Here is a 144,179-nt window from a genome sequence, read left to right on the forward strand (position 1 = left end):
AGAACACTACACACTTTCCCCTCAGAACTCTACACACTTTCCCCTCAGAACACTACATACTTTTCCTCAGAACACTACACAATTTCCCCTCAGAACACTACACACTTTCCTCTCAGAATACTACACACTTTCCCCTCAGAACACTACACACTTTCCTCTCAGAACACTACACACTTTCCCCTCAGAACACTACACACTTTCCCTCAGAACACTACACACTAAACTGTTCCCTTCAGAACACTACACACTACACACTACCTTCTACTTTTTTATCCATCTTAACATTTCTCTGTCCATTCTCCCAATTGGTAACACTTTACCAAGTTACTTTTCCTCAAGTAGCTAACCAGACAGCTAAAAGCTGAAAGCATGGGAAGAAAAATGGGTCCACCAAGAAATGTCAACCTAGTCAAACGAAGAGCTAGGTAGGAATTCCATCCCCTTCTTACCCCTTCAAGAGTCAGTAGAACCTTCGTCCATAAGTGTTTGGATACAGCCCTGTCTTCTGCACCCCAAAGGCTGTAATGAAGATGTTGATAATGACTGTGATGAAAACGAGGACCGTGGTAACATTGTTGAGCAAGTCCAGGAGCTGCTGTTTTGCCACATCATTCAGATTCAGTCGAACTATAAGCATTAAATCCAATCTGGTCAAAATTTCACACAGAGGTACTTTGTTTTCTTGACCCCTCCCTCCTTTCAATTACAGGTGCCTTTTCCCAAGACTCAAAAAACACTAAAAATCACAAAAATGCATTGAATTATTTTATGATTTCTTGAGTATTAAGATGGTCTTATTTGATTTTTCTCCCAAAAAAGTCAGGGCAATGAAGCATGTTGTCTTTCCCAATCCTACCATGTTTCCCCCAAAATAAGACCGGGTCTTATATTAATTTTTGCTCCAAAAGACAGATTATGGCTTATTTTCCTGTTAGGTCTTATTTTGGGAGAGATATAGTACTAAACACCTCCATCTGCTGACGATCTTAACTGGGGCTTATTTTTTGGGTAGGGTTTATATTATGAGCATCCTGAAAACTCACGCTAGGGCTTATTTTCCAGTTGGGTCTTATTTTCGGAGAAACAGGGTATATGTGATTATTTTTTCCCCCCGGTCTACAAAACAGTGAGATGGAAAAGCTGAGAAACAGGGCTTCGATTAGTTATGGTTGCTTGTCTTGACTTGCATATTTATAGCTAAATCGAATATTTCAGAAGCAGACTTCATCCCCAGTTCTCTCTCCTCCTTGAATTTCTCATTGCTTAGCAAAGAGGAGAATGCAAAAACAATACATTTCCTTGATGTAATATAAGTTTACACCACTCTTAAAATAAAACGTGCATATGGAGAACAGGTGACAGGAAACATGTGGCCCTTCCTGATTACTTCTCCCTCCCCCCCCCCAAGGAGCAGGATTTGCTGTCATGCAAATGACATGTGGAACCAATAGCAAAAGGCGTCTTGGCGCTTGGTGAGCTGCCCAACCAGCTAGCGATTTTCAACGAAGTTTGTTTAACTGAAAACCAAATGCAACTCTCCATCCAAAGGGGCCTGATTGCTTTTTAAGAACGGATTGGATGACACTTGACCCATTGGAAAAAAATATATATATGAGTCACTTTTTGGACCCCCCACCCTTGGTCAGAGTTTTTTAAGAAGCTGAAAGCCAAGGGGTGCAGGAAGATCCATGCATGTTGGGAATGCTAACAATCAGCCTCTATATATAGAAGAGAGTTTCTATTGATACAGCAGGACTGCAGCTGTATGGAGCTCAAGTTCATGACCCTGTCATTCCTTTCAATGCCAAACACATAAGGAGAGAAAGACTGGCTGCTTTTATCATGCAAGGGCATGAGGGGGGCAGGGGTGGAGGGGGTGGGGGCAAGGGGAAGGAGCATGGAGGACCAACCCAGACAGTTGCGGAGACTGCTTCCTCTATATGTAACCACAGAGATTCAAAGAACTAGACTAGAGCGATTACAAAGGGAAGGGAAAAAACCACCAGGGTGGTGGATTTACTTAAGAAACGGGGTCGATGCAGGATGGTGTGTAGGCAGCTTCGGCTGCAACCTGCAACAAACACATCCGTGTTTTCATGGCTACTGACAGCAAGTATCAAAGTCTCCCCATCAAGAGCACTGTGATGGAAATTGGATTGCTCCCCGTGACCTGGTTAATTGCAGGCTTCCAAGCTTAGTATTGTTTAAGGCTTCGCTTCTCATCAACTCCAGCTAGTATAGACAAGGACTGATAGTAATTGTAGTCCAACAGGGACTGGGGAGGCAGCAAACTCACTATTGATAAATCCCTTGGATCTTAAATTGCGCGAGTTTTAAAGATGGAATAGGACAATCAGTGTCAAAAATTTTAGTAGTTCTCAGATTACAGTTTATTTAACCAACTATTATTTGTATTGATATGCTAAACAAATAATTCCCTCAACACTGTCAAACTATTTATTAAGTCTGCACTATTATTAATCTTCTCATTGTTCCCACTACCATTTCCTTCCACTTATGACTGTATTGACTGTATCTTTGTTGCTTGTATCCTTATTTATATTGATATTGTTTCCTGATTGCTTATTTGTACCCTATGACTAACATTAAGTATTGTACCTTATAATTCTTGACGAATGTATCTTTTCTTTTATGTACATTGAGAGCATATGCACCAAGACAAATTCCTTGTGTGTCCAATCACACTTGGCCAATAAAAAATTCTAATACTACAGTAAGTTACGACCTTTGCAACCTCCCCATGATCATGTGATCAAAATTCAGACGCTTGGCAACTGGTTCATATTTATGACCGTTGCAGTGACCTAGGGGCATATTGTCACCTTTTGTGATCTCCTCACAAGCAAAGTCAATGAGGAAGCCAGATTCACTTAACAACTGGGTTACTAACTTATCAACTGCAGTGATTCACTTAAGAGCTGTGGCAAAAAAGGTCGTAAAATGGGGCAAAACTCACTTAATCTTACTCAGTCTTATTTACTTACTTACTTAGTCTTACTCAGCAGCAGAAATTTTGGGCTCAATTGTGGTTGTAATTCAAATACTGCCTGTACTTTCAATGCCCTAAAATTATTATATTCTAGGAAAAAGTAATTACATATATTATTTTTTTTCTTTGAGAAAAAAAATTATATTTGGGCTTTTATATTCTTTTGAATGACCTCCCATTATACAAAACTGATGGCTGGGCAACAAAAATTAATTTCCCATGGCCTTTCTTATTAAGTCTTTCAACAGTAGGATGATATCACTGAATGGACTGAAGAGTTGAAGTTACTTGCAGTTTATGAACACGTTGCTTATAGACATAGATTATATATGGATGGTTACAAGGAAATAGAACATCCTTCATTGAAACCGATATTAAAATGTTCATATATACATATAGGAGAATCCCTTACAGATATAATTTTCCCTGTCGTAGCTTTGCTCCTTTCTCCCATCTTTCTTTCTTTCTTTTTTTTTTTTTTTTGCTATGGTTTGTCTGACTAGTTCAATAAAGGCCAATACATAAATAAAACAAATGTTTGAAAGATGACAAAGTGAGCCGTAGGCAGTAGTGGGTTCCACTTACCTTTGCTACAGGTTCAGATTCGGGAAAGTGCAGACATGCACAAGCTTGCTTTGCTGACGTGCGGCACTTCTGCGCATGCACAGAACCTTCTGCACATGCGCAGAGTGTCTGTGATGATGTCTGGGTGGGTGGGCGGAGCCTCCTGCCACCGCCACTACTGGTTCATTCGAACCGTGGCGAACCAGTAGAAACCCACCACTGCCCATAGGTCAGAGAAATCATCTGCCAACCAGTTTTCTCAACCATTAGTTCTTCTAAGTGTGCTTTCCACAATCTTTACTCACCAAAAAAAGTTGCAGTCTGGCTGTTAACCAGGTGGAAACTGAGGTCACAAATCAGTAAGCAATATTAGCATTTCTGAAGGGCGCCACATCGGAAAAGGCTGGTGTTGAGTAATTCTAAGGGCTAGTTTAGGCATTTGCATTTTGGGACTGTTTACATACAGTAGCTACTCCTGTAAATGATTCAAACAATTCAACTACAGTTTGAAATGAAGAACAGGAAAGCTCTCTTTATACCATCCATGAAATTAAAGCAAGGGTGAAATCTACTTACCTTCCTTACCGGTTTGGAAACGCACGCGCCGTGCATGCGTGCTTGCTTTGCTTGCGCTTGCATGCATGTCACATGCACATGCAGACCTTCTGCACATGCGCAAAACCTTCTCTGCATGTGCAGAAGGTAAAAATATACATTACTTCCTGGTTAAAACCAGGAAGTAATGACACTGGGGCGGGTGGGTGGAGCTTTGCTCCACCATCGCTACCGGATCACCAAACCACCAGCCAAGATCGCTACCAGATCGGGAGATCTGGTCTGATGCAGGAGCATTTCACCCCTGAATTAAAGGCCTGCAAAAAAAAAAAAAACCCATCTTACCCATCACAATAAGGAGAATCCCAATGGTCATCTGGAAGAAGAGGGACACACTGATGAGAACTATCAGAGCCACATAATAATGGAATGAAGGTCCCTGTTCCAGGACTGCCTTCAGCTGTGCAGCATTAGCCATAAAGAGGGCCACGTCCAGCATGCTCTCTGCCATACTTTTCTTGGTAGCATAATGATTTATGTTGATTACACTTTCCCCAGTGAAGCCAGGGTTAGAGGCCTGGAAGAAAAAAACAACAACATTAAGAATCAGGAAGGGAAATGACCTTGCCCTCCTTCTATAGGTAGATGCACAAAATGTTCTTTGGATGTAAAGCAATAACACCAAAATGGCAAAGGAGTTCTCCCAAATTTTTTGCTGGGCTCTATTAGCCAAAACAAAACTAGATTGTGGTGAACAATCAGAATTCCAAAAACAGATTTTATAGAGTTGCCAGGTGTCCACTATTTGAGCGGACAGTCCGCTTTTTTCACATTATGTTCACTATTTTTTTTTCACAAAATAGTGGACATTTTTTTTATTCAAAAGCTTTATGATGAAATGGTACGTAATCTAAAGCTGTACAGTCTAAGAGAATAAGGATAGGAGAATCACATTTTGTCTTTTTTTTTCATAAAGACAAAGAGAATGAGACAAAGATCGAATATCCATTGAACTCGATTCTCCGAAAAAATTAATGATGAGATTAAAATAAAAATATATTATAAAATTATGTACAGTTCACATTTTTAAAATGTATTGTAGCTTGTGTCGACTGACCTAAAATGGTGTCGAGTGATGAGAGTGACAGCGGCGAGATTTCGAATTCTTTAAAACGAAAGAGAGGAGTGTGCAAATACACCAAAGACTGGGAAGCTACTTTTGCATGGATTACCAACAACGAAACTGACAGAACAAATACGACGGCCTACTGTAAATTGTTTGTAAGAACATATATAATTTAATTGTAAAATTTTTTTATTTTTTTTTACTACTTACCCCCCCCCCCCTTGTTTGCTATTTTTTGGAAGCAGACCTGGCAACCCTAATTTACAGTGCACATATTAAAATCAGGCTCTCTTACCTTTTTCCAGCCTGACACCCTCTAGATATATTGGATTAAAAATGCAAAATGTATTTACATAGATGCAAAATGCATTTTTGCAAATTAAAAATACAAAAATACATTCATTCTTTTTTTCTCTTGTTATTTGTTTGCACCTGAGCCTATTTATCCAGATAAATGAGAATGAGAGATTCTTGTAACTGCTGGGTGTAATGTTGCTTATAGCAGTCCATAGTCTGTCCTAGTATGCTTCTGTTCATTGTATAATCTTTGCTGCGGGCGCTATCTGCCGAATTTTTGAGAGACCTGGATGAAGAATAGCAATAGCCCTTAGACTTATATACCGCTTCATAATGCTTTTCAGCCCTCTCTAAGTGGTTTACAGATTCAGCATATTGCCCCCAACAATCCAGGTCCTCATTTTACCGACCTCAGAAAGATGGTGTTGGAAGGAAAATCCATCTGGTTCAGTTCCAAGCTGGGAGAAAGACTCTGGAAACAGCACAAGGCTGGAGGCTGATTGGAAAGAAGGTCCATTTATTGATGAACAGAACCATCAGGGCTTGTGGTCCTGGTGCAGCTGACAAAATGGAGTTTAGAGTGGGTGGGTTTTTATACCTTCTGGATTCCTATGGGGTCATGTAGAAGTCATGGCTGGCTCTATAGGCAAAAGGGAAATGCAAATCCTTGGTGTTTGTCTGAGGTAATTTTGTCAACTTTTTGTTTGTTGCTTATCTGAGTTTCTGTCTTGACCCAGGCTTTCTGAATGGATTACCAAATCTGCATTTCTGAAAGCTGGCCTCCTCATTTTCTGCTTGGGGCAGGGAAATGGGGGCTGGTTTCTGCCTCCCTTAAGTTTTTCTTCTTCATTTCTCCTTTAGGGGAAATATTCTGTCCTGCCTTTTTAATATTCCCCAAAATATTTCATTCTTTGTGGGGGAGGGGAGTTTCCCACATTGGAAGGCTGAGTGAACATTGAGTTGGTTAGGATTGAACTGGCAATACTGCATTCTAACCACTGCGCCACCACAGCTCTTGTGGTGTTTCTTGTGTCTTTATTTGACGCACCTACTGTATCTTCCCTTGGTATGCCATATAATTTTCTCCTTTGTTTTTCTCCACTGAAATCAATGACCCAATAAACAAGGGCATGTATAGAAACCCAAAACACTGAAATAACTTGTGATATCATTTTTAATGTCTTTGTTTTACTGCCTCAAGAAACAACAGTCATGCATTAGTAATGGTCAAATCTCCTTGGGACTTTGGGACTTGTTTTTTGGCTTGTCACAGATTTGCCACTGTCACCTTCCAGAATGATTTTTTTTTTTTTTGGCTTCCCAATCTATCCTAAAAGGTAAAGGTAAAGGTTCCCCTCGCATATATGTGCTAGTCGTTCCCAACTCTATGGGGCGGTGCTCATCTCTGTTTCAAAGCCGAAGAGCCAGCGCTGTCTGAAGACATCTCTGTGGTCATGTGGCCGCCATGACTAAACGCCAAAGGTGCACGGAACCCTGTTACCTTCCCACCAAAGGTGGTCTCTATTTTACTACTTGCATTTTTTTTATGTGCTTTCTGCTAGGTTGGCAGAAGAATCTATCCTAAGCATACCTAAATATCCGATTATTCTAGTGAGGAAGATTTCACAGAGAAACAAAACCTTCTGTAAGAATGAAGTTTGGAGGAATAGAACCATTCAGATTAAAAAAGGGTCAAAAATGCACATTGACCTCATATCTGTTTAACTTGCACAGGAAATATACATCACAAGTTGCAGTATCAGAAGAAATAGCAGCTGACATAAAAACTGGACACTTAAAGTTACAAATCTCAATATGGAGAAGATAATTCTTTGACAGATGAAAATGTATCAGGCTCAAAAGAGCTCATTAGAAAAGCAAAAAATGGAAAACGAAATGATATTTTTAAAATATTTTTAAAATATTTTTTAAATATTAAAAAAAGACAAAGGTAATGCCAATCTGTGTACTTAATAAATGCAAAACTGATGACTTTATTGAGCTCAAGAATGGATAAAAATAGACAGCATGCTAGATAAGTCAGGAGATGGATCTATAGGAGGTAAACTTAGATAAGAGTCTAAACCTTAGAGTCTATTTGTGGGTGAAATGGAAATTTTATATATAAAGTAAATAAATAAAGAAGACCATCAAGGATCAGACTACCAACAAAGATAGGAATAATTAAAGCAAGACTTACTTAGTGGAAATGTATGGCTGTGAAAGCAAGACACTGAGAAAGAACAAAAGAAAGAAAATAAATAGTTGTGAATTATGGATTTGGAAACGGTTTCTAAGAATATCATGAACTGCTGGCCAGTCCTTGAACAAATAAAGACTGACTGCTCTTGAGGCAGTGATCAGCAAACATACATACATTTGGGCATGTGGTGCAAACAGGTGATGAACTAAAAAAAAGAAGGACTCTGCTTGTAACAGTGAGGGAAATACAATAAGGTGAAGATAACAGACAAGGGGGATGAATGAGACCAAGAATATCACTAGAACATTCCTGGAAGAACTGTAGAATATAAGTAGAGGCTTGTTGAATTGGAAAGCATTTGCCCACACAGGATAGTCACAGAATCAGAGCCACCTCAGAGAGGTTAAGCTCTCTCTGTGACCAATTGGAGGCAGCCAAGGTGCAATGGACTTCCTTTGCTAGAGGTCGATCCTGTTAGTTTAGGATAGCAAAATATCAGAAGAAATCTAGTGGCACCTTTCCCAACTAACCAATTGCATTCAAAGGCATACATTTTCATGAGCTGCAGTTCACTTCAATAGATGCTTATAGGTAATCTTTGACTTACGACTGTAATGGAGCCTGCCCATCATGGTCATAAGTCATGACAGTCCTAAAACAGAACAGTGAAATGGGCAGTGTATGTGTGTGTATCAGATCAGATGTAGATGTAGATGTAGATGTAGATGTAGATGTAGATGTAGATGTAGATGTAGATGTAGATGTAGATGTAGATGTAGATAAGGGGACACGATGGCTCAGTGGCTAAGATGCTGAGTTTGTCGATCAAAAGGTCGGCAGTTCAGCAGTTCGAATCCCTAGTGCATAATAGGGTAAACTCCCGTTACGTATCCCAGCTTCTGCCAACCTAGCAGTTCGAAAGCACATAAAAAATGCAAATAGAAAAATAGGGACCACCTTTGGTGGGAAGGTAACAGCATTCCATGCGCCTTTAGTCATGCCAGCCACATGACCACGGAACATCTTCAGACAACGCTGGCTCTTCGGCTTTAAAATGGAGATGAGCACCGCCCCCTAAAGCCGGAAACAACTAGCACGCATGTGCGAGGGAACCTTTACCACATGACTGATCTGATTCGTACAACCCTTCTTGTGATGGTTGTTAAGCAAATCACCACATTAAACATAGCAATGGTTTGTTATGGGTGCTGTTTTGCTGAAAATTAGAAATGCCAATTTGGGATGAAAGTGTTGTGAAATACTGTCATGTGACTGTGGGATGCTGCAAACAGTTATAAACACAGCCATATTGCCAAGCACCCAAAGTTCAGTCACATGACCAGACTTAACCCAGACAAGACCGAGTGGCTGTGGGTATTGCCTCCTAAAGACTATGTTGATTGTCCATCCTTGGTTCGGGGGGGGGGGGGAGAAATTGTTCCCCTCAGAACGGGCTTGGAATTTGGGTGTCCTCCTAGACTTACAGCTAAGATTAGAGCAACATCTGTCAGCTATGGCTAAGGGGACCTTTGCACAGGTTCTCCTGGTGCACCAATTGCGACCCTACTTGGATCAGGAGGCTCTCCTCACAGTCACTCATGCCCTTGTCACCTCACGGTTAGATTATTGCAACGCGCTCTACATAGGGCTACCCTTGAAAAGTGTTCGGAGACTACAGTTGGTCCAGAATGCAGCCACGCAAGCTGTCGTGGGTGTACCTAGGTACACCCACATTACACCAATTCTCCGCAAGCTTCACTGGCTCCCTATTGGTCTCCGGGCACAATTCAAGGTGTTGGTTATTACCTTTAAAGCCCTACATGGCTCAGAGCCAGGGTATCTTCGAGACCGCCTTCTACCACATAGCTCCCAGTGACTGGTAAGATCCCACAGAGTTGGTCTCCTCCAGGTCCTGTCAGCTAAACAATGCCGGCTGGCAGGCCCGCGGGGGAGGGCCTTCTCTGTGGCTGCCCCAGCTCTCTGGAACCAGTTACCTTCTGAGATCCGGATCATCCCCACCCTATTGGCCTTCCGAAAAGCGGTGAAGACCTGGCTTTTCCGGCAGGCCTGGGGTCGTTGATCTCGCTGTTGCGATCTGGCGAGATCTGGCCATGAATGATGTGAATGGGTTTTAATTGTTTTTAATGTTTTAATGTTTAATGTTTTTATATATGGTTTTTAAATGCATTGTAAGCCGCCTTGAGTCTTCAGAGAAAGGCGGCATACAAGTTGAACAAATAAATAAATAAATAATCAGGGGATGTCTTATTTTTGGGGAAACAGGGTAATACTTTTGTGGTTTTTTTAAACTTATTTGTAGTTGCTTGTTTCTATCCATCAAAGCCCCTTTTATTCTCTACAGATTAAAAAAAAAAAAACCAATTGAAAATGCTAAAGGCAGGGCAGATTGAAAGTGACGGCATCATGCCATTCTGCTTCTTTGAACATCCCATTGTTCTTCTATTTCATGACTGGTTGAGTACAGACAGTCTCTGTGGTCACCTGGCCACCAACCAGTGGTGGGTTCCTCCGGTTTGGTCCGGTTCGGCCGAGCCAGTAGCGGTGACGATATGACGTCACCGAACCGGTTCTCCCCCCCCCACCCCGCCCTCCCACCCCCCCACGTTATTCTTACCTTTTATTTGGTCCCATCCCCAATCTATTGCTGCCTCCTGAGTCCCAGCTGATGACTAGAGGGAAAAAAACTGTTTAAACTCTTGCCACGGGGCTTCAAAGAGCCGCCCTACAGCTGATCAGTGTTAAAAGCAAACAAATGAGTCGGGTCGTAAGTGCAAGGACTGGTCGTAACTGTGAGAACCTTCCAGAAATGACTGACCAGCTAGCCACGCCCACCTCCAAGCCACACCCACAAAATAAGCCATGCCCACAGAACCAGTAGTGAAAAAATTTAGAACCCACCCCTGCCACCAACATCTCATTGCGGAGAAGGATCTTCCAGGGCCAAGTACAGATGGATCTGATGCACTGCCTGAAGCTGCCTTTAAGAACATAAGAAGATAGGATGCATTGCGGCCTGTGCTGGTTTTCTTGACTGTTCATTAGCCACTCCAGTGATAAAAAATATCCATTGACCAGTTGACTGTGACTCTGTTCAGGATAGCACACCAAGCCACGTCATGCTTGTCCATGATTTGTAAATGGCTTCATAGATTCTATGCCTTTAAAAACCATGAGCAAATTTCATATAGTTTTTCGTCGGGCCCTTAAAACCTATTTCTTTCATTTAGCCGGGCTGGCCTGATTTTATATTGGTTTTAAAATTTGATACTGATTTTAATTGAAATGTTTTAAATTATGGGCCAAATTCTATTTAATTATTTTAAAACTATTTTAACTTTTGTGTACAAATGTTTTATTTTTGGCTGTTCACTGCCCTGAGTCCGAAAGGAGAAGGGCGGTATAGAAATTTAAATAATAAATAAATAAATAAATAAAATAGTAAATAAATATAACATGCTGAACCACATTTTGATTTATTTTCATCATAGATAGCCCCAATCTTCGATTTCTACTCACAGGAGATGTTATACAATATAGTCCTTCATCATTGGGGGCTTTTATGAAGAGACTGGACTAGTGGTGGGATTCAAATTTTATTACTACTGGTTCTGTGGGTGTGGCTTGGTGGGCGTGGCATGGCTTGGTGGGCGTGGCTTGGTGGGCATGGCAGGGGAAGGATACTGTAAAATCTCCATTCCCACCTCACTCCAGGAGAAGGTTACTGCAAAATCCCCATTTCCTCCCCATCAGCTGGGACTCGGGAGGCAGAGAATAGATGGAGGCGGGGCCAGTCAGAGGTGGTATTTACCGGTTCTCCGAACTTCTCAAAATTTCTGCTCCAGAACTGGTCAGAACCTGCTGAATACCACCTCTGGACTGGACAGCCATTTGTCTGAATTGGAATAGGGCAGTGGTTCTCAACCTTTTCTTCACCATAGACGCCCTTTAAATACCTTTTGTGGACACAGACTCTCAGCAACGCTGGGCTGCCAGGGCAATTCCACAAGGAAACACGCTCAAGTGGTGGTTCAAAGATGGTTTATTTGCAGCTAACAGCAACAGCTTGCTACCGATATGCTAACAGCAATCAAGTCAAAGTTCCCGCATCAGCGCTAGGCATTGTTTAAATAGCGTGCTGAGAAGTCAGCTTCCGTCTCCACCTCACATTGGCGTCTCTTGATGACATCAACACGGATCTGTCAACAGCTTCGGTCCCAATCCCTTCAACCCTCGCGATCCCGCTTCACCCAGCATCGTGTAATCATAGCCCTATCCGCACCCCAAAACCCATCACCAACACCCGTGTTGCGCAGCCGCCCCTCTTGATCACACACACGCCACTTTGGCAGTCACAGGTCGTCAGTGTCGAGTTCCGTTAGCAGCGGATTGACAGCTCGACACAGACCATGGCCAGTTTGGCCACGGACCCCCCCCCCAAGACCAGGGATCAGCAACCCGCGGCTCTGGAGCAGCATGTGGCTCTTTCATCCTTCTGCTGTGGCTCCCTGTTGCTCAAAATATGCATCACAACAGCCAATGCATGACACCTACCGACACACAATTTATTAAGCATTTTGACCCCCAGTAAGCCAACCATGGATAAATCCAAGAAAAGAAAAGTTTCAGAAGAAAACAGAATCTTTAATTCAACTATATATGTTAGTTTTGGGGCTGCTCAGGAAATAGTCAGGCATGGGAAGAGTTTTGTGGCTCCCGGTGTTTTCTTTTCTGTGGGAAACGGGTCCAAATGGCTCTCTGAGTGTTTAAGGCTGCCGACCCCTGCCCAAGACTTAACTCAAGATTTAAATCATAACATTTCTTCAAGCCTTCGCGGACCCCTTGTGATGACATTGCTGCCCCCCAGGAGTCAACAGACCACAGGCTGGGAAACACTGGTACAGGGTCTCCTGCTTCTTGAACAGGGGGTTGGACTAGAAGACCTCTAAGGACCTTTCCAACTCTGTTATTCTATTATTCAGAAGCTGAGACTCATACCAAAAAAAGCCTGATCATCTTATTTTTAAAAAAACAAGTCTCAATGGCAGCAGAACTAAACGCAGGAGAAGCTAGTGAATTTGAAGTTCAATAAATCTGCCAAAGGCCTCGTGTGCTTTGCTTTATTTTTCTCTATTCTTTAGGCAACTATGTGATGGGCAAAACTACCCATCACAACAGTTTTGTTTTTTTTTAATTAAATCTGTTTATACTACTTTGCCATTTAAAAAACTCACTAAGAATGGCCAGCATCTTGAAGACCATCAAAACAATTTATACCAGTGGTGAAATCCAATTTTTTTTACTACCGGTTCTGTGGGCGTGGCTTGGTGGGCGTGGTGTGGCTTGGTGGGCGTGACTTGGTGGGTGTGACAGGGGAAGGATACTGCAAAATCTCCATTCCCTCCCCACTCCTGGGGGAAGGATATTGGAAAATCTCCATTCCCTCCCCACTCTGGGGCCAGCCAAAGGTGGTATTTGCCGGTTCTCTGAACTACTCAAAATTTCCGCTACTGGTTCTCCAGAACCTGTCCGAACCTGTTGGATTTCTCCCCTGGTTTATACCAGTACGTATAAGGACAGAAACTTCCTTATATCAATAGTCAAATAATAGGCTACTTCTGCTATTCATCTGGAAGTTGTTACCAGATGCCAGGAGAAACCACTCCTTTCTTTTGAGTGATTCCAAGATCTAAAACTGATATTACTTCATTTTTTGCATGTGACTTAAAGTAGGGGAGCAAGGGGGAGAGGGAAGGACAGCAGGATAGGAGTGATGTGTGAGTGTGTGTGTGTGTGTGAGAGAGAGAGAGAGAGAGAGAGAGAGAGGGACGGAAGGAGGGGGAGGGAGGGGGGGAGGGAGGGAGGCGGAGGGAGGGAAGGGGAGAGAGGGAAGGAGGGAGAGAGAGAGAGGGAGGGAGGGAGGGAGGGAGGGAGGGAGGAATCATATGAATGATAAAATAATCTTCTCCTCTTTAAGAGTATTTGCTGGCAACTCTCAAGGCACTTGGTTGAGAGGCCATTAATTCCAAGTAAGCCGCTGTGGAATGCCAAATCAAACAGAGAGAGACACCCTGGCAATTCACACAAAGGAAACAAAAGAGGCAGCATGTACAACTGGGCGTAGGAGTCCAGGATCCTTAAGGCTGCACAATCAGACAATGATGTCTGAAGAAGATGATACAGAGACTATTCAGGGCTGAGGCCTCTTCTTGAACGTGAGCCAGGAGCCAAAGGGCAGAGGAAGAATGTAAAATGCCCCTAGGTTGCAAAAAGCTTGTTTTGACTTCCCACAGCAACAATTCGACACAAGGGGAAACCCATCTTTTAAAATGCATACATCTTCCACTTCCCACTGTTCATTTTGTGACTGTTGGAAGCTATAATAGCACTGGAAAAAGGTGACTTATAACTGGTTTTTACACTTAGAATCAGTGGTGGGTTGCTCCTGGTTCGGTCCGGTTCTTGAAAACCGGTAGTAATGGCGGTGGGAGGCTCCGCCCACCCACCCCGACGTCATCACTGATGATCGAAGCGAGTGCAAGCGTGCGCTCCCATTGCGAACCAATAATAATGGCGGTGGGAGGCTCCGCCCACCCGCCCCGACGTCATCACTGACGATCAAAGTGAGCGCGAGCGCACGCTCCCATTGCGAACCGGTAGTAAAGGTAAGTGGCACCCACCCCTGCTTAGGATCGTTGCAGCATCCCCATGATCACGTGATCAGAATTTGGACGCTTGGCAACTGCCATGTATTATAACAGTTGCCCTGTCCCAGGCTCATGGGATCACCATTTGTAACCTTTTCGGCTGGCTTCCAACAAACAAAGTAAATGGGGGAAGCCAGATTTGTTTAATGACCACCAGATTCACTTAACAACTGCAGTGATGTGCTTAACAACTGTGGCAAAAAAGGGTTGTAAAATGGGGCAAAACTCACTTAACAACTGCCCGGCTTAGCAAAGGAAATTTTGGGGTTGGTTATGGTCATAAATCAAGGACTACCTATTTACCGCTCTGGTAATCTCTAATTTATTCCAACAGTCCTATCCATCATAAAGTGCCTTTCCCAACTTCCTGTCCTTAAGAGGGTTGTACTACAATTCCTAGAACATCCAGTTCATACGGCTGACTGGAGGTGTAGCCCAGTCAGCAAATCCCATCGCTACCAGTTCGCTCATGGGTGCGTGCACGCTTGCGCATGTGCAGAAGCGTCCAGGTGAGTGGGTGGAGCCTCCTGCCGCTGCCGCTACCGATTTGACCGATCCGGGGTGAACCCATCACTGGTGTATCCCCTACATATCTTCAAGGCACCAAGTTTAAAGCTGACTGAGAAGCTACACCTCTTTAATTCATGTTGTAGGGGAAATGATGAGGTTCCATCTTGGCCATACATGCTATGGAAAGGTAGAATATAAATAAAACAACCAGGACATTGAGACTTCTCTTTAAAACCATCAAGGTATTCCCAAATGTCCTATTCAAAAGTTCAGGGACTGCCAAGCACAATGTTCAAAAGTTCCAAAGCATAATATTATATTAATGGTCATGTGATGTTCTTTAAGGAAAAAAAAAAATCTCACAATGCGTCTTTTGAGAGTCCGTGTTTCATTAAATAAAACACAAATATTAAGCCATAAATAGTTTCATCCGAATGTTTTGTGCCAAAAAAAGTTACCCTAAGCCTGCAGTCGTGGATTATCTTCAACCCTTTGTGGGGTTGTTGGAGCAGAAAAAGCCACTTGGCTGAGATGGGTGGCTATAGAAATTGGCTAAATAAATTAAATAAATGAAAAGAGTGTCAAGATAGATGTGTCCTCAGTGGTAAGGTAGAATTCCCCACCCTATCATGGTGGCAAAGTGGTTAGGATGCAGTATTACATTCTAATTCTGCCGACTGCCAGCAGTTCGATCCTGACCGACTCAAAGTTGACTCAGCCTTCCATCCTTCCAAGATTGGTAAAATGAGGACCCAGATTGTTGAGAGCAAAATGCTGACTCTATAAACCGCTTAGAGAGGGATGTAAAGCACTGTGAAGCGGTATATAAGTCTAAGTGCTATTGCTATTGCTACCCAATGGCCTGAGCAGGTTTGATAGACAACCCCAACATTAGGACAGGGAAGCTGCAGTGTTTGGGATAACACTTTCCATTTGGGATCAGCTCAGAGGTGGGTTTCAGCAGGTTCTGACCAGTTCTGGAGAACCGGTAACGGAAATGTTGAATATTTCGGAGAACCAGTAGTAAAAATTCTGACTGGCCCGGCCACCATCTATTCTCTGCCTCCCAAGTGCCAGCTGTTGTGGCCTATCAGCGGCCTGTGCAGCTAGTAGCTGATTCTTACAGCGAGGAGGCTGGTGTGGTGCTGCGCCAGCAGCCTGTGCAGCTGGCACTCAAGTCAGACAATGAGGAGGCTGGAGAAGATGTGGTGCCAGAGGCGGGGATTCAGCCAGGGCCTTCAGAACCTCCAGAAGCTTCCATGGGTGAAGAGGAAGAAGAGGAGGAGCCTCTTCTCGATGCATGGGCGCGCAGAGCTGCCAAAAGGCAGGAGTGGCTCCTCAGGAGGAGGTCTCCTCGAGAGTAAGGCTTGGGGCTAATTGGCCACTCCCTTAGCCTATTTAAGGAAGGATGACAACTGAGGCAATTTGCAGGGAACAACTTCGTTCACTCTCCTTTGCGTCTGGATCTTAGTTCTTTTATCAGTGTCCTGTAAATTGCTTCTGGGCTTTCTATCAATCCTAGTAAGAGTACGATTATTTATTCTTTGGATTCTTGTAGGCTTTTAAGAAAGTTAATTAACAGCCTTTGTTTGAAAAAGACTGATTTAATTTAGTAAACTATGGTTTGTACAGACTTTGTGTGTGCTGCGTTCTTTGGGTCCGTAGCTGGGGCAGAACACCAGCTGATCAAGAGGAAATGGGGATTTTGCAGTAACCTTCCCCTGGATTGGGGAGGAAATGGAAATTTTACAGTATCCTTCCCCTGTCACGCTCACCAAGCCACACCCACCAAGCCATGCCATGCCCACCAAGCCACGCCCACAGAACCGGTAATAAAAAAATTTGAAACCCACCACCGGATCAGCGGTCTATTAGTTCTTGCTCAAATGTAGAAACCTTCTAAGAAAATAAAGTACTATTGAAGTACTGAGAAACTTTCTAAGATAGAAAGAGGATTGGCACCTCTCCCTGGGCAAAGCTGTAGAAATTACAGCTGTTTACATTTAGACAACAACCAGGAAGGATTGCTTCAGACCTCACATGAGTGCAAGACCCACCTGCTATTCATTAAAACAACCAAACTTCTTATTTTTTTTTCCTATACAAGCCTGGAAAAAGAGACTACTGCTTTAAGGATCACATTAAATTGAATAATTCTTTAAGCAGCAACAACTTTTTTTTCCCCCAACCTTGCTTAGAGCCCTGAAACTAAGCCCAGAGCAGTATTTATTGCAGGATCTAACATACTGCTCCGGGCTTAGTTTCAGGGCTCCTGCAGCCAAAGAAAAAAAGCAAACCTCCGAAATTTAAGTCTTATTTTACTTCGCTCCCCCGAAATGTTGATTTTTGTGAGCGAAGTCGTGAGGAGAGAGAAAAGTTGCCAACAGTGATCAAGAGAGAGAGTTGAAGAGGGTCTCCTAATGTCAGCTTAAGCAAACACTGCTTGATGAATTTTAGTTCTTGCCACTCATCTCATTGACACCTTCAGCAGAGCAACTGGAAATACATGACAAGAACAAGTCTTGGCTGGGATTTTAAAGCGTGCAACTTTTCAAGAACAGGTAAATCAAGACGAAAGGATGTTGGCGGACAGGTTTATGGCCTGTACTTGGCAGACAGCAAGAGCCGGCAGTCCTTCCCTAAGAATTAAGTGGAAACTAATTCTCAATCTTTACTTTCACCTCTCCATCAGTTTTCTAGGATGCTGGGACAGAATTGCAAGCAAGATACAAGAAGAAACGGATTTGGTTTTACAGGAAGAGTCTAGATGTACTAAATCCAGGTTTTTTAGCCTTCAGAAAACCCTGAAAGACAGTTAATTTCTATGAAGGCCCAGTACTCTTCAACATCTTCATCAATGACTTGGAGGAGGAGATAGATCGGGAATTCATCAGATTTGCAGATGACACCAAGCTGGCAGGAATAGCCAACACTCCAGAAGATAAGCTTAAGATAAAGAAGGATCTTGACAGATTTGAACATTGGGCGCTATCTAACAAAATGAAATTCAATCGTAAGGTTGCCTAAACATTTAGGCAAGAAAAACAAAATGCACATACAGTATATGTGGTACCTTGCTCAATAGTAATAACTGTGAGATGGATCTTGGAGTCCTAGTGAACAACCATTTAAATATGAGCCAGCAGTGTGCAGCAGCTGCCAAAAAAGCCAACGCAGTTCTAGGCTGCATAAACAGGGGGGCAGAATCAAGATCATGTGAAGTATTAATATCACTTTATAAATGCCTTGGTAAGGCCACACTTGGAATACTGCATTCAGTTTTGGTCACCACGATGTAAAATAGATGTGGAGACTCTAGAAAGAGTGCAGAGAAGAGCAACAAAGATGATTAGGGGACTGGAGGCTAAAACATATGAAGAATGGGTTGCAGGAACTGGGTATGTCTAGTTTAATGAAAAGAAGGACTAGGGGAGACATGATAGCAGTGTTCCAATATCTCAGGGGCTGCCACAGAGAAGAGGGAGTCAAATTATTCTCCAAAGCACCTGAGGGTAGAACAAGAAGCAATGGATGGAAACTAATCAAGGAGAGAAGCAACTTAGAAGTAAGGAGATTCCTGACAGTTAGAACAATTAATCAATGGAACAACTTGCCTCCAGAAGTTGTGAATGCTCCAACACTGGAAGTATTCACTTTTAGAAGATGTTGGATAACCATTTGTCTGAAGTGGTGTAGAGTTTCCTGCCTAAGCAGGAGATTGGTCTAGAAGACCTCCAAGGTCCCTTCCAATTTTGTTATTATAAGGCAGAAATAGCAATAGCAATTGCACTTAGATTTACCATACATACCGCTTCATAGTGCTTTACAGCCCTCTGTAAGTGGTTTACAGAGTCAGCATTTTGCTCTCAACAATCTGGGTCCTCATTTTACTGACCTCAAAAGGATGGAAGGCTGAATCAACCTTGAGCCTGAGAGGATTGAACTGCTGGCAGCTGGCAGAATTAGCCTGCAATACTGCAGGGCCCCATTCAGAATGATTTGATAAATTAGTGAAAAAAGCTGAAAATGTCAGAATGACATTTCTCAAATAAAAAAAATATCTGTGAAGAAATGGAAAGGTATAGGATGGGAAATATCTGGCTAGGTAAATAGTATCACTAAAAAGTGGAGTAACGGATGAGGTGGCAGTGTGAAATAGTTGCAAAACAGGAGAATTCAATTTCAGACTGCATTCATTTCTAAATCACAGGATGTAAAATTTTATTTTATGCTGTGTTGTCTGGAATCCACCTCCCCTATTATCTCCAATTCAGGACACTTCATTGTAAGAAGTAGTGTTCGAATTTGCAAAATGGCAAAAGTTTGGTCAGAGAAAAAACAACTAAAGCGTTTTTTAACAGACTGGAAACCTTATATGGACTTTTTGCTGAAAGATGAAGGAAAAGACATGATGATTTATGGATGTGAAGATTAAGAAAGATATGGATTAAATGAGGGCCTGAAGGAGTCTGTATAACATCTCACAGGAAAGAAAGTCAGTAAAATTGTAATTATGTGTTTTAAAAAGTCCACTATTATGTGTATATGTATAGTGTGTGTGAGTGTACACAGAGAGAGAGAGAGAGACAGAGAGAGAGAGGGAGGGGGGGAGAGATGGGGAAGGAAGGGAGAAGGCGAGAGAGAGGGAGGGAGAGAGAGAGACAGAGGGAGAGACAGAGAGAGAGACAGAGAGGGAGGGAGAGAGAGACACAGAGAGACACACAGAGAGAGAGGGATTTTGAGTAGTTCAGAGAACCGGTAGTAAAAATTCTGATTGGCCCGGCCACCATCTATTCTCTGCCTCCCAAGTCTCAGCTGATCCAGAGGAAATGGGGATTTTGCAGTATCCTTCCCCTGGAGTGGGGTGGGAATGGAGATTTTACAGTATCCTTCCCCTGCCACGCCCACCAAGCCACGCCCACAGTAAAAATTTTTGAAACCCACCACTGATCCCACTGCATATTTCCCTCCATGCAGTGATGTCTGCAATGCAAACCTGGAGTTGCTCTACTACAAATGCATTACTCAATACAATAATCAAACAGAAGGTTCAGTCATTCTTAGATTTGCCACCGTACATAAAAGTCTATGGAATTAATGCAAATCCTTTCAAACAAATCCTGTAGGATGTGGACTGTTTCTGGAATTCTTCAAGCTCACATAACTATTCCTGGTGGTCTAAGGCCCTGACAAGCTAATTTTGGCAACTGGAAAGTGCGCTAAACTTCTCCAAGTTTGATTATTATTATCCCCTCCCAAATTAGGACTAAGTCAAGGGAACCACTTAAAAACAAAACATCATGTGCGAATATAAACCCAAGGAGGCTGGCTGACCTGAAAACGACCTAGGTCAACCGTAGTCATTCAAAACAGTATTCTGCAAGAACTGTAGCATTTGGTGTGTTAGGTTACAGCATAATCAGGATGGGATGGGCATGTGCAAAAGTATGTGAAGATTAATGTCCTGGATACTGTTGCAAACAACCTTGGCTCAACATTCACACCCAATTCAATTCCTTTTAATTTGATATTTATGTGCCTGTGGATATACTATATCCTGCATTGCAACAGGTGCAATCTGCCCCAAATGAATCATGTGCACATCCAACTGAGTTCAGAGGAGATTTAAGCATGGGCCGAAGCTCTCCAAGCGAAATCGGTATCAACCCCATGGAACAGCGCCCTAAAGTTAGAGATGGCCAGATGCTTTATATGCAGAGGGCTCCAAGTTCAGTTCTGGTATTTCACATTTAAAATGATCCCAGGAAGGAAAACTGAGAAAGAATTCTCAGCTCCTGAGGTTTTGGAGAGCTACACCACCATCTGGGGTGGTGGCAAGGCCTGTTCCACAAACTTTATTTGGCAAAGGCATGTGTTGCACATTCAGAATGTGTCTATTTATCTCTTGTAACACCTTGGCTTGCTTTTCAAACCGCATATATCGAGTACACAATTTCATATAAACAGATACCAAGGAAGGTGTCCAATACCATGTGGATATCCACAGATGCCACTGGGTTCACCCCGAGCAAAATAGTGAAGAAAAAGACAGCCTGCTGAGGTAAACCACGGAGCCTGTATAAATTTAATCATGATTTCAAGAAATTAGAAGGAAGTGTACTAGGTCCTGTTTCAGTCTAAAACTACCCCTTGCGATTTCTGAGATGAGGGAGCGTCTCTCTTGCCATGCATTATAGTTATTTCCCGTTTCCTGTTTCCCAGAGACATTCCTTAAGAAAACTATGTATTATTTTACTCGATTTACAATACAGATAGCCCTTGACTTACAAACACAATGGAGCCCCAAATCCAGTGGTGAAATCTAAAATTTGTTACTACCGGTTCTGTGGGCGTGGCTTGGGGGGGGTAATGTGACTGGTTGGGCGTGGCCTTTTTTTTTTTTTTAACTTTTAAAACCATTTTTTCTACAACCTCTTTGGCAAAGAGGTTGTAAAAAAATGCTTTCAAAAGGCTCTGACGATCCCAGCTGAGTGCCTGATCGGCGGAGGCTTTTTTTCTTTTAAAGGCCTCTGACGATCAGGCAACTTAGCTTGGATCGTCAGAGGCATTTAAAAGAAAAAAAAGGCTTGACCCCCGCCCCCTTGGACACTGCAACAGTCATAAATATGAACCAGTTGCCAAGCATTCAAATTTTGATCACTGACATTGGAGATGCTTGCAAGGGTTGTAAATGTGAAAAATGGTCATTGGTCACTTTTTTCAGTGCCATTGTAATTTTGAACAATCACTGAATAAATGTAAGTCAAGGACTACCTGTATATATTTGACTTAATGTTTCGCAAAAGAGCTTCAGGGTTGATACAGTTCGGCAATAATTTAGTTTTGAGGGTTCCTAAACACTACACCAGGGGACGTGGTGGCTCATTGGCTAAGATGGTGAGCTTGTTGATCAAAAGGTCGGCAGTTCAGCGGTTCGAATCCCTAGTGCCGCGTAACAGGGTGAGCTCCCGTTACTTGTCCCAGCTTCTGCCAACCTAGCAGTTCGAAAGCAAAAAAAAAAAATGTAAGTAGAAAAATAGGGACCACCTTTGGTGGAAAGGTAACAGCATTCCTGTTGTGGCCCCGCCCTCTGAGCCTGTCCCATCGGAGGAAGAAAGCTCCGAGCATGAGGAAGAGGAGTCAGCCAGGCCTCCCTCTCCAGGCCCCTCCCCTCTGGCATTGTCTCAAGTGCCGGCCGAGGGAGAGGAGACAGCTGATTCGAGTCAAAGTGATAATGACACATCATTCCTGGACGCACGCCTCCGAAGGCGTGATAAACGTTTGCAGCAGCTTGGGAGGCGTGCTAGGGATTAGAACTGAGTCACTGGACCACACCCCAGAGACCACACCCCAGAGACTATATAATAGAGAGTGGTGGTCAAGGATCTTTTGTGACGAACAAAGCAAAACCTTGGAGTCACTAAAGCCTCGTCCGGAACTGCTGGGAGGAATATTATTTCTGTTTGGACTTTCTTGAACGTTCGTATCTTATCTGTCTGTTTGTGAAAATAAAGTAACTTGGCAGACGGTGTGTCTATCGCTGCCAAGTTGGAGATAAGAACTGGGTGCGTTCCAAAGTGTTTCCTTAACCCTCGACTGGCTGTGTGTGTGTGTGTGGGGACGGGGACAGATCATCTTGTTCGTCACCCCATACTCCATCGTTAACCCACGATGGACCAACAGCTGCAGCAGCAGTTACAGCAGATACTGCAGGCCAATCAGCTTCTGCAACAGCAAGTAGCACAGCTAACTGCCCAACTTGCTTTGGGAAATGCTCCTGCAGCTCCACCTCCTCCCCCTCCCCGCCTGAGATGCCCAGTGAACGTGCCAGATAGGTTTTCTGGGCAGCAGGAGATGTTTCCGGCCTTCTTGGGACAATGCCAACTGTTTATGGCAATGAGGCCGGAGGATTTTCCGGATGACCGGGCTCGGGTGGCATTTGTTATCAGCTCCCTCTCGGGCACTGCCGCCCGATGGGCCACGCCCCTGTTGTTGCAAGATAGCCCCTTGCTCCTGGACTTTCAGGGCTTTTTACAACACCTGCGCACCATGTTTGAGGACCCCCTCCGGGTGCAGACGGCAGCGAGGCGCATCAAGGACCTCCGCCAAGGCAAGCGCCCCCTGCAGGACTATATTGCAGAGTTCCGACTGCTAGGCCAGGATTCGGCTTGGAATGAGGTGGCGCTGATGGACGCCTTCCAGGACGGCCTTTCCGACGAGATGCAGGACGAGCTGGTTCGTGTGGAGGCGCCAACGACCCTCGACGCGCTGGTGACCCAATGCCTGCGTATCGACGCCTGCTTGCAACGGCGACGGCCCCGTCGGGCTCTTCCGGAACCATTGACAGCGTCGGCACCCCCGCGTTTCGCACCGACAGCGCTCCGAACCGCACAGCGTTTTGTGGCGACGGCTGAGGAGCCTATGGAGCTCGGAGCAGCCAGACCTCAACTGACGGCCCAGGAGCGGATGCGGAGACGTCAAGGGGGGTTGTGCCTCTATTGCGGCGAGGCGGGACATTTTGCCGCCTCGTGTCCCCGGAAGCGGAGTGGACCGCTCAGGCCTGTTCCGGAGTCTCGGCGTGACCTGCCGGGAAATGGGCCAGGCCTGGCCTAGGGGAAACTCTGGGTCAGGCACGTGACCATGCCCCGCCGGAGTCGGCGGCTGTGGACTGTGAGCCCCCTCGGCACCTGATTTTGAACACCCGGGTGTTGTTGGCTAACCGGTCGGAGGGGCTCCAAGCGCACGCGCTGGTGGACTCAGGGGCCACCACGAACTTTATGGACCAGGCCTTTGTGGCCCATTACAAAGTCCCCTTGGTTCCAGTGGACCCTCCGTTGAGGGTTGAAACTATAGATGGGCGGGAACTCGTGGCGGGGCCCATCAAAACCGCTACCCAGCCCTTGCGCCTCGCCATTGGAAACCACGAGGAGGCGATCCAGTTTTACGTAACGGCGGATCTGCACTTTCCCTTGGTCCTGGGGATGGCCTGGCTTCGGGCGCACGACCCTCAGGTGGCGTGGTCGAGAAACGCCATCTCGTTCCCGAGCCTGCAGTGTGTCGACCACCTTCGCCACACCTGCGCCGGCCAGGACGTCTCTGCCCCAAACGTCTCCTTGCCTCCGGAGCTGACGCCCTTCGCCGACGTGTTCAGCGAGAAGGAGGCGGACCGCTTGCCCCCGCACCGACCCTACGACTGTGCGGTGGACCTAATGCCCAACGCGCCCCTGCCTTCGGGACGCCTGTACTCCATGTCGGAGCCCGAGCTGGCCGCCTTGCGGGACTTCCTGGAAAAGAACCTGGCCCGTGGGTTCATCCGGCCTTCGACCTCCCCGCTCTCGGCCCCGGTCCTCTTCGTTAAAAAGAAGACGGGGGACTTGCGCCTGTGTTGCGACTACCGGCGCTTGAATGCCATCACAGTGCGAAATCGCTACCCCCTGCCGCTGATCCCGGAGCTGATGGAGAGGTTGCGGGAGGCCTCGATCTTCACTAAGCTCGATCTCCGAGGGGCTTACAACCTGGTGCGCGTGAGAGAGGGGGACGAGTGGAAGACGGCGTTCGGCACGCGGTACGGACACTTCGAGTATACCGTCATGCCGTTCGGGTTGACCAACGCCCCCGCGGTCTTCCAGCACTTGATGAACGATGTGTTCCGGGACATGCTGGATCGGTTCGTGGTGATCTACTTGGATGACATTTTGATCTATTCCCGGACCCCGGAAAGTCACCTCCAGCATGTCCGCCAGGTCCTGCAGCGCCTGCGGGAGCACCAGCTCTATGCGAAGTTGGAGAAATGCTACTTCTTCCAGACTTCCATAGAGTTCCTTGGGCACATCATCACCCCCGAGGGCATCGCGATGGACCCGCACAAGGTGGAGGCCTTGCGCAGTTGGGAACCCCCGCGTCGGGTGAAGGATGTCCAGCGTCTGTTGGGATTCGCCAACTACTATCGGACCTTCATCCCGGGCTTCGCCACCCTGACCTTGCCGTTGACCCAGCTCCTTCGGAAGAAGGTCCCGTTCCAGTGGGGGCCCCCGCAGCAGCAGGCCTTCGAGGTCCTCAAGCAGGCCTTCCTCACGGAGCCAGTCCTGAGGCACCCCAATCCACACCGTCCGTTCGTGGTGGAGACAGACGCGTCCAACGTGGCGATTGGGGCGGTGCTGCTACAGGCTCCGGTGGATGGCGGCACTCTTTTTCCCTGCGCATACTACTCCCGGAAACTCAACCCTTCCGAGCGCAACTACACCATCTGGGAAAAGGAGTTGCTGGCCATCAAGGCCGCGTTCGAGGCTTGGCGACATCACCTCGAGGGGGCCCGACACCAGGTGGAGGTGCGGACGGACCATCGGAACCTGGAGCACCTCACCACGGCACGGAAGTTGAACCAGCGGCAGATCCGGTGGTCGTTGTTTTTCGCCCGGTTCAACTTCCACGTCACCTACATTCCGAGCAACCTCAACCAGAGGGCGGACGCGCTATCCCGTAAGCCAGAATACTTTTGCCCCAAGGACTCCCTTCCCCCCCGGACGGTGCTGCCAGCGGACTCCTTGGCCGCGGTCCAGGAACCGGTGGACCTGCGGGCTCAGGTGCTGGAAGCGCAGCGACGGGACGACTGGTCGCAGCAGCGGAGAGCGGACGTCGGCCCCGCGTCCCCATGGACTGTGGAGGAGGGCTTGCTCAGACATCGGGGTCGGCTGTACGTGCCCACGAGTCCGCTCCGAGCCCTCGTCATGAACCAGTGTCATGACAACCCCGCGGCGGGGCACTTCGGCTTCTTTAAGACTTTGAACCTGGTGACACGGACTTTTTGGTGGCCTCGGGTACGGCACGACGTGCACGCCTACGTGACGTCCTGTGTGACGTGCCGACAGGCCAAAGCCGCGTCCGGCCCCCCTCCTGGACTCCTCCAGCCACTGCCGACACCGGAGAGACCGTGGGGAGCCATCTCCATGGACTTCCTGACAGACCTGCCCCTGTCCGCTACGTACACGACCGTCCTCGTGGTGGTGGATGCGCTCACGAAGATGGCACATTTCATCCCGTGCCGCGGCCTGCCCTCGGCCCGCACCACGGCTCGCCTGTTCCTGCAACATATCTTCCGCCTCCACGGCCTGCCGGACCGGGTGGTTTCGGACCGCGGGGCCCAGTTCACGGCCCGCTTCTGGAAAAGCCTGATGGCCGCGCTGGAGGTGCAGGTGTGCCTGTCGTCGTCGCACCATCCGGAGACTGACGGGGGCACGGAGAAGGTCATCGGCATACTGGAGCAGTACCTCCGCTGTTTTGTCAACCAGCAGCAGGACAACTGGGCCGAGTACCTTCCCCTGGCGGAGTTCGCCTTTAATAACTCCCAACACACCTCCACCCAGATGACCCCGTTCCATGCCAACGTCGGATACCATCCACGGCTTTTCCCGTTGACCATCATGGACTCCCCTGTTCCCGAGACCCGGGACTTCCTCTCAGAGCTGCAGGCGGTGCAGCAACTGGTGCGGCGGCAGCTGATCCGGGCGAAAGAGGATTATAAACGGTTCGCCGATCGCGCCCGCCGGGCAACGCCACCGCTGGAAGTAGGAGATCGGGTGTGGTTGTCCACGAAACACCTCCCCACGGACCGGCCGGTACGGAAACTGGCCCAACGCTTTATCGGTCCCTTCCCTATCGAGGTGGTCATCAATCCGGTGGCCTACCGGTTGACTCTACCCCGCTCCATGCGGCTCCACCCTGTTTTTCATCGGTCCCTCCTGGTCCCTGAGGCCCCCGCGAGCCATCTCCGCCGCCCGCCGACGCCTGCCCCCCCAGCCGCAGCCGACGAGGACGACGCCTCGACGTACGAGGTGGACAGTATCCGGGACTCCCGTTGGCTGAAGGGGCGCTTCCAATACCTCATCGCCTGGAAGGGGTACGGGCCCGAGGATTTCACCTGGGTGGACGCGTCTGCCGTTCAGGCCCCTGACCTGGTGCAGGCTTTCCACGAACAGTTCCCATCCCGACCCCATCCCGACCGTCAGACCCGGGGGAAGGGCCCTGCGGTGGGGAATAGTGTTGTGGCCCCGCCCTCTGAGCCTGTCCCATCGGAGGAAGAAAGCTCCGAGCATGAGGAAGAGGAGTCAGCCAGGCCTCCCTCTCCAGGCCCCTCCCCTCTGGCATTGTCTCAAGTGCCGGCCGAGGGAGAGGAGACAGCTGATTCGAGTCAAAGTGATAATGACACATCATTCCTGGACGCACGCCTCCGAAGGCGTGATAAACGTTTGCAGCAGCTTGGGAGGCGTGCTAGGGATTAGAACTGAGTCACTGGACCACACCCCAGAGACCACACCCCAGAGACTATATAATAGAGAGTGGTGGTCAAGGATCTTTTGTGACGAACAAAGCAAAACCTTGGAGTCACTAAAGCCTCGTCCGGAACTGCTGGGAGGAATATTATTTCTGTTTGGACTTTCTTGAACGTTCGTATCTTATCTGTCTGTTTGTGAAAATAAAGTAACTTGGCAGACGGTGTGTCTATCGCTGCCAAGTTGGAGATAAGAACTGGGTGCGTTCCAAAGTGTTTCCTTAACCCTCGACTGGCTGTGTGTGTGTGTGTGGGGACGGGGACAGATCAATTCCATGTGTCTTTGGTGTTAAGTAATGCCGGCCATATGAACATGGAGACGTCTTCGGACAGCACTGGTTCTTCGGCTTTGAAACAGAGATGAGCACCGCCCCCTAGAGTCGGGAACAACTAGCACATATGTGCGAGGGAAACCTTTACCTTAAACGCTACACCGTCCTTCTGAGGTTATGGAGATACATCAGCCTATCATTGACACTATTCCCATCCAATAAGACCAAAGACACATCCCAGTCAATTTCTTTGGGGAACAAGCCAACTTAAACTCTCAGCGCATACAAAGACTGAAGATGCATGCATTTTACTGCTGATATTTGAGACTCACCCATCCCCCTGCTGATAGGAAGCAGCACTGAGTAAAACTTTTACTCCCCTGAGTAAAAAAGCAAACTTTCCCTACCGAAGATTCAGGCCCTCTCCTTCCCTTCTTTCCTTGCCCCTTGGCTGACATTGAAGCTGGAGTCAATTTCTCAGCTGTCTGTACTGGATTCATGGAGCCATCAGAAAGTTTGCTTGTCAGATCAAGTGCATTCTCAGCACCAGCTTCTCTTGCTTGGTTCCCCCACCCCCATTTATTTAAGCTTATCTAGACATTGTTCAGAGCCTCGCTTCCCTCCCTATCTCCCACTCAGGTCCTCTTTGTCAGAGGAATTGCTTTACAGCCATTTTTCTTTATCCCAAAGAACTTGTAAGGAGTCGGCGGTTACATGATGGCTTGGCTCCCAGGATTTTTTGATCGACACCATGTCTGATAAGCTAGAATCAGTTCCAAGATATATAATTACTTTATGCGTTGCTTAGGGATTATTCCATGATAAAGCAGTTTGTGAAGGGTTGAAAATAAACCACACATCAGTCAGATGACCTTTAATAGGCAAGTTGTCCTTTATTCGTGTTTTTTTTTTTTAACTGGCCATTTCACCCCTTAAATATCAGGTAGCTTAGCTCATAGACACAGGCAGAAGAAATCTGTGCTCCTTTTCTGGCCAGACTGTCTAAGGCTGTTGTGAGTAGCAATTCAGCAGCTTCCTAAAAGGCACAGCTTTCCACTAAAGATATTATATTTGATGGCCTAGTCTTACTTAGGAAGCTGCTCTGCCCCCTTTGCAATCCAAAGACGAACGATGGAGGAGGAGGAGGAGGAGGAGGAGGAGGAGGAGGAGGATGGAGACTGATGCTGATGATGACAGCCAGTGAATGTTGGCTAGGAAAAAACTGAACAAGGAACCCCTGAAACATGGTGTGTCCTAGAGCAGAGGTCTCCAACAGGGGTGGGTTCTACTTACCTTTACTACTAATTCTCCTGAATTTCATTTTGTTTTTGTGCTGGTGTTTGACTGCAATAAATTGGAATTGAATTGAACTGAGTCAATTAGAAGATAGTTTTTAAGTGAAATAATAAATAGGATAAAAATATCTGCATGAAGTTGCTGAACAAGCCTTCAGTTTTGACCATGTGACTGCAGGGGCACTGCGACAGCCATAACTTTGAGGACAGGTCCTAAATGCCATTCATTCAGACCATTGTATGGTTGCTGAGTAAATGGTCATTAAACAAGGATACCTGTATTGCATTAGGAGAACAGCACAGTACTTCAATCCTCAGTCACCATATGTTTGAACTATTCCAATGCATTCTACATTGAGACCACTCAGAAATGCAACTGATTGAGAACAGAGTGGCATGGGTATACCATAATATGCTCACTTAACACTGATCCTTAGTGAGAAGCACCATAAAAAGTACTTCATATTCTATTTGAATTATTTCATGATATGTACTGTTCTGAATTGTGATGGAGTCAGGTGACTATAAATGTATGACTGTCCAGTTGTATCCAATTCTAGTGGGTAGTGCTCATCTCCCTTTCTTAGCCAATGGAACCAGTGCTATCCAAAGATATTTTTGTGGTCGTGTGGCCAGCACGACTATATGCCGAGGCACATGGAACGCTGTTACCTTCCTACCGAAATGGTACCCATTGATCTACTTGCATTTGCATGCTTTTGAACTTCTAATTGGGGCGGAGCAGGGGTAAGTAACAGGAGCTCACCCCATCCCGCGGCACTCGGGTCTCAAACCTGGGTTGTCAGCTTTCCAGCCAGCAAGCCTAGCATCTCAACCGCTGAGCCATCGTACCCCTCTCAGCTATAAATGTAATAAATTAAAAATAAATGATAAATACTCGAATGATTAGAACTCAAAATTGCTGACTCAGTAAATGTTCAGGACCGGTTTTACTAATGAGCAATGTGAATTTCAGGAACTGTAGTAATAATGATTAATTATTGAACGTCTTTATTAATTTACTTGAATTGCCATTGTGGGGGAAATAATTAGTGGTGGTATTTAGCCGGTTCGAACTGGTTCAGGTGAACCGGTAGCAGGAACTCGCTGGTCAGCGCTATGCCATCTTATTTAGCCACATTTTCTAAGCTGCGCGCATGCGTGCAAGCCACACATGCTAGCAAAGCACACGCATGGAAGACCGCACACATGCATGGAAGGCACGCGAGCAATGCGATTTTCGGTGCGTGGTGAACCGGTTGTAAAATTATGTGAAACCCACCTCTGGAGATCATGCATTGAGAACGTACCATCATATGTAAATAATGCAAAATGTGGCAAAATAACTTGGTTGGTTCTAAATTCTTTGCTGGGAAGGGAGCACAATTTGTCTTGCTTTAACTCTCCAATGGTCATCGCTCAACCCCCATCGCTCAACTCAGAGTTCCTATTTTCAAAGATATTTTGGCAGACGAGGCAGAAAAATCCCGCAAATACCACCACTTCCTCAGACATAAAAATGCAACAGAAATGCAAATATGCAAAAAATTGAACTGCTAGCACTTGGCACCATTTAGGGCAGCCGATCTTTATCCTGCCAAATGAAAGGACTGGACTGTTACATTCTCAAGCCAAGATGATCTTGGCACCGCCTTATGTCCTCGACTTATGACCACAACCAAATCTAAAATTTCTGTTGCTAAGCGAGACAGTTATTAAGTGAGTTTTTGTCCCATTTTATGACCATTCTGGCCACAGGGCAAGTTTGTAACACTGCAGTTAGTAACATAGCTGTGAAGTGAATCTGGCTTCCCCATTGACTTGGGGAAGGTTGCAAAAGGTGATCCAACGACCCCGGGAGACTGCAGTTGTCATAAAGTGGAACAAATGGCAAAGAATGGGGATGCTGCAATGGACATAGGTATGAAAAATGGTCATAAGTCACTTTTTCCAGTGCCGTTGTAAGTTCAAACAGTCGCTAAACAAGTAACTATAAGTTGACAACTACCTGTACTGCTTAGCAGAATTGAAAAATAATTTGAAGATTTTTTTAAACTAGGAGGTTCAGAACAGTGGTGAAATCCAAATTTTTTACTACCGGTTCTGTGGGTGTGGCTTGGTGGGCGTGCTGTGGCTTGGTGGGCATGGCAGGGGAAGGATACTGCAAAATACCTATTCCCTCCCCACTCCTGGGGGAAGGCTATTGCAAAATCTCCATTCCCACCCCACTCTGGGGCCAGCCAGAGGTGGTTTTTGCCAGTTCTCCGAACTGCTCAAAAGTTCCGCTACCGGTTCTCCAGAACCTGTCAGAACCTGCTGGATTTCACCCCTGGTTCAGAAGTCCATTTTGTTGATATAAAATAAATTCAAATTAACATGAGGTTAAAAATGGCTTGGCAGAAGCTCTCACCACTCCCTAATACTATTTCATTTGTTGTAGCTCCTGGGGAAAATCCTTTCTAATGTGAGACTTGTCATAAGTACTGACAAGGAGGATTATCTAGAATAATTATTTTTGTAAAAAAGGATGTGTAAACTGATCTCTAAAGCATATTCGCATCCGGCCTATTTAGCAATCATGGTACTTGCCATCATAATATGTGAGGAAGCAGAAGAGACTAAATTAGAAACATGCATAGAAATAAAAAGTAGGTTAGCAGGAATGTGGGAACACATTGATATAAACATTTTAGACAAATTCGAGTTATTCTTACACAGGGAAGGGCATAATGAAAATTAAGCTTTCCATGAGTGGACAGTTTTTATTACAAAATTCTAAGCAGAAAATATAGAAATGATATTTACCCTGTTTCCCCAAAAATAAGACATCCCCTGATAATAAGCCCAATTGGGCTTTTGAGCGCATGTGCTAAAATAAGCCTCCCTCCAAAAATAAGCCCTCCCTGAAAATATTTAAACGCAGAGCTGGAAATCAGGTAAGATGGTAAGAGGAGCCTAATCTTGCTCCACGTGCCCAAAATAATAAGACCTCCCCGAAAATAAGGCCAAGCTCTTATTTCGGGGTTCAAAAAAATATAAGACAGGGTCTTATTTTCGGGGAAACACGGTAGTTTGAAACTTTTGATCCACAGTTTTGGTCCTTTGTTATATAACATGTCAATATCATTTAGTTCCAAAATTTGTATTTTCTCCAGGTCTGAATACTCCTGGAATAATGGAGTAATAGAATAACAGAGTTGGAAACAGGGGTGAAATCTATTTACCTTCCCTACAGGTTCTGAAGTGCGTGCGTCCGATTTTTGACCCTCTGAGCATGCGCAGAAGGCTTTGCGCATATGCAGAGGGTTAAAAACCAGGAAGTAACGACGTCCTGGTGGGTGGGCGGAGCCTCGTGCTGCTGGCGCTACCGGTTCGCCGAACCACGCGCCACCGCCGCTACCACCACATGCGAGCCGGACAGAACTAATAGGATTTCACCACTGGTTAGAAGGGATCTTGGAGACCTTCTAATCTAGTCCAACCCCCTACTCAGGCAGGAAACCCTATACTATTTCAGACAAATCGTTGCCTGATCCCTTCTTAAAAACCTCCAGTGATGGAGCACCCACAACTTCTGGAGGCAAGCTGTTCCACTGATTGTTTTCACTGTCAGGAAATTTCTCCTTAATTCCAGGTTGCTTCTCTCCTTGATTAGTTTCCATCCATTGTTTCTTATCCTGCCTTCAGGTGCTTTGGAGAATTGGTTGACCCTTTCTTCTTTGTGGCAGCCCCTGAGATATTGGAACACTGCTATCATGTCTCCCCTTGAAATAATTCTATCAGCGTTTTCACATCTCCTGAATTTCCAATCTGTTACAAACAATTTAGAATTGCACCTCATGAGTTTTCACTTTGTTGAACCTTGGGGGGAAAAAAGAAGTCCATGCAAACTACTGCCAACCAGACACAGTAGACTAGCTCAAGAAATAGTGAATTACATCTAACACTAAAACTGTGGACGGATTATGTTTAAAAAAAACCTGTATTGGTGCTCTTATAGTTAGAATATAAAACCAGTACTGCAGCACATTCACACTGTTGCCAAACAACTGACCAGGAGTTACATAAGAATTTGTTCTCTTTATTTGGTGCTTTGAATAAAATTCCTGAAAGAATCCATAAAATGCATGCTTCTGAGTTTATTATACAAAACAAGCAGTTGGCCCAATGAAATCTATCATTTTTGTTTCTCGCATGGGCAGAGATAAAAATAAGAATGAAAAGCTGGGCCTTGCCCTGGAATGTCTCTTTGTCAAACAGAAATTAAATCTTCTTGATACGACTAGAAAATCAAGATATACTCTTTGTATAAACTCTTGAATCACTTGGAAGGAGGAAATGGAACTTATAGCATAAGAATTGCAATATAATTGAACCCAGCTAATATGACTGAATTCAGGTAATATAACTGAACTCAGTCTCAAGTTGCTGCCACCAAAATAAAGTACAAATAAATACAAGAAAGAGACCATTGTCATTTTTATCTATCTATCCTTTTACTAGAATGATATCCCATCTACATTTCAAAGAGCATTTCATATATGTTTTTTTCTTTCTGATTTTGTGCTCAGGCTAAAGATTGTTGTGGCCTTGATTGATCCTTGACTTGCAAAGTTGACTGAGAAAAACAAAATCTATTTTTCCCTGAGAAAATTTGAAAGCTATGGATTTCCAGATATTGTTACCAGCTATACAGAGAGCCAGCAACAGAGAAGCAGTTTGGTCTAGTGGTTAATGCACCAGGAGAGAGAGGGAGGGAGGGAAGGAGGGAGGGAGGGGGAGAGAGAGAAAGAGAGAGAGAGACAGAAAGAAAAAGAAAGAAAAGAAAGAAAGAAAGAAAGAGAAAGAAAGAAAGAAAGAAAGAGAAAGAAAGAAAGAAAGAAAGAAAGAAAGAAAGAAAGAAAGAAAGAAAGAAAGAAAGAAAGAAAGAAAGAAAGAAAGACTATTTCAAGGGCTCCAATGCAGGGGTGAAATCCAGCAGGTTCTGACAGGTTCTGGAGAACCGGTAGCAGAAATTTTGAGTAGTTTGGAGAACCGGCAAATACCACCTTTGGCTGACCCCAGAGTGGGGTGGGAATGGAGATTTTGCAATATCTTTCCCCCAGGAGTGGGGAGGGAATGGGGATTTTGCGGTATCCTTCCCCTGGAGTGGAGTGGGAATGGAGATTTTGCAGTATCCTTCCCCTACCACGCCCACCAAGCCACACCATGCCCACCAAGCCACGCCCACAGAACCAGTAGTAAAAAATTGTGGATTTCACCACTGCTCCAATGTGACAGATATTTATGAAGTAACATGGCAGCAGTCTTATTAGGGCAACTGCTTTAGGCAGACCTGGATTATCACAAAAGGGTAGGAAAGTATTGTATCTGTCATTATGATATTATCCTGGCTAGGTGGCTCAAGCCTGGCTAGGTGGCTCAGTGACTAAGATGCTGAGCTTGTCGATCAGAAAGGTCGGCAGTTTGGCAGTTCGAATCCCTAGTATAGGTCTCCTGCGTGAGCAGGGGGTTGGACTAGATGACCTCCAAGGTCCCTTCCATCTCTGTTACTGTTAAATCCTACGGAGGGATGTGTATGCAGGGAAAGGTGGGCTAGAGAATATTATGGAAATAAAAATACATACAGTATTGCCAAGAAAACAGGAAGGGCATATAAGGCATAGGAGACTTTCTGCTTCAAGTGCACATGTGACTTGTCTGTCCTTGGGGGTTACACCACCATGACAATGGCATCTACTGCCCTGCCTCAGACAAACCAGCTCTTGGGCTACTTGCGAAGCCATGAAAAGTCAATGCTAGCCATAGCGTCATGGATTTTCCCAACCTGCTGCCCTCCAGAGATATCAGATTTCAATGTTTATGTTTGGTTTTCTTTATAAACTGGTCTACGGGTGCCCATTAAATATGAACTTTGCAATATTTACAATAGCTACAATAGATGCAATGTTTATTGGCTTTATCGAGTTGCCCGGCTCCTTGCTCTGCACTTGAGTACTAAGTGAGACTCAGTGACACTTTCTATAAAAGGTGTTGTTTCCATTCAGGACTATTTGCTCAACAGGGTTAGAGTTCACTACAACGGCTCTCTAACAACATCATATTCACAGGAATTATGGAAGCTGGACTCCAAGTCACTCGGAGAACACCAGATCAGGGCAGAAGACAATCATCAGTGGATCTGACTTACAGTAAGCCTCATTTGCTATTAAAGTAACTTAAAAACAGAAATTTTAAGAGCCTTGGTAGTACAGTGGTCTAAGGCACCCTGTTATTAAGCTGGTTATTAAGACCAGTTATCTGCAATTACTGCAGGTTCGAATCTCGCCAAGGCTCAAGGTTGACTCAGCCTTCCATCCTTTCTAAGGTAGGTAAATTGAGGACCCAGTTGTGGGGGCAATAAGCTGACTTTGTATAAATATACAAAAGAATGAAGGCTATTGCTTAGCGCATTGTAAGCCGCCCTGAGTCTCCGGAGAAGGGCGGCATATAAATCAAATTAAAAAAAAAAATAACAACAACAACAACAACAACTTTATTGTCATTGTATGTATATACACAGTATACCCATACAACGAAATTCACTTAACACCCAAAGACCAGCTCCAACACACATAACAATCCCCAAACACACTCCCACCCACCACAATTCCCCACCCCTAAACCACCCAAACATCCACACAACAGACCAAGTAATACTGTCCAACAGCTCACTGATGGTGGCCCTTTAGTTCATTGCTGAGTGCAATTATAGCTCTGGGATAAAAACTATTCAGAAAACATGTGGTCCGAGTTTTAATGATAGAGTGATTGATCCAGAAGTCCTCCAGTAAGCTTAGGTGGCTGATGGTGGACTTGTGCTGGAGAAGACTCCTGCGAGTCCCTTGGACTGCAAGGTGAACAAAGAAGTCAATCCTAGAGGAGATCAACCCTGACTGCTCCTTAGAAGGCCAGATGCTGAAGATGTAACTCAAATACTTTGGCCACCTAATGAGAAGGAAGGAAGGACTCACTGGAGAAGAGCCTAATGCTGGGAACGATTGAGGGCAAAAGAAGAAAGGAACGACAGAGAATGAGGTGGCTGGATGGAGTCATTGAAGCAGTAGGCATGAGCTTAAATGGACTCCAGAGGATGGTAGAGGACAGGAAGGCCTGGAGGAACGGTGTCCATGGGGTTGCAAAAACAAGAATCCCCATGTTGTACATTTAATTCTTATCACCATCAACCACGTGGCACTTTCTAACATTGTTATTACTATATCCATCCATCCATCTTTATTTTCTTTCTCTCACTTCTTTGATCTCTTCTATTTCACTTTCCCTTATCTGATTTTAAATGACACACAGCTCTAGAGGATAGCCAGTAGGTGGTGCTGAGAGGTAAACCTAACATGCTTTATACTCTTTTTCCGCTCTTTTCTTTTTCTTCAGTAATCTTTCCAAGGGCATTCATTAGTCACCTCTCCTCCCCACCTCTCCTTTTGGACAGATTTTCAGTGCATTATGGATTAAATGTGATAAGACCTAAAAGGGGCCACATGTTATCAAGATAATATATTCTCCTTCTTGAAGAAACCGCAGGAGTCCATTTGTGAAATTCAGCAGCTTCTTATATTATTATTATGATAACTTGAAAGTATAGGGGTTAAAAGTTTAAAAGCAGGAAATAAAAAATAAAAAAATCCCAGGGATTAATGAAGTTTATTTAGAACGAAGAAATAATGCTTATTAAGATCTACCCCATAAGGACTGAGGAGTGGTTTTTTTGATGTGATTGTTTGTGTTTGTACTGGCACCACAAGCCAAAACCAGAATACTTAACTCCTGCAAAGGTGCTAACTGAACCTCAAAGATTCAGTTAAAGGTGATGACTCCCAAAATCATCAGTAGATTCACACATCTTGCTAAACCATATTGTTGTTTTGGTTGTTGGTAGTAGTTAGCACAGGGGTCAGCAACCTGTGGCTCTGGAGCTGCATGTGGCTCTTTCACCCCTCTGCTGCGGCTCCCTGTCACTCAAAATACGCGTCACAACCACCAATGTGCGACACCTGCTGGCACGCGATTTATTGAGCTTTTCAACCCCCGGTAGGCCAACCATGGATAAATCCAAGAAAAGAAAAGTTTCAGAAGAAAACAGAATTTTTAATTCAATTACATATGCTAGTTTTGTGGCCGCTCAAGAAATAGTCAGACATGCCCAGAGAACTTAAACAAATCTAATTGGTATCTCGCTCTCCACATCATCATTGCAGCCAGGATCTCGTTCGCGCAAGAATGGAAATCCAAAAATATCCCATCGGAGGCTACGTTAATTGCAAAGATCATGGACTGTGCAGAAGCAGACAAGCTTACTGGACTTTTGCGAGATAGACAAGATTCGTGGTTATATAGGAGCTGGGACAGATGGTATGCTTGGCTGCAAAAAAAGAAATCTTAAGAAGAATGAAAATATTAACCTTAATGTGAATGTGGGTAAATATTTATAGGAGCATTGCATGGCAGTTGAGAATTCTTTCTCCTGGATAAACTTTTCTTTCTTTTGATGAGTTGGCTTAATGGAGGTTTGTACTTTCTCTAGGCGAAAATTGATACTTTAAAACTCTATATGTATTATATTACTCTCTGCAATTCTATCCATATTGTTATACTTTTTTTTCTGTATTTTTTTAATAATTTTCAATAAAAATTTTAAAAATAATAATAATAATAAAAAGAAATAGTCAGACATGGGAAGAGTTTTGTGGCTCCTGGTGTTTTCTTTTCTGTGGGAAACAGGTCCAAATGGCTCTTTGAGTGTTTAAGGGTGCAGACCCCTGAGTTAGTGCATCATGTGAATAGTTGCTTGCAACCCATGTATTATAATTTACTACCATGTGTAAACTTTGAAAGTAGTGATATAAGCCCGTTTTGTTTAGTCGGTGGTTAAGACACCAGGCTAGAAAGTGGGAGACCATGAGTTCGAGTCCTGCCTTAGCCATGAAAGCCAGCTGTTCCTTCTCTCTCAGTCCGACTCACCTCACGGGGTTCCTGTGGTGAGGAACTTAGGAGAAGAAAGTTGTGTTGGATACTGTATGTCTGCTGTCTTGAGATATTTGCAAAAATAATAAAGGCAGGATATAAATAATAATAGTAAAAAACTAACATGCCCTCTACAACCTCATTCAAAACTTTTCTGTAGAAATGAATTGTGGTCTGGGATAGCGATTTGCAGCACTCTATTATGATTAACAAAAAAAATTAATATTTGATTCAGTTATTCAACTAGCTGTGATCTTTTTGTCCGTAGACCCTCTGTAGTTTGGCATACATCTTACAGCTTGTCATATAAGCTATCCCAGGAAACTCAATGTTTTGTTAAATAACCTATTCATGGCAATTCTATCTTCTATCATGTTGGCTAATGATAATAAATGCTTCTTCTTCCAGAGATTCCTTTACTGAGTACTTCATCAGGAATTCTAAAATGTTTGCCGGAAACTGACTTTAGCTTGACATACTCTTTGATTCAGTGGTGGGTTTCAAATTTTTTTACTACCGGTTCTATGGGTGTGGCTTGGTGGGCGTGGCTTGGTGGGCATGGCAGGGGAAGGATACTGTAAAATCTCCATTCCCTCCTCACTTCAGGGGAAGGTTACTGCAAAATCCCCATTTCCTCCCAATCAGCTGGGACTCGGGAGGCAGAGAATAGATTGGGGCGGGGCCAGTCAGAGGTGGTATTTACCAGTTCTCCAAACTACTCAAAATTTCCACTACCGGTTCTCCAGAACTGGTCAGAACCTGCTGAAACCCATCTCTTCTTTGATTACTTTATAGTACATCTCCAAAGCTGCCTTTTCCAATATGGTACCTTCCAGAATTATTGTATTAAAACTCTGAGGTTTCTTGAACAACATAGCTGGCCATATTGGTTGGAGGTTGTTTTTTTTTTCTTCTTTGTCCAACAGATCAAGTTGGGAAAGTTTCAGCTATAGCATAGATGAAAAAAACAGTTTCTGTGAGTGTACCATATTTCCAGGAGTCCAGAAAAAAACTGCTTGCTTCTTTCTTTGTCTCAAAATGGCTTCTTTGAATTTTTTTTCAGATCATCCTCCTTCTTTTAATGTGGATGTACAATATCTGTCACTGCCAAGTTCTTATAACTCACTTTTGGAAATGTTCAAGAGATATCTCTTATTTGCATTGGGACATGTCCACCAGTGATGATAATATGTTCCGGGGACTTTTTTACCCAATGTGAAAAAATATTGGATTAAAATTAGAACTTGGATTGAAGAGATAATTGGCTATAATGTGGATTGGAAACCAGAAATGTTTTTACTGGGGATATTGAACAGAATTTACAGTAAAGAAATTAGATATTTGATTCTGCATATAATTACAGCGGCAAGGATAGTCTATGCACAGTCCTGGAAAAGTGAAAAGATCCCAACAGAGGAAAAAATAATTAAGAAAATCCAGGACTGTACGGAGATGGATAAATTAACGAAAGAAATAAAAGAAAAGGAAGATACAGAATATTATCAAGTATGGAATAAGTGTTATGATTGGCTCGAGATTAGGGAAAGTAAATGTGAATAAATGATGGAGAGAAGAAGGTGACAAACGTGTAAAATATTGTAAATGAAGAAAATTAAAAATAAAGGGACAATAAAGATAATGATAATAAAGGTTAGGAAAAATGGGGAATGTATATAGTAGAAAGTAAGAGGAACGAAACTGATATGTAAAAAGAAACACATATTGTGTGTTTGTGTTTTGTATGTCGTGTTAAAAAAGAAAGAGAAAAAAAGAGATATCTCTTATTATTTCCTAACTTCCTAACTGGACAACATTTCCTAACACATTATTCTGCCTATGAAAAATGAATGGCCAATAACAGGTACAACAATATCAAATATTATAATTCTATTCTGTATAGAAGCAATATAATAATTTTGGATAAAACAAAAACAGAAAAATATTTAATGATCAAATCTAATGTTAAAATTATTAATGCATAAGAACATGTAAATAGCATTTTTCCTAGGAGCAAAAAGCATTAGAATGACTTTTCATTAGATCCTGACAATAAAGTGATTATACAGGAATCAAGGCAGCAAATGACAAAATGAATCATGATATAAATTCTTCCTCTTCAATGTTTCCATCATAATGTCATGTGTGAATGCACAAGAGTCAGAACTTGCATTGTGACATCACAAAGTTATAATGTAATGTAGCAAATGCATAAGAGTCAACTTGCATTGTGACATCAAGCCAACATTTTGTCAAAATGACAAAACTTGCATTGTAACATTACAATGCAAGTTTTGTCATTTTGACAAAATGTTGGCTTGCAGCACATACCCCTGAACACAATCAATCTAAAGTTCGGTTGAGAGAGAATAATTGCCCCAAATTACCAAGTGACTTGTAATTGCCAAGCACATTTGGAACTAAATCTGCCCAATCTAATCTAATATCTTGACTACACCATACTAAATGTGCATTTTTCAATATCACATGATGTGAGGAGGAGGATGCAGAAATTTAATAAATAAATAAATCCATAGTACTGTATCTAAAATGCTGTGCAAATCCATGCCATTTTATAATTTCTATTTTGGTGAATTGTAAATAATTACTCAACGTTCTATTAAATCAGCCAGTAGGATTAAAATCGAAACTTCTTGGAAGTAAAAATGTATTTTGCTTGATTGCAAAAGACAGAAAAGCAACCCAAGTGTTTCTCATAAGGAAGCTTGTTTTAGAATGTGGGTGCGCTTCTCTGGGATACCCCAACTCAGATAGCTCTCATCTGACTCCAGATTTGTTTCTCATTCTCCAAGTCAACTTCTTTATGGAAGAAGATCAACAACTCCATGAAGTTGATGAGTCATAAGGTAATAGCCGGTCTGCAATTCAAGCCTACTCATTACTAGAACAATGTGTGTCCGCTGCCTTCTGTTTCATGACCTTGATCTTCCAACAAGCTATTCCTCCCTTGGACTCATATCCTTAACCTTGGATTCTAATGATCAGGAACAGCTTCATCCCACACAGAGCAAACATCTGTGCTTCATAGTGGCCAGTCTTTCCAAATTTGAGGCTATGAAACATACGTCTTTGTTTCTACTGAGAAAAATGTGTTTACAATCACCATGAATCTGAGTTTAAGTATCAGAAATTGATTAGATCCCTCCCACCCCCAAAAAATCTGGTCTTCTGATTAAAGAAGCTGATGCACCTAAAAAAGACACACAAAGCTTCCATTACACCATTGTGGTTGCCATCTTGATTTTTCTGACCTCACTGTGCAAACACCCCTGGTTGTACCCCTACACCTTCCCTGCCCCCTCTCTGTATCCCACCTTGATACTAAAACTCTGGCTGAAGTCCATTCCCTGCTCCTACTATTCCTTTCAGACGTGATTGAGGTAGCCTTAGTTTTCAGCAAAGTAGACTTGCCACCATCTTGTTTGGGATCATAAAGCCAACATCATCCCGATGAGCCACTTTGAGTTTCACCATCAAATATAGTGACACTCTTGACGAATCTACCTATCAGAAAAAAATAGAATGCAGAATAACAAAGTTGGAAGGGACTTCGGAGGCCTTCTAGTCCAGGGCTGTGAAACTCGCAGGCCGCAGGCCGGATGTGTCATACCCATGTCCGGTTTAGTGAAGGGGGGAAAAAGTCATGATATGTCATGTGACGCTGCCGTGACAACACGAGTTTGACACCCCTGTTCTAGTCCAACCCCCTGCTCCAGCAGGACACCCTATACCATTTCAGGGAAATGGTTGTCCAGTCTCTTTTTGAGAGCCTCTAGTGAAGGAACATCCACAACTTCTGAAAGCAAGCTGTTCCATTGACTGATTGTTCTCACCATTAGAAAATTTTTCCTTAGTTCTAGGTCGCTTCTCTTGAACTAAGTGACTGCCTGTGCAGCTGGTAACGATGAAAGCATGAAGCTTAGAAAACGCGTCTTTCTCCCTCCCATCTTCTTTTGGTTTTCTTTCATCTCCTCTGGTTGAATTTAGCTTCAGAAGTAGGTCAAGAGGAAATCAGTTTTCTCGTTCAAAAGCTGACCGGTTTATGTGAGTGTGGCAGTTTGACTCCTCAGTTTGGCTGGTACAATTAGGGGAAGAGCAGGAGGCAAAGATAACCTTGGGATGGAAAATGCAAGCTTGGCTGGGAAGTTTTGTAAACAGAAATCAAAAGTTGCCTCAGTGGACCATCTGCAAGTCATTGGCACCTTCAATTCCCCTATTGCAAACTTCCCCATTAATAAATTCGACAAGTCAGCTTTAAAAGCAGAGAGAGTGTAATTGACTGCACTGTGAAATTATTCTCATTTACAGTGTAAGCCAAAACTGTGTCATGCTTCTAGGATGGAAAGTAATTCTTTGCCAACAGGACTGGAGAACTGATTAAAAAACTTTAAAGGGCACTACCCAGACGAAGTTGAAGTCGGCATCTGTTATGCTTTTGCATTTCTCCAACTTTTTTTTTCCATCAGACTGAAAAAATCTGGACCAAATTTTAGTTTTTACATGTGATCACCTTGGCAATGGAAAATACTTCAATTTCTTTCCCTTAATATGGGGAGGAAGTGGCTCAGTTGTAATAAAGTTATGTAGGACAAGGATTTTAAAACAATTATGTGAGTTATCTCTTCTACAATGTAATATTTTGGTAAAGTTGGAGCCAAAACATAAATGCACTTACATCACAGGTGGGTTGCCCCCGGTTCACACTGGTTCTATAGAACCGGTAGTAAAACCAGCGGGAGACTCCACCCATCGACCCCGACATCATCAAAATGCTTCTGCACATGCGCAGAAGAGCGCGTGCACAAGCAAAGCGAGAGAGCGCGTGCGCGCAGTCCCATTGTGAACCGGTAGTAAAGGTAAGTAGAACCCACCCCAGCCTTACATGCATAAATATACAACTACACTTTTCTAGTGAGAAAACTAGCTCCATCAGATCATTAACTCTTTTATCATATATTTAAAAGAATTACACTATTCTATCAATCCATATTATGTTTTATCTGCTTAGATGTTAGTATCTTGGTATCATCATCTGTTACATGCATATAACACTGAGTTATTCTATTTGCACTTCCATAACTGTAGAGCATAAAGCATGGTTTGTAAGTATGATGTTGTGAACAACAGTCATATGGCTTTAATAAACCATGGTTTCATATGAGATGTGAAAAAAAGCGAAAAATCCAATTTATCTCAGAATGCTTCAATTGTCCCCCAAGTTTGCTTAAGGCTATGCTACTAATCAAAATGGCATCTTCTGGTGGGACCAGCCAAGCAAATGATGAAACAGAGATCATGACATTGCAATTCAAACTAGAGCCTTTTTGCATTTGTATAACAACACACCCAAGTACATAAAGAGCAGTACTTATGGCAAGACTTCATAACACTATTCATAATTTTGACAAAATTTCTTTGCTACAACACCTCTGTAGAAAATGAATTCCAGATTCTTTGGGCCTGTGGATATACTTGGAATCTTAGGAGCAGGTGATGGGCATTGTGACAAAGTAGCATTCATTATGGATTTGGCCATTTAGCAGAAGGCAAACAGTTGATGTTCCTTCTGAAGACCATCCAAGTCCTTCCTTCCTTCCTTCCTTCCTTCCTTCCTTCCTTCCTTCCTTCCTTCCTTCCGTTCGATGTCAACTGCATATAAGGAAAACTTGTATAAAATGTTTTATAGATGGCACTTTGCACTGGCAAGACTGGCAAAAATGTTTAAAGATAGATCGGATAAATGTTGGAAGTGTAATCAAACATCTGGTTCATATTATCACATGTGGTGGACATGCCCAAGAGCGAGAAAATATTGGACAAAAATGCACACATGGCTGGAAAAAATGATAAAACTACATATAGATATGAAACCAGAAATACAGTTGATGTTCCTTCTGAAGACCATCCAAGTCCTTCCTTCCTTCCTTCCTTCCTTCCTTCCTCCTTCCTTCCTTCCTTGATTCCTTCCTTCCTTCCTTCTTTCCTTCCTTCCTTCTTCCCCCCCTCCCTCCCTCCCTTTTAGCACATTTTCAAATGAATGTTGAACTGCAGTTCCCTATCGTTTTATTTTATAAGAATTCTTCCAGGCCAGTGTTTCTCAACTTTGGCAACTTGAAGAAGTGAGAACCTCAACGCCTAGAACAGGGGTGTCAAGCTTGCGTCGTCACGTGACGTATCAGGACTCCCCCCCCCCCTTTGCTAAACCGGGGGAGGGGACGTGGCCAGCACGTGACATATCCAGCCTGTGGGCCACGGGTTTGACAGTCCTGCCCTAGAACATTCTAGCCGTCTTCAAGCTGCCAAGGTTGAGAAACATAGCTCCAAGCTATAGACAGGTCCCAGGAGTATTCCTGAAAATAGAAATTTGGAAGCCATATTAGCTTTCCTTTTCAAAAATAATCATAAAAAATAAAATTATAAAAATAAAATGAGGGTCAGTGTAGAGCCTGGTGGGCACAATGAAATTGCCCATAGGTGTAATTACCACATTCAGGTACATTGGACACCCATAGTGCGGGTTTTGTAAGCATTGACCACAGATTAAAACTATCTCTAGTCCAATTCTCCAGGTGCTGAGACTTCTAGTGATGGAAATGCTAACCAGGATATTTTATTCCCTTGGAACAAGGTCACTGGGGGCATATATTGTTTCTGTGATATGGTTTATTTATACTTATAGTGACGCTGAATGTAACCAGAAGCTTACAAAATTAACATTCCAACCCTTCTTCAATTTCAAGAGAAATGACAAGGACTATAATGTTCTAACAGAAAACAGCTTTCTCTGTAACTCATAGCTTCACTCCATAAATTGTTGGGCTTGGTTCTGTTGCCAACTCATATGCAAAAATACATTCTCTCCAGTGAAGTTAGAAGAATAACGAAGAGTCACCTTCATATTATCCACTATGCCCATGATGACGAACCTATGGCACACGTGCCACAGGTGGCATACAGAGCCATATCCGTAGGCACGTGAGCGTTGCCCTAGCTCAGCTGCAGCACGCATGCGCGCACCGGCCAGCTGATTTTCGCGCCTTCTGGGCCCACCGGAAGTCGGGAAATAGGCCGCTTCCAGCCTCTAGAGGGCCTCCAGGGTGGGTGGGGGAGGCCGTTTTCATCCTCCCCAGGCTCCCAGAAAGCCTCTGGAGCCTGGGGAGGGTGAAAAATGGGGCTGCCAGGCCCACTGGTGACCTCTTTGCCGTCACGTGCCAAAAGTGGGAGAGAGCGTGGGGGAGTCACTCGCACATGCACGGGGGTGTGGGGTGCATTGAATTATGGGTGTGGGCACGTGCACATGCGACCTGCCCGTGCTCCCACTTTCGGCACACGACGGCAAAAAGATTAGCCATCACTGCACTATGCTGTGCTGTGGGAGCTGGATTTTTCTTTTTTTATGTAAGATACTCCTCTGTTAGAAGGATCAGACTTGGGAGTAAAGGCACAGCTCCCATTTGTGAATTCCAGCAACTGATAACCATAGACTTACTATCTCTAAAATTAAAATGAATTTATCTAGTGCTCATCTTCTAATGCCCATAGCAGTGGTGCTATTCAGCCGGTTTGAGTGAACCGGTAGCGACAGCTGCGGGAGGCTCTGCCCATCTGCCCGGACATCATCACATCCTATTTTTGATGCTCTGCGCATGCACAGAAGGTCCTGCGTGTGCGCAGTGGTGGCGCATGAGAGCGAAGCGCCCGAGCGCTCTCTCCCATTTGTGAACCAGTAGCAAAGGTAAGTGAATATCACCCCTGACCCATAGACATTCTCCATGAATCTCATTTCAAAGATCTTTAGGTAGATGTTAATCACTGCATGCTATATGTTAAGTCCTTGGATTTACGACGTGAGTCCCTGATTGGCTAAGACGCACTGCTGTTCAGGTGGGAGAATCCAGACCCTGCCATTGGTTGAACACTTTGACAACTATTGTATAAATAGCTGTCAAACGCGCGAGTTGTTGTTCTGTTCCTATTTTCTGTCTTGCTGTCAGTTAAGCCAAATAAAAGGCTTGTTAACTTTCAAACCTGTCTCACCTCAGTTTTTAACCCCCCGTTGCCCAACAGAGCACTATCGATATACACCTCAAAGTTCAACTAAGTGCTGTGTGAAAACAACATCTTTTTATTTGGCCTGAATCAGTGGTGGGTTGCCCCCGGTTTGGACCAATTCTATAGATCCAGTAGTAAAACCGGAAGGAGGCTCCGCCCACTGACCCCGATGTCATCAGAACGCTTCTGCGCATGCGCAGAAGAGCATGCGCGCGACCCCATTGCGAACCGGTAGTAAAGGTGAGTAGAACCCACCCCTGGCCTGAATCTCTTGTTTTCTTCAGTTTCATTAGATTATCCTGTGTTCCTCCTAATTCGACATAAATCTGTCTTGTTTCCCCCTCCATGTTTTTCTAGGCATAGAAGACCCTACTTTTGTAATCTTTCCATTCAGAGGCAGCTCTGAATGTTGACTTGGTCTAACTTAAAGCTAAAAAGAAACACAATGAGGAAAACTATGGCCTTGAAGATGTGCAGCAAAAATTAGCATGAGGCAAGAGATGAAACCAATACAGGGCTCATAGCATAACAATATCATGGGATGAAATATTGCATTTCCATTGAAATCATAGTAATTTTAAACGTTCACATTCAAATTCATTTTATACATATTGAAGTTATCTTTTTTCCTACAATATTTTCACTCCTTCTGTACAGCTCTGTACATATCAGAATAGCAAGAGCTGAAAGGAACCATAGAGGTTTTCTAGCTCAGTAAATCCTATTACATTTCAGACAAATGGTTGTCCAATCTCTTCTTAAAAATCTCCAGTGTTGGAGCACCAGAACTTCTGAAGGCAAGTCATACCACTGATTAATTGTTCTAACTGTGAAATTTCTCCTTATTTCTAGGTAGCTTTTCTCCTTGATTAGTTTCCATCTGTTGCTTCTTGTCCTGCCTTTAGGTGCTTGGGAGAATAGGTTGACTCCCTCTTGTTTGCGGCAACCTCTTAAATATTGGAAGACTGCTATCATGTCACCCCTAGTCCTTCTTTAAACTAGACATACCCAATTCCTGCAACCGTTCTTCATATGTTTTAGCCTCCAGTCCCCTAATCATCTTTGTTGCTCTTCTCTTACTATTTCTAGAGTCTAAACATCTTTTTAATGTTGTGGCGATCAAAACTGGATGCAGTATTCCAAGTATAGTCTAACCAAGGCTTTATAAAGTGGTATTAATATCTCACATGATCTTGATTCTCTCTGTTAATGCAACCTAGGACCGTGTTGGCTTTTTTGGCAGCTGCAGCACCCTGTCGGTTCATATTTAAGTCATTCTTTTTTTTTTTTTCATTCCCCCTTTTATCTTTTTTTGAACAACTCATTTTGCTCTATTTTGAGCTTTTCTTTTTATAATTTCCATTTTTCTGTTTCTTTATATTTTTCTGAAATTTAATAAAGCTTAAACAAGCTTTATTAAACAAGCAAACAAGCAAGCAAAGACAGAATGTATCTGCCCTCAGGGTGGAAGGGATTGCCACTCTCGAATTGGCCTTTTTAGTCACACTAGATGCTGTTTTAGGACCTCTTTCCAGAGCACAATACCATAGTCTTTTGAGACTGAAGGATGCCAATGAAGCAAGCAAATAGCAAAATACTAACAAGGAAAACTAATTATTTAATACAATTTAGAAAAGAAACAAGAATTAAAGATTCATTGAGCAATTAAATATAAGCGTATGCTGCTTTGGAAAAAAAACCTCAGGGAGATTTTACAACCAATTCAGTGCAATTTTGGTCAAAAATTATATAAAGATTGTGCATCACCATTTCTTTATCCTTAACTTTTTTTATGTCATGGTCCCAAATGTCATAATCTTTGTCTGAACATCAGCATAGAGTTTATTTCAACAGAATTTTCATCATACCTTAAAATTATGCCTGTCCTGTTAAAGAAGACACATCATTACTGCCTAGCTTTGTATTTTCTTTGCTAGGCCATCCATTTTGTCTGTTCCGTTTCCTTTTTTGTTTTCTAAGTATAAAAGTATTCCAATTCCATGATGTAATCATTCTGTTTTCAGCTGCTTAGATACAGCAACTTATTTGGCTATTTGGAAACTATTTGATCTGGCTAATTATGCTATTTATTTTTACACCATTCTTCAACATGATTTAAAAAGCCAAATTAAGATCATAATTAAAAAAACAACAACACTCCGTACTATATTATATTAAAGCTGTACAATTATCTCAGCACCATTACAGGAAGTAATCAATGAGCTCAATGTCTCTTATTTCTGAGAAGGGATGCATAAGATTAAACTGTTTTTTTAAAAAAAGGAACTATAAATCAGCCAGTAGGATTAAAATGACATCGAAACTTTTTGGAAGTAAAAATATATTTTGCTTGACTGCAAAGGACAGAAAAGCAACCCAAGTGTTTCTCATAAGGAAGTTTGTTTTTAAATGTGGGTGCGCTTCTCTGGGATACCCCAACTCACTCATCTGTCTCCAGATTTGTTTCTCATTCTCCAAGTCAACTTCTCTATGGAAGAAGATCTACAACTCCTTGAAGTTGATGAGTCATAAGGTAATAGCAAGTCTGCAATTCAAGGCTACTCATTACTGCTGCCTTCTGTTTCATGACCTTAATCTTCCAACAAGCTATTCCTCCCTTGGACTCATATCCTTGACTTTGGAGTCTAATGATCAGGAACAGCTTCATCCCAGACAGAGCATTTATTCATACTCAACCATTGCTTCTCTCAATCTACCGTATGTGACTTGTTTTTCAAAGAATGTAAGAGTGGGAAGGAGACTAAGGCAATATGTAATATAGAGACAAGTCTTATTATTATTGTTTCTAATACCCTGGTCACTGGGTCTTACTTGCTTTTGAAGAGTGGCAAATTCACATTTACGGGGAAATGTCCCACAATATTACCAAGAAATTAATGTGTACTCTGTTGGAACCTCTTGACTAATAAATGCATTAATTTCTCGTATCCAGATGTATACCATCTCTCATAATCCCTTTGGCTAACACGTCTGGAAGGCACTAAGATTAGAGGAGGTTGAAATAGTAAATTAATAAATATAATATTTGCATACTAAGTTTTCATGCTCCCCTACATCTATCTAATGTTCCCAACCATCCTTTGTTATATACAGGTAGTCGTCAATTTATGACCACAATTGTGCCCAAAATTTCTGTTGCTAAGCAAGACATTTGTTAAGTTACAACCTTTCTTGTCACATGACAGTTATTAAGTTATGAACGTGGTTAAGTGAACCTGGCTTTCCCATTGACTTTGCTTGCCAGAAGGTCATAAAAGGTGATCACAAAACCCCAGGAAACTGCCACTGTCATAAATATGACCATGGGGATGCTACAACAGTCGTGAGTATGAAAAACAGACATACGTCACTTTTTTCAGTGTCGGCGTAACTTCGAATAGTCACTAAATGAACTGTTGTAAGTTGAGGACTGTAATGGTTTCTCTTTAAATGACATGTTGTTGGTCAAAGAGAATTGTTCTTTTCTAAGATTTTTCTGGCAATCTTCTAAAACAAGTAATGGCAGCCTAAAGGTAAAGGTAAAGGTTCCCTTTGCACATACGTGCTAGTCGTTCTCGACTCTAGGGGGCGGTGCTCATCTCCGTTTCAAAGCTGAAGAACCAGCGCTGTCCGAAGACGTCTCCATGGTCATGTGGCCAGCATAACTAAATGCTAAAGGTGCATGGAACGCTGTTACCTTCCCACCAAAGGTGGTCCCTATTTTTCGACTTGCATTTTTTAAGTGCTTTCGAACTGATAGGTTGGCAGAAGCTGGGACAAGTAACGGGGGCTCATCCCATTACGCGGCACTAGGGGTTCAAACTGCTGAACAGCCGACCTTTCGATCGGCAAGCTCAGCGTCTTAGCCACTGAGCCACCGCGTCCCACCTACCCACTGCTTAACCTTCCCACAAAAAGTTAGGTCTCCGCTGCTCAAAGATTTCCCACATAGTGCTCTGTAGCAAGGCAACATAGGAACACTGTGGAGAATTCACACAGCCTTTTTTCAGAGGGAATCCCCAGAGTAAACTTCAGCTATGGGCCTATTCAGGTGCTAGCTCTTGATACCCATCACGTGTTCCTTCGTGCAAACATTGAGCCTTTCAATTGAAGCCTCTCCGCTGGTGCCAAGGCAGCTTGCTACAAGCCTATTTTCCAGACTAGACTGTTGAATGTTCTCTAAACTAATGAAAAACTTGAGAGAGAAAAAACACACCCCACTGTAAGCAATTCCCAAGGCAAGGGAGGGTGGGAGGGTTGGGAGAGTGGGGTGGGGTATGCCAAAGCATCTCCAGGCAAGCTTCTTTTTCTATGAACTGAAAGATTCCTCCTTTTCCTATTCCGTGGCTGCCAAGGTACACAAAGCTATATCATTTTAAGAGCAGTTTTTCATAGCATCGTGACTTTCTCCAAAGAGCTCTGAGAATTGCAGTTTGTCGAACGAGGGTGGCGCTGGAGAAATATAAGATGGATCGGGTAACCTGCACGCTCAGTTTTGCAAGCGCAGAAAACAAATTCACTAACGTGAATTCTCAACTATTTTTATTTTCCCATCCCCTGATCCCCAAATTTAAAAAAATAATGGCTCAAGCTTAATAAACATAGTCAGGCTTAAGGCTCTTAGATCCCTTTAAAAAATTAACATTTTAGAGAGCTAGCAACCGGCCTTCAGAGTGCTAACAACCAGATGACTGCAGAGGATATAAATCAGGGGTGGGCTGCTGGGGTTCGCAGGGGTTCGGGAGAACCTCTAGCTAAGATTTTGTGCAGTTCAGAGAACCCCCAAATCCCACTCCTGGCTGGCCTTGCCCCACCCCGCCCACCCCTCCCAGGAGTCCCCACGCAGCTCGTTTTGGATGCAGGTAAGTGCAGGGCGCATGCGGAGGCTTGGGGAGGGCAAAAAATGGGCCTACTAGAAGTTCGGGAAGGCTGGAAACAGGCCCATTTCCAGCCTCCAGAGGGCCTTCGGAGCCTGGGGAGGCTGTTTTCACTCTCCCAGAGGCTCGCGGAAAGCCTCCAGAGCCCGGGGAGGGCAAAACTGCCCCCTCCGCTTGTGGTGCAGGAGGCCGACTAGGCCACGCCCACCATGGCTACGCCCACCCAGCAACAAGGCAGAGAACCCCTTGCTAAAAAATTTTAAGCCCACCCCTGATATAAATCCATCCATTCAGTCAGAACTGAAGAAACTTCTTGGATGAGAAGTGAAGTGTTTTCAAGGGGAAAAAATCAAGAAAAGTCTAGTTATCTTTTGAACAAGCACTTTTGGAATAACCATGACCTGGATGATTGAGAATCTCCATAAACTTTCAACATGTTACAGTTTGCCCCCTATCTTGTTTTCTTTAGAGGCCTCCTCTTTGAAGGTTGTTTTTTTTTTGATGGGTTTTATTTAGATGTCAAAAGATTCTCTAGTTCTAATGAAGCATTGACCTCCCATAATTGCAGGGCAACAGGAAGTCCAAAGATACCAGGTTGGCAATAGTTGTACAAGAGATTCCTCACCTCTCTTGAAGCCGAGGCTTAGCTGCCATATAATATTTGCTAGATAGAGACCTTGCTTTGGGGATGGTGAACCTTGGCATGAAATGCAAGCGGATACTGTTTATGGCAAATCACTCATTCTGCCTTAGTGGGAAACTACACCCAACTTCATCATCAAATACAAGAGTTGTAAAAACATCCAACTTTCCATGAAGCTAGTTAGGGCGTGTCTCCAGTCATTACTGCCCAGTACACCAACAAAAAGATACTACCCTCAAAATGAGGGGAAAATTCATTCCCCTTCACATTAAAAACTGTTTTTGGTAAAAACAAACCTTTGACATTCCACATTCCTGCAAAAAGGAGAAGCCAAGTGAGACAAGATAATAGGTTTTGCTTTAGCTGAACTTTTCCGATCCTTTGTCTCTGCCGTTGAATTTGGCAACCTGCAAGCTTGTTTTTATGGAGCCTCTTCAGGAAGGTTAAACCTATTAAAAAATGTATCTTCTGAGACCCTTCCTTTGGATCGCTCCAGCTGCTTCAAAACTATGAACTATCATAACAATATGCACTTCCTACCTCACAGGGCACTGGCTGGCCTCCTCGTGTATTCCAAAATTAACAAATACATCCTGTGATCTGGTCTTTCCCAGCCATGGCTGCTTTCAAGTTGCATGGACTTCAACTCCCAGAATTCCTCAGACAGCAGTCCAGGCATCTTTCTTAAAGTCGCCATGATGGAAATACACTGCTATAATTTATAGTTCCCATATCCATTTCCTGAAGAATGCTATTTTCCAAAGGCTAAGATCATACAACATGGGTTCAAATATAGATGAATAAATAGTTGTACAGCAAGTTGTGGGAACAATTGGCTTTATATGTCACATTAATGAAATCAGTATAGTTTATGTATATAACCGCAAAGCTACTAAATCTGGACCATACATTTCTGACAAGCATAAGTTATTTTCTGTATCTTGCTGTTGCCGTTGGAATGTTTGCAGCCCAGAGTTGATAAACAGCATGTTGTGTGGCTGTAGCAATTATGTTTTGTTAATCTGGAGACTTAGTGTTCTGTATGCAAAGAAGCCTCTCCTCATTCGTGATGCATGATTTAAATTACTCATAAACCTGGCATTTCAGGGCTTAAAGACCAACCTTAGATACCCATCACATTTTGGACTGGGCTTTGGTATAAATTAGTGGTGTTGAACTTTTTGCTTTGAATATCATAGCTCTAGGAGTAGTGGTGTTTTTTAATCAGAAATAAGATATGAGGAGGAAAGGGCTGTGGTGGGACTGCAGTCTGGAGTCTCAATACCATCCCTTCCTCACATCACTACCAATGACTGCTAGGGGAAAAAATGCACATATAACGAATAAGTGTGAATGAGTGGAATGTCCCAATAAGACTAGTGTCAGCTGCTTGAGATAGACCAGACTAGGAAATCAAAAGGTTACTACTTTTATTGTAAGGTTATCACAACATAAACTTGCAAGTCTGAATGCTTTTCCCTCTTCCCCTGCCTTATTTTCTTGAGAACTAGGAGGTCTTGTTTGACATAAGGACAGTGATTAATGTAATAGAATACTATGAGGTGCATCCAGAGAAACAGGTAGCCCTGATTTTCCTGGATGCACAAAAGGCGTTTGATCGGGTCAACTGGAGATTCATGACACAACAAATAAAGAATTTGAAATATTCGGTGAGAAATTCGAAAAGATGATAGTTTCAATATATACAAAACAGAGAGCAAGGATACTAGTCAATGGGGAACTAACAAATTTTTTTTGAAATAAGTAGAGGAGTACGACAAGGGTGCCCACTTTCACCACTACTTTTTATTCTAACACTAGAAAGTCTACTTAGAAGAATCAGACTCAACAAAAATATAAAAGGACTCAAGGTTAAAGGAGAAGAATACAAGGTCCAAGCGTTTGCTGATGACCTTGTATTCTTCATAGAGGATCCACTAGAAACAGAATTAAAATTAACAGAAGAAATAGAGAAATTTGGTAAGGTGGCAGGTTTAAAAGTCAATAAGGATAAGACTAAAATATTAACTAAAAATTTAACAGCAAAACAAATAGAAGAGTTAGAAAAACAATCAGGATCACAAGTAGTTAAGAGGATAAAATATTTAGGTATTAATCTGACAACCAGGAATGTGGCTATAAAAGATAATAATTACGGAGAGTTAGTACAACAAATTAAAAATGATTTAGAAAGATGGGGGAAACTAAAGTTATCATTGCTAGGAAGAATTGGGGCGATAAAGATGAATATATTCCCGAGGCTCCTCTACTTATTTCAAACTATTCCAGTTAAATTAGAGAAAAACTTTTTTACAAATTTGAATAAAATAACATCAAAATTCGTATGGGAGGGAAAAAAACCAAGAATAAATTTAAACATATTACAGGATGATAGATCTAGAGGGGGTTTTGGCCTACCAGCGTGGGAAAAATACTATAAGGCAGCGAGTTTAACATGGATTAAGGAGTGGGTCAATTTGGATAATTACAGACTATTAAAATTGGAAGGCCACGATCTATTAAAGGGGCGGCATGCCTTCTTGTGGAACGCCGGGAACAAAACCTATAAACATTTTAAAAGCCACATAATAAGAAATTCACTGATTGGCACTTGGTTCGAAATTAAAAATAAACATTATATGAAGGTTCCTGGCTGGATATCTGCATTGGAGGGGGCAACGCACCCCAACACACTAGCCCCCCATAAATGAATAAGATATAAAGAATTACTGGATCCCAAGGAAGATTAAAAACACGGCAGGAACTCAGTTGTCTTCTTAGTGGCCCTTCCTCATGTTTATTTATATACACAGTATATCCTGCGTTTACTTATTTTAACTCAAGGCAAGGAGCACACGCCGTACTCCTTCCTCCTCCTGTTTTCCTCACAACAACAACAACAACCCTATGAGGTAAGTCGGGCTGAGAGAGAATGACTGGTTCAAGGTCACCCAGCTGGCTTTCATGGCTAAGGCAGGGCTTGAATTCGTGGTTTCTTGCTTTCTAGCCTGGTGCCTTAACCACTAGACCTTCCTTCTTCCCGTTACCCTTAGCTATCCTTAGGTCTCACTTTGGAAAAAATGGGCCTCTTTACAGGTGCCAAGAGAGAGGTGAATCACGTCCCTTTGTCCAGAGACGGCCTGCTGGCTGCCATGCAAATGGGTGCTAATCTGCAAGACTCCTGGATCAGCAGTGAAAATAAGCACAATTGCTCCTCCTTGTCTCCACAAGCACACACCCATGTTTATTTCCTCTCTCGCCACTCCTCCGTCTCTCATTTTGTGTTTGTTTTAATATCGACAACCATCACAGAGACACCTTTCCCTGCAGTGGGTCAGACAGTTAATCTGCCCACTTCCCCAGGAGCCCAAGCACTCCTGTTTGTGCAGTGTGTGACTGAGCCAGCAGGAAGGGTTGTTAAGTGTCCCATTGAAATGGAAGTTTTCCCCACCCAAATACCTGAGCTCACCACCAAGCTGGCTTGAGTTCCCTGAGTTTCAGACATTCATACCAATGAGTGAAATCATAAGATTGCTTCACAATTGGCATTGGGAAATCGGCGACGGCGAGGCAGCTTTTCCAACCTGGTGCTTCCACAAATGTTAGGGATGTCGCCTCGAGACTTTCACACCCGAATTACCAATAGACGGAGAAATCTGGAAGTGGCAGACCAACATATCGGAGGGCACCAGGTTGGAGAAGGACAACACAAGCTTTGTAGATCTGCTTAGGAAGGATTATTTTCCCAAGGATTTCATTTGGATCACTGCTCTCTTAAATCTGCTAGAGCTCAACTCTGGAATGGGATCAAAGACATGCTTTTCAATATGCCCAGGTAGTTACTTCCAACACAGATTATAGTAATGCGTTTAATCAAAATTGAAAGTTTAGGGCTGAGAAAGTATTTTGATTAAAATCATTTTAGCCAGATTTGTAAAAAAAAAAAAAAAAAAAAAAAGATTAGCAGTTGTTTTTAAATAATACCACTTGAAATTAAACGTAGCCCTTTCCAACTGGGTGGCCTCCCAGATATGTGGGACTACAACTCCCATCTCTTTATCGGCACAGCATGGTGAACATTTTAGTCTCGCGCATCTGGAAGCTGGGTGGTTCAGGAAGGCTGAAACTAGCTTATATATGTTTTCAGGGTGTTTTTACTTGCCTTCAGCCAGATTAGTTTGAGAAAGTCTTAAATAATCCCCATTAGTTCTTCAAGAGAGCTGAATAAGGTTATTCTAGTTAAAATGTTTATTTTAAAGCTTTCAGATAACAATGATATATGTTACAATTAAAGCAGGCTTTAAGCCCAGTGCATTTTATCTTAGAAGAAATATGCTTTGTTCCAGCTGTGTCTGCTTCTCCGGCTTACAGTATTTGGATGGAACCCATATCTGTATAAAGACACAAGTGTGTGAAACACTCCCTGGGGCAAAAGGGAAAGCCTGTTCACATGACTTAATGAGAATACAGCAGATATTCTAGAAAAAGACAACACACTGATACAATCTAGAACAGAGGTGTCAAACTTGATTTCATTGAGGCCGGGTTTCAAAACCAGTCGTTACCGGTTCGCTTGTGGGCGCTCGCTCGCTCACTCATATGCACGACGCTTCTGCGCATGTGCAGAAGCATCCGAGCGGGTGGGCAGAGCCCCCCGCTGCTGCCATTACTGGTTCACCCGATCCGGAATGAACCGGTAGCAACCCACCACTGGTGTGATCAGCTTGACTTCACTCAAGTTGGGGGCGCCTGTGGCGGCCCGAGCGCTCTGCCAGCAAAAACAGGCTCCCAAGCTCTGTTTTCAGCTGGGACGACCTCCTGCAACCCGCTGCCAGGGAAAACAGAGATCGGGAGGGCTGCACCCTCATGAGCTCTGTTTTCGGCTGCAATGGCCTCCTGCAACCCTCTGCCAGCAAAAATGGAGCTCAGGAGAACTGCCTCCCGAGCTCCATTTTTGCTGGCAGGGGCCCCACAGGTCGGTCCTTCGCTGTTTCCAGGACAGCCCTGTAGGCCAGATCTAAGCATCCCACATGCCGCATCCAGCCCTCAGGCCTTGAGTTTGACACCTCTGACTAGAAGGAACTACAGTAATTCTCCTGGGACATATAGGAATTACAGGTAGCTCTCAATTTACAAAAGATGATCACATGACCCCGGGACATTGCCACCGTCATAAATATGAATTGTCAAGCATCTGAATGTAAATCACGTGACCATAGGTATGCTGCCACGGTCATAAGTGTGAAAAAGTCACTTTTTTCAGTGCCGTTGTATTGAAAAAGTGACCATTTTTCACACTTATGACTGTTGCAACATGCTCATAGTCATGTGATTTATATTTGGATGCTCGACAATGGGTTCATATTTATGATGGTTGCAGTGTCCTGGGATCACGTGACCATCTTTTGCGTTCTTCTGAGAAGCAAATTCTGGGCTCAAGTGTGGTTGTAAGTCGAGGACTAACTGTATAAAGCTTAAAGTGGCTGTTATGCATTGAATATATATAGTTGTGTTAAGCCCTGCTAAAGTGAAACTAACCTTTAGATGACCCTTACTGTTAACTCCAACTGTTTTGGAGGGAAACTTAGAACATTCATATTTGGGTGGGCTTTTTCAAGTACTATGATTGGTTAAGGCCCTGTGGGCCTAGAGTATAAATTACAGGCATTTGCCTGCTGTTCCTCAGTTCCAGTTTTGAGTCAATAAATGCTGTTGTAGCTATACTGGTCTGTTTCTTGCCTACTGAAGCCCACTACACAATAGTGGCCTTCAATAAAGTCTCCTTAAGGAACTTCAACATTTTTTACAGTCTGCACCAATACCATAAATAGCTTAACCTCTATCATAAAAATAGCTATCTCATGAATGGGGACAATGCAGGTAGTCCTTGACTTACCACCACAATTGGGATTTCTGTTGGTAAACAGAATTTCTGTTGGTAAACAAGGCGACAGTTAAGGGAGTTGCACCTGATTTTATGACTTTTGTCATGGTTGTTAAATGACTCACTGCAACTGTTAAATGAATCACACCATTAGGTGAATCGGTATTGACTTTGCTTATCAGAAGCTGGACGGGAAGTTTGAAAGTTTGAAAGTTTATTAGATTTCTATACCGCCCTTCTTCCAAAGGACTCAGGGCAGTGTACAGCCATATTAAAAACACATAGATTTATAAAATTTAAAACCAATTAAAATTGAATATATCAAATTGGCCCTCAATTTAAAAACACACATACCCCTATTTAAAATTCATATTAGGCCAGTCCGGCTTGCTGGAACAGAAGGGTCTTAAGGGCGCGGCGAAAAGTACACAGGTCGGGGCTAAGACAAAGCTCTAGAGGCAGCTCATTCCAGAGGGCTGGTGCCCACACAGAGAAGGCTCTCCCCCTGGGTGTCGCCAGTCGGCATTGTTTGGCCGATGGCACCCTGAGGAGCCCCTCTCTGTGGGAGTGTATTGTCCGGTGGGAGGTTGTTGATGGCAGAAGGCGGTCTTGTATATATCCCGGTCCTAAGCCATGGAACGCTTTAAAGGTGGTGACCAACACCTTGAATCGTACCCGGAAGACCACCGGGAGCCAGTGCAGCTCGTGCAGGAGCGGTGTTACATGGGTGCGCCAAGGTCGCACATGATGATCACATTGACTCTAAGAGGGTGAAACAGTAGTAGATACATGCCGGTTGCCAAGCACCCAAATTTTGATGACGTGACCATGGGGACACTGTAACGGTCATAAGTGCAAGGACCAGCAATAAGTCATTTTTTTCAGCCCTGTTGTAACTTCGAATGGTCACTTGACAAATGGTTGTAAGTTGAGGACTACCTGCATATGGAACGTGAAGTGTTCTTGGAGACCCATATTCATATCACTGGAATTGAAGGATGTGGTATCTTCCAGCAATATCTACGACAAGTAGAGGTCCATGCGCTTATAAATAAATAGCATGGATCCCTCTGTTTATTTATTTATTAAATTTATATGCTGTTCATTTTCCTAGTAAGGCTCTTCTTCTTAGTGCTAATAGACCTTTGCGCTCCTCTGAGTGCTAATAACTTACTTGAGTGGTCATAGAACAATAAATTCCATTTATAAGAGTATAAACCGAAATTCACACACAGAAAAAGAACAGGAAGCAATACAGATGAGAGTCTATATAAAGTCCGACTATAGTGAGATCATTACTGATGAGGACCCAGTTTGTGGGGGCAATAAGCTGACTTTGCATAAAATATACAAAAGTATGAAGGCTATTGCTTAACGCATTGTAAGCCGCCCTGAGTCTCTGGAGAAGGGCGGCATATAAAAATAAATAAAAATAAAAAAATAAAATAAAATTACTTCAGGGAACAAATATTGAAAGGTGGATAAAGCGATAAGGCCATAGACTTCTGTTGCCATGCACCTGCATAGCTTAGATCTCAGCTAGTTAAGATGGATCTTCCACACATTAATTGAGGCAATCTGTTGAGATTTGCCTACATATCCAGGTAATATCTCAAGAACGAGCTATTCGCTGTAATCCTTTGGAGAGAGAGAGAGAGAAAAGTGCTTCCTGTGGAGCTAATGACTTAACCTCTATTTTGGCTTTCTAAAAAGACCTTGTGAAGATAATCTTTTTGAAGAGGCTTTTAATTAAAGTTTTAATACCTCGAGTAAGCCTCCGTATGAGACCATTTCTCTAGCAAGCACAGAAGGCAGAAGTAAAGAACTTCCAAAATCTGAAACTGAAGCTGCAATCCAGTGTATGTGTAAATCAAAATACCTTTTCTTTTTTTGAGAGGGAGGGGGGAGTAGAAAAAAAGGCTCTGTGGGATTAGGCTATAAACTGCCCCATCTCTCTTGAAGCTGAGGGACTGCAAATAGAGAAGCTGGAAATAGAGAAGTTGTTTTGCCTGCTCTACAAGAATGTATTCATGACAGAGCCTGTTGTCACAAGATTTTTCAGCCTGATTGTTGCCCTCAAGACTAAATTAATCCCTTTAATTCTATTAGCTTTGGTGGGAGTTACGTAATGGGTCTTTTTAAATCTTCCCCCTTCACCCTTAATAATGCACAGTGTGAAGCCGCTTTGTTAAAATGATTGGATATTTTGAGATTGGCTCATCCTTCTGGGTTTTTTGTGTGTTTTGTTTTCATGTTTGCAGAGAAAATGTCGCTTGGGCAATTAGCAGAAGTTGAGATTTGACTTTGGAGAGCTTGAAAAGTCAACCAAAAGCTCTGGTGACACCCCTTATCCTTCAAAGTGGGCAAATTAGGTGCTAAGTAAAAATAGGAATGGGTGAAATTCATTTAGTTTCCATTTTGTATGCAAAACCGAACATGAACTGAAACTCACCTACTCTTCTAAATTTGTAGTTCTCTGAATTTAGCAGAGTAATTCCCCAGTAGAAACAGCAACAGGGTATGTTAAAGAACAGTTTGTACAAAAATGTGTGGTGTCATGAGCAAGTGTACAACTTACATTAAGTCTTTTGTTGCCCAAAATGAATGTGCAGTAGGCAGAATTGCAGACATGAATATATTTGGAGAAACGTGTCCCAACCCACAAACCTATTTTACTGTAAACCTTTTTTTTTTTAAAAAAAGGAATCAAGCTGAGCGTGAATGAGACCATCAAAATTAATGTGATACTTAGCATTCATTGTATAATTTAGGCAACCTTATGTTAACGCTTTTGAAATTGTATTTAAACTTCCCTTGGGTTTCAAGGTGCAATATATTTAAAATATATTATTAATATATTAACAATTTCTACCCTGTTAACAATTTCTATCCTGTTTCTCCAAAAATAAGACCCAACCGGAAAATAAGCCCTAGCATGGTTTGTCAGGATGCTCGTAATATAAGCCCTACCCCCAAAATAAGACCCAGTTAAGATTGTCAGCCAGATGGGTGCATTTAGTGCCATATTTCCCCAAAATAAGACCTAACCAGAAAATAAGCCCTAATGCTTCTTTTGGAGCAAAAATTAATATAAGACCCGGTCTTATTTTTGGGGAAACACAGTAGTTTCTGTTGCATAAATACCACTGCATTCAGTTATCAGTTGTATTTTATAATGCTTTATCTGCAGTTATGATGTAATGAAACAATCTTAACTTAGAAAAATATAAGACACTAAGGGAAATCAGTAATGACCCAACAGAATGACTATTTCAGTAAGCAATAGTGCTTGAGTGGAGTTGTTTAAGCTCAGAAATTATGTCAGGTTAGGCCAGATAAGTGCCTAGATAGGGAACTAATAAAAAATACCATATTGTAAACTAGCATAGAAAGGTTTTTTAAAAAAAAAAATTCAGAAATTGGCAATGGCAAACCTGTTTTGTAACATTGCCTAGAAATCACACAGATGGATCCATGTAATTGCTAGAAGTCATGTTTGACACATAATTGTCTTTAAATTTTTGTGCAAGAGCTAATTAACTAATAATAAACCATCCAATTTTCATTTATTCATGGTAACCTTCATAATGTGATTTCCACCTTATGCCAATTTTTTTAAAAAAATAAATTCCTGGCTTTACATTTCCAATACCTAATTAGAAATGCTCAGCATGGTATGAAAAGTAAAATTATTTTTTTTATTATTTCTTGATTCTGGAAGCTCCATAGAATTTTGATAGAGAGGATAACAACAGCATTCTCTAGCCTTGCCCCCATCTATTCTCTGCCTCCCAAGTCCCAGCTGATAGGGAGGAAATGGGGATTTTGCAGTACCCTTCCCCCGGAGTAAGGTGGGAATGGAGATTTTACAGGATTCATCCCTTGCCACACCCACCAAGCCATGCCCTGCCCACCAAGCCACACCCACAGAACCAGTAGTAAAAACTTTGAAACCCAACACGAGTCCCCAGTGATTAGTCTTGCACACCAGTGGTGGGTTTCAAAAGTTTTTACTACCAGTTTTGTGGGCGTGGCTTGGTGGGCATGGCGTGGCTTGGTGGGCATGGCAAGGGAAGAATACTGCAAAATCCCCATTTCCTCCCAATCAGTTGGGACTTGGGAGGCAGAGAATAGATGGGGGGTGGACCCAGTCAGAATTTTTACTACCGGTTCTCCAAAACTACTCAAAATTTCCGCTACCCGGTTCTCCAGAACTGGTCAGAATCTGCTGAAACCCACCTCTGTTACACACCCCACTTTGGAGACTCCTCTTTCAAGTAATTCTGGAAGAACCCTTGACAAAGCTCATGATGATTGATGAAATTTGCACCAATCAATTACTGTAGGCAAGTTTGGCAGAGAAGTCCTGGCCAACTCACAAGCATCAGCCACAATCTTAAATTGAATTCCAATAAGATGGCTCTTTCCTTCATTCCCTTAGCAAAATGACTTCCCTAGATGGAAGCATGTAGACAGAGCTTGTGTGACACAGTTGCTACAGTGGTAGAAGATAACTCCACTTCATGATCAAACAACAGCAGCAGCTTCATTAAAATATCTCCCTCTCAGAATGTCTATCCACAGTGTTGGCAGCCTACCAATAGCATCCAGATTCAGGTGTCAAATATTTGTTAGTCCAGTCCATTGTTCTAACTAATCAACTACTTTCATAGCTCATCAGTTGGCAGTTAGCTATAATTAACAAGTGTTCAAGCAGGAGCTTGTTACCATGCTAAGCCCAGAGAGATAGAAAGGCTTTCTCCAGACCACCTTCCTGTCACTGGCCCAGTTGATGGAAAATGCACTCTGACAAATGCAAATAAGAACCAGATGCAGATGGCAGCAATACCAGCTGAATGAAAGATAAGGCACTTCACAGGGCCACCCTTTTCAGTTCCCAGTTCCTACAGAGCAGTTTGGAAGTGATTGAAAGTCACTCTTGAAACACTGAGAACATGAAGCGATCACTGTAAGTCAACCAGAGCTCAGCCATAGGGGAGGAGGAGGAAGATTTTTTTAAAAAAATCAGTGTCCTTTCTTTGAGCTTCTGCTAGTTCTGGAACAATAACAACCTCCCGTCTCCTTCTATATATACCCTGTTTCCCCAAAAATAAGACCCAACCGGAAAATAAATCCTAGCATGATTTTTCAGGATGCTTGTAATATAAGTCCTACCCTCAAAATAAGCCCCAGTTAAGATTGTCAGCCAGATGGATACATTTAGTACCCTATTTTCCCCAAAATAAGACCTAACCAGAAAATAATGTCTAATGTTTCTTTTGGAGCAAAAATTAATATAAGACCTGGTCTTATTTTCGGGGAAACATGGTATAAAAAAAGAAAATCACAGAATATGCTAGTCTCCTGTCTCATCCCATCCATGTTGCTATGAAAGAAACCATTTTGCCACAATTTTCTGTAGTACTCCAAAGACAACAATGCATTTGTAGCAGAGGTGGGTTTCAGCAGGTTCTGACCAGTTCTGGAGAACTGGTAGTGGAAATTTTGAGTAGTTCGGAGAACCGGTAGTGGAAATTCTGACTGGCCCCACCCTCATCTATTCTCTGCCTCCCGAGTCCCAGCTGATCAGGAGGAAATGGGGATTTTGCAGTAACTTCCCCTGGATTGGGACGGGAATGGAGATTTTACATTATCCTTCCCCTGCCATGCCCACCAAGCCACACCCACCAAGCCACGCCACGCCCACCAAGCCACACCCACCAAGCCATGCCACACCCACCAAACCATACCCACAGAACCTGTAGTAAAAAAATTTGAAACCCACCACTGATTTGTAGGATGGTGGCAGGTAGTCCTCATACCTGGAAGACTAGAAGAGACAAGTGTTCGTGTCAATAGGAAATTGGATTACATGTTAGCCCCACTAACATGCAGTGGAGTTGTAGTTAGCTGTGGGGAAAAACACATTTCTTTTAAATAAACCTCAGCCAAAAACAACCACTCTCAAAAACAGCAGATATCATGAAATCATACAGATCTACACGTGACTTAGAATCATCAGAAGGTCCTTGTAGAGGTGCCAAGAGCAAAGGATGATTTAATCATGTTTATTCTTGTCTGTGAGCCAGTAGAAAAGAAATTCAAAATAAACTGTGCTGCCCAGGCTGCTTCAGTAACGAGGACAGCAATTGATGCTGTTTTTGCTATTATAATACAGGAAGTATTATTTACTTAATACTTACAGTTTGTTTACTGTTAAGTAGTGTTAATACTTTATTTATTGTTAAGGAAAGAGAGCCAGTTTGGGGAAGTGTTTAAGTGGTTAGAAACTGGGAGTCCGTGAGATCTAGTCCTGCCTTAGGCAGAAAGCCAGCTGGGTGATCTTGGGCCAGTCACTTTCCCTCAGCCCTAGGAAAGAGGGAATGGCAAACTACTACTGTAAAAATAAATGTTGCCACAATAACTGCAGGGACTTGTCCAGGCAATCTCTGAGAATCAGACATGATTGAATAGGAGGGGGGAAAAAAATTGAGAAAAACCATGTCTTTGATCCCTCCCATCCAGTTACAAGAGAAACAGCTGCTGAATGCTTTCCTTACTATGGGATGGACAAGTTTGGAGAAGCCTTAGGTGAAGACTTTTATCAGATAGTCTAGCTACCTATTTTTGGTAACAGGTTGCAGGTACTGAGGCTTTCTCTACCTGTTGTCTAACACAGGGGTCTCCACTTTGATGACTTTAAGACTTGACGACTTTAAGCCAAGCAAAGCTGGCTGAGGAATTCTGGGAGTTGAAGTCCACAAGTCTTAAAGTCATCAAGGTTGGAGACCCCTGGTCTAACAGATGGTTTCTAAGCACAGATTTAGCTCTCTTTTGAAAGGGGGCTAAACCCAGGTTCAAAAAATAGACCAGCTGACAGGTCAAAACTCCAGATTGAAGTAGAGCAGGGTGTCAAACTTGCAGCCCGGGTGCCAGATGCATCATACGCTGGCCATCCCGCCCCCAGTTTAGCGAAGGGGGAAAAAATTGCGATACATCGCGTAACATGACATCGCGAGTTTGACACCCCCGAAGTAGAGGAAGCAGTCAAGAACAAATGAAGTCCACTCACAACAATTGCTGCAAAGGAATGATGTTGTTGGCAGCATGTCACTTAATACATACAGTAGGCAAAATGGTAGTGCTCCTATCAAAAGTAGGTAATAGCAGAAGCAGTAGAAAAAGTGGCAAAAGGGTATAAATAAAAAAAGAAGTCAGTAGGAGATCTGACAATCACTTCAGAAAACACTGATCAGCCATTTCTTGGCCAGATGCCTCTACAGAAACCAGATGGCTAGTCTATCTTATAGCCTCAGCCAAGATGGCCGTCAAGGGGAAAGAAATGTGCCAGCAGCCACTTAAAGCAGCTATGGTAGATCTCAATCATTGATCACATCATCAATCGCATAATCTATATGCATACTAGGTAAAGGTAAAGGTTTCCCTTGCACATTGTGCTAGTCGTTCCCGACTCTAGGGGGTGGTGCTCATTTCCGTTTCAAAGCCGAAGAGCCAGTGCTGTCCGAAGACGTCTCTATGGTCATGTGGCCGGCATGGTTAAACACCAAAGGCACACGGAACGCTGTTACCTTCCCACCAAAGGTGGCCCCTATTTTTCTACTTGGATTTTTTTACGTGCTTCCAAACTGCTAGGTTCGCAGAAGCTGGGACAAGTAACGGGAGCTCACCCCGTTATGCAGCACTAGGGATTCGAACCGCTGAACTGCCAACCTTTCGATCGACAAGCTCAGCGTCTTAGCCACTGCGCCACTGCATCCCTCATGTATGCATACTAGACTGCAGTAAAAATGATATCTGAAGATAACAGGAACACTACTTAAAAACTGAGACAGCTGAAGAAAGCTACCTCACTTGTGAGCTTGAAATGAAATGAAGGCCATGCCATGAGGTCATAGTTACCAGGGTATGTTCATTCTGTCATGAGGAGGATATGAAAATGATCCTAAGATAATGATTGGCCTAAAATCCCCTCATGAGTTTCCATGGCTAAGGCTAGAACATAAATATGAAATATATTAATGGAACATACTATTTTTTAAAAGGAGTTTATTAAAGACCATCTCCCTCATTCAGATGTTCTGGCTTAATTTGGCTCTTTTTTTATTATTATGTTCAGCTCTCTATTGGGTAGGCTGAGGTATAGTGACATGAACAATAGTTGTAGGTGTAAAAAGACTGAGAATTAAAAGTTTGGATATACTAGAACACTGGAAGTTTTAAGAAGAGGTTGGATAATCATTTGTCTGAAGTAGTGCAGGGTTTCCTGCCTAAGCAGGCGGTTGGACTAGAAGACCTCCAAGGTCCCTTCCAACTCTGTTATTCTATTCTATTCTATTCTATTCTATTCTATTCTATTCTATTCTATTCTATTCTATTCTATTCTATTCTACTCTACTCTACTCTACTCTACTCTATTCTATTCTATTCTATTCTATTCTATTCTATACTTTTAATCAAGGGTATCGGTTACAATAGATGTCAAAAGAAAGTGAAAAGAGTGGAAAATTAAAAAGCGTTGAAAAAAACACACGCTATTTTTTAAATTGCATTGGTTGGCAATTATGCTGTTATAATAAAATATATATACTTTGAAGAAGTGTTTCCTATCTATTATACAGTTTTGTATGGTAGCCAATATCAATATTGTGATACAATACAATGGAAAACAGATGCTCGTACAGATGAGTGGCAACCTGGCGAATCACAATGAAAGATGGAACTCTGTGTCTCTTTCCTTCCTCTTCTTTATGTGGCCAAAAGCCATATTGGCTTGAAACTTGGGGAAACCTGCTCTAATACTTTAACATAACAAATTATCCTGTTTGGCTTAGGCTCAAAGAGGAAGAGGAAACAGTCGAACTGAAACTCTCCTAAACAGATTAAGCGAGGCAAAGTCTAGTCTTTGTTAGAGGCAGAAGGCCCCTGTATGAGCCTGGCACTGAGAATCTCTTAAGCTTAATGCAGGTTGGCAAAACAGTTTACTATTCCTCTTTGTAGATATTCTATTTTTAAGAATTCAGATTTTCCCTCTTCCTCTTTCCTTTTACATTTGGTTCATGACATGTTAGATGGTAAATCTGAAGGCACCGTTTTTTAATTGATCTGATTAGTATTTGGATGGGACACTAGCAGGAAAAATCAAGCTTGTTGGATATTTTGGACTTTTTTTTCCTGAAAAAGAAATCCCAGAATAAGAAAATACAGGAAAGCTATGTGGATGTGTCTATATAAGTCAATAGGTATCCATTTTGACTGGAGGCAGATCTTAGGTTTTAAGCTACATAGAAACCATTCAAGATGAACGTCATAAAGGCTTTAAAATTAAAATAATTCATATGGACAAGATATTCCCTAATAATCAGCAAGATGGTGGGGAAACATCATGTTTCCTTCTATTTTTCCCAATCCATATATAATACCACTCTTTTTGGCCATCAGATTCCTAAATTTCAGAAGGAAGAATAGAATAGAATAGAATAGAATAGAATAGAATAGAATAGAATAGAATAGAATAGAATAGAATAGAATAGAATAGAATAGAATAGAATAGAATAATAGAGTTGGAAGGGACCTTGGAGGTCTTCTAGTCCAACCCCCTGCCCAGGCAGGAAACCCTATACCATTTCAGGCAAATGATTGTCCAATCTCTTCTTAAAAACTTCCAGTGTTGGAGCATTCACAACTTCTGGAGGCAAGTTGTTCCATTGATTAATTGTTCTAACTGTCAGGAAATTTCTCCTTAGTTCTAAGTTGCTTCTCTCTTTGATCAGTTTCTACCCATTGCTTCTTGTCCTGCCCTCAGGTGCTTTGGAGAATAACTTGACTCCCTCTGCTTTGTGGCAGCCCCTGAGATATTGGAACACGGCTATCATGTCTCCCCTAGTCCTTCTTTTCATCAGACTAGACATATCCAGTTCTTTATATGTTTTAGCCTCCAGACCTGTAATCTTTATCTTTATCTTTATTTGATTTATATACTGCCCTACTCCCGAAGGACTCAGGGTGGTGAACAGCCAAACAGTAAAATACATAAATACAAAATTTAAAAACAGGATAAAATCGAATTGAACAATTTGGCCCAGACAAATTAAAACACTCCAATCATTTAAAAAACAGATTAAAATTTGCATATTAAAAAGAAAAGAGGGAAAAAAGATTAGGCCAGGCCCGCCTGGTGGAATAAAAAGGTCTTCAAAGCATGGTGGAAGGTGCGCAGATCCGGGATCCTCCGTATCTCCGGGGGGAGCTCATTCCACCCACCCGCTGCCCCTCAGGAAAATGGGGCGCACGGAGACAGCAATAGGCTATGGCAATCCTTGCAGCCTGAAACAGCTGATCTTTGGGAAGCTGATCCAACAATCAGCTGCTTGTGCTAATCAGGCTCTACTGAAGCTGAAATTGAAATGGGCTGTTTGCTGCAAGGAGTCAAATTGCTTGGAGGCAGGCAGATTTTTTTTTTTTCTTGCGCTAATCAGGCTGTGCTGAAAATGAAAATGAAACAGGCTGTTTGCTGCAAGGAGGCAAAATGCTAGGAGGCAGAGGCAGAGGCAGAGGCAGATTTATTTTTTGTTTTCCTCCCCAAAAAAGGTAGGTGTGTCTTATAGTCTGGAGAGTCTTATACTCCGAAAAATACGGTATATTCTATAATATGTTGTTAGTATTTGATGCATTAAAACAATTAACTTGGGGAAAAAAAGTTAGCTGAAGAGAAAAAGAATGCTTTGGAGTAGGGGCCCCCAACCCCTGGGCCATGGCCGACTTCTGGGCCTTGAGCAATTTGGAACAAGGCTGCAGAAATGTGGTGAGTGAGTGCACGTGCATCCCTGTTTGCACGAGCAGTGAGGGAGCGCACGTGTATGTGCTTCATTTGCACACGAGGTGGGTGCACTTGCCCACCGCTCGTGCAAATAAAGCAGCATGCTTACATGCTTGCCTCCTGCTCACGTGGAACCATACCCCTCCCCCCCAGCCGGTCCACGAAGCTAGAAAGGTTGGGAACTCTGCCTTGGAGGAAGAAAAGAAATGTGGACTATCTTTATCTTCTAATAAGTGGGTATTTTCTAACTCGCCAACACATATCAGCCAGAGGTGGGTTTCAGCAGGTTCTGACCAGTTCTGGAGAACCGGTAGTAGAAATTTTGAGTAGTTCGGAGGACCGGTAAATATCACCTCAGACTGGCCCTGCCCCCATCTATTCTCTGCCTCCCAAGTCCAGCTGATCAGGAGGAAATGGGGATTTTGCAGTATCCTTCCCCTGGAGTGGGGAGAGAATGGAGATTTTACAGTATCCTTTCCCTGGAGTGTTGGGAATGGAGATTTTACAGTATTCTTCCCCTGCCACGCCCACCAAGCCATGCCATGCCGTGCCACACCCACCAAGCCACACCCACAGAACCGGTAGTAAAAAATGTTGAAACCCACCACTGATATCAGCCATTTTGTGTGATTACCCATGACATTATCTCAATGTTTTCTCAGGCCTACATCTTTCATTCCTATTGTTCACTCTTCTAATTTTTTGTTTTTCAGATTTGGAATTGCAGGGAGGGAAGAAAACCTCTTCTTGGAGAAGCCTGTAGTGACTATATCCTTTAGGGCACTTTCCCGCCATTCTTTCACCACCGATGATTCATGACTGCTTTCACTTCTACTGACATGCAATGCAGAGAACAAAGAACAAAATTCTCTGCCCTGCCCCGATCTGGTACAGGTCGTGCAGCATCAAACTCTTTTCCTCCCTCAATTTCCTTTGCTAAAGAAAAGCCGGAACTGACAGGAGCATGTCAATTTCACCCAGGTCACCTGTCAGACCTGGACTTTGCAGAGGCCCGGTTCCCAGCCAAAAAGAGTGATTCCTTTTGCAAGGCAATCAATTCAGATGCCAAATATAAATGATGTTGTGTAGGGTCACGGAACTGATTTATGAGCACCGTAAAAAGTTTGCACAGAAGCTCCCTAAATTATTAAACATAAAAAAATTGGATTGTTTTTGAAGATAAAACTCCCTCAATCCTTTGGCTATATCCAAATGGCTCAATATTTTGGCTAGATCAGATATTTGGCTACACAACACACGAGCACATAATAGATACAAACTTAAAGTGAACCGCTCCAAACTCGATTGCAGAAAATATGACTTCAGCAACAGAGTGGTCAATGCCTGGAATGCACTACCTGACTCTGTGGTTTCATCCCAAAACCCCCAAAATTTTAACCTAAGACTGTTGACCTCACCCCATTCCTAAGAGGTCAGTAAGGGATGTGCATAAGAGCACCAGCGTGCCTACCATCCCTGTCCTAATGTTCCCTTTAATTGTATTCATTTTATGTATTCAATTCATGCTTATACCTATATATAAATAATTTTTTTAAAAAAAACAATGAGTTTCTTCTCAGTCCCGCTTGCTTCTACAGACCCTGTGAAGCTCTCTCTCAACCTCTTCTATGTTCCTCCAGCTTTCTCTGGATCTACTATCATCTTCTGGTGCTGGCAGAAAGATATTCCCCAGTGCAGCTTTTCGTTCAGTTCTGTCATGCGTCTATGTCTTTTTTATGCTCTCCTCAAAATATTCAGCCTCTCTTTTCAGTCTGGGGATCCCAGTTTAAGCCATCTCTTCTAATGTTTTGGGAGGCTTTTTTTAAGCTATAAAAAAGATATCTGGATTTCTGATCACAGATCCATGCTGCTGCCTGCAGTTGAGCCTCAGACAACTGTTCCTAAATCAACTAAGCAGAAGAATACAAGTCGGTCAGCACTTTTTCTAGGAATATCACTAAATAAGGGCAAAGGGCTTTTGCGGTACTAGAAAGCATGCAGGAATTAGCCATCCCTGCAGATACAAACAAATCTGCTTTCAAGGCAAAGATTTTGTAACCGCTCCGAAGCCACACATTTAAAGCCACAGATGCCAAGAAAATTCTTTCAACGGGGAAATAAGTACACAGTGTTGTATGCACGGTACACCGCATACACTTTCATTCTGGAGCAAGACCAGTGAAAACAGATAGGCCCTTAATATGTCCTACATAATCTACTTATGGCATAGTGCGGACCAAAGAAAGTTGGCACCTCTTATCAGATCAACAACCAGCAAGCACTATGAATAACCAGGACCAAGAGATTCTTGAGCAAGTCCAATTGTGGTCTTAGAAAATAAAAGAACCGGCACCAATATTGGCTTCAAGTTACCAGTTGAATTCCTGTTATCTGAATATTCCTTCAGATATTTCTCTGAGGTTTATCAAAACAACTACCGTATTTTTCGGAGTATAAGACGCTCCGGACTATAAGACGCACCTACCTTTTTTGGTGAGGAAAACAAGAAAAAGAAATCTGCCTCCCAGCAATTTTGCCTCGTGGCAGCAAACAGCAAACAGCCTGCTTTACTTTCATTTTCGTTTTCAGCATGGCTTGATTAGCACAAGAAAAAAAAAAATCTGCTCCCAGCAATTTACCTCCTTGCAGCAAGCAGCAGAGGCCCGCGTAGCAATAGGCAGTGGCAATCCCTGCAGCCTGAAACAGCTGAGAGTCGGGAGGCCGATCCAAAGGACAATCAACTTGTGCTAATTAGGCTGTGCTGAAGCTGAAATGGGCTGTTTCTTCTTGCTGCTTGCTGCAAGGCGGTAAATTGCTGGGAGGCAGAGGGCAAAGGGTGGGGGCCAGTGAGTGAGTGGGGCTACATTCGCTGTATAAGACGCGCCCAAATTTTCACCCCCTTTTAGGGGGGAAAAAGGTGTGTCTTATACTCCAAAAAATACAGTAGTCCTAGTTGATAGTTTCACTGCATCAAAATAGCCATTTAAATACTAATTACTTCCTACTTCTTAGAACTGAGAATGTCAAAGAAGCAACCTAAACCCAACCAATAAATAATTGGGTGTTGGGTAGCACTTTGGAAACATCTACACCTCCATTTTCCTTCAGCAGACCCTTAAGAGCATTTGAAAATGACATGCAATTACCTTCACTGCCATCAACTTCATTGTTCCTCAGCTCCACTAGGTAGATCAGACCAGGAAATCAATTTCAACCAGAACGCCATTTCATTCCTGATTTTTGGTAGATTGAATGTTTAAACAACCAAGGTTCTGATCTTGTTCTTTGTATGTGGGTATCCATAACTTATTGCAAAATGAGAATGTGAGCTGGCCCTTAGAAGAACCATACATATTTTTGTTTGCAAATTAATTCAATGACATTTAGTCATTATGCTAAGGACTCAATTTTTAGTAAAATACTAAGATTCACTCTTATGCCCACTCTGCATATAAGCAGATTTCCTACATTTTAGATTTCAGTCATTCTTCATTTAAAGATCTTGTCCCAAAGTCACATTTTTCAGATCTGGGCTAAATACACAAAGGTATCTCAGATCTAAAATCGATATGGTCCTGAGAATGAGGTGAGCTGAGATTGAGCTCTGTTGTTCAATAAATGTTACAAGAAGTGGCTGGGATTAGAAACAATTTTGATCTGTCCTTGGGCCTGTGAAAGGAAATGTGGATTCAAGACAGTGAATACAACTTTGGGATTAGCAAAATGTCCCTGCTTCGTATTTGATAAGCTACTTTGTATTTCTGCTGGAGGGAATTATTTCCATATGTCTCAGGTCTAAAGATGCCATGCTGAAGTTATACAGGCAGTTCTTGAATTATGGCCACAACTGAGCCCAGATTTTCTGTTGCTAAATGAGGCATTTGTTAAGTGAGTTTTGCCCCATTTTACAACTTTTCTTGCCATCATTGTTAAGTGAATCACTGCGGTTTTTAAATTAGTAACCTCGTTGTAAAGTGAATCTGGCTTCCCCATTAACTTAGTTTGTCAGAAGGTAGCAAAAGGTGATCACATGACCTTGGGACTCTGCAAACATCATAAATATGAGTCAGTTGCCAAGCATCTGAATTTTGATCACGTGATCATGGGAGGGGCTGCAATGGTTGAAGAATCAAAAACGATCATCATGGTCACTTTTTCCAGTGTCAGTTAAATTTTGAATGGTCACTAAAAAAAACTGTTGTAGGTCAAGAACTATCTGTATAAAGGAGCGCAAATTCAAAACTTCAAGTTCAACAGAGAAAGAAATGTGGAATGCAGTGGGCGTTTGCCACTATGCTAAGCACAGAAATATGCAAGAATTCTAGCAATTTATTTTCTTTTATTTTTACGAAGAGGGGGAATGGATATGCATTTAGGCACAGCTCTGACGAGGTAGAGCAAGACAGTCAGTTACTGGTTGGCAAGCATACAATGATTGGCTAACGTTTCTACATCTTCAGTTTGGGGCCAGTAAAAACAACCGCTCAGTTGGTTGATTGCAAAATGGTTGGTTGGCAGTCATCTGCAAGCTTTGGATTTGCAAACTTTTAAATATGCTTGGGCTTATAACAATGGTGGCGAACCTTTTACTCTAAGATACACACGTGGTTGGAAAAAATGATAAAGAGACGTATTGACTTTAAACCAGAGATATTTTTATTAGGGATCTTACCAGAGACATATAATAGAGAATTGCAATATTTAATTGTGAATATTTTAACAGCTGCTAGAATCGTATTTGCTAAAAACTGGAAAGGAGAGAAAATACCTATTGATGAAGAAATTATTAAGAAAATATTGGATTGTGCTGAAATGAGTAAACTGACATTTGAAATAAGAGAACAGGAAGACAATCAATATTATTTGATATGGGGTTTATTTTATCATTGGATAAATAATAAAATAGGGAGATGGAATACGATATATGAATTGGAACTTAAGATAAAATGTGTAGAAATTTGTTTTTAGGGAAAAGAAGCTTGTGTCATATATGGATATTTTGAAGATATTGTGAGCACAAAAGGATGCTAACCGATCGATACACTGTCTGTAATTGTTTGAAAGGATGATATTTTTATGTTGTTTTTGTTTGAAATAAAAAATTGTTTTTCAAAAAAAACAAACAATGGTGGTGAACCTTTTACTCACCGAGTGCCGAACAGGTACATGCTACGCATGCCTCGCACGTGCGAGTTCCATCCGCGTTAACACGTGGTTCCTCCCCCATGCACTGCGTATGCAACCGCACCATCTACGCATGTGCACAGCTTTCGCATGGGCCCCACCGTGCGCTGCTCACGCAATTGCACCATCTGCGCATGTGCGTGGTTTTTGCGCATGCAATGCACATGCATGAATGCCATCTGCGCATGCATGTGCTGTTGCACCAGTACTCTCATGAGCATGTGCAAATGCGCGTGCATGCGCAGAAGAGCTCCGAAGACCAGCTGGGTCCCCTGAATTGTGTGCATGTGCACCAGAGGCCCGAACATCAGCTGAGGTGCGCGTGCATGCACAGCTGCAGGTGAGTTGGGCGATAGCTCGCGTGCCCGGAAAAATGGCTCTGTGTGCCACTTCCGCCACGCGTGCCATAGGTTCACCATCATGAGTTTATAACATTCTGATATACAAATAGACCAGAAAATCATCAGAAGATTCTGGATTAATTTTAAATACATTTTTTTAAAACAAGTTTTATTGGTGTGTCCCCCCCCCATTTCCCCACATCTTTTTCGAACAGAGTATTGGCCGTTTCTTGTCTTATACAATTAATTAAATTCAAATATATTTTACTCAATTACAATTCTTGCCAAAATCTTCCCCCCCCTTTTTTTATCATATCTCACTATTTCTATGCTTACTTACATGCACAATATCTTCATTTGCCCTTAAATTCTAATTTTACTATTTATTCATATTTATTCCCTTTTATTCTTTAACAATTCATTCTTTATCTTAATATATTTGTGTTTGTTCGGGGTTGCCTTTCTTCCATTTCATCTTTTTTATTGTACAGCAATCTTTCTCCTCCAACCTACCATCTCCCTCTTTTCTTTCTTTCCTACTTTCTCTTCCCCTCCTCTTCTTCTCTTATCTACTTCCCCTCCCCTTCTCTTTCTCCTCCTCTCTTCCCCTCTATCTTCCCCTCTCTCCTACTCTAATTTCCCTTCCCTTCCTTCCACCCTATTCTTCCTTCCCTCTGTCTTCTTCCTCTTCCCTTCCACCTCTCTTTTCCTCCTTCATCTCTCTCTATTGCTGATCTTGAGTACATTTCAGTCTCGATTTGTCCGGAAAAATCCCAGAGCTGGTGAAATATGTCTTGTGCTTCTTTAATACTCAGTGACAGATGAACTCTGGAGAGCAAAAACATTAGCTACCCCTAGTTTTGATAAATAAAATGCTGCAGTACAGCATTAACCTCTCATCTCCCATCCTTTGAATGTATTACAAATTCTCACACGTAAATTGCTGTGAAATATGGCAATCCTCTGTTAAAGTGCCTAAAATCCCATTATTAATTTTAAGCGTTCAGATTTAGCACTTTCGAGCACCTTTAGGATATTTGTCAGATACCACACCGTAAAGAAAGGTTGATAGTTCACATACAAACTATAAAACAAACCAACCCCACAGAGGGTTTTTCCCCTCACTCTTTCTGCTTGCTTATTAGGGGAAAATGGAATGTTTGGATAATCCAGCCAAAATCAAGGATTGTTTAATCCCATCAATTTCAATTTAGACAGAATGAGGTTCTATAATTAACTCTTCTCAGTGATTTCAGTTGGAACAAGACAGGGGGCAATTCTATATATACTGCAAAGACCAGGACTTATTGTATTAATCTTGAGGTTTTTGAAGTGCTTACTTTGATTAGATCCTGGACTGTGCACTTCGTTATTACTCTTAATCTAATATTTATTACTTTACTATATCTTGTCAAATTAGGGAATTGGAACTTCCTTGAGTGGTTAATGAATTCAGTATGGAGTTGGTTGCATTAGAGAATATGCGACTTCTAGTTAACATGACAAATGTTAACCTATGAATCAGTTTTCTGTTTGCAATTCAAAAATAATTACTATTGAGTGGACAGATACTCCCAGGTGTAAAATGCTTGAGAATAAATAGACTCAGCTCCCCTTTGTGAGGCTGGTCACCATATTTATTCCCAGTATATGGACAAACTTGGCAGGCATGCAAAAGAACTATTTCTATGAATTAAGTTATTTTTTTTTCCCTGTTTGCAGGAAATGAGCAACTTTTTCAATTTCCTAAGGGGAAAGCAACAGATTCTACATGTAGGCCACTGGAGGAAGCAATTTCACTCAGGTATTTCTACAGTTTTAAATTTCTCAATCTTATTTCTTATGTAACATTTTCTGACTAATTCTTTCCTTCCAAGGCCAATTGTAGAGCATAAATTGTGAGTCATAGTTTTAACATTCATGGCCAAAAAGAATATTGGGCTCCACAGAAAAGATGGACTTTAAATCAGCAAAGAGGAATTAATTCAACTTTCCAAAGCCGATAGCCTCATGAAAGGCTGGGGCAGCAGTTCCCAGAATTCCCAATTGGTGCTGTAGAAGAGAATTCTGGGAGTGGTATTCTCAACATACAGGTAGCCCTCATTTAGTGACTGCTCCACTTGGCAGCCATTCACAATTACAGGGGGAATGAAAAAGTAACTTTACGAAGGATCCTTGCATTTATGACCTTTGTAGGTCTGTAAAGCAAAGGAAAGCTGAGGTTAGACCCTAAGCACTTCTGCCTAGCCACCACTTTGCTTAACGACCTAATTGCTGGTCCTACTTGTCGTTGCTAAATGGGGGCTATCTGTACCTGGGTTTAAGACTCACTTGGATGAGTTTTATGACAGGATCAACCAAGATTTTACCTGTTTCAGATAAAAGTCAGAAAGGCTATTTCTTCCTCCCTTGCAGAGATAGAAATGGAATATTCATATTATTCTTCATTATTGATCATGAAAGAGAGAGAGAGAGAGAGAGAGACAGACAGACAGACAGACAGACAGACAGACAGACAGACAGAAGGTAGGTAAGTGAATGGATGGATGGATGGATGGATGGATGGAGAGATGGAGAGATGGAGAGATAGAGTTAGAAGATAGAAGACAGAGAGATAGACAAAGATGGTAGGTAAGTAGATGGATGGATGGAGAGATAGAAGATAGAGAGATAGAAGATAGAGAGATAGAGATGGTAGGTAAGTAGATGGAGGGATAGGTAAGTAAATGGATGGATGGATGGATGGATGGATGGATGGATGGATGGAGAGATAGAGAGATGAAAGAGAGAGAGAGAGAGATAGAAGGTAGAAAGATAGAAGATAGACAGATAGACAGATAGATGGTAGGTATGTAGATGGATGGATGGATAGAGACAGAGAGATAAGATAGAAGATAGGAGAGAGAGAGAGAGAGAGAAATAGAAATAGGATGTCTTAGTCCAATTTATTATTACGTGCATTATAGCATACTTTTAAGATAAAAAATAACTAAATCATAAAAATACCAGTGCCACCTTCACACTTGAAGCAGCAGCCTCCCTTAGAAAGTGCAGTCAGATTGTATGATAGATACAATTCTGCCCTCTAATGCTTGATTCCCTTCCCCATCATGCACGTCTGCAGAGCCCAGATTGGGAGCATTAATGAGAAGGACCAACCAGATGGTTCCTAGATGCTCTCAAGGAAGGACATGTAGGCACCAGCCCTCTGGCATAATTGTTTCGGTAGATCTCATAAATTGCAAGCACGTTGCTCTTAACATAGTTATTCTCCCACAGAGGTGTTTTGACAAGGACATCTCTGTTCTCACCAAAATTCAAGCACCTGGAGTTGGGGAAAAAAAATCTCTTGGAAACATCTTTTATGTTTCCTATTTATAGGAATTCAGATCATATCCAGATTTAACTTGGTTAATGTCATTACCTTTCCACAGGAAATTCTGAAAACAACCATTTTAAAAAAAAAAGGAAGCAGTCTGCAACACAGATTTTTATATTAAGAATCATTGTTGTTATGTGATTTTTGCATTGATTTATTGAGGGCATTCACTGTCTTTCTCTTCATATAAATGAGCAAACATTGCACAATATTGTAAAGTTATAGTGCAGCCTTGAAACAAAATTAAAACTTATTGCCTTGAAGCCATGTCTTTGTGTACAGAATTAGATTCTGGGCCAGTGGAAATTCTCCATATTCACTGAGGCAGAATATTCTAAATCAAGAGTCTCCAAACTTGACAGCTTTAAGACTTATGGACTTCAACTCCCAGAATTCTCCAGCAAAGTCTTAAAGCTGCCAAGTTTGAGGACCCTGTTCTAAATGAACACCGACTTGGTTCTGACAAACTTTTGCTAGTCATAAACATCTCCTCTCCACCAGATATAGGGACCTGGTGAAAAAAAACAGTTGCTTGTGCAGATCTGTGTGGAAAAATGTGGTCCTTATGATGCCAAGATATAAACCACATGGGGCTTTTAAGATTAAAACCAGGCCTTTAACTGAGCCTAGAAACAAGCCAAGAGCAACAGCATTTTTTTTTTTTTGTAAAAAAACTAGTGAGATGTATTCCATTTGAATGATTCCAATCAATAAAGTATTAACTTCATTTCAGGACAAATTGCATTGCAAATACTCTTCAAAGGCATCCTTACAGCAAGTCCAAGTAAAATGTTTTAGAGCGATCGGATCTAGACTGCAAAAATCCGCATAGCCACAAAGTGGCATCAGAGATTCCAGTTATCTGTACGTTTATCTTTGCTGCCATTAGTTGTCATTTGGCTTTTTGCAGCTCAAATCTGGTAGCCCAAAGTATTAAATAGAGCAGGGGTCTCCAACCTTGGGAACTTTAAGACTTGTGGACTTTAACTCCCAGAATTCCCAGAACTGTGGGAGTTGAAGTCCACAAGTCTTAAAGTTGTCAAGGTTGGAGACCCCTGAAATAGAGTACAAATGGTAGTCAAGCTTTCTCTGTTCAGGAGGAGCTGAAGCATAACCTGATATCCTGAATGGGGCTTCATGTTGCAAAAACCATGTTAGCCTTCAAAGCCATGGCCAGATTAAAACACCTGTTCAGGCCCCAAAAAACCAAATTCCTTGGGAATACAGCTCAAGTGCACCAACATTCAGGCCTGCAACAGAAGGAAATGGACAAGCAGCTTCTTCCAACTGCTCAGCTAGGTTGACATGGCACAATCATTTCATAAATAAATAAATGACCTTCTGAACTGCAGACTAGCCCAACATAGTGTTGTGTGAATTTGATGGAATGGTTAGTTTGCAGTTCAGTACTTTGTAGGAACTTAAGCAATGGAATTAATAAATCCATAAAGATAGCCCATCTGGGAAGATCTCCTTTTAAAAATATCCTTCCTAAAAGAAGAAAGCTATTGTAGCAAATCAAAGGAACAAGGCGAGAACTTCTTGCCCTAATATAGTTGTTTTCTACTTGAAGAAAGTTTTAGACAAGGTAACATTCAAATCCGTCACACATCATGCTTTTTGTCTTCTTGATAGTAGTTGCTTTTTGGTGGGGTGGGAGTACGGGGACAGATGGCTATTTGAGGTTTGCTTGCAAGTGGGTGTATTTGTTTCTTTCCCGTTCCGCAGGAGACAAGGTTAGCTCTGCCAAAGCCAGGTAACCCTAATTGCAACCTCAGTATATCCTAAAGTCATGTTATGGTCTACCGTTCTTCTCTTAAGCTGAATGCTCCCTTTCTTCGCTTTGCTGGGTACTTCTGTAGAAAGAATTTTTTTTTCTTAAAATTCAGCCCATCAACCAAAACCTGTCCCCTTTCAAGGGATGCCAAGTTGAGGAAGCACACGTTCCTTGTCAAACAAACACTAAGGAGCAGTAAAATGGCTGGATGAAGAGGTTGTATTTCCTCAGGAATCCTAGATCTCTCTCCTTTTCTTGCTTAGCTATTGCTGTGTTTATTTCTTTCCCTGCAAGCATTTCAGGACCGGTTTCTTAATTAAGCACAGAAGAGCTTTTTTGAGAAAGAGCAGAGATGAAATCACAGTTTTCCACCTGATAGGAGGGGGAAAATGAGGTTACTTTCATTTACTTGTCCTTTTCAGAAAGCCCTGACAGTTCTCCTTTCATCTCCCTGCCTCTCAACTTTATTAATTGGGGCAAGTTAATCAATCTCTGGATAAGAACAGCATAGGCTGTGGATCCTATGATCAGCACCAATGAGAGAGCAAGGAAAGCAAAAGAGAAAAAACTCCCAAAGAAGCATCAAAATAAACCAGAACAAAACGGGAAAGGACAAGTGAGGAGCAAGCAATCAGGACCTGCTCCTTACCCATCCTCTCTCTTGGTTCATGACCAAGAAACACTCACGTGAAGGTTGATCATTTCTCCTTCCGATCCCATCTTTAGTCTCCCCAGGTTTTCTCCTTAGTCCTCTTGAACCCACACAAGAGATCAAGTCTCGGTAGCCTTCTGGATTCTCCAGAGCATTTGCTGGGTGGGAGGGAAAGTGCAGTTCCTGGAACAAACCTGCTATTCATTTGCCTGAAGTCCAACTCTTGCCTTGGCTGCAGCATTGGAATGGGGGAGGAGGAGAGAGAGAGACTGGTGGTGGTGATGGAGACAGTAGCATGCAAAGCCTTTATTGTGCCCAAGACGCTGAATGGTCCTCCTTGTTATTTACCCATGACTGCATGTCTCGGGAGCTTCTGGATCCAGCTGAGTCCTATGAAGTCACTGGAGGTTGCAATTCAGGGACACCTACAAATGTACCACTGGGTTCATGGCACAGATCAAGCCAGCTTTTGGCAGAAGACGGGTTGCAGCTAGAGGGAGTTGGAGTGCAGATGGCACCAGGCTGGCCCTCTTGGTGTGTTTGTTATTCCAGGCAGCCACAAAAAAGACCAAGATAAATCAATCACTAACAGCAAGGAATCACTTTCCAGCTCCAGATTCATAATATTGGGACCAGCTCTTACCCACTCAGCAGCAAATGATCCTGTGCCGGAGTTGATAGTTAGAACCAGCAGAGTTCACAGGTTGTCATCACAAAAGTAAAGATGGCAGCCACCATGGTGAGATTAAAGCTGCACCTGTTAAAAAAATAGAGGGATCATTGAATCACCATTGTGGCCGTCATTTTGACTTCTTTTTACTTCTCTCTATGGATAATTCTGGTTGGAAACTTTTAGAAGCTGCCCCCTTCCCTGATGTTTCTTAAAATTATGTTTTCCACCCAAGAGGGACACCAAAGAATATAATCTCAGATACAAGGCTTCATACAGAAATGGTTCATTAGGGTTGGTTCTAGGGATCCAGAATCCCAAGGAGGAATATTGCATTCAGCCCTGCTGCCAAAAATTATTTCCCTGGCGACCTGCATGGAAAACTCTTACTGGTTGTGTTTATGTTTCCCTAAGCCACAGAGTATTTAATAATAGCTTATTGAATAAACCATTATTGGCTAGGTTTGTAGAACACACTCTCAGTCACAAACCATGACTGAGCAATCAGATGAGTATTTCACATCTGTGATTTGGTATGTTCTCTCAATCCACTTCAGTGAATTAGGGGCTTTTTTCCCCTTTGGAATATCAGTTGTTACTTCTTTTCTGTACTGATAATTGGTGTCCCTTCAACATACAGAATTTCCAAGAGTAGCTTCCATTAAAACCAAAATAACTAAAGCGCACTGTCAAAATATCAGGTTCTAATGAGCAACAAATAATAATAATAAAATAAGCTATCAGATGATACGAAACATAGCTGCAGAAATTCATTTAACTGTTCTTTATGTTGCTATATATACCGTGTTTCCCCAAAAATAAGACCCTGTCTTATATTTTTTTTGCCACCAAAAATGGCACCAGGTCTTATTTTCGGGGAGGAATGTTGTCCCCCTCATGTCACTTGCATGTGTCACCCACGGCCTCCTTTTTGCTGTCAGAGGCCTTCAGGAATTTTTTTGGCCGGCAAGGCCACCAAGGCTTTCCTCAAGACATCTGCAATGGATAACAGAGCTTCGGATCAATTCAGAGCTCTTTTATTGGCTACAGAGGCCTTCAGAAAAGCAGAAGAAATGGGCCCAGGTGTGCAAGGCCTAGCTGCAACTATCCAAAGATAAGTAGTAGGGCAGCTCCACCCTTCCCATCCCCACCTTAGCTTAATTTTTACCAGTGCACCCTGGAGTGGGCGGGGTCTTAATTAGGGCTTATTTTTGGGGTAGGGCTTATATTGGGTGCACATGTAAAAATCAAGCTAGGACTTACTTTCTGAATAGCTCGTATTTTCGGGCAACACAGTAGGTATTATATGTAAAGACCCTTGTTGGGGCTTAGATGAGCTACTTTGAAGACAGCATGTTTTTTCCAAGGGGAAGATGTAACTCCATGGGTGGTTTAATTTAGGCCTGAAAGCACAAGGTCACTGTTCCAGAGAAACTAAGATAAAAATGCTAATATAGATTTTCTGAGAAGCTGTATAATAATCAGTATAAATGAGGTCAGAATTGAAATAATAAGTATGGCTAAATGACAAAATTATATGGGAAACTAATATATTTGCATAGATATTTGCAGAGTTATTCTAGGCTTCTGACCTCAAGCTGCAAATCCCATAAATTATCATTTATGATCATATTATTTGCATCTTCAGGAGCCAAAGAAATATTTGCCTGGCTATAAAGTTGAAAACAAAACCTTGGAATAAAAGTATTCCTGGTTTGAATTAGTTTGGTTGATTGAGATCATGTGGGTTTAATTTTAAGTTCATTACATTTCATAGTCTTTGGGTTTAAAGGCTCCCCCCCCCAGAACTTTTAACTTTCACTTTTCCCAAAGGACATGCTTTTCAGCAGAAGTTTAAAAACACAACATTGACAGAGCATCTGATGGAGTTTGCTGTAGCTCACAAAATCAAATTTGCCCAGTTCTGAGAAGGATTATTGTGAAAAAGAAAAAGAGATTAACCAAAGAATGTGTATTTTAAATAAAATGCAGGATGTGTATCTATTCAGAGTTTATATCTGTAAAGATATAAATCACAAGCACTCAAAGTGTTTTCCGCCCTATAATAAACGGTTGTCTCACACTGTCCTTCAAATATTTGAATAGTGCAATCATTCCAATTAGACCCCACCCTCCTCTTTTCATCCTTACTTCTCTAGGATAAATCTTCTCGTTGCTAATCATCATCAGTTTTCTTAAAGTACAAGCCTAAAATTGAATGTAGTATTTCCCATAGTATAAAATACAGTGAGAACCAGTTTGGTGCTATGGTTAAGGCATCAGGCTAGAAACCAGGAGACTGTGACTTCTAGTCCTGCCATTGGCACAAAGCCAGCTGGATGACCTTTGGCCAGTTACTTTCTCTCAGCCCTAAGAAGAAGGCAATGGCAAACCACTTCTGAAAACCCTTGCCAAGAAAACTGCAGGGACTTATCCAGGAAGCCTCTGAGAATTGAACAGAAGGGGGAAAAAATAGAATATAGCAGCACCAAGCTGATCTTACCTGGCCTTCAAAAAACTAAGCAATATTGGACCTAGTTAATAGTTGGATGGGACACCACCAGGAAATTTCTGGGCTTTCGATTAAAAAGTCCAGGAAACACTCTGGAAGCAGGCAATAGCAAACTGGGCTAAAACATACAGTATAAGGAATGGTTGTTCGAATTGGGTACGTCTAGTTTAATGAAAAGAAGGACTAGGGGTGACATGTCAGCAGTGTTCCAATATCTCAGGGGTGGCCACAAAGAAGAGGCAGTCAAGCTATTCTCCAAAGCACTTGAGGGCAGGACAAGAAGCAATGGATGGAAACTAATCAAGGAGAGAAGCAACTTAGAACTAAGGAGAAATTTCCTGACAGATAGAACAATTAATCAGTGGAACAACTTGCCTCCAGAAGTTATGAATGCCCCAACACTGGAGGTTTTTAAGAAGAGGTTGGACAACCATTTGTCTGAAATGGTATAAAGTTTCCTGCCTAAGCAGGGGGTTGGACTAGAAGACCTCCAGGTCCCTTCCAACTCTTCTCTTCTCTTCCAACTCTTCTAATTATTTTTAGTGTGTTGCCAAGAAAACAACATGAATATGTCCGTGAAGTTATCCACAGTTCTGCTCAAATCAAGTGAGCTTTTTGATTCCTGAAAATGTATGTATGCATGTTTTAAAATTTATTACAACTGCCCAACTCCAATGGACTCTGACTTGTCCAGAATACAATAGAGTTGTTATTCTCCTGACTTTGAAACTGTGCTTCTGTCTATTAATTTGGCCTATAATCATGTTAGATTTCTTTGCAGCCACATTACACAACTGTTTTATGTTCGGCTTCTGTAAGAGTCCTATTCTGGGTGATCACAGGCATCCCTGACTGGTTTTGACATCGTGATAATAATTTTTCCAGCTGTTGCAGTCCTAGAAACCATTGCCATTCAATCTTGGATCACCTCATCATATTTGATGTTCAGGCAAATGCTTATCCAGAATCCAACAGTTGAGATATCTCAAATATCTTGTCTGCTTCTGGTTCTTTTTAAAGACGCTTTATGGTTGGTGTTTATTTTCTTTAAAAAGTTCTTCGTGAAAATGATGGCACAAAGATTCCTTTAAGATGGAAGTAATCACTGGAAGGATAGGTCTGGGTATTAGTAATGCTAGAGCAAAAAAAAAAATACTTTGCACTACAAAATAATTTAGAATGATGGAAGATGAGAAGAAAACTTTCCATAATGATTTCAGGAGAACCAGGGTTTGTATTGCTGAATCAGCAAATCATTGTTTGGAGTTTCCAAGAATAGTCCATGAGAGTAGGAAAACATCCAAAAAGGCTGAATTCTGGAGAAATAGGGAGCCAGACAAAGTAGGCAAACACTTACCAGATCTGTTCATAATCACGACCACCTCAAAATCTGGAGTCAATAGATACATAAACAGATTTGTTGGATTGCAACTTTACAGGCATGGAGCAATGCCAACATTTTTGCAACTTATGCAGAAATGCAAAGCAGAAATTTCCCAGATTTCAGAACTAAAAAGAGGACAAATCTGTAGGGGCCCTTTTCTTCTGGCTAGAAATGGCACCAGTGACTTATATCTCCATGTTGGCTTCTTGTAATGAGGTTTCTCCCTATCAGCAGAGGTTTCATGGCCAAGATTCTTCCACATCCTCAGCTCTTAACAGAATAACAGAGTTGGAAGGAACCTTGGAGGTCTTCTAGTCCAACCCCCTGCTCAGGCAGGAAATTCTACACCATTTCAGATAAATGGCTGTCCAATCTCTTCTTAAGAGAGCCGAGGTGGCACAGCGGTTAGAGTGCAGTACTGGAGACTACTTTAGCTGACTGCTAGCTGCAGTTCAACAGATCCAATCTCACCGGCTCAAGGATGACTCAGACTTCCATTCTTCCGAGGTGAGTAAAATGAGGACCCAGATGGTTGGGGGCAATATGCTGACTCTGTAAACTGCTTAGAGAGGGCTGTAAAAGCACTCTGAAGCGGTATATAAGTCTAAGTGCTATTGCTATTGCTAAAAGCCTTCAGTGTTGGAGCATTCACAACTTCTGGAGGCAAATTATTCCATTGATTAATTGTTCTAACTGTCAGGAAATTTCTCCTTAGTTTTAGGTTGCTTCTCTCCTTGATTAGTTTCCATCCATTGCTTCTTGTCCTGCCTTCAGGTGCTGTGGAGAATAGGTTGACCCCCTCTTCTTTGTGGCAGCCCCTTAGATATGTTTCCATGTTTCTTAGATATGTTTCCATCAGTGATGAGTTGCTACCAGTTCGCACTGGATCAGGCGAACTGATAGCAGTGGCGACGGGAGGCTCCGCCCACCCACCCGGATGCTTCTGCACATGCACAGAGGCGCCCCATGTGAGCGCGAGCACGCCCACGCGCACGAGCAAACTGGTAGTGATGGGATTTGGAACCCACCCCTGGTTTCCATGTTTCTTCCATGGAAACAGGGAGGCTAGATTTAATACCCCAGACCACCCCAACGATGCCCTTGATGTGATGTCCCGCTGCCTGGAGGCCATGCAGGCCTGGATGGGGAGGAACAGGCTCAGACTCAACCCCTCCAAGACCGAGTGGCTGTGGCTTCCGGCGCCCCGATATAGTCAGCAGGTGCCATCGCTGACTATTGGGGGTGAATCTTTGCCCCCCACGGAGAGGGCTCGCAATCTGGGTGTCCTCCTGGATGCGCGGCTGTCTTTAGAAGAGCATATGACGGCCGTGGCCAGGGGGGCCTTTTATCAGGTTCGCCTGATTCGCCAGTTGCAGCCCTTTCTGGATCGGGACGCCCTGCGCACGGTCACTCATGCCCTTGTTACTTCCCGGTTGGACTATTGTAATGCTCTCTACATGGGGCTCCCCTTGAAGAGCACTCGGAGGCTCCAACTGGTCCAGAATGCGGCCGCGCGGGTGGTTATGGGCGCAACCCATTATGCCCATGTGACACCCCTCCTGCGCGAGCTGCACTGGCTCCCGGTGGTCTTCCGGGTGCGATTCAAGGTGTTGGTTACCACCTTTAAAGCGCTCCATGGCATAGGACCCGGGTACCTCCGAGACCGTCTTCTGCCACCAATAGCCTCCCACCGACCAGTTCGTTCCCACAGAGAGGGTCTCCTCAGGGTGCCATCAGCCAAGTTATGTCGGCTGGCGACGCCCAGGGGGAGGGCCTTCTCTGTGGGAGCCCCAGCCCTGTGGAATGAACTGCCCCCGGAAATTCGTAAGATATCTGACCTCCGGGTGTTTCGCTGCGCATTGAAGACCCTGTTGTTCCGCCAGGCCGGACTATCAATACAATAGTTTTAAATTGGGGTATTTAAATTTATTGGGGTTTTAAATTTGAGCCATTTATTTAATTATTTTAAATTTTATATCATTGTTGTGTCCTGTGTTTTTAAATTGGCTGTACACCGCCCTGAGTCCTTCGGGAGAAGGGCGGTATAGAAATAAAATTATTATTATTATTATTATTAATATTGGTGAGCAGGAGACAATAACACAGGGAGTTTGTAAAAGTAAATCAGATGTTTTCACTCAAGCAACAGAAATGGAGAGCAGATAAGGAGGAATTCTCACTGTATGTGGGACCACTGCAGCAAGAATGGGTCACCAGGGAGGATTTTTTTTTTTCATGATTAATATTGCTGCTGCTGATTCTGCTTGTACAATTGGGCTGAGCTTGAGGGGGAAAATAGCCCACTGGTCAAATTAATCACCATGCTTCTGTGGCAGAACTCCTGTGGCAGTTCTTATTTGTTCATGGCATCCGTGTAATAAAAAGTGTGTAAATAGGAAAACCAAGTGCTGGGAATGCTGCCAGGTCATCCTTGTATTTCTGGAATGCTGCTATTTCACACTTCAATAAACCTGGAAAGAACGTTTTTTTTTAGTTAGGAGGCTGTTGAGAAGAACAACCAACAAGGCAAAGTCCAGGATTCAGATTCTGCAGTAGTCAGCCATACCAGGAAGGAAGGAAGTTTGGTTAGAGAGGTAGAAACAATCGTTCCAAAACTGCTTTTCACATATTTAGAAGATACTTTCTAGAGTTCCACTGACAAGGGATGCCCCAAATTTCTTGCAGATGAGCAATTTGTGGTGGTTTATCTTATTTCCTTTTTCTCAAGAAAGGACAGCAGAATTATCACATCCTCTTAGCATGAGGAGTAGAGCCAGTACAGCACCCGCAGAATTGTCTACATGCTACAAGAGTGTCAGGGTTCCAAGTAACAGATACAATGAAATCAAAACTCTGAGGCCTGGAGTTTCCTCAAAGTAAGAATTTATTAGGTATGCCATATTGGCACAGCTGGTGAAAACCCGACTCTGAAGGACCCGAGGTTTCCCCCACCCAAATCAAAACCCAAAGTTCTTTCCCCAAAGTTCTTTCCCCAAAGTCACATGTCCATCACATGGTCCAATTCTTTCCCATGAGAAAAAAATGTTATTTTGGCTACAATTCCTCCAGTTATTTCAATCTCCCCCCCCCTTACGTTCCCACAGCAGCAACCGGCCTTGCTGTGGCAGCCCTGAAGACTTCCAAAATGGTTCCAGGTCTGACAGGCTGCCCCCCCTCAGATGAGAAGGAGCTCCTGAAAGAGAAAATCAGAGAGAGGTTAACCAGTCTCACCTTCAACCTCCCCTTCCTCCCCACCTCCCCAGGTGCAATGGTGGGTTGCTCCCGGTTCGGTCCGGTTCTATAGAACCAGTAGCAAAACCGGCGGGAGGCTCCGCCCACCCACCATGACGTCATCATGAAGCAAGCACGCTCCTGCTGCAAACCGGTAGTAAAGGTAAGTGGAACCCACCCCTGCCCAGGTGGTCCCTTGGGCTTGGTGGAATACCTGTCCACCAAAACTGCCCACCAAAATTGTTTAATCAACCTGTCAGCTTTCACATCCAGCTTTTAACCCAGGTGGTTTCAGATAAGGGGTACCCCTTCCAGTGGTCTAGGTATTGCAAGTAACCCCGATGTAATCAAGAGTCTAAAATCCTCCTCACTGAATCCACAATGAGGCTTGGAGAGGCTCCAAAAACCAAGAAAGACATGTTGAGACTCTTCTAAGCAGTTTCCTTTATTGTTCCTCACCTATAGACAGAAATCTTGCCAAACTAAAGCAGATTACTTGCACCATGAAACATATACTATTACAGATGGTCCTCGATTTACAGCAGTTCATTCAATTTAGTGAATGAAGTTACCGCAGTGCTAAAAAACGTGACATGACCATTTTTCATACTTACAATGATTGCAGCATCCCCATGGTCACGTGATCAAAATTTGGATTTTGGGGCCAGTGGTTCATATTTATGACTGTTGCAGTGTCCCAGGGTCATGTGGTCACTTTTTGCAATCTTCTGACAAGCAAAGTTAATGGGGAAGTCAGATTCACCTAACAAACGTGTTACTAATTTGACAACGGCAATGATTCACTTAATAAGTGTGGCAAGAAAGATCATAAAATGGGGCAAAGTTCACTTAACAACTGTTTCATTGAGCCACAGGAATTTTTGGGCTCAGTTGTAAGCTGAGGACTACCTGCACTAGGAACTACTGGGGGTGGGGGGTGGGAGGGTGGAGGAGAGATCTCAGCTCTCTTTCTCCCAGACAAACTATCTAAACTGTTTTGACTTTTGTTCTTCTGGACTAGACATTCCATCACACCTGGAATGTGTGGGTCTCTTTTTACAGCAATGCTATACCAGCCAGACTTTTCACAGAATCCCTGAAGAGATGGAATAAAGCAGTGATTCAGCTGGTTCAGGCCGGTTCGGGCAAACCAGTAGTTAAATTGCTAGCTGGCCCCTCCCCTTCCCGGAGTCCCCATGTGCCCCATTTTGGCTCCCAGATGAGTGCAGGGAGGCCTACTAGGCCCAAAATTGGGTACAGAGGGTGCTCCCCCCTGTGGACCATTTTCGCTCTTAGGAGGCTTCAGGGAGGCCTCCTAGGCCCAAAATGGGGCACGGGGGGGGTGCGGCATGGCCCCCTGCGGCCTGTTTTCACTCCCAAGAGGCTGCAGAAAGTCCAACTAGGCCTCAAATGGGGTGCAATGGGGTGTGGTGCGGCTACCCGCAGCCTGTTTTTGCTCCCAGGAGGCTGCAGGGAGGCTTACTAAGCCCAAAACAGGGTACGGGGGTGCAGTGCATCCCCCCGCAGCCTGTTTTTGCTCCCGGGGGGGTGCAGGAGGCCGAGTGCTGCCTGTCACACCCCCTGGCCATGCCCACCATAGCCACGCCCACCCAACCGGTCATTAGGGCAGAAAATCAGTTGTTGAATTATTTGAATCCCACCACTGAAATAAAGGTATCCTGTTATACTAGATAAAATCAAACCAGTACTAGAAGTCTGCACACCCCAGGATGAAGAAGGAAACTGAATATAAAACTATTACTGTAAATCAAGGAGCCTCCACTGGAGAGTGAGTGGGAGACACAAGGCTGTGAATACTCTTTCTCTCTTGTTCATCACTAGAAAGTTAGGAACCTATCTCAAACGTTATAGTGGCAGGAGAAGTTGGCTGAAGTAACTATGGGTTTAGTAGCTTTAATGCTAGTTTGGAAGTGCTTTCCTGAACAAAGTATCTGGAGCTGGAACTTGATTATTGGTTCTTCCCAAATATCTATGCTCTTGATTCAACTGCTAGATTTTCTCAACTGCTGGATTTTCTCAGAACTCTTTCAAAGGTGTCTGCTGCTATTGCTGAATTATTTCAGCTATCAATGAGTCATGTCTGAATAATTCTTTAAATATTTCTTCTTCATTCCCCCCTCTTTTGTCTTTGGGCAAAATAAATTGCAGTGGAGAAATGGGAGCCCAAGATGGTATTCCCTGAATCATTGTGTAGAGCACTAGGATTAGGGCATAAAAGTCCTGTAGTACAGTGTACAGTGTACAATGTACAGTACAGTACATTGAAGAGCCTGTAGTACAGTGGACTAAAGCACTGTTATTAACATCTGCTGCTTGCAATTACTGCAAGTTCAAATCTCACCAGGCTAAAGGTTGACTCAGCCTTCCATCCTTTCAAAGGTAGGTAAAATGAGGACCCAGATTGTGGGGTCAATAAGATGACTTTGTATAAATATACAAAAGTATGAAGGCTATTGCTTAACACATTGTAAGCCGCCCTGAGTCTCCGGAGAAGGACGGCATATAAATTAAAGCAAAAAAAAAAAAAAAGTCTAAAATGCTTACCGGTATATCTTTTATAGGAGGGTTAGTAAGTCTGCTACCCTTACAGAGATACTGGACTGGAGGTATATATTCAGGTTTTATCTAGTTTTTCTTGTATGCCCCATTACTTCAAGGATGCTTGTTTAACATTTATGAAACTTGGCTTGATCGTTTTTTTCTCATTCTCTCTTTCTTTCTTCTGTCAGATCATTTTACTTCTTGTCTAGGTAGTTACCCAAACTTCTAATCTGTGGCTCATGTTTCTTGTTGATGGCAGCAACTTCTCATTTTCCATAAGTTTCAAACATTTCCGTCCTTGCCTTCCTTTCGTCAAAATCTTTTGTAAAAAAAAGAAGAACTATTTCACACCAAAGTTTCTGGTTTCAGGAACTATAGTTCATTGTTCTTTTTAGTTCTTCATTCAACTTTGCATATATTCCAATACCTGCTTCCCATGACTGGACTGCATTTCCTGTGCTGGGGTCCTATGGGGCAACATATCTAAGCTTCCTTATCCCATTATTCCAAATTTGGGATAGTATCCTATAATCAGTGGTGGGTTCCTCCCGGTTCCTCCCGGTTCCGCCGAGCCGGTAGCAGTGACGATATGACATCACCGAACTGGTTCTGCTCCCCTGACCCCGCCCCCTGACCCCACCCTGCCCCCCACCCCGTGTTATTCGTACCTTTTATTTGGCCCCACCCCCAATCTATTGCTGCCTCCTGAGTCCCAGCTGATGGCTAGAGGGAAAAAAAACTGTTTAAACTCTTGCCAGGGGGCTTCAAAGGGCCGCCCTACAGCTGATCAGTGGTAAAAGAAAACAAATGAGTAGACCGGTGCCTGCAAAAATACATGAGTAGATCAGTGCCTGCAAAAACAAATGGGTAGACCGGTACAGCTCTGCAAGCAGTTAAAAGCCTGGTAGACCAGTACCTCTGCTAAATCCTAAAGAATTGTCACATGACCATCAAGCCACGCCCACAAAATAAGCCACGGCCACAGAACCAGTAGTAAAAAATTTTAGAACCCATCCCTGCCTATAATCTACTTATTGTTCACTCTACTGTCTAGTTGCAGCCTATTGAAGTACAGGTAGTCCTCAATTTACAACCGCAATGGAGCCCCAAATCTTTGTTCCTAAGTGATACATTTGTTAAGTGAATTTTGCGCCATTTGACGACCCTCCTTGCCACGGGTATTAAGTGAATCACTGCAGTTGTTAAGTTAGTAACACTGTTGTTGAGTAAATCTGGCTTCCCCATTGAATTTGCTTCTCAGAAGGTTGCAAAAGGGGAGCACATGACTCCAGGACACTGCAACCGTCATAAATATGAGTCAGTTGCCAAGCGTCCAAAGGTGACCACGGGGATACTGCAATGGTCGTAAGTGTGAAAATGATCATAGGTCACTTTTTTCAGTGCCGCTGTAATTTTAATCACTAAATGAACTGTGGTAAGTTGAGGTAAGTTGGGGATGCGGTGGTTCAGTGGCTAAGATGCTGAGTTTGTCGATCGAAAGGTCGGCAGTTCAGAGGTTCGAATCCCTAGTGCTGCATAATGGGGTGAGCTCCCGTTACTTGTCCCAGCTTCTGCCAACCTAGCAGTTCGAAAGCACGTAAAAAAAGTAGAAAAATAGGGACCACCTTTGGTGGGAAGGTAACAGCGTTCTGTGTGCCTTTGGCGTTTAGTCATGCCGGTCACATGACCATGGAGACGTCTTCAGACAGCGCTGGCTCTTTGGCTTTGAAACGGAGATGAGCACCACCCCCTAGAGTTATGAATGACTAGCACATGTGCAAGGGGAAACTTTACCTTTACCTTTAAGTTGAGGGCTACATGTACACACTGCCCTCTCTTTCAATTTACAGCAGCAGAGTTTTAGGTGGCTGAGATGTCATAGAAGGGTTTTGTATCCAGATGACTATGCAAAACTATGGTATAAAAACTCACCTAAGAACATGCCAACAATTGGAGAGATCCAGCAGGTTTTTTGTAAGTTAGCAATTTACAGTGAGTCATGGGTCTCCTGTTATTGAAAGCAAAGAGCACCAGAGACTGTCAACGTGGTTCTTATATAAGGTTGCAGAGATTAAAAATGAGTATATATGTTGACAAAGATTTGTTTTAAACTGGTAAAGGTTATAGCCTGAGGCACATAGGAACCTGAGCTTCTGCCAGTCATGATGACTGTTATGCTTAACCCTGCTTGACCCTGCATCTTTCACCCCTTTAAGGTAGGCCACATCAGAAAACTAACATCCCAAGAATTACAAAGATGCTACTGAATTGTTGTAAGTGTTGCAATATTTTCAGGATCAGACTCAATAATATTAGTGAGAGTTAAAGGTTTAAATATACTTCCTTTTATTTACAATAGGCATTCTATATTCACTGAATATTCACAGATAGAAGCAAGGAAAAGGGTGTAGGTGGCTCCTTATATATACAATGGGTGGAGCTATAAGTGGGAGTGGTGAATTATGAATACATTAAGAAGTGAAGAATAAGTTAACCCCTGATACCCCATTCATATACTATTTACACATTAGAGAATAAGGCATTTACATCTGACAAATCCCCCTCTAAATGCCGATTCGTTATACAACACCAATTACATTCAGATTCAGGACAATACAAGACATACAATTTAGATGTTAAATATTTGTGTTGCTTAGAAGGTAAAGGCTTTGTCAATATGTCAGCTAATTGTTCTGAAGTATCACAATGCACTGCTTTAATAAATCCATCCTGAGATAATTGCCTCACATGTTTAAATTTTATATCTATATGCCTGGACCTTTGTCCAATGGCATCAGATCTAGATATTTCAATGGCCGCTTTATTGTCTTCATGCATGACAAAAGGCAAAGCAGGTTTTTTCCAAACATCTGAAATTAAATCATTAAACCATACAAGGTTATTTGCAGCTTTGGATAAACAAACATATTCCGCTTCTGTCGTTGAAGTGGCTACTAGTTCTTGTTTTCCAGTATACCAGTAAACTGGACAGTCATTTAAGAGAAAAATATAACCAGATGTACTTTTTCTGCATGATGTGTCTCCAGCCCAGTCCGCATCTGCATAACATGCAAGCTTTGGTTCTTTATTATCACTAGGTTCTAATACTAAGCAAAAATCTAGTGTACTTTTCAGATATCTTAAAATTCTTTTAACAGCTTCCCAGTGATACATTGTTGGTTTGCTGACGTGTCTGGATAATAAATTGAGTGGTAAGGCGATATCTGGTCTAGTCCAATTAGATATATAAAGAAGTGAACCTATGATTGATCTATAAAACGTGTTATCCTTGAATTCAGGGGAAGATTCATCAGTATTTCTAAGAAAATCAGTTTGCATAGGAGTATCACAGGGTTTGGCATTGTTTAAATTGCATTTATTTAAAAGTTCTATAATCTTATCTCTCTGAGTAAGTTTGAATCCCCTTCTAGTCTTATTAATTTGAACACCAAGATATTTGTTCACTTTACCTAGAGATTTCAACGAGAAATGTTCATTTAACTTATTTACAAAAGTTTCTCTTCTCTCTTTGTGTTTTCCTATATACAAAATGTCATCTACATAAATCAACACAAATTCAATGTAATCATCACCCTTTTTGACAAAGAAACAGTTATCAGCAGTGGTAGCGTTGAAATCCATGGTCTTAAGTACTTTTACTAAACAATCATACCATCTTTTACCAGATTGTTTTAATCCGTATAAACTCTTGTTCAACAGCCAAATTTCATTTTTGTTGGTGTATTGACTGTGAGGTGCTCTTACGTATATTTCCTTATCTAGTTTTGCGTGTAGATACGCAGTCTGTATGTCATATTGAAATACATCAAGATTGAGTGCTGATGCTACCACTAGAGCTGTTTTGACACTCTCTGTTCTTACAGTGGGGGAATACGTGTCAGTATAGTCCTCCGGATATTTCTGTGCATAACCTTGTGCAACTAATCTAGCTTTATATAGAGTATTGCCTCCTTCTAAGTTCTTAATTTTATATATCCACCTGGTACCAATAATTGTTTTATCTTTAGGTGCAATTGCAGGTGTAAATACATTTAATCCTTGTAAACTTTCCATCTCTGTTTTCATAGCTAATTCCCATTTTTCTTTTTCTTCACGAGGGAGTTTTAACACTTCCTCATAAGTATTAGGTGTTATTGGCTCACCATCCATATGCATTATGTAATCTCTGTATTTATTTGGCATTTGATTTCTGTTGTTTCTAATGACTCTTTCAGGTTTGCTATTGTTATCATGCAAATATCTTGCTTCTTTTTTTGTTAGTGTGTCTGTCTTTATTTTGTGTTGGCTATTTGTCCAAGTTTTGGTTTTGCTTTTATGTTTGTTGATATTCTGTTTTTCTATGGTCCCTTTCTCATGAGATTTTGTATCTTTACATTTATTTGGAAATATTTCATTAAGATGTAATTTAGACCAGTTGGCCTGTTCATGAAACACAGCTGTTCTGGAAACTATAAATTTGTTATTATTATCAATGAATCTGTACCCTTTGGTGCCAGTTTCATATCCCATAAATCTGAGTCTTCTGGATACGTTTTCTCCCTTTCTTCTCAACTGCTTAGGTATGTGTACGTCTGCAGTGACTCCAAATATGTGCATGTGTGCTAATTTTGGTTTCCTATTATACATTACTTCATATGGTGTCTTATTTACAATACTGGACCAGGTTCTATTTTGTGTGTAATTTGAATAATGTAAGGCTTCTGACCAAAATTGTTTGCTTAAGCCAGCATCCTCCAATGTGCATCTAATCATGGTTTGTAATGTGGAATTCTTTCTCTCTGCAATCCCGTTCTGAAACGCAGAAAATGGACTAGACGTGTAATGTAGCATTCCTCTATCCTTTAACCATTGGGAGAATTCTTTAGACATGAATTCACATCCCCTATCTGTCATAATTTGTTTTATTTTGATATTGTGTTGTGTTTCTATGCGTTTGTAAAATTCCTTAAATTTTTGAAAGGTTTCATCTTTGTGTTTTAATGTATAAACAAACCCATAACGGCTATAATCGTCTACTATTGTCAGGAAGTAACGTTTTCTATAGGTGATTGATGGAGTTAATGGGCCAACTAAGTCCATGTGTACTAAGTCAAAAATTTTGTTAGTTGATCTAGTAGATTTTCTTGGCCTGGGACTAGTTTTTAGTTTTGTAGATTTACATACTGAGCATTCCAAATAGTTTTCACAATTTTTTATTTTGACACCTTCTGCGTGTTCAGTCATTTTTTGTACTACAGGAAAACTGGCATGTCCTAACTTCCTATGTAAGATGTGAGCACACTCATCATGAATTGGTTTACCTATTTTTGGTTTTTTTTCATTGTGTGCATCTGCGTGATCATGAGATATTTTACATTCATCATTGTCACTGTTGCTAATATTTTCATCATCTGCTTCAATACAATCTTCCATATTTGAATCAATGTTATGCAACCATTTTTCCTTTGTTATCAGATAAGGTAGGCCTCCTTTAATCATCACAGTGCCTATATTTATTTTATTCTTCTCCAAAGTCGCTTTTCCCTTTGAGAAAACTATATTAATGTCAGAATCTCTACTTAGTTTTATGGCACTTAGTATGTTATGAGGTATTTCAGGTATTAACAATACCCCCTCTATTTTTCCTAGACCAGGCAAGGTTACATTTCCTCTGCCTAATACTTGAACCTTTTCTTGGTTAGCTACCTTTATTACAAATTTATCTTCTGTAAATGAAGACAATATATTTTTGTTATTAGTGGTGTGATTAGTTGCTCCAGAATCAATAAGCCAATTATTGTTCTCATTTTGCTGTATTTTAGTGTTGTCTTGTTTATTTAATCCATTCAGTGAACCAGATTTTCTATCCTCTGAATTATCTCTGCCCCCTCTATTCTCTTTGTAATTTGGTGGGCTTCTATATCTATGTCTATCTATGGAAGACTGTCTATAATTGTATTTGTTCCTATATTCTGACCTATGTCCTTCCTTTGAAATTTTGGGACAATCTCTTCTATTGTGTTCCCTGGATCCACAATTGTGACATTTAAATGTTTCATTATATTTTTCTTGGAAAGCTACTTTCCTATAAGGTTTGTGTTCTGTGTGATTGCTAGAACGATTTCTTCTTGAATTGTCTTCTGCTATCAATTTATTGGATAGACTTTCTATGGATAAATATCCTAGATTGATAGTGTCTAAATGTGACATAAAACTGTCCCATGATGAATCAAGTGAGTTGATAATAACACTTTTCATTGTTTGGTCTGAAATCACCTCCCCCCTCAAATGCAGCTCAGCTCTTATTTTGTTTAAAGATATTAAATGCTCACTTATGGAAACCCCTGGTTTCACTCTAGATGAAAAGAAATCCTTAGACATTCTTGTGGTGGTAGCCACACTATCGCTGTGAAACAAATTAAACATGCATTGAATAATTTCTGAAACAGTCAGATTAGGTTTGATGCTATGATACATTGCAGGAGACACACTAGATATTATTAAGAAAAATGCTCTATGGTGTAAACAATCTATTTTTAAAGTCCAAGGTCTTTTTGGGGGACTAGTGATAAAAAATAGTAAATTTTCCTTCATAAAGACAACCTGGAGCTGTTGATACCATTCTTGCAAATTAATGCCATCAACCCTTAGTTTTGGGAAGTCACTGGGTAAATTTCCGACATTATTTTGTCCATTACTTACGACCTGAGGTAGTCCGTGGTCTCGCAAGTGTAGAAAATTGCAAAACGGCATGGGGATGCTCGCAACGAGTCTGCGTGGTTCTCTCGCCAGTTCATGTCTTCCCGGACCGTCTGCGTAGTTTCGCGCATGTGCGTTGTCCATTTCTTCTTTGGAGTCGTCGTGGAAGGTTCTCTCCATTGCGGCTCGCTCGCTCTGCTCTGCTTCAGACGAGTCGGTCTCTGGTTCGACCTTGGGAGTTCTGACGACGGCGGCTGCTCTTCTTTTTCTTTTGGGGGCGTTGGCACTTGTTTCGGTCTGTGGTGTAGGGCGGAATCGACAAGGCTCTCTGGGTTCGGGCGTCGTCGCTTTCGAAGTCAGGATGGGAGCGGGCAGGTCTTGAGGTATCGGCTTGCTCGCTCGCTTCTTCGGTGGCTCTTTGGTAATTTTTAGTTTTGGCCCAAATGCAGCAAAAAGTGTTTTCATTGCTGATTTTATTTGGGATTTTGTTGAGTCATCTTCACTTTCTGATTCTGATTCTTCTGAGGAGTTCGAATCTTCTTTTTCATTTTCGTTGTCTGGTAACGTTTTTCGCGCCAGAAATTTTGAATTGAGCATTTTGATTGGCTCTGCTTCGCTCACCTTGGAGGCCTGTTGAAACCAAGATGGCTGCCATTCAAAATTTCGCGCGGGATCACTGTTTTTCTTCTTCGTAATGACTTTCTCTGCAGTCATATCACTCACTATTTTTGGGTCTTTAGACTTCTCATTAGTGATGTTTTTCTCTCTCGCTGCTCCGCTGTTCTTCAGCATTTCTTGGAGGTTCGCGATGAGGCTTTCATCATTCTTCTGGCTTTTTAATAGTTTTAATATCTCTGACCTGAGTTCGTTATTCTCTATTTCGATTTCCTCCTGGTCATCATTTTCGTCTATTATTTCTTCGTCTTCAGTGGTGTATTCTTCGGATTCTCTCGAAATTGCGTTTGTGGATTCGTTGATTATTTCTTGTTCTGTTTCCATTTCTTTGCTGTAGGCCCTGGTGTTGGGCCTATCTTTCTTAGACATTTTTAAGTTTTTATTGAGTCAATTAACCATCCTCTGCTACCAGCTTGTTGCAATATTTTCAGGATCAGACTCAATAATATTAGTGAGAGTTAAAGGTTTAAATATACTTCCTTTTATTTACAATAGGCATTCTATATTCACTGAATATTCACAGATAGAAGCAAGGAAAAGGGTGTAGGTGGCTCCTTATATATACAATGGGTGGAGCTATAAGTGGGAGTGGTGAATTATGAATACATTAAGAAGTGAAGAATAAGTTAACCCCTGATACCCCATTCATATACTATTTACACATTAGAGAATAAGGCATTTACATCTGACAGTAAGGTTTATAACAGAATCTTGAAAGCCTAAAGATTTTCCTTCTGTCCCCTCTCATGCGAGACAGAATCAAGACAGTTGTCAGGCCCAAGTCCAGAGACAGTAAAGTCTAATCAACCCTTTATTTGATTAGCCCTAGTGGATAGAATCTTGCCAAACTAAAGTTATAACCTAGATGTATTCTAAGAGATTCCGGGCTGTGACTACTATGAACCTTTCCCCACTTTTCCATTCAGTTTGGCATTGTGCAGTCTCTTAATTCTGACCTCTCTTTGGCAAAGATCTATGTTGCCAAAACACTTCCCCACTGTTCCTGAAAGTACACCGTCCATCACATCAGGGTTGTTTTGTGAGTTTCTTTCTACGTCTTTCCTTTCCCAAAGTTAAGTTGTCATTAATTTCATTTAATATGAGCCACCGTGGTTAGAGTGTAGTACTGCAGGCTACTTCTACTGACTGCCGGCTGCCAGCTGCCTGCAATTTGGCAGTTCAAATCTCACCAGGCTCAAGGTTGACTCAGCCTTCCATCCTTCCAAGGTTGGTAAAATGAGGACTCAAATTGTTGGGGGCAATAGGCTGACTCTGTAAACTGCTTAGAGAGGGTTGAAAGCACCGTGAAGTGGTACATAAGTCTAAGTGCTATTGCTAACTTTCTGTCCTTTTCAGTCTTTCATACCTGTCAACTCTCCACAATAGATTAGGAAACTAAAGTCACACAAGTTGACACTAGTTCTATTACCATGTTTCCCCGAAAATAAGACCTCCCCGGATAATAAGCCCTCGCCCCAAAATAAATCCTCCCCTGAAAATAAGCCCTCCACCTGAAAATAAGCCCTCCCTGAAAATATTTAAATGCTTGTGCAGCCGGTCCCCGCCATTTCCTCTAGTTAGGGTTAGGGAGACAGAGCTGGAAATCAGGAAAGACAGCAATAGAATCCCCGTCTTGCTCCACGCACTCCAAAATAATAAGACCTCCCCATAAATAAGGCCAAGCACTTATTTCAGGGTTCAAAAAAATATAAGACAGGTGAAAAGAAGGTTGAAATTTACTCCTCAATTGTTTCTATTGGGTATAACTATGGACTGTACAGTATCAGAGACTAAATTGATTTTGAATCGAATATCAGCAGCTAGGCTGTTGGTAGCACAATATTGGAAGAAGGACTCTTTGCCTACTATTGAAGAGTGGATATTGAAAGTAACGAACTTGGCAGAAATGGCGAAAATCTCAGTGTACTTGAAGGACTATACACAAGAAGGATATGTATCGGAATGGAGAAGATGGATTGACTATATTCAAAATAAGTATCAAACAAGAAAATATCAAATAGCTTATGAATGAATGTTAAGTATTAGAAGTATTTTGTTATTTATAGTGGAGTTAAGGTTTCAGGGGGGGAGTTAGTAATCCGAGGATAAGTAGGTTAATCTAGTTTATGATTGTTAATTGAAACACCTTGTATTTTGCTCTGGGAAGTCTGGGGGGGAGGGTGGGATGAGGGGAGGGAAAGGGTGGGGGGAATATGGGGGGGAGGAAAGTTTTTGTTTTTTGTAAAACTTTTCAATAATAAAATATATATATATATAAGACAGGGTCTTATCTTCAGGAAAACACAATATAAGGGTATAGTACTAGAATTTTGCAAGTCTGAATGCGCTTCCCCCCTTTATCTTCAAGAAAACTAGTGAGGGTCTTGCCTCATTCGCTTACTCAGATCACAGAACTGGCCCAGACTCAAGTTTCTTTGGTCTTGATTGCAGCTCTTCTTCCTATTCCTCAAGGTTATTTCTTCTGCCCATTACAATGCCTTCATCAATATTCCTCTACATCAGTGATGGGTTGCCCCTGGTTCAGACCAGTTCGCAAGAACCGGTAGTTAAACTAGTGGGAGGCTCCTCCCACCGCCCCAGATGTCGTCAGAGGCGATCTGCGCATGCACAAAAGCTTCGCCCACGCGAGCAAAACAGTAAACCGGTTGCGAACTGGTAAGAAAGGTAAGTAGAACCCCTGCTCTACATGACCTCCCCTCTTTGAGTACAGAGCAGTGGTGGGCTGCCCCCGGTTCGCACCGGTTCTATAGAACTGGCAGGAGGCCTCGCCCACCTACCCCGACATCACCAAAACGCTTCTGCGCATGCGCAGAAGAGAGAGAGAGCGTGTGAGTGAAGCGAATGCGTGCGCGCGGCTCCACTGCGAACCGGTAGTAAAGGTAAGTAGAACCCACCCCTGGTACAGAGAATTGTAAACCCACCTATTATCAGTATCTTTGAGAATGCTTCAGTTTATGGAGACATACAGTTTTTGATCAAAGGCCACCCATTGATGTAATAACGTTTATACCGCTGGGAAAATATATGTCATGAGGAAGTAGTTGTGATATGTATACAAGCAAGATGGTTAGCAATGAAGGCTTTATAGCCCAATACATTGATTTTTATAGGCAAACAAAAGAGAAATATATGGGAACTGTAATTTTTTTTTTTAATTTGATTTATATGCCGCCCTTCTCTGGAGACTCAGGGCGGCTTACAATGTGCTCAGCAATAGCCTTCATCCTTTTGTATATTTATACAAAGTCAGCTTATTGCCCCCACAACTGGGTCCTCAATTTACCTACCTTAGAAAGGATGGAAGGCTGAGTCAACCTTGAGCCTTGGCGAGATTCGAACCTGCAGTAATTGCAGGCAGCTGGTCTTAATAACCAGCTTAATAACAGGGTGCCTTAGACCACTGTACTACCAAGGCTCTTTAATTGACCTAGATACTGTATGGGACTGCAGAAAGCATATAGAACAGTAAAAAAATTCCCTTCAGGTGAGGTGAACGCAGTTTATTTTTAGCACCCCACCAATCAGTTTTTAGCTTGCAAAAAAAAAAAAAAAAGGATTTTGCAACGGAGGTACATAGTATAAAACGAAAAGTTATCATTCCCAGAAGAGCAGCTAAGTTAATCTTTTGCCACAAAAACAGCAGGCGCCCGAAAGGCTATAAGATCAAATTGGAAAGCTGCTGTCATTTGTCTTAACTGCCTGTGTTACATAATTTGCATGTTATTTTTATATACGCACTAGGTGCCAGGGTGCTGCTGGAAATGACTAAAGAGTTGCTTCTGCAGCTGTAATCAGCGAAGATCAACCGAATGAGAGTTGTTGAGGATGTGATGGATTGTGCCTAAGAAGGGGAAGGTGGTGGAGAGAGAGCACCTTCTGGGGAAGGGAAGAGACAAGAGAAGCTGGATCTGAGAAAAAGGTAGAGATTTAGGATAGCCACTCCCTCGAATCTCCCAGGGTTTATCCTTTAGGGTTAGAGTACAGGTAGTTCTTGACTTGCAACAGTTCATTTAGTGACCATTCAAAGTTACAACGGTACTGAAAAATGTGACTTAGAATTGTTTTTCCACAATTACAACCTTTGTAACATCCCCATGCAGGGGTGGGCTGCTGGGGGTTCGTAGGGGTTCGTAGGGGTTCGGGAGAACCTCTAGCTAAGATTCTGTGCAGTTCGGAGAACCCCCAAATCCCACTCCCATCTGGCCCCGCCTACCCTGCCCCTCCCCTCCCAGGAGTCCCCACGTGGCCTGTTTTGGCTGCAGGTAAGTGCAGGGTGCGCGCAGAGACTTGGGGAGGGCGAAAAATGGGCCTACTGGAAGTTCGGGAAATGGGGCCGTTTCCAGTGTCCAGAGGGCCTCCGGAGCCTGGAGAGGCCGTTTTCGCCCTCCCAGAGACTCGAGGAAAGCCTTTGGAGCCTGGGGAGGGCAACCCTCCCCCCCCCCACTGTGGTGCAGGAGGCCGACTAGGCCATGTCCACCATGGCCACACCCACCCAGCAACCGTGCAGAGAACCCCTTGCTAAAATTTTTGAAGCCCAACCCTGTCCCCATGATCATGTGATCAACATTTAGATGCTTGGTAACTGGTTCATGTTTATGACCATTGCCATATGATCCTCTTTTGTGACCATCTGACAAGCAAAGTCATTGGGGAAGCCAGATTCATCTAACAACCAGGTTAGTAACTTATCAGCTGCAGTGATTCACTTAACAACTGTGGCAAGAAAGGTCGTAAAAAGGGGCAAAACTCACTTAACAAATGTCTCACTTAACAACAGAAATTTTGGGTTCCATTGTGGTCGTAAGGCAAGGACTACCTGTAATACAGATTTAGTTGGCAAGATTCTGTTTATATGATGTGAGCAAATAAAGAACTGGACTTTGGCTGGGTTGTTTTATGTCATTCTTGGGCTGGGCCTGACTGAGAGCGTAAAAAATCAATAGGCGTTTTAAGATACCATAAATTCAAAGTTTGTTATGTGTTTGTTGCCCTTCTTAAACTTTCTGCATTTTTTGTTGTCCTTTTTTAAATGCACTTTTGCTCTTCACCCCCACAATCTAGCTATCTTAGGAAAAAGAATAGGACAGGACAGGACAGAACAGAACAGAACAGAACAGAACAGAACAGCTTTATTGGTCAATATGATTGGACACATAAGGAATTTATCTCTGTTGCATAAGCTCTCAGTGTACATACAAACAATAAAGTAATATAAACATAAGGTACCAATAGGAAAAGGTAGTAGAAAAGATGAGAAAGATAATAGTAATACAGTCATATTACATGGGTAAATATCCGTAGACATAAGACAGTACTGTGGTACTGTGGTACTATGTATATTGTAATATATTATACATATATTGAAAAATATATATATTGAAAGTATATATTTTTCCTTGATTTAAATTCCTGTTGTTGTTCTGTGCTACTTTATTGTGCGCTGCCTTAAATCTCACAACTGGGATGGTGTACAAATAGAATAAAATAAATATATATCCATTTGTTTAACTGTGGCTACTCAGGATTTTACTTATTTATTTATAAACCTATATTGATTGCAGGAGGTCAGTAGAGTAGAGTAGAGTAGAGTAGAGTAGAGTAGGAATAGGAATAGGAATAGGAATAGGAATAGGAATAGGAATAGGAATAGGAATAGGAATAGGAATAGGAATAGGAATAGGAATAGGAATAGGAATAGAAATGAAAGAATAGGATAGGATAGGATAGGATAGGATAGGATAGGATAGAATAGAATAGAATAGAATAGAATAGAATAGAATAGAATAGAATAGAATAGAATAGAATAGAAATTCAAATTCAAATTCAAATTCAAATCTTTATTGTCAGTGCACAACATATATTCAATGAGATTGGTTGAGCTCCCTCAGAGAAGAGAAGAGAAGAGGAGAGGAGAGGAGAGGAGAGGAGAGGAGAGGAGAGGAGAGGAGAGAAGAGAAGAGAAGAGAAGAGAAGAGAAGAGAAGAGAAGAGAAGAGAAGAGAAGAGAAGAGAAGAGAAGAGAAGAGTTGGAAGGGGGCTTGGAGGGCTTTTAGTCCAACCCTCTGCTCAGACTTATATCATTTCAGACAAAATGGTATAATAGACATGATATGGTTTGCTGACATTCCAGTCAAGCCTAATAGATATTTATTTATTAAATTTATATAGCCTCCCATCTCCCTTCCATGGCTCTAGGTGGCATTTTGTCTTATGTCAATTATAATACAATCCAAATCTTTGGCCCACAGATTCTTCTGATACAAGGTTGTTTTACTTTTTTCTTGGGGCATAGTAGTGTGATATATAGTTGAGTACGTTGCAGCTTTGTGACAAAAACAGGTGACTTAGAAAGGAAAACTTCAGGTAGGAGTGAAGGTCGTAGAACTCTCTGAGTATATAACATGGATTACAACTTACAACTTATTACCCCTCTTCCTCCCATTTTTAAAGATTTTTAAATCATACAAAATCTTACCAAACCACGAATCTCATAAAATGTTTGTGTTCTCATCACCTGGAATCGTGCAGGATTTCAGCATTTTCATATTAGCTATTGCCTGCTTTCAACATCCTTGTGCAAGATATATGAATGTTTCTAGTTTTGTTTTTTGTTTTAAATTGAATGTAGGGAATTTGTAGCTCTCCTGGCAACCAGGCTCTGTTATTGGCCCTAGGTATACCAATAAATAAATACAGTTATTGTCAGCATAAATGCCTATTTGGAATTATTATTTTTTTCACATGTGCAAAAGATTGCACAAGGTGCAAGGCTGTGAAGAAATATTGTATTTGCCAGTGGGAACTCATATTACACACCATAATTAAGGAAAAGTCTGACTGAGTGAATTGCCAGCCTGCAAAGAAAATTACTATGATCTTCCTTGGTTAAAAGTAGTCATGGAAGCCATAGCATTTGAAACGCTAGGTCATTTAAAGTTTTGTGGTTAAACCGTACATTCCATGATGGAATTAAGAAGGAAGCAAGTTGAAAAAAGAAAGGGAAATAGGAATAAGGTTCAACTTTCAATTAACTTCTGAAGTTCTGACTAAGTGCCTCTCACAATTGCTAGGCAAACATTGGGCTTTCTTTAAATTTGATTTTCATAATAAAATTTCTAAGAAGGAACCAGGTGATAATTGGACCATTATGTCCACTAATTTTCGAATGTGCCTCTTTAGTTATGCCTTTCTATCTGCAGAAAACCTCAAGTCACAATGTTCACCTCAGAAAAAAACTGAGGGGGAAAAAATGAGAAAAAATTCTAGAACAAGTGTAGGCTTTGTCAAAGTATAAAGGTAAAGGTTCCCCTTGCACAGGGGTGAAATCCACTTGCCTTCACTACCGGTTCACAAATGTGAGTACGCGCGCCTCCTCCATGCCTTCTGCGCATGCACAGATGTTCAAAAATGGGACATGATGACGTCCAGGTGGGTTGGCGGAGCCTCCCTCCACCGGCACTACCAGTTCTCTCAAGCAGGATAGAACCAGCTGAATTTCACCACTGCTCTCACACATATGTGCTAGTCGTTCCCAACTCTAGGGGGCGGTGCTCATCTCCGTTTTAAAGCTGAAGAGCCAGCACTGTCCAAAGACATCTCCGTGGTCATGTGGCCAGCATGACTAAATGCCAAAGGCGCACGGAACGCTGTTACCTTCCCACCAAAGATGGTCCCTATTTTTCTACTTGCATTTTTTATGTGCTTTAGAACTGCTAGGTTGGCAGAAGCTGGGACAAGTAACGGGAGCTCACCCCGTTATGTCTTAAATTGGATGTCTTAAATTTGTTTTTTGAGCCCAAATTATTTAATCTATTTTTAATAGTTTTTAACTTTTGTATGTTCTTTGTATTTTTATCTTGGCTGTTCACTGCCCTGAGTCCTCCGGGAGTAGGGCGGTATACAAATATGATAAATAAATAAAATATGTGGCACTAGGGATTCAAACTGCTGAACTGCCGACCTTTTGATTGACAAGCTCAGTGTCTTAGCCACAGAACCATCGCGTCCCTTGTCAAAGTATACACCTGTTCTATTATTTTTTCCTCAGTTTTACACATCATGTTCAAGCATAAAGCAGTTGAACTTTGATTTAGAGTGTAGTGCTAATTCAATCACCAGAGTTTGTAAACTATGATTTATGGCAGTGTTTTTCAAATATGGCAACTTTAGGATGGGTGGACTTAAACTCCCAGAATTCCCTAGCCAGAAATTTGCTAACTTTGAAAAACACTGGTTTATGGCAATGTATACTAGTAAACCCAACCAATTATGATTTACTCAATAAATAATTTATTCAATCAATAAATCACTCTTGAGCAAATCATGACTTAGCACAATACGTGAAATAGATCTTTGATTAAAAAGTTAGTTAATGGAAAACCTATTACCCAAATGTTGGAGATATGGCCATAAATTAGGAACATACTACCACATGTGGTGGATTTGCCCTAATATAAAAAAAAAAATGGTATAAGATTAAGAGCTGGTTGGAGGAAATCACATTACAAAAGATAGAATTCAAACCAGAGCTCTTCCTACTAGGCATAATAGATCCAAAATTAGAGAAATCTTTGCAATACCTAATACTTCACATACTAACGGCAGCAAGGATTACCATTGCACAAGGGTGGAAACAAAATAATATACCACCAGAGGAAATAGTGATTAGGAAAATTTTACAATGTGCAGAAATGGAGAAAATGACAATGGAAATTAAGGAAAGAGAAGATTCAGACTGTTATATATTATATGGAACAAATTATATAAATGGATAGAAAAAAGAAATCTAAATAAGAATTGGGAAATTTAAATTGATATCGCTGAAATAAAGAACTATATGTTACTAATTATTCTTAACCTTATAGTATTGATTGTGTAAATAAATATAATGTAAATGTATGTATTCAGTAGAAGAATTGAACAAAAATAGACAATATGCATGTCGATACAGAAGGCTGTAAAAATAGCATATAATGTTATGTTATGTTTGTCATGTTTTTTACTCTGTTTTTGTCCTTGTTTTTTTTTTCTGTTTTTAAAAGTAAAAAGCTTAATAAAAACTATTTTAAAAAAAAGTTAGTTAATGGAGATTTCTCTCTAAACACTTAAAAACATCTTCCTCAGCTCCAGTTCTGGCTTCAGTCCTGGGTACCTTTTAGAGGTGGAAAACATACAAATTCAATATGAAAGAGACTTGAAACAAAGCAACATGACATGAGCTGTAGCTGGCAATAAACCTGGCCCATAACACAGAAATTTAATTATGCCATACAGGTAGTTCTCAATTTACAAGAGTTCATTTAGTGACCTTTCAAAGTTACATCAGCGCTGAAATAATAATAATAATTATTATTATTATTATTATTATTATTATTATTATTATTATTATTATTATTATTATTATTTTATTTCTATACCGCCCTTCTCCCGAAGGACTCAGGGCTGTGTGCAGCCTATTTAAAAACACAAGACAAACATCAATTTAAAATTTAAAATTATTAAATAAATTTGGCTCCATTTAAAACCCCAGAAATTTAAAATACCCCAATTTAAAATTATCATGTCGATAGCCCAGCCTGGCGGAACAACAGGGTCTTGAGGGCACAGCGAAATACCCGGAGGTCGGGGATCTTACGTATTTCCGGGGGCAGTTCATTCCACAGGGCTGGGGCTCCCACAGAGAAGGCCCTCCCCCTGGGTGTCGCCAGCCGACATAACTTGGCCGATGGCACCCTGAGGAGACCCTCTCTGTGGGAGCGAACTGGCCGGTGGGAGGCTATTGGTGGCAGAAGTCGGTCTCGAAGGTACCCGGGTAAAGAATGACTTATGATCATTTTACGACCATTGCAGCACCCCCCCATGGTCATGTGACCAAAATTCAGATGCTTGGCAATTGACTCAATTGACTCATATTTATGAGTCCCAGTGCAGTGTCCCAGGCAAGAGTAAAATGCTACCGGTTCGCTCCTGTTCGGGCGAACTGGTAGCGATAAAAACTACCGGTTTGGGTGAACCGGTAGTTAGCTACCGGTTCGGTTGAACCTGTAGTTTAAAAAGCTACCAGTTCGGTTGAACTTTTATTTCCAACGATCAGCTGTGCCACGTGGTTTAGCTTTGCTAGAAAGAAGGAAAGCCTGCTTTTGAGCGAAGCTAAATAGTGCGGCACAGCTGATCCCCCCTCCCTGTTCTACTTACCTTCCCAAGCCTCCTTTTGCCATATACTGTGCATGCGCACACAGCGTGCATTTGGTGTGCGGTGCGCATGTGCAGCCAAAGAACCAGTAGCAAACTGGTTCAGATTTCACCACTGGTCCCAGGGTCATATGATCCCGTTTTGCAACCTTCTGACAAGCAAAGTCAATAGGGAAGACAGATTCACTTAACAAGTGTGTTACTAACTTAACAACTGCAGTGATTCACTTAACAACTTATCAACAAGGGTTGTAAAATAGGCCAAAACTCACTTAACAAATGTCTCACTTACCAACAGAAGTTTTGGGCTCAATTATGGTTGTAACTCAAGGATTACCTATACTTTCATTACTGGATAACGTTGTTAACTGCTCTACTACTTTCAGACCAGGAGCTTAAAAGCAACCCACAAACAGATTAGAGCAATGTTTCTCAACCTTGGCAATTTTTAGATGCGTTGACTTTGGTTTCCAGAATTCTCCAGGCAACATTGCTGGCTGGGCAATTCTGGGATTTGAAGTCTACACATCTGAAAGCTGCCACGGTTGAGAAACACTGGATGAGAGAATATCTGGGTATGTGAGCACTCTCATTCCTTGATACTGCTGTAGCTGATTTACATTGCACTGGAATAGTCATTTTTGTGTAAGGAAAAGCTTCCCATGACAATTCTTCAACCACAAAACGATGATTCAACTGTGCGAGTCATTTATCCTTGATCCAGACTGTTTTGAACAGAATTCCGAATGCAAAAGTCACCGGCTGCAGAAACATCCTTTACTTTTTTTTAAAAAAAGGAAGTTGATTACTCATAACAGCCCTGATTTGGAATGAATGTTCTGCTGGCCTTACCTAATAAATTTTCCTACCTTTGGGTGAGGCTGAGAAAACCTTTTTGTGACCTCTTTTTCTTCTAGTTACCCAACCTTTTGTCCTCCAAATATGGTAAGAGTGATACAACTTCCAAAATTATCAGCCAACATGATGGTGATTGTAATCAAACCTATCTTGGAGGCCCTGGTAGGAAAAGAAAAGTACTATTATACTGTATATATACTTACCCACAAGTGATACTGACATCAGTGTAGATAAGAATGCTGTGCTGGGTAGTTTTCAAAGACAGTGTAGCACAGTTAATCCTCAATTTACGACCACAATTGAGCCCAAAATTTCTGTTGCTGAGACATTTGTTAAGTGAGTTTTGTCCCATTTTAGGACTTTTCTTGATACAGTTGTTAAGTGAGTCATTGTAGTTGTTAAATTAATAATACAGGTGTTAAGTGACTCCGGCTTCCCCATTGACTTTGCTCATCAGAAGGTCGCAAAAAGGAATCACATGACCCCAGGACACTGACATCATAAATATGAGTCGGTCGACAAGCATCCCAATTGTGGTCATGTGACCAGGGGGATGCTGCGACGGTCGTGTGAAAAATGGTCATAGGTCACTTTTTTCAGTGCCGTTGTAATTTCAAATGGTCATTAAAAAACTGTTGTAAGTCAAAGACTATCTGTACATAGTAATTGGACCTTGACCATGAACATCCAAGATCTAATTTCTGTTCAAATACAAAGTTCATTGGAGGACATTTTCTTCCAATCCACCTTCAGTAGGTTGTTATAGAAATATTTTTTTGGGGGGGGGACCCAGGGGTGAGTTCTAAAATTTTTTACTACCAGTTCTATGGGCGTGGCTTATTTTGTGGGCATGGTTTGACGGTCATGTGACAATTCTTTAGGATTTAGCAGAGGTACCGGTCTACCAGGCTTTAAACTGCTTTCAGAGCTGTACCGGTCTACCCATTTGTTCTTGGAGCGTTCCGGTATACTCATTTGTTTTTGGAGGCACCGGTCTACTCATTTGTTTTTGGAGGCACCAGTCTACTCATTTGTTTTTGGAGATACCGGTCTACCACCACACTGCCTTTTAACACTGATCAGCTGTAGGATGGCCCTTTGAAGCACCGCGGCAAGAGTTTAAACAATTTTTTCCTTCTAGCCAATCAGCTGGGACTCGGGAGGCAGCGAATAGATTGGGGGCGGGCCAAATAAAAGGTAAGAATAACATGGGGGGCAAGAGCAGGAGGGCCCAGCTCCCAAACAAAGAGAACCGGTTCGGTGACGTCATATCGTCACCGCTACCGGCTCTGCCGAACTGGGCCAAACCGGGAGGAACCCACCACTGGGGGGGACTCATGTTAGCTGCCATAAGATTTCAAAGTAACGTTTGAGCAGCAGATGCCTATGTAAATAAGACAAGTTATATTAAATAATTATTAAACTGATCTATTATTTGTCTTCACCCATCATTTGACACACCATCAAGAAAGGGACATTATGAGAAACAATACATAGAATTCTTTATTGAATTCCAAGTGTGATTGGACACATAAGGAATTTGTCTTTGGTGCATATGCTCTCAGTGTACACAAAAAGAAAAGAAAAGATACATTCATTAAGAATCGTATGGTACAACACTTAATTATAGTCATAGGGTACAAATAAGCAATCAAATCATACTAGGAAACTATCAACATAAATCGTAAGAATTCAGCAACAAGTTACAGTCATACAGCCATAAATGGGAGGAGATGGGTAATAGGAATGATGAGAAGATTAATAGTAATAGTAATGCAGGCTTAGTGAATAATTTGACAGAGTTGAGGGAATTATTTGTTTAGCAGAGTAATGGCATTTGGGAAAAAACTGTTCTTGTATCTAGTTGTTCTGGTGTGCAGTGCTCTATAGCCTCATTTTAGTTTAGTTTAGTTTTAGTTTAGTTTATTGGATTTATATACCACCCTACTCCCGAAGGACTCAGGGCGGTGAACAGCCACAAAGTAAAATACATATATATAAAATTTAAAAGCTGAATAAAACCGAATTAAACAGTTTGGCCCCAGACAGAATTAAAACACCCCAATAATTTAAAAACAAATTAAAATTTACATTTTAAAAGGAAAAGGGGAGAAAATGAAGATTAGGCCAGGCCAGCTTGATGGAATAAAAAGGTCTTGAGGGCACGGCAGAAGGTGCGTAGGTCCGGGATCCTCCGTATCTCGGTGGGGAGCTCGTTCCAGATAGTAAGTGCCCCCACAGAGAAGGCCCTCCCACTAGGGGCCACCAGTCGACACTGTTTGGCCGACGGCACCCGGAGGAGCCCCTCTCTATGAGAGCGTGCCGGTCGTGGGAGGCTATTGGTGGTAGCAGGCGGTCCCGATTTTGAGAGTAGGAGTTGAATATCAAGAAACTTTGGTCTCATCAAGCAGACTATGTTCTTTCTTCCTCTTCTCACAGAGGGTCTACAACATTCTTAACTGCACAAGGGGGAGATAATTCAAAAAGTGTACCTCTCCCTTTTTATTTCTGCCAAGAACTGTCTTTTAAATGTTATCCTGCTGCTAAGCTCTGAAAAGCTCCAAGGTTGCTTGATGTGGTGATTCCCCAAACCCCCCACCCCCCAACTTCATGAGAACACTGGAAAAAAAAATCTGCAGATTTGTGTTCTGGGAATTGCAAGAAAAGACTTAAGTGGCAAGAGGAGAAAGAGAAAGAGAGGGGGGGAGGGAGGGAGAGAGAAGGAGGGCAGTGTTTATCTTCTCTTTGGGTTGTGCCTCCATGTGGAAGACTGAAATGACACATTTCATGTTCTAGCTTGCCATCAGAAACATCTTTTCCGTGGCCTTCAATTTGGCAAAGCTCAAAGCTCTAAGCTAAAGAGTCTGTATTGTATGGTTCGCTGTAACCAACAACATTTTGGAAAAAAAAATACTATTAAAGAAAAGCCAGTCTCCAAAATAAAATGAGGAGGAAAAGAATGTCATAAATATAGTTGTAGTTGCTAGACTATGGTTCCTGTAGTTGCATGACCTAGCACAACATAAAATGTTGTGCTATATATTTATGTAAGACTGAAAATTTAAGCATTTGTACTCTGAAATAAATCTCAGTGAGATGAATTTCTGGGAAAATATGCCCAGGCTTGCAATGAAAAGTTGGATTCGCACATCACAATATCATGTAGGGTTGCTTCCAAAAAATAGCGGACAAGCGGGGGGGGGGGGGGGGTTAAGTAGTAAAAAAAAAAAAATTACAATTAAATTATATATTTTCTTACAAACATTTTAACATGTATTAAAATAATCACTTCAAAACTTTACTTAAAATTCAAAACATCAAATATATTATAATAATATGTAAAATATTAAATTACATTTTAATTTCATCATAAAGCTTTTGAATAAAAAAAATGTCCACTATTTTGTGAAAAAAAATAGTGAACATAATAGTGGACACCTGGCAACATTAAGTAATGATTTGTCTTAACTATGTTTCCTGGGAAAAAGATGGTGACCGGGTCATGTTTTGGGTGTATGTCCATAGACATCTCTGCTCTTATTGATTATTCATATTATACATTATTAATTACTGTAAGTTATAGTAAATTTTATTGGAAAGGGCATTTCACTTACAAGGAGGTAAAAGAAAACATGTATAAATTAGGGTATAGCATTTAACCTGCTTACAATCTTTTTGGACTGTTGCCTTCTGGCAGAAGATACAGAACAATTAAAACTCGGACCACATGTTTTCTGAATAGTTTTTATCCCAGAGTTATAATTGCACTCAACAATGAACTAAAGGGCCACCATCAGTGAGCTGTTGGACAGTATTACTTGATCTGTTGTGTGGATGTTTGGGTGGTTTAGGGGTGGGGAATTTGTGGTGGGTGGGAGGGTGTTTGGGGATTGTTATGTGTGTTGGACCTGGTCTTTGGGTGTTAAGTGAATTTCGTAGTATGGGTATATTGTGTATATATGTACAATGACAATAAAGTTGTTATTATTATTATTATTATTATTATTATTATTATTATTATTATTATTATAAAAATGCATATTTCTTGAAATTATTTTAAGTAGAATAAAATGAGCATTAACAATAAACATCTACTGACTGGAACATAGGAACTGAAGTTAGTAGTAAGTTTATTGCTGTAATCACAAGTCATAACATATAGCACACTATAACGCACAATAGCAATAGAATAGTAGGTTTATAAAATGAAATAACAAAAAGAGCGCAAGAAGGTTAAAATAAGATAAAGCTAGGACTACAACGGACAATTTAAATATTTCTAAGTTTAAAAGCAGCAGAGCAAAAGTAGCAACCTAACTGCTAGCAGTTGTAAACACAATTTACACAGCTTAATTGTTTGAGGTTCAAGCCCTTGAGTTTTATTTATGTATTTATTTTATTAAGAAAATGTATAGGCCCACCCCACTCATTCGGAGTGGCTTTGGGCAGCTTACAGGAATAAAATTATACCATAATACCATACATATGGGTGGTAAGTGAACTTGGGGTTTATTAGGAATTTGTATTAAATTCCTAATAAACCCCAAGTTCACTTACCATCCATATAATCTAACCCTTCAAAAGCACCTGAAGTCTAAACCATTTGGAGAACATTACTGGCCCACAAATCTACTTCCATTGAGCCAGATTAAATCCAGCTTTTTCCCAAATGTTCAATCTCAGTGAAGGCTGGGAGACACATATCTTTAGGCAAGGTAGCTACTATGGCTGAGCAATCCTTCAATATGAGAAAGTTTTAAATAAGTAGGTCTGAAAATTGCTTATCTTCTGTTGGATTACATCCCAGTTTTGCAGATAAACCTTGTCCTTTCTCAAAGTGACACTATATTATTCTTCCCTTCTTCGGCAGTTGAAGCCCCGGGTAAAACAAAAACAAAGAAATATTCAGCCTTTCTCTGTAAGTCTAAATTTTATAAGGAGGATATCAGTAAGGAGAATCTGTTATCATCGTCTGTAAGATATGCGGCTGCTTTAAAAACCACTTCATTGAAACCACTTTTATCCCAACAATCCTTATTCTAAATTATTAGGGTCAAGCAGTGGTGAAATCCAATTTTTTTTACTACTGGTTCTGTGAGTGTGGCTTGGTGGGGCGTGGCTTAGTGGGTGTGGCAGGGGAAGGATACTGCAAAATCTCCATTCCCACCCCACTCCAGGGGAAGGATACTGCAAAATCCCCATTCCCTCTCCACTCCTGGGGGAAGGATACTGCAAAATCTCCATTCCCACCCCATCCTGAGGCCAGCCAGAGATGGCATTTGCCAGTTCTCCGAACTACTCAAAATTTTCACTACCGGTTCTCCGAACTACTCAAAATTTTCACTACCAGTTCTCCGAACTACTCAAAATTTCCACTACCAGTTCTGCTGAACCTGTCAGAACCTGCTGGATTTCACCCTTGGGGTCAAGGTTTCTCTCGCTCTCTGATAAATACATAAAATGCCTGGCTAGTTAATCATAGGCACGATGGCTAAATAATGAAGCAAATGTCAATTGAAAAGGTGATCTAAGGACAATTTAAAACAAGAAGTGGTGTGCTATAAATGAAGGAGTTTCCTGAATTCCAGGTCAAGAATTCTATTTGCTTTGGAGGCAAACGGCGCTTTAGAAAACAACTGAAATCAAAGGCAAGGAACAGCCAATGAGAGAAGAATAATGCGTGAATAATGTCATTACAACAGTGGGGCTAGGCTGACTTAATAATATCTGATTGGAGCCAGAAGGTTTTTTCTGTTGTTCTTTCTTGTTTAAAAAAAAATCAGAACATTCTTTTCGACTTAGGTACCTTACATACTATACTAAGGATCAGGTTGACGAGTGGGAAGGGAGATGGCAACAACAGGCCCAACCGTAACCCTTTGTAAAGTTATCAAGATCAAGATCCCAAAATTGCTTGTCTGCAGCAGATAGCTCAAACAGACAGAATAATAACTAATGGAATTGGTTGAGATCAGAGGTGGGTTTCAGCAGGTTCTGACCAGTTCTGGAGAACCGGTAGCAGAAATTTTGAATAGTTCGGAGAACCGGTAGTAAAAATTCTGGTTGACCCCACCCCCATCTATTCTCTGCCTCCTGAGTTCCAGCTGATCGGGAGGAAATGGGGATTTTGCAGTAACCTTCCTCTGGATTGGGGAGGGAATGGAGATTTTACAGTATCCTTCACATGCCACACTCACCAAGCCACACCCACCAAGCCACACCCACAGAACCGGTAGTAAAAAAAATTGAAACCCACCACTGATTTGGAGGCTTAAAGTATGACCAAAATAAAAGCTAAATTTGATTTATTTTTAATTCTTAGTGAATTAACATTACAGTGCATTAAGTGTAACTATGATCACCACATTTGTATTTCAGAGAATCATGCTAAAAATTAAAATTTATGAGCAATTTTTGAAAGGTTCTTGGGAGCTTCTGCAAGGGATGCATGTCTCTTTTGTCCAAGGAAGCAATTCAATCATGATTTATTTGCATTTTATGTATTTAGTACGCCATACTCAAACACGAAATCAACCCCAGAAGATGGTTAGTAGTTCTTATGTTCTACCATCCTTGGGATTCCAGCTCAACATATTTGAGGGGAAAATGCACTACTGCACATATGTTTGATATCCCAAATCAAAATGTCACTTTCTACTTTCTGAGTAGCAGAAGCCATTGTCAAAAACATACAGTGTTTCTTATAATTAGCCTTCTGGGAGATGGTCTGTTTTGGATCATTTTTGCAGCACTGGGAATTGTTCTGCAACTGTGCAGAGATGTTGCTAAGCAGGTAATGCTGGGGATGAACAGAAAGAAATTAATCCTGCAATGCAATGCACCAGTAAACAAGAATTACCTGAACATCACAATCTGACATGAAAAAGGCAGGACATTGAGAGGTTCTTGAAAACACGCTGTATGTGAAAGTTATGAACGATTTCTTTCAGTCTGCAAGTTCACTCACAATGGGGAAGATATTTTGGTCCTGTTGTGCACAGAAACAGTTTCCTAGACATTGGTCTTTTGGCTAAGCATCTTGTGCTTTAGAATAGAATAGAATTGAATTAAATAACAGAGTTGGAAGGGACCTTTGAGGTGTTCTAGTCCAACCCCCTGCTTAAGCAGGAAACCCTATATCCATGATGACGAACCTGTGCCACAGGTGGCATACAGTGTCCTCTCTGTGGGCACACGAGCCGTCACCCCAGTTCAGCTCCACCGCGCATACGTGCATGCCTCCCACCGGCCAGCTGATCGTTAAGTCTTTGCCGCGTATGTGCCGGGGTAGGGCACTGTGTGCAAATGCACGGGGGGGGCGCATGCACAAGGGCCATGCATGCATTGCATTGGGGGGGTTCGGGTGCACACACGCACATTTGCATGCGCACACGTGCACATTGGGCACTCAGTCCCGAAAAGGTTAGCCATCACTGCCCTATACCATTTCAGACAAATGGTGATCCAATCTCTTCTTTAAAGCCTCCAGTGTTGGAGCATTTGCAATTTACAAAAGCATTTACAGCTTTTCTTCCTTCTTACTCCATGAGTGTATATCAGCATCTGGATTTGCACCTCCACAGCTTTTTATATCTTCCCCTGACTTCTTTTTTATACAATAATTTTATTAAAAATTACACTATAGTTTTTGTACACATGGCCACTGGGTCTTTTGGTTTACTTAAGATGTTTGGAGGATTTTAGTTGATTTGTGTGTTATGGCGGTGCTGTGTAGTTGTAATAGTCTGTTGGCTGTCTCTGGGATGTTTTTGATGTACGGCACTGTTATCCTTTTCATAGCTTGTGTTAGATGTGCTGTAGAGAGTTGAGTGGTCAGACACTTTTTGATAAAAGTTGTGTGCGCATCCACTTTGTTGGAAAATGTCACATAGGTGGCCTGTTTCCTTTTTCTGATATCAATGCACAACAAAGATTTTGCTTCCTGAACGGTTTTGGGTGTATAGACTTTTGGCTCTAATCTCAAAAATAACTTGTAATTTAATCTACTACAGGGGTGTCAAACTCACTTCATCATGGTGGTGTCACGTGACATATTGGGATTTCCCCCCCCTTCGCTAAACCGGGCATGGGCGTGGCCAGCACGTGACACATCCAGCCCGCGGGTCGGGAGTTTGACAGCCCTGATCTGCTACATACCATATTACAGAAAGGCTCTACTCCACATTAAACTTGGACTGATGAAAAAGTTTGTGAAAGTGATGAACAAATAAAGTGAAGATTTTTGTTATTTGAGACAGATGTTTCCAAGAATTACTGATGCCAAGATTAAGGAAGTCATGTCCACAGATTAGATATGTCATCAATGACAAGCTGTTTGAAGATCTGTTAGTGAGGCTAGAGCAAATCATCTGGAAAGCATTCAAGGATGTGCTTGAGAATTTTCCTGGCAACTAGAGAGCACCAAACTACATTCAGATTGGTTAACAATTTTCTAATAGCACACAAAGCCATGAAGTGCTAGTTGTCTACTGCAGCGAGATGCATCGGACACTGAGTACAAACAAAAAACAGCAAAGCACTTTTGGTCCTGTTGACATTTATGCAGAATGTTGGAAATATTATGTGATTGAATACATTATAGTCATTAAAAATTACTTTCGTATTTCTCAAGATTCTTATGTGATATAATCACTCTGAAATTATATTTTGTTCAGTTTAAAGGGGTCTATCATAATCCCCAAAATATTGTCAGGAAGCAAAACTCTTCTGTTGAGAATATCCAGGAAGCACAGCACATTGTTATTTTCTTCTTCCTATGTGAATTTTATGCCTTTGAAGATATTGTTGATTGTTTCATCTGCCTTCTCTAGCTGTTCCTTTTTTATTTGTGTAGATGTCATCTACATATCCAATCCACACTTTTGGTTATATGCATTTGTTGTTGTTGTTAGTTGCGAAGTTGTATCCGACCCATCGCGATCCCATGGATAACGTTCCTCCAGGCCTTCCTGTCCTCTACCATCCTTTGGAGTCCATTTAAGCTCACGTCTACTGCTTCAGTGACTCCATCCAGCTACCTCATTCTCTGTCATCCCCTTCTTCTTTTGCCCTCAATCTTTCCCAGCATTAGGCTCTTCTCCAGTGAGGTTCTTCTTCCTTCTCATTAGGTGGCCAAAGTATTTGAGTTTCATCTTCAGGATCTGGCCTTCTAATGAGCAGTCAGGGTTGATCTCCTCCAGGACTGACTGCTTTGATCGCCTTGCAGTCCAAGGGACTTGCAGGAGTCTTCTCCAGCACCATAGTTCAAAGGCCTCAATTCTTTGGTGCTCAGCATTTCTTATGGTCCAACAGCCATACATTGCAATTAGGAAAACCATAGCCTTGACTATTCACACTTTTGTTGGCAGGGTGATGTCTCTGCTTTTTAGTATGCTGTCTAGATTTGCCATACCTTTCCTCCCCAGGAGCAAGTGTCTTTTAATTTCTTGGCTGCAGTCCCCATCTGTGGTGATCTTGGAGCCCAGGAAAATAAAATAATAATAATAATAATAATAATAATAATAATAATAATAATAATAATAATAATAATAATAATAATTTTATTTCTATACCGCCCTTCTCCTGAAGGACTCAGGGCGGTGTACAGCCAATTTAAAAACACAAGGCACAACAATAATTAAAAATTAAAATAATTAAATAGATTTGGCCGATTTAAAACCCCAAAAATTAAAATACCCCAATTTAAAATTATTATATTGACAGCCCTGCCTGGCGGAACAACAGGGTCTTCAGTGCGCAGCGGAACACCCGGAGGTCGGAGATCTTACGTATTTATGGGGGCAGTTCATTCCACAGGGTTGGGGCTCCCACAGAGAAGGCCCTCCCCCTGGGTGTCGCCAGCCGACATAACTTGGCTGATGGCACCCTGAGGTGACCCTCTCTGTGGGAACGGACTGGTCGGTGGGAGGCTATTGGTGGCAGAAGATGGTCTTGAACAGAAAATCTGTTACTACCTCCAATTTGTTCCCCATCTATTTGCCAGGAGGTTGTATGCATAGGAGTGCCATATCCCAAAGGTGCTTTTTCAAAAGGCAACTGAATTTTCTTTGTTTTGCTTGAAGATATTTCGCTTCTTCAGTTCTGAGAAGCGAAAACATCTTCAAGGAAAAACAAAGAAAGTCCAGTTGCCTTTTGAAAAAGCACCTTTGGGACAACCATGACTTGAATGACTGAGAATCTCCATAGACATAGAAGTGCTATGGCTTCTAATCACTGTATCACCATCTCTACTAAGAGTCCTGAGAGTGATGATCACATGGACCTTCCTCTGGTTTGTTGGTATATTTGTCCATCAAACTGAATATAGGTGGTGAGGCAGAGTTGATGAGGTCCATGATTCTGAGTACTTCTACCTTAATGCATTTGATTAGGTTGAGTATATGTTGTGGTACTGCTACCACACATTATTTCGCTAGTGCTCAGTCTATGGATGTAAACAGTGTTCTGACACTGAATGAGACAATAATTTCATCTTCTATTTGTAGGATTTTTGGGAGGCACTGTAATACGGGGTTGATATATGCTCCTCTCTATGAGGATCATTTGTTTGGCAGGGTTTTTTTTTTTGTAAATTTTGACTTCTTCCAGTTACAGTCCTGTCCAACCAAAACCCTATCGCCCAGTAGTGGGTTTCAAATTTTTTTTACTACCGGTTCTGTGGGTGTGGCTTGGTGGGCATGGCATGGCTTGGTGGGCGTAGCCTGGTGGGCATGGCAGGGGAAGGATACTGCAAAATCTCCATTTCCTTCCCAATCCAGGGGAAGGATACTGCAAAATCCCCATTTCCTCCCAATCAGCTGGGACTTGGGAGGCAGAGAATAGATGGGGGTGTGGCCAGTCAGAATTTTTATTACCGGTTCTCCAAACTACTCAAAATTTCCACTACCGGTTCTCCAGAACTGGTCAGAACCTGTTGAAACCCACCTCTGCTATCGCCCAATTGCCTTATTTCTGACAAACCTGCTAGGTTTTAAGCCCATTACTGTTTCTCAGTTCTATGGCAACCCACCAGGTTCCAGGTAGTTCTCCAGATACTGCTCAGCTATAGCTCTGTCAATTCCAGCTAGCATAGCAAAAGTGAAAGATTCTGGAGGTAGTTATTCAGCAATACCTCGAGAATTATAAGATGGGAAGGGCAAGAATTAATTTCAAATAAACTTAACACGTCATTGGATGACAGTAGTAGAGAAGATGGAACTTTCCACTACCTTTAATCCCCAAAATAGCTGTCCTGGGCCTCCTGCAAAAGGCCATTGCGATAGCAAAAGGCCACATGAGTGGAGTAGCAGGGCAAGATAAGCACGGATGAAAACTATAAGTCTCTGTGTTATATATTTCCTGGGATATATCCCACAGCAGCTTCTTCGCTTTGAGATTTACCAATAAATGTCAAGAGCATTTTTGACAGAGGCTTATTTTAGAGATGTACTCTGTCTATTAGGATTAATGCCATGATTTGCAGGCAGAATACAATGGTTCAAATCATGGCATTTCCATTTGAAAAGCTCTCCGGGGTCTTTTTTGTGTGTGTGTGTCAACCACAAAAGATTTCTTTTAAAAACAAGTAAACATGTCCAGGCAGAATAATAACGACACAGAGCTAAACTGCAGGACATATACAACTGTAATCCCTGCTGCGTACTGTTTTGTTTAAAATGGGGTTGCACAAGCTTTTGATAGATGCCAATCCTCCCACTCAATTGGCTATTCTTCAATGGGGTAGGGAAGCTCCCTCCCCTCCTGTTATTGGTCCCTGCCCTCCATGGTCATTTTTTTTTAAATTAAAAAAAAAAAACCCACACTAGTGCATCAGTAAAAATCTGGAATATTTTTTTTAAAAAAGATGATACCATATGACATTCTTAACTAAGACCGCATGAGAAGTAACAAAATACAGAGCACTGTAGTTAAAACTGGGGTGGTGTAGTGATATCATTACAAAAGAAGAAATTAACCAAGCCAAGGAAGAATGAAAATAGATTACTTTGGAAATGATCACTAAAGAGAAGCAGCAATTGAGAAATAGCCCAGACATGTGCAGTTCAAGATTGTAATAAATAAAAAAAGAGGTCTCTTTCCTATCACACCATGATTCTCACACAGTTGTAAGTATTCCTTTACTTAAGAACAAACTTGCTACTTCAAGAAAAGAAGACTCTATGTCAGTGATGGGTAAACTTTTTGCCATTGCGTGCCAGGAGCAGGGGGGGTTGTTGTGCGCCTGCGTGCCCACATCCATACTTCTATGAACACTTCCCCCACGCATGCGCGTGTGACATCCCCCCTCCCCCCCTCCTGGCATGTGATGGCATGGTAGGCCCATTTTTCATTCTCCCCAGCCTCCAGAGCCTTTCTAGGAGTCTTGGGAGGGCGAAAATGGCTTTCCCACGCCCCCCCAGAGGCCTTCCAGAGGCAGGAAACAGCCTGTTTCTCTACTTCTGGTGGGCCCAGAAGACCTGAAAATCAGCTGGCTGGCATGCGCATGTGCGCCAGAGCTGAGCTCACATGCCCACCGATATGGCTACGCGTGCCATAGGTGGCACACGTGCCTTAGGTTCGCCATCACGGCTCTATGTCCTCTCTGAAGGAGGTTGAGGGAAGATAACACTTGCCCACCACCACCCAACAAGATTTGTTATAATCATAGTTGCCATAAGCCACAAAATATTAGGGGGAATAGAAAGGAAAGGCCTCACAAATATCACTCTTCAGAGTCCGTATCAAAGGCTCTAGGAGAGCTTTGGCTATTTACAGGTTCCACAGTTGTGGCCATCTTTGTTTCCTTAAATGGCATCCAATATAAACTTGATAAGTTCATTTGAACATTCTAACAGTTCCTGGTGCTAGTAGTTGCCATGCCATAACAGTTAACTTTTTGATGAAGACCCATTTGAACGGCATTCTGGGGCTGCACTAAAAGAAATGGGTATTGTTTTTTTTAAAAAAATGCAAAGATTTCCTTAAGTCAAGCCTGTATCCTGATGTATACTTAGACACAGGGGTGAAATGCTACTGGTTCGCTCCAGTTCGGGCGAACCGGTAGTGAAAAAAACTACCGGTTTGGGCGAACTGGTAGTAAAAAAAACTACCAGTTCAGGCAAACCGGTAGTTAAAAAAAGCTACCGGTTCGTCTGAACTGGTATTTCTGATGATCAGCTGTGCCACGTAGTTTAGCTTCGCTAGAAAGCAGGAAATCCTGCTTTCTATTGAAGCTAAATCATGCAGCACAGCTGTTCCCCCCCCCCTTACTGTTCTACTTACCTTTTGGCGAGTGCTGTGTATGCGTGCGTGCAGTGTGCTTTTGGCATGCGCTGTGCATTCACGTGCACAGCACGCATTTGGCATGCACCGTGCATGTGCATGCACGCACACAGTGCACATTTGCCACGCATTGTACATGCGCTTGCAGCTAACTGGTGGCCATCCAAGGAGGATTGCACCACTGCTTAGACATGTTCATGTAGTTTTCTTGAAAGCCATATTGCCTCCTTCTAGGATGATGATGATTAACTTTGGCTAGGAAATGGGTGGAGCCAGGATACATAAATGGGCAGAGCTAAGAGGAGAATTGAATTTGATTTCATTCACTACAAGTTAAAAAAACCCATTAATATGAATATTCCTTGGATATTTAATAGTTTTAATCTTTTTTCCAATTTGGGAGTTAGGTTTAATGGGGCAGTGGGGTTCATATCTAGGTTTCTTGGTCTACATGTAGCCCTGGGGCCAAAGTTTGCCTTTAAAAGAACTGAAAGAGGCAACCAAAATAAATAATTTGGAGCAGAAATATGGAGTATTAATGCTAGTAAATTGGGCTAAGCTTCAGTTACTTCTGTAGGTACTATTAAACACAAAGGGGAAAAGATAGATATTGTTTGCACTCTCTTTCTTTCTCAGTGTATGCTTTATAGTCACCTTGGGAAGATTTAACATAGAAAAACAGCACATAGAAAAAGGTTAATTTATTATGCCAGCGCTATGTTAAACCAGCATTCTCCTCTCAGGACATCATTTTAAGCTCTTGACCATACTATCTCCAAACGAAAAATGAACAGGCCAATTTTTCAATAATTATTAGAAATTGTGAAATTAGTTTTGAGGAAAATTCTGCCCAACTTTGCCAAGATTTTGCAAGTGTTATAAAATACTTAAGAGTTTTGAAATATTTTTGACATAAACAGGCTGGTGTTGGTTACAGAATGATGGCTGTGATATTATTTGAAAACTTTCTGAATAGAGTTTATGGTTTTTCATGATTGTTTCCATGTTTCTTTCGTCACAATCTGTGGTAAGATTTGCAAATGATGCCTAGGCTACATTTGGTGTTAACAAATTAGAAATGATGTATTTTTATGATTCAGCTCATACTGCATTTTAAGGTATTTTATCATTGCTTTAAACTGATTTTATTTTGAGTCATTATGACTATGACAAAACTTCTTAACCATCCATCTCCCTTGTAGAGGGGCTCTATGCATGAGATGGCTAGATAGTTTTCTATCCAGACACCAGAAAAGTATCCAGTATAGAAAAGAATTATCTAGGATAGCACTTTGTTAGAGATGTTATAAGGACAATGCTTAAATATGTTGTTATAATGTCCTATACCAGGAAGAACATGGCGGCTCAGTGGCTAAGATGCTGTGCTTGTTGATCAGAAGGTCGGCAGTTCAGCGGTTTGAATCCCTAGTGCCGTGTAACGGAGTGAGCTCCCGTTACTTGTCCCAGCTTCTGCCAACCTAGCAGTTTGAAAACACATAAAAAATGCAAGTAGAAAAATAGGGACCACCTTTGATGGGAAGATAACAGCGTTCCGTGTGCCTTTGGCATTTAGTCATGCTGACCACATGACCAATCAGCCGTCTTTGGACAGCGCTGGCTCTTCGGCTTAGAAACGGAGATGAGCATTGCCTCCTAGAGCCAGAAATGACTAGGACACATGTGTGTGAGAACCTTTACCTTTTTATACCAGGGGTGTCAAATTTGCGGCCTGCGGGCAGGATGCATCATGCACTGGCCACGCCCACACCTGATTTAGCGAAGGGGGGGAAAGTCACGATATGTCACATAACGATGCTGTGACAATGCGAGCTTGACACCCCTGCCCTATACTTATCAAGTTTTGGAAGAAAGTAGTGGATTATATAAATGTAATAATATTCCCTTGAATTAGATAACTAGGACATGGAATTTGACAATTGGATGGAGTAAAGGGATTCTTAGTGTCATTATTATAACTAAAAGACTAATATTGCAAAATGGAAAGATAAATGTATGGCCCCATTTACTCAATGGATTGAAGACCTAATTACATTTGTTATTTATAAATGGATTGTCTATAGACATAGAATTTGTATGGATAAATATGAAGAATACAGGATTTCTCTTTCAAATGATATTCTTATAAGTATTAGAAATATACATATACACATTTGTATTAGATAATTATATATAAAATTGAAACTTATAACAACATATTATATGATGTGTCTTATTTTTTCCATTTTCTATTGCATTTTAAAGCATATTTTTAAGCATATTATTTGTATAGCATGTTTTTGTGTTTTGCTTTTGCTTTGTCTATTATTTTAAAACCAATTGCACACACACACAACTATAAACGTCTTCCATGCAGACATTGAACAACTAATCTGCTGTAGCTTCAGCAAGACACGTTGTGTCAGAAATCCCTAGTTCAAAGCTTATCAACATCTGGATTTCAATAGAAAAGACTATTTGTAGCTCAAGGTTGAATTGTGGAGTCCTTGGTGCTCTCTGAGCTTGTTGTTTCCTTGCAAACAAGCTTGCAAACAGCCACATTCCACAGAGCATCAAGGACTCCACAATGCCTTGATTTTTTGAGAATGTGTTAGGTTAGGCATTCTCTCTTAATCTTCAACTTCTACCTGCAAAATGTAGAAAGTAGGCCCTTCAGAAATGGCTCAGCCCTGCCTCAAAGCATTCACTTTGATCTGGATAGTTGCAGTAATTGGATTCAAGGCAGTTCAGACTATCAAGCATATCAAGGTGCTTTGACACCTTCATTTGAAGTGTTGAAGCAAGCCAACCAAGATCCAGCTGGGCTTTTTGATCCAGTGGGAAAGGTGCACTGAGCACATACAATTCAAGAGGCCCTTTGACAACCATTTTTGATCCAGAATTTGAAAGAGGGTGGTGTTTTGCTTCAAAGAGGCATTCAGATGTGTTGGAAGAAATATCCTTCTGGGTTCAGTTCCAAGTGGGGAAAAAGACACTGGAAACATGGAGACTGCTTGGAAAAATGGTTTATTGGTGGATAGGATCACATGGTTTGAGTTCCTGAGCAGAAAAAGCAGAGATGCTGAGAGCCCCTGGGTTTTATACCCTCTCTGGCCTTGAACTTCCTGGGGCACAGGAAGAGTATCCTGATTGGTTGCTGTCAGAGGTCATAGCTAGTCTTGCTGGCTGATGTAATCTCCCCAGGTGCCATGTGGGGAGTTTCAGTTGCTAGATGGGTCCTATTGTGTTGCAGATGATGGTCCACTGACAAAGGTGTGGGGGTGGGATTGGGTTTCTGCCTCTGGCCCATTGACAAAGGTGGGGGGGGAGGCAGGAAGATGGGAGCTGCTTTGTCTTTAAAACATGTTTCTCCATTTCTCATTCAGGAAAATATATTCTGCCTTTTTAATATTTCCCAAAATATTTCATTCTTCTAGGAGAAGGGGTGGGTGCTAATGTCCTACAGATGAAGCTTTGTTAAACCCATGTATCACTTTAAAAATGTGCACACTCTCTTGGATAGCATACTGGGCGTTGCAGTGATTATGTATGGTGAACTATGGTGAATTCCATGAAGCACCACACATATTTTAAAATCAGGGGTCTCCAAACTTGGCAACTTTAAGACTTGTGGACTTCAACTCCCAGAATTCCTCAGCCAGCAAAGTTTAAAGTTGCCAAGTTTGGAGACCCCTGTTTTAGATGCTATTCTTGGAAGCCATTAGAAGTCACGGCTAGTGGTTTGCTACTGGAGGTCCTGGATAAGGAAGTTAAAAGAAGCTCAATATGAACTCTGATGGAAAAGAATGGAATACTGAAGTAGCAACACTACAAATTTATTTATTTATTTATTTATTTATTTATTTATTTATTTATTTATTTATTTATTTATTTATTTATTTATTTATTTATTGGTTCAATTTATATGTCGCCCTTCTCCGGAGACTCAGGGCGGCTTACAATGCGTTAAGCAATAGCCTTCATACTTTTGTATATATCTGCTTAGTAGGGTTTTCGCCCCCCCCCCAGCAGTGTTCTTTTTTATACAAAGTCAGTTTATTGCCCCCACAATCCGGGTCCTCATTTTACCTACCTCGAAAGGATGGAAGGCTGAGTCAACCTTGAGCCTGGTGAGATTCGAACTTGCAGTAATTGCAGGCAGCTGGTGTTACTTAACAGCACTTCAATCTGCTGCGCCACCAAGGCTCTTTGCAATCGTTTAGTTTTTGAAGATAGACTTTGCCACCCGGATGCCATCTAGATATGTCAGAAATACAATTTCCATTTTTTCCGTCTATGGAGCATCAAATTGGGGAAGCTTTTTTTTTTAAGCTATAAAATTGTAAGTAGTGAGGAAACAATGTGGCCAAGAAGTCTATTGGAACCAGCCAGTCCAGATGCTTAAGAAATATGTGACTGCTGGCAGGAGGCTGTGCTAAAGAGATTTTGCAATAATGATGTCAGGCAACTATGTAAAGCTATTAACTATTAATGATTAACAGCTCTCAAAAACTCCGCTACCACTTAGATTAAGTCAGAAGACCTAAACTAGCAGCAGCTGTCCAAACACCAGATGAGCTGTATAATGAACCAGGACTTTAAGAGAACTGTTCAGGTCAGACTAAACTGTTTCTTAGAGTAAGCAACTTAATTATTTCCTCACTACCGATATTCTGCGGGCCTTTTGAATTTTAATTCCCCCCCATAAACCAGCAAGAAGGAACCAGAAATGACAACCATAGTTCATAAAATATGGTAGGTACTACTTTTCTTCTTGTACAACATAAACCCCTTCCCCTGCTACAATGCTGATATTTTCCCCTAATCAGATGTTCTCCAGATGTATTGAGTTTCAAATCCCAGATTTTCTAGCCAGTGCTGCCTGGGTTATTCTGAAATACTGAAGCAAACAGATTAAAGAAGTCTAGCTTATTATGACAAGATGCCAAAACAAAATTTAGGAAGCAGAATGGCCTCCATAAACTTTTAAATTTTTTTAGAGCGGTGTTTCTCAATCTTGGCAAGTTTAAGATGTGTGGACTTGACTTCAATTCCCAGAATTCCCCAGCCAGTCATGCTGGCTGAGGAAATCTGGAAGCTGAAGTCCACACACTTTAAAGTTAATAAGGTTGAGAAACACTGCCTTAGAGTATTAAAAAAAACAAAAAACAAACCTGGGATGGGGGAAGAGATGGACAAAGTCCATCTCATGTGGTATAAATCCATCTCATATGGGCATAAGTAGTAAAAGTTAACTGTTTAGTTTAAGTCATTCCTTGATAATCAGCCAAACAGCATTCCTTTCTAGATCTGTTCAGTCAGAGGAGATGATTGCTTAACTGCATGTCTTCCAAACAACACAAGATTGTTTTAAATTAGGGTTGTCAGCTGATAGAAGTTTTTGTGCTTGTTGCTGTTGTTGAGTTGAAATGCTCAAATGCTGTTGTTGAGTTGAAAATGCTCATTTCTCATCTTCAGTATAAATGATGGGGGCTGGAACTGCTTTGATGGGAGTTAGAGGAACACAAAAACTATTTAAGTATCTGCATATTAACCCACAGCATATTACCCAGAATTGCTCATAAGCAATTATGAGGAATCACGCTATCCTCAATCACTATTCACGGGAAATAATGCCCATTCATATGGCAACCTCATCTATCCAGCTTCTCCATTACTCTGTTTGCTTGTCTGAATTAAACAAGCATTGCTTCATTGTTTCATCAGTTTGCTGAACTAAGTACCAAACCAAGGTCAAAAGAGCCTCTGAAAGGCAGAACTGCCGAGGGTCAAAGATGCTGTATCAAAATTAGTTACTTACTAATTATTAATTATTAGTAATTATTAATTACTTGACCTGGTCAGGCTGCCAGGTGTTTGTTGGCTTTCTTTCTTTTCATTTGCCTTGGTGTTTTGTTTTTTAATAAATGCTTCAAATCCTAGAAAATCTAAGGGCACTGGGATGAAATTCAGCATGACCGAGAGTTGCAAGAGGCTGAAAATGACACCAAGGGCACCTTGCCAAGGCTTTACTACTAATGTTGCAGATGGTAAATATAAACTGAGATCCAAGAAGCTTGAGATTGAGCTGTGTCAGCAAACTATCTAGAGATCTCCCCTTGCCCTTCTCCTTACCACTGCAAAGTGGAACCAGAACATGCCAGTGCTAGAAAAAGTGCCTGGGAAAGAAAATTTCGTTCAGACCCTGACTAGCCTTCAGCTGAAGATAAGATCCCTTAGGAAAGAAAGAAACGTTACCTTGTGACAGATGACAGAAGTTGAGGAAATGCAACCCTTACTCTAGAGAAAAAAGCATTTGATAGCATTTTTCATAGGAAATTGTTTCATAGGGTTCTCTCTCCATTTCCTGGACGCATTAGTAGTGCCTTATATCCTTTGTTCTCTTTATTAATCTCAGAATTAAATTTGGCAACAGGGCTCAAGTGAACATTATTCTATTACTGCAAGCAAGCCACTATAACTCATTTGTACAGCACTTGGTTGAAATGGGAAAAAAGACCAGGATTCATTTTTCACTAGGGGAATCTAGGTTAAAAAGGCTGACAAGTTAACTAATAATGAGACTGAGCGAAACAGATTCAGTATCAGCTGCCACATGGATGTCAGCAGATGACATGTATGTAATATCATCGTGCAAATGCAGCCACTAACTTTGAGTTAGTAACCCAGGCACAAATATGTCACTGTAGCATCTGCATGGTTATATCACTGCAGAAGTATCGTCGTGACATCAGCAGTGATTGATACAGATACCAATGACTATGTTCATAAGAGGCAAAATGACCTGCACAAGATTGAATAAGCCAGGCTCTCCAGACATTGCAAAATTTCAGTTCTCCATCCCAGCTGGCATGGCCAATGGGAAAAGGGTGCTGGACACTATTATTCAACATCATCTGGTATACAATAATATGCCTGGAGCAGTGGTGTGTTTCAAAAATCTTTACTACCAGTTCTGTGAGTGGGGCTTGGTAGGCGTGGCATGGCATGACTTGGTGGGCATGGCTTGGTGGGCGTGACAGGGGAAGGATACTGTAAAATCTCCATTCCCACCCCACTCCAGGGGAAGGCTACTGCAAAATTCCCATTTCCTCCCTCTCAGCTGGGACTCAGGAGACAGAGAATAGATGGGGGCGGGGACAGTCAGAGGTGGCTCATTCTCCGAACTATTCAAAATTTCTGCTACCGGTTCTCCAGAACTGGTCAGAACCTGCTGAAACCCACCTCTGGCCTGGAATCATATTGGGGGCATCTGGAGTATTACAGATGCCCCCAAGAAAGGTAGCTCTGTATCTAAATATATTTTGAGTTGAGTTGAATTGCATTAGATTATGACTTGAATTGCATTAGTTGTTCTTAGTTTGATTTACGGGATATTTAAGAATTATATTTTTAAGTAATAAAATTAAAATACTGAATCTATGGAAGATAAAGTGACTAATGTCCCTTGTTAATATGAATAAATTATTACTATTCCCTTTCCAGGGGAAGAAACGCAGGAGGAGAATGTTCATTTAAAAGAACATATTTTCTTTCCGGTGCATCCTATTTCATAGTTTGCTTTCCTCCATTGTGTTTTGTCTATTAATGTCAAAAAAAAGAAAGAAAGAAAGAAAGAAAGAAAGAAAGAAAGAAAGAAAGAAAGAAAGAAAGAAAGAAAGAAAGAAAGGTGTTGGAATTCTCTTCTGAATCACTCTTGCAATTGCATTTTAAATGATTTCTTTTACTGCCTCAAATGGGAAGCATCTATACAAGTTGAAAGAATAGAATAAAATGGAATGGAATGGAATGGAATGGAATGGAATGGAATGGAATGGAATGGAATGGAACGGAACGGAACAGAATAACAGAGTTGGAAGGGACCTTGGAGGTCTTCTAGTCCAACCCCCTGCCCAGGCAGGAAACCCTACACCACTTCAGACAAATGGTTATCCAACATCTTCTTAAACATTTCCAGTGTTGGAGCATTCATAACTTCTGCAGGCAAGTTGTTCCACTGATTAATTGTTCTAACTGTCAGGAAATTTCTCCTTAGTTCTAAATTGCTTCTCTCCTTGATTAGTTTCCACCCATTGCTTCTTGTTCTACCCTCAGGTGCTTTGGAGAATAGCTTGACTCCCTCTTCTTTGTGGCAGCCCCTGAGATATTGGAACACTGCTATCATGTCTCCCCTAGTCCTTCTTTTCATTAAACTAGACATACCCAGTTCCTGCAACCGTTCTTCTGATGTTTTAGCCTCCAGTTCCCTAATCATCTTTCTTGCTCTTCTCTGCACTCTTTCCAGAGTCTCCACATCTTTTTTACATCGTGGTGACCAAAACTGAATGCAGTATTTCAAGTGTGGCCTTACCAAGGCATTATAAAGTGGTATTAACACTTCACGTGATCTTGATTCTATCCTTCTGTTTATGCAGCCTAGAACTGTGTTGGCTTTTTTGGCAGCTACTGCACACTGCTGGCTCATATCTAAATGGTTGTCCACTAGGACTCCAAGATCCCTCTCACAGTTAACTACTATTGAGCAAGGTACCACCTATACGGTACCCGTGCATTTTGTTTTTCTTATATTTTGGATCGGCCTCATTTTGCAAAAGAGTCCCGCCACTGCAGTTACAGTACCCTGAACAAAACTGCTTTGTTTTATCTCTCCTTATCTCAGGTGCCGGAGTTTCACTTCACGTCACCTAGCAGATTTCAAGTGTGGTTACCTAACAGAACAATAGCTTTTAATCTGGGGGATCATTTTTAGACATGCTGAGGAAAAGAAGTGGAAAGAACAAACTGTATGATCAAAGGTAAATTGCAATTTATTGCAGCTGTTATGTCTCCTGAATGCATTCCAGGGAGCTAATTCACCTTTAAGCTTAGGAATTTGCAAATTAAACCCTACCATGCCAGATGGGTATGAGTCAGTCCAACAGTTACTGTGGGTAACATTGTGAATGGTAAATGAGATAATGCTAGTCATGATCTCTCTCCCACTTTAAGTACAACATAAAGCTTGATTTATTTCATCATGTTCAGATGTGGGACAGGGTGGGGGCATGGGAAGACTTTTGTCAGTGTAATTATCTGTTCTTTCCACATTGTTTTTCTGTTGTAACTTGTAAAAAAAAAAAAAAAGACCTGAAGAGGTTTGCTTTTCTGGTCCAATAAAAGTTTACATGACAAATTCTATTATAACCGTTTGAATTAATATGTTTTTGCATGGTTAAAAAAAAGGGGGGGGAAATTTAGGAGATACTTTCAAAGTGTGGTTGCATTTCAAAGATATTAAAAAGAAATTGTCTTTTGGCTATGCAGAAAGACAATCCTCCCAGTGGTGAAATCCAATTTTTGTTACTACTGGTTCTGTGGGCGTGGCTTGGTGGGCGTGGTGTGGCTTGGTGGGCATGGCAGGAGAAGGACACTGCAAAATCTCCATTCCCACCCCACTCCAGGGGAAGGATACCACAAAATTCCCATTCACTCCCCACTTCTGGGGGAAGGATATTGCAAAATCTCCATTCCCTCCCCACTCCTGGGGGAAGGATATTTCAAAATTTCCATTCCCACTCCACTCTGGGGCCAGCCAGAGGTGATATTTGCTGGTTCTCCGAACTACTCAAAATTTCCGCTACCGGTTCTCCAGGACCTATCAGAACCTGATGGATTTTACCCCTGAATCCTCCCCTTCCTAACCCTAACCCTAACCCTAACTCCTGCCACCAGTCCCCAGCTACAATAAATAATTAGACTATTGGACAAGTCACTTTTATATGGAATATTTTTAAAATATAGTTTGTTGCACTATGGTTTTTAACTGACTGGGAATTGGAGAGAGAAGAAGGAGTTGGAGAAGGAAGTAATTATATGACTTTTGCTCGGCATACCCATAACCTATAGTCTCTGAACAGTGACATATAGCTGTAATTCAGGGTCTGGTATTGTGCAGAAGTTAAGATTATTAATTTAGGATGAATAATATCCACCAAACTATGGATAAACCTAGACAAATCTTCACCTCAACTTAGCATTGCCCTAACTGACTGATTGCAGGAGGTCATCAGAATAGAGTAGAGTAGAATAGGAATAAGAAGAATAGAATAGAATAGAATAGAATAGAATAGAATAGAATAGAATAGAATAGAATAGAATACTTCATTGGTCAATATGATTGGACACATAAGGAATTTATCTCTGTTGCATAAGCTCACAGTGTACATACAAACAACAAAGTAATATAATCATAAGATACCAATAGGAAAAGGTAGTAGAAAAGATGAGAAAGATAATAGTAGTACAGTCATATTACATAGGTAAATATCCACAGACATAATAACCATGGTATTGTGGTAATATGTACCGGTATATATTGTCTATATAACATATTGTAATATATTATACATATATTATAATATGGAATATATATATATTTTCCCCTTGATTTAAATTCCTGTTGTTGTTTTGTGCTACTTTATTGTACACTGCCTTAAGTCTCAAAACCTGGATGGTATACAAATAGAATAGAATAAAATAAATAAATAAATAAATATCCATTTGTTTAACTGTGGCTACTCCGGAGTTTACTTATTTATTTATAAACATATATTGAATCAGTTTTTAGTAACATATAATACAAAGAAAAGGCTTGAAAATATTTTTAACATTTGAGGAAAAAAAAACTCCCACAGGATGAGAAATATTCACTTTGCCTGCCATTTTGCTGCTTCTTAGACAAAATTATTTAAGAGCAGCTTCTATATTGCTAGCTTCAATTAATTTCCACAAAATGACCACTGAGATTTTTTTTAAAAAAATCTTCCTGTAGGTAGGAAAAATTAGCTGTTCAAATACAGAACTGATGACTTCTGCATTGGCATGTGAAAATGAGATGGATCACAAGCCAAACATAGATTCAGGGCATTAACATTTGGTAGGGCATTAACTAAAAGTCTCGTTCAGTTCTAGATGACGATAAATCATCATCTACCATAACAATCTGTTCTTCTGTAGTTAAATTTACTAGGTTCATGATGAAACACTGTGATTTAAGAAGTGTATCAGCAAACTGGAATGTGAAGAAAAGATGGTGAAGAGTTTGGAGATCAAATCTTATGAGGAAAAATTAAAGGAGTTTCTTTTTTCTGAAGAAGAAATACTTAAAATGTTTCACTGGCTGTCTGTAAATATCTGAAGAATTATTATAATTGGAACAATATGGGTGTTTGGTTGATCCAGGTATTTGAATCTAAACCACGGGTGAAATTCAAAATTTTTCCCTACCGGTTTTGTGGACGTGCTTTGGTGGGCGTGGCAGGGGAAGAATACTGCAAAATCTCCATTCCCTCCCCACTCCTGGAGGGAGGATATTGCAAAATCCCACCTCACTCTGGGGCCAGCCAGAGGTGGTATTTTCCGGTTCTCCAAACTACTCAAAATTTCTGCTACCGGTTCTCCAGAACCTGTTAGAACAGGGGTCTGCAACCTTAAACGCTCAAAGAGCCATTTGGACCCGTTTCCCACAGAAAAGAAAACACCGGGAGCCACAAAACCCTTCCTTTGCCTGACTGTTTCTTAAGCAGCCACAAAACTAGCATATGTAGTTGAATTAAACATTCTGTTTTCTTCTGAAACTTTTCTTTTCTTGGATTTATCCATGGTTGGCCTACCGGGGATTGAAAAGCTCAATAAATTGTGTGCCAGCGGGTGTCGCACATTGGCTGTTGTGACACATATTTTGAGTGACGGGGAGCCACAGCAGAGGGGTGAAAGAGCCACATGTGTCTCCAGAGCCGCAGGTTGCTGACCCCTGTGTTAGAACCTGCTGGATTTCACCCCTGATCTAAACCAATACCTAGAAGAATTTCCCATTGATTGTTGCTTATGTGAGGTGCCTCTCTGTAAGGTACAAGCCAAAATAGCTCTACCTCTACCTGTCATGGTGGATGAGGAGGAAGAGTATGAAACGAAGGCTATTCTGGACTCTAGACACACAGGGGAAAGTGTTTGGGATGCTTGATTCAGGGGAAAGGCTAACCAGAGATCATGGGAGAATGTTAACAGATGTGTATGGGCCACAGTTTCATCTGCAACGGCCAAGGAAACCACGTTCACATGAACTGCCACCAAAACATGAGGCTTGGACATCTCAGTATAAACAAGTTTGTATGTTTTCTAGAGTGGAGGGAGGACTGAGGCTAACAGTCTCAGGGGAAACTGAGGGGAAGTGGTCTAGAGACCCGTGGTCTTAGGGAGTAAAAAGGGCTGAAGTTCAAAACAAAATAACATGTGGAAGAGACTCAGACAGATGCCTCCCTAAATTACTTTGGGAGGAGGAGGAAGAGGAGTACAGCATGATCAGACATGCAAGGTTACATTATTTTAGCTAATCTCAATAAAAATAGCCTTCCTGAGGAGTTGATTTCCTGTCTGGTCTCTCTAGTGACAATACCCAAGGTCATAAACACAAGCCACTGACATCCTTTCTCTGAAGGCTATCAGAATCCAGATAGGAGAGAACAGACTGAAGATGAATCTTAGTTGTGGTTGATACATCAGGGTTCTCTGTCATCACCAGAATTTTTCCTTGATGGGCAGGTGCTATATGTCAGAGAGCAGGTTCACGACTTGAGGTTCTTCTGAACTCAAGGCTCCTGTTTCTTCTTTTTTTTCTTTTTCTTTTTTTTAAATTTTATTAAATATACAATTTAAAAACATTAGACTTGGTGGGACTTGTCTAGTACATACTTTTCTAGTACTTTTTCTTTCGTGTATATTACAATATAACATCATGCATATTCCATATATACTTTCTGTACATTCAGTCATACTCCAGTTACATACATATTCCCTTTGTATCTATTCAAATCCAATTTATTCCTATCTAATATTTCTTATATTATTTTATTTATTTTTCTCTCCTTTTCTTCACTTTGTTTCTAATTCTCTATCCCTACATTCCTCCTTTTCTCTAGCCATTTATAAAATGTATTCCAGATTATATAGAATTCCAATCCATCTTTATCTTTGAGCTCCATTGTTAACCTGTCCATTTCTGCACAGGTCAATATTTTGTTGATTATTTCTGCCTTCTGTGGGTTCTCTCTGCATTTCCAATTTTGTGCGAATATCAACCTCGCTGCCGTTAATATATGTACCATAAGATATATTTCTTCTTTTTTGTAATTATCCCTCACTATACCCAGAAGGAAGAGTTCTGGCGTCATATCTATCATCTGGTTTAACATCTCTTCTACCTCCTGTTGAAACAGCAGGTGGAATTCATGGCCAGAGGACCATATACCCAGCTTCTGCTGGTGATTCTGTCTACATGAATCTTCAGCTGGCTACGGTGAAGGTATATAAAGAACTGAACTTGGTCTCTCTATATGGTGAAGGTATTCTTCTTCTTGTGCCATATCCGTCATCGGACATTGGCAATCCTATTTTTGTCAACAGCCGTATGAAAAAGTGCTGCTGAGTTTTGTCCAAACCAGTCCCTTAGGTTTTGAAGCCATGATGTTCTTCTTCTGCCTGGACCTTGTTTGCCTTCAATCTTTCCTTGGAGGATTAAGTGAAAGATGCCATATTTTTCTGGGTGTCGCATCACATGTCCCAAACATTCTAACTTTCGCTTTTTAATGGCTTTATTTATTTTATTACTGAGATTTATATACCGCCATTCTCCTGAGGGACTCAGGGCGGCTTACAAAAACAATATCCAATACAAATCACAATAAAATTAAAATCAACAACCCAATTAAAACAGTTTAAAATTATAACAATGTACACCCATGGCAGATCAGTTAAGTTGACGAAAGAGCCATGTCTTCAACTCACGATGGAAGGAAAAGAGGTCGGGGGCTGTCCTGAGCTCGGCGGGCAAATCATTCCAGAGGGTCGGGGCTCCCAGAGAGAATGCTCTCCTCCTGGGGGCCGTCAGCCGACATTGTTTGGCTGAAGGCACCCTGAGGAGGCCCACTCTGTGAGAGCGCATGGGATGGTGGGAGAGCAGCTGGAGATGGTCCTGCAAGTACCCCGGGCCTAAGCCATGAAGGGCTTTATAGGTAAGCACCAGCACCTTGAAATGAATCTGGAACGCCACCGGCAGCCAGTGCAGCTCGCGCAGGAGAGGTGTTACACAGGAGTATCACGAGGCCCCCGTAATTACCCACGCGGCCGCATTCTGGACTAACTGGAGCCTCCGGATGCATCCCAAGGGCAGCCCCATGTAGAGGGTGTTACAGTAGTCCAACCTAGAGGCTTATGGCTTTGATTATTTCCCTTTGCTTTCTCAGGTGGCTTATCACCTCCTCATTTGTGATTTTGTTAACCCAGTTTATACGTAACAGTCATCTGTAAATCCACATTTCAAATGCTTCTAGTTTCTTCAAGTGGTTTTCTGTCAGAGACCAACTCTCTACTCCATAGAGCAGGATAGAAAAGATGTAACATCTGACAGTGAAGGTATATAAAGAACTAAACTTGGTCTGGATTATGTTATGTCCTTCTTGGGTAATGGCTCAGCGGTTAAACACACTGAGCTTGTCAGCTGGAAAGCTGACAGAGCCAAACGATGGGTTGAATTCCTGTTTGAAAGCAGGAATAGATAAATAGGTACCACTTGGGTGGGAAGGTAATAGCATTCCAGCTGCCTCAGCATATAGTAATGCTGGCCATCTGACCACGGGAAGTGTTTTCAGACAACACTGGCTCCCTTGGCTAAGAAACAGAGATGAACATGCCCCTTAGAGTCAGATGGAACTGGACAAGGGAAACCTTTACCTTTACTTCTTGGACTAGGCCTGACATCAGACTTGCCAGACTAACCGTAATTAATATACCCCGGGAGATTCTAGGGAGTGGCTGTCTTAAATCTCTTCCTATAATCCAGCTCTAGACTGTGCTCTCTTGTCTTGCCCCACTCCTTGGAATGTAGTCCCTCCTTCCTGCATCATTATTATTATTATCCATCAGATCACCTCTACCTCTATAGACACATTGCATCACAACTGATTACCAATTGGTTTACAGATACGTCTAAAAGTCCTGGTTTTAACCAGCAAAGCCCTTTACGGGTTGGTTTCTGGATACGTGCAGGCCTTTCTACTCCAATCAGGGCCAGCCCTGACCGATTAGATTAAGTCAAGAGAAATAATTAATAATCCCACATTTGGGGAAAGTTCAGGGGGGCAGTCTGAAGTGAGAAGGTACTTCTAGGAGTGAAATGATCCCAGTTCGAACCACTTCGTCCGAACTGGTAGCGATGGCGGCTGGTGGTTTGGAGAACCAGTAGTGATGGTGGCGCGAGGCTCCGCCCACATGCCTGGTCATCATTACTTCCTGGTTTTAACCAGGAAGTAACATTTTTTTATCCTCTGGGCATGCGCAGAAGGGTTTGCGCATGCGCAAAGGTAGAAGCACGCAGCACGTGCACTTCCAAACGGGTTGGGAAGGTAAGTAGATTTCACCGCTGGATACTTCTTTTCTTTGGCAGCATCAATGCTGTAGAAGAGTCTCCCAGGAAACATCAGGCTAACTTCTTCTTGTTGATATCTCAAAGCTATTAAAAACAGGATTGTTTTGGAGAGCTTTTTCCGATTTTATAATGCCATATCAAACTCGTACTTTACTTGTTCTCATTTTGAGTTTTGGTTAGTATGTCTTCGTTTTCCTTTTGAGATGTTTGTATACAGGTAGTCCGCGACTTATGACCACAGCTGAGCCCAAAATTTCTGTTTTTAAGCGAGACAGTTGTTCAGTGAGTTTTGCCTCATTTTATGACCTTTCTTTCCGCAGTTATTAAGTGAACGCTGCAGTTATTAAGTTAGTAACACGCTTATTAAGTGAATCTGGCTCCCTCATTGATTTTCCTTGACAGAAAGTCATAAAAGATGATCGCGGGACACTGCAACCGTCATAAATATGAACCAGTTGTTCATAACCATAGGGATGCTGCAATGTTCACAAGTGTGAAAAATGGTCATAGGTTGCTTTTTTCAGTGCCATCGTAACTTCAAACAGTCACTAAAATATGGTTGTAACTTGAGGACTACCTGTAGTGGCTCTAATTAATTAGGTAAGCTGTTGAGAGTCTTTTCAGTTGCGATGAGATAGAAATGTGTAAAATAAATAAAATAGCTGGCGTAACATGTAACTAGTTCAATATATTGTTGCTAAATATGGAATTTAGAAACAGTATATTGAACTAGTTATATGTTATATATGTTATATATGGAATTCCTGGCAAATAGATGGGGAAGAAATGGAGGTAGTGACAGATTTTATTTTCCTGGGCTTCAAGATCACCACAGATGGGGACTGCAGCCAAGAAATTAAAAAAAATTTAATTAATGGGGAAGAAAGCTATGGCAAATCTAGACCGCTTACTAAAAAGCAGAGACATCACCCTGTCAACAAAAGTGCATATAGTCAAGGTTATGATTTTCCCAGTTGCAATGTATGGCTGTGAAAGTTGGACCATAAGAAAGGCTGAACGCCAAAGAATTGAGGCCTTTGAACTATGGCCTCAATTCAAGTCTCTTGGACTGCAAGGCGATCAAACCGGTCAGTCCTAGAGGAGATCAACCCTCACTGCTTTTTAGATGGCCAGATCCTGAAGCTGAAACTCAAATACTTTGGCCACCTAATGAGAAGGAAGGACTCACTGGAGAAGAGCCTAATGCTGGGAAAGATTGAGGGCAAAAGAAGAAGGGGACACAGAGAACGAGGTGGCTGGATGAAGTCACTGAAGCAGTAGGCATGAGCTTAAATGGACTCCAGAGGATGGTAGAAGACAGGAAGATCTGGAGGAATGTTGTCCATGGGGTCACGTGGGGTCGGACACGACTTCGCAACTAACAACAACAAAAAATGGAATTGGGACACTGACAAGAAAGATTAAGACAGTAGCCCTTCCTTGTTTTCAGCATCACCATTTGATACTCCCAGTGGTAAAATCCAATTTTTTTTACTCCCAGTTCTGTGGGCGTGGCTTGGTGGGCATGGTGTGGCTTGGTGGGTGTGGCTTGGTGAGCATGACAGGGGAAGAGTACTGCAAAATCTCCATTCCCACCCCACTCTGGGGCCAGACAGAGGTGATATTTGCCAGTTCTCTAAACTGCTCAAAATTTCCGCTACCGGTTCTGCAAAACCTGTCAGAACCTGCTGGATTTCACCCCTGGATATTCCAAGTCACAGCTTTCTCAAAAGGAAAATTCTATTTAAGTAGTATAGCGGGTACCAATTAGTTTCTAGGAGTTTCTGGTGAAGACATTCAGAAATGAAATATTGTAAGCTGCCCAGAGTTATCCTAAGGTAGGATGGGTGGCCAATACATTTTATAAATAAATAAATAAATAAATAAATAAATGAATGAATGAATGAATGAATGAATGAATGTGTGGGGTTCATTCATTTAACATTCATTTAATTTTACCTAAAAGAATGAATGCCAAATTTATAAAATTTAATTATCCTTTTTTGTTTTTACTGATTCCCAGGCTTGGGGTTAATGTGGTTGTGATTTATTGGTTGATAACCCGTCATATTATTTTTTTATCTATTTATTTATTGGTTCGATTTATATGCCGCCCTTCTCTGGAGACTCAGGGTGGCTTACAATGTGTTAAGCAATAGCCTTCATACTTTTGTATATACCTGCTTAGTAGGGCTTTCGGCCCCCCCTAAGCGGGGTTCTTTTTGATACAAAGTCAGCTTATTGCCCCCACAATCCGGGTCCTCATTTTGTATTGTTTGTTCTTTTAGTTGAGACTGTTTCAGCTATTTTACTCATTTTATTGATTTTATAAGCTGCCCAGAATCTTCCTGAATGGACGGCCCTATTAATTAAATTAAATTAGATTAAATTCTTAGGGATTGTTTCTAATATTGCTGTCCTGATTAGAGGGAGCACTGTAATATTGGAACACTCCAATATATTCAACAAAATGGGATCAAGAAACAGAGTTTGTTGCTTTTCTTCTTATTTATTTATGGAACTTCATTACCATCAAAAGAACAAAACTTGCGTGATTGAAAAATTCAGGTTGGAAATCAAAGGAAAAATATATTCTCCTACTAATTTTAATTGGAATTTTTGATGCAATACCAAATAGGTTCACCAAGTACAAGTTTTAAACTTATTGAATTTGACACCATTAATTTTACCAAAGATGAAGCCATTTGAAACAGCTTACATTAAATCAATACCTCCATGATTCTTAGATCCCTAAGTAGGACCCAAATCATTGGACTCAATATCCAATCGAGATAGATGTTTATTTGCGTCACCAAAGAAAACTTATACAGATCGTAGCATAATAGAGTTGGAAGGGACTTTGGAAGTCTTCTAGTCCAACCTCCTACTCAGGCAGGAGACCCTGTACCCATTTCAGACAAATGGTTGTCCAGTCTCTTTTTGAAAGTCTCCAATGATGGAACACCCACAGCTTCTGAAAGTAAGCTATTCCATTGGTTGATTCATCTCACTGTTAGCAAATTTCTCCTCAGTTTTAGGTTGCTTCTCCCCTTAATTAGTTTCCAACCAGTGGTGGGTTGCCCCCGGTTCGGACCAGTTCACAAGAACCGGTAGTAAAACCAGTGGGAGGCTCCGCCCACTGACCTGGACATTATCAGGAAGCTTCTGCATGTGCATGCGGTCCTGTTGTGAACCGGTAGTAAAGGTAAGTAGAACCTACCCCTGTTTCCAACCATTGTTTCTTTTCTTGTCTTTTGGTGTTTTGGAAAAGAGCTTGACCCCTTCTTCTTTGTGGCAGCCCAGAGGTGGGATTTACTTACCTTCCCTACTGATTTGCAAATATGAGCGTACACACACGCTCAGTTCACTTGCACGTGCCATCTCTACGCATGTGCAGGGCCTTTTATGCATGCGCAGTAGTCGCGCATTATGTCGGGGCAGGTGGGTGGAGCCCTCCACAGTCGCCGCTACCTGTTCGCACGAATCCCACCACTGTGGGAGCCCCTTAGATATTGGAACACTGCTATCATATCACCCCTAGTCCTTCTTTTCATTAGACTAGACAGGCCCAATTCCTGTAAGTTAACGCTTCTCCGTATGTTATAATGGTTCATCCCAGGGGTGAAATGCTCCCAGTTCGGACCGGATTGCCCGATCCGGTAGCAATGGAGGTGGGTGGTTCGGAGAATCGGTAGCAAAAATCCCTGCGCCTCCCCCCCATGCCCAGCTGAGCCGTGCAATCATCAGAGCCTTTTTTTTTTAATTTTTAAAAACATTTTTTCTACAACCTCTTTGGCTGAAAAAAATGCTTTTAAAAGAAAAAAAAAGCCTCTGATGATCGCGTGGCTCAGCTGGATCATCAGAGGCTTTTAAAAGCATTTTTTCTACAACCTCTTCAAGGCCGAAGAGGTTGTAGAAAATATGTTTTTAAAAGGAAAAAAAGCCTCTGCCGATCAGGCAAGTCAGCTGGGATCGTCAGAGGCTTTAAAAGCATTTTTTTTAACAACCTCTAAGAGGTTGTAGAAAAAAATGGTTTTAAAAGTTAAAAAAAAAAGTTGGCCACGCCCACTCAGTCATATTACCCTCACCCACACACCAAGCCACGCCCACAGAACCGGTAGTAATAAATTTTACATTTCGCCAGTGGTTCATCCATTTTATTCCTAGAATCTGCTCCCTTAAAAATTGAACTTGAGCCAGGTCTTTATTTGCTCAGTCTGTAGTGGCTCTGATGTTTTCCTACCAGATGAATGACCTTGGTTTGTATAATTCAGCTTGTCCTATTTCACACCCAAAACAGGAAAAGAGAAAAATCTACTTCATTTCAATGTTGACTAAACTTAAAGAGCTGGGGTTGTTTGCTTCCAGGCTATAAATCTAGCTTGCAATTACTAGCCCTAGTTTAAACAAACCATAGTCCTGTAAGTTAAAGATCTGTGGCCTTTTTTACATGGAAAGCGATATTTCATATATTCATTTATGGTATGAAAAGGAGCGTGGAAAACATGACTTGTGGTACATCTCAACAACTGGCCCTTGAGTCAAATTATCAGTATCGCCTGGAGAGGTCAGAAATCTGACAGAGGACTTTTTACCATTTCAAACTGACTATATTTTTCTACACACATAAACTATATAATCAGTCACATTAAGCTCCAAAAAAAAGGAACGACAATTATCTAGCCCAGCCCTGGATGAGTAGTTTTCCCATGACCTCATTTATTGGTATTCAGCTTGTATAGTGCAGGCTAGTATATGAATGCTCCATTTAGCTAGCTTTTTAATTGCTACCCTGATTGTGAATAGAAGAGATTGCATATCTTGAGGGAAAAAGAGAGAGGGGGAAAAAATGGACTTAGGTCAAACCAGCATACCTCTTTTCTCTCCCCTGTAATCCCTGCTGATTGATTAGCAGTTATAAGGTAATTTCCCACCTACTCCAAAACACTTTTTCAGTGTGACTTCCTCGCTTCTCTCTGTCACCACACCTTTTCGAGCAAATCTCACTCCCAACAATGGCAGATAAACAGTCTCAAAGCTTGCTTAAGTCTGGATATTGTTACTCCATCGCTCTGTTCACTCAAGTGAAAAGGAAGATATATTCCTCAAAGCAGAGAAAAGCAATCATTATGAACTGAAATGAACTCAGGAATAAGGCAATGAAATAAAGACATGAGATTTTAAGAGAATTACAAACGATGCAAACGTTTGCTATTGAAGAAAGATTGTGTAGGGCATAATGAAAGTTAAAAATAGGGTGCTGGGGATAAAATTGTTTTATGATTTTTAATAAAATAAAAAGAAAGGCAAATGCATTAATAGAGAAGTAAGAAGAAGAAGATACAAAAGATGTATTAGATGATATATTCAGTGATTGATTATGTAATGTTTGTATGTTTGATTATAAAAATAAAAAACTTTTGTATTAAAAAAGAAAAAAAGAAAAAAAAGAAAGTTAAAACTATGACAAACATAAGATTTGGTGGAATGAGTTGATTTGGATGCATACCTTTTGAGCCAAAATAAATTTAGTAAAGGAGGGAAAGCAATATTCATAAGAGAGATAATAAATGCAATCAAAGGCTTTTCTACAGTGTGATTTTAAACTGGTCATTCTCTATGCATTTCTCATTTCGATATGAAGTTGGCTTAATCCCCCCCCCAGATTTCATCCCCTTTCTGTGCTTTGACCACAGTGATGGTGTAATGTTTTGTTGGAGGGAGGGAGGAAGGGAGGGAGGAAGGGAGGAAGGAAACCCAACAGAACAGAACAGAACAGAACTCATGTCAAATTTTACCTGTTACTCTAAAATAAGTACCATATGTTTTCCTGTTCCATGAATGAACTTGACAAATGTATCATTTCACAGTTTCATCTGTGAACTCTTTATTTTTAAGTAATGTTTCACACTTCTATTCATGAATTTGGAGAAAAAGAAAACGAAAAGGCCGTGAAAGCCAGATTCAGTGATTGTTGGAGAAAACAGCCAATTGGAGAGAAGTTCCCTTACAGGGAAAAAAAGCACAGCAAATTGGACCATACCACTTGAACTGGCACAAGTCAGAAAACTTAGTTTCTTTCTTTCTTTCTTTCTTTCTTTCTTTCTTTCTTTCTTTCTTTCTTTCTTTCTTTCTTTCTTTCTTTTTTTCTCTTTTTCTTTCTTTCTTTCTTTCTTTCTTTCTTTCTTTCTTTCTTCTTTTCTTCTTTCTTTTCCTTCTTTCTTTTCCTTCCTTCTTTCTTTCTTTCCTTCTTTCTTTCTTTCCCTTCCTTCCTTCCTTCCTTCCTTCCTTCCTTCCTTCCTTTCTTTTCACAGAAGAAAAATACACTTGGAAGCTGTTTTTCTCATGGGCTGGATATGAATAGAGGATGATACTGTGCATTCCTGGAGCTACAATTAGCTTCCTTCTTTTTGTCAGACCAATTATCAATAATAAGAGAACCTGGTTTCTTACTGGATTACTGAATTTACCCCCTGGTCTTTTCCTAGTTACTCCTCAAGAATGGGAGAATCCATTTACTTAATACCATCTCAACTACCCTTGTTAATAAGTTAGATGCTCTCAAAAAAACAGACTGTTTACCAAAACTGAAGTAGCAATCCACATGATAGCGGAAGATAAATGTTTGTGCTTAATTCAGCCTTCTTCAGAGCTACCACATGTAATGAACTAGAAATTTCTAATTCTAACACAGAGGTGTGAGAATTGCACACCTGAAAGTGGAAGTACAGGTAGTCCTCAACTAATTGTTATGACCACAATTGAGCCCAAAATTTATGTTGCTAAGTGAGAAATTTGTTAAGTGAGTTTTGCCCCATTTTACGACTTTTCTTGTCATGTTAAGTGACTCACTGCAGTTGTTAAATCGGTAACACCGTTGTTAAGGGAATCTGGCTTCCTCATTGATTTTGCTTGTCAGAAGGTCATAAAAGGGGATCACATTATCCCGGGACACTGCAACTGTCATAAATAAGCACCAGTAGTCAAGCATCCAAATGTAAATCACATGACCATGGGGAAGCTGCAACGGTCATGTGCGAAAAATGGTCAGAAATCACTTTTTTCAGT

At 41.7% G+C, this 144,179-nt stretch overlaps 1 protein-coding gene across 2 annotated transcripts; it reads right to left on the reverse strand.

The window, feature by feature from the left end:
* Positions 1–460: 460 nt before the first annotated feature.
* On the reverse strand, positions 461–79,612 carry NINJ2 (ninjurin 2). 2 transcript variants are annotated; one of them, XM_070947572.1, is made up of 3 exons: positions 79,586–79,612; positions 4,475–4,706; positions 461–627 (listed from the first exon to the last, which is right to left on the reverse strand). In XM_070947572.1, the coding sequence occupies exons 1-3, from the start codon at positions 79,598–79,600 to the stop codon at positions 461–463; spliced, it is 414 nt and encodes a 137-aa protein (XP_070803673.1). In that variant the 5' UTR covers positions 79,601–79,612. The 2 variants fall into 2 exon arrangements, with proteins under 2 accessions (XP_070803673.1, XP_070803674.1); XM_070947573.1 differs by lacking the exon at positions 79,586–79,612 and adding an exon at positions 52,037–52,071.
* Between the last annotated feature and the right edge of the window lie 64,567 nt (positions 79,613–144,179).

Source organism: Pituophis catenifer, unplaced genomic scaffold, assembly GCF_029215685.1.
Source record: "Pituophis catenifer annectens isolate HBS135680 unplaced genomic scaffold, rPitCat1.0.hap2 SCAF_7, whole genome shotgun sequence".
NCBI classification, from domain to species: Eukaryota; Metazoa; Chordata; class Lepidosauria; order Squamata; family Colubridae; genus Pituophis; species Pituophis catenifer.

Excerpts from the sequence above, each read along its gene's own strand:
- NINJ2 (XM_070947572.1), bottom strand. Across the intron at positions 628-4,474 it reads GATTCTCCTTATTGTGATGG|TTCGACTGAATCTGAATGAT; the intron begins GTAAGATGGGTT and ends TAATGCTTATAG.